This window comes from Corylus avellana, chromosome ca7, assembly GCF_901000735.1.
Source record: "Corylus avellana chromosome ca7, CavTom2PMs-1.0".
Classification (NCBI taxonomy): Eukaryota; Viridiplantae; Streptophyta; class Magnoliopsida; order Fagales; family Betulaceae; genus Corylus; species Corylus avellana.
The window spans coordinates 5733678-5851647 of NC_081547.1; the positions used below are offsets into that span (position 1 = coordinate 5733678).

Genomic DNA, 117970 nt, shown 5'->3' on the forward strand with positions numbered 1-117970 from the left:
TAAAATATTAGTGGCCAGCAAGAATAATACAGATACGACAAATACAAACAATCTCAACCAAATGGCAAAGTGAAAGCAAGTTCAGTTTAACAGAAATCCCTTTTTTTTTTTGACATACCGAGTCTCACTTAAATACGAGTCAGACTGTCCAGATGAACTCCTTGGTGGAGCCCTCGTGCTAGTGCTCGTGCTCGTGCTCGCTCCCTTATCCGATTCAAACAAAGAGCTCGCACTCTCCTTCAACAATTCACCATCATCATCGTCATCTTCAGCATCACTATCTTCCTCACTAAGCAAAGCCCCAATGCCACCCCTCAGCGCATCAACATCCTCATCAACATCATCATCACCATCCGTCCAACGCGGTTGCTTCCTCGAATCATTCATGCCTTTTCCTCCATTTCGTGCATGCCCTGAACCCATATCTCTCCCACCTCTCTTTCCCATCAAAGAGTTCGCATTCCCACCTCGAGACCCATTATTCCTTGTACGAGAAAAACCTTCTTCCTCATCGTCAAAACGCCTAACAACTGGGGAACCCGTATCTCTCCCACCTCTTCTTCCCATCGCGTTCACATTCCCACCTCGAGTCCCTAGATTCCTTGTACGAGAAAAACCTTCCTCCTCACCGTCAAATCGCCTAACAGCTGGTGAACCCGTATCTCTCCCACCTCTCTTTCCCATCCAAGAGTTCCCATTCGCATTCACATACCCACCTCGAGACCCATTGTTCCTCCTACGAGAAATACCTTCCTCCTCATCGTCAAACCGCCTAACCGTTGGTGAAATCTTCGAAAACGAGTCCTGGTTACGAGTTCTGCTCCGAGTCGACTCACGAAACTCGCCCGAGTCCCCCTCCCTCCTCCGCTTCATCGGGAATGAGTCCCTGCCCTTTTCTCCACCTCTCCCCCCCGTTCTACTCCGAACTCTATTCGCGTCCGAGGCTTCGTCGTCGCTGGTGAGTTTGCCGCGGAAGGAGTCGGTCCTCAACTCGCCGACCCAGTCACTGAGGTCCGCCTCATCCTCGACCAAGCTCTTGGGAGCCCGAGCCTCCCGTCCCTCGCGACCCGCCCTGAACCCGGCGCCCGACCCGGTCCTCAACGACCGGGTCGATAATCGTCGTACTAGACCAACTTGTTCATTGCGTAAACTACGAGACCCAGACGCCGAATACCTAAGCCTGAACGGGAAGACCCGAGAGATAACGGGTACGGCCCGAGAGGACTGGGCCAAGGGTCCGAGCTTCATGAGAGGAAAACGGGTGACCGGGAGAGAAGGGTTGAGGAGGCGGAGATGCGGGAGGAGCTTAATGGGCATAGTACAACCTGGATTTTCCGGTTGCGAATGCCGGAGGGGAATGTGGAAGAGTGAGGGCTAGGGTTTTAAAGGGGTTTCAGAAGTGATAAAGAAAGAGGGTTTAACGCTATAACGTAAAGACGATAGAGCAACGACAGCCTCACATCGTCGTTATAGCCTTTTTCTTTTTTTTTGTAATAAACAAAAATATTTATTTTGGTGGTATCATAAGTAAATTTATTCTTGGATTAAGTAGGATTTAATTATTTTGAGAGAAAGATGAATTACAATATTCTTGTGATATTTATCATTTGATTGGATTTAATATTATAACCAACGATTAAATTGATAAGCGTTATTGGTTTGAAATGGTAATTTACTCAGGTTTTTATTATTGGCTTTTGTTTGGATTAAGGATGATTTAAAGTTGTTAAGGCATATGATAATGGGCTAATAAGGTGGACTAGTGGATTTATATTTATGGGCTTTGGTTTAATAAATTAGAATTTTTAGTAATTAAGAATTAGTAAATAATTAAGAGAAAAATCACATTTAGTCCTTAGGTTTTTATCTGATTTGGATTTAATTATTAGATTTTCAATTAATAAGGTCTTTAGATTTTGCTCAAGTTTAAAATAGGCCTTTCTATTACTTTACCATAAAAAATTAAAAGTTTGTCATCGTCAACACCCCAATGCAATGTCACACTAACAAAACCAAAGCCTTTTGTTACTGTGTGTTTGCCTTTTAAATTCTCGCGTTTTGTATTTATTTAAGTTTTACATGTTAAATCGATGATTTTTTTATTCTATGAATAACTTAATATTTGTTGACAAGACATTCCATTAGAGTGTTTATGACGTATCAAATGAGACATATAGTGTATCATTAAGTTTGACAGTAACGAGACAAATGGACCTATTAGGCCTTAGGAATTGGTTTTTGTAGTAAAGGATATCAATTGAAATAAAAAATGAGCTAGTTTTGGGTCTTAAGGCATTATTTTAGGCCTAAATGGTTTAAGAATTTGTTTTTGGGCTGAATTGAGTACAGAGATGTTTAAGGCTAAAGGAAATAAAGGAAAGTGGACTCTGGGCTTAAAGAACTATTTTTGGACCAAAATAAAATAAGAAAAACAAGTGTGGGCTTTAAAGGAGGAAATAATTAAATGGTGGGCCAAAAGGGCCCAAATGATTCAAGAAAAGCATGGTTGAGAATTTTGTGTAATTTTGAAATAAATTCATGCATGGACTATATTCATGGTGAATTTTTTTTTTCTTCACATAAAGTAACTAAAGTCTCGGTATTTTTTTTTTTATTTTTTAATCAAAGCGGGAGAGGGGGAAAAAGGGTCTCGGTACTTATGTTTGTGTGGCTGAATACTCTTATAGGCTACCTCTTGGAGACGGCTTGCATGATTTTGGTATTGAGTGTGTGTACAGTTTGTTCTTTAGCCCTAAACAGAGTTACACAAAAACAATGATGCAATCGTCACGTACTTAAATGATTTTTGTGATGTGTTTTAAATTATTTTATTTTTATTTGTTTTAGTGATAAATGAGTGGAAGGGGGGTTCTCACAAAAGTGTAAAGGAAAAATATTTCCATCCGAATGAAAAGATAGTATCTAGCATTATTCTACGAGTCATCCATGTATGTAATAAAAATAAATTTCAGACAGCATAAACAAAGGAAACTACATTTAAGAAGAAGGAAATTAACTCGACTTTATAAAAAACTAACCATACATTATAATAATGTACCATATAGAATTTCTTTTCTTGTAACCTCTTCCTCCGTCTACTTGTAAGCAATCTCATACTAAGAGCACTAGCAACAGTTTCTTTACAACTTATTTCCTTCCCTAAATATAAGAAAAATCTATTAAAAACAAAAAAAACTCATATGCAATAGCTTCCTTATTGCTTCCCTAAACATTGAGAATGGGTAGCACTTTACCTTCAGCATCTACTTAATTAATTAAACCTCCTAAGAAATTGGTGCTAATTTGCCCAATCAAAAAATTGGCAAATTAGGTCAAATATTATGAATATATATATATATATATATATATATATATATAGCCTATAACTATTTTCTTATATGCTCCCTTTCCACTTTCCTAAACGTACTAGGAAAGACATGACATCGGTTGGGTCACGCAAGGAGTATGAGGCTTTCGTGTCCTTCGGAGCAGAAGAAACAACTACTGAAAATCCTCTTCCAATGCGCTTAATCATCTGCAAAGTGTTGTTAGAATATAAATTAAATAATTAAATATATTTATTTTAATTTTTAAAATAAGCCGTTATATTTGAAGTGGAATATGAATCATTTTGATCAAATGTATACCTACCTTAAAAGCATCCTCGTCGGTTTTATCATCTCCAATATATATAGGGAGGGCATCGCTAGAATTGTCAAAACCAAGATTGTCAAGTAAATACTGCAAAGCACGGCCTTTATCCCAGTCTATAGTAGGCCGGATTTCCATTACCTGTTTTCAAGAATTAATATTCATAAAAGATTAATTATATATATGATTGCAAAATAAGATTCATTATTTGAAACTTTATTATTATTATTATTTTTATTTAATAATAAGACAAGGGGTTACGGGGAAAAAACAAACGAAACGGAATGGGCTTTCCAACGACAAAACTCAAACGAAACAAGCAATAAAGATATTAATTAAAATGGAAACAAACAATAAGCAATGAAACAAAAAAAATTTCGGCCCGCACAAAGCTGTACAGAAGGGCAAAATGACTCAGTTAGAAGCCTCATGCGGTAAAGATAATCACCACAGTTAAGTAGTTGTTGTACGGGAAGTATTGTCGTGAACCGAACCGAATTCGTCAATGAAGTACACACGCCGGTTACAAAAAATCTCCGCTTTTATTGATTAGTAGTCAAAGGAAAATCATTTTTTAAAAAAACAACAAAATATATATATACCTTTTTGCCCTCTGATATACGGAAGCCTTCGTAGGATTCCATTGTGGTTTCCACCATCTCCTTAAGGATGCCAACAACCTGCATTTGCATGTAATCTTATCACCTATATATGGGCCAGTAGAATATTAGTTAAATTATTAAATTAATATATATATATTTTTTATCATGTTTTTTATTTTAGTATATATTAACATGCACTATTTATACTCTTTTACCTCTTCATTCACATGTCGAAAGTGTACAGAGATGCAGAATTTATTGTCTTCAACAACGGCACCTTCTACATTTAAGGTTATTTCTTGCAAAACCTTCTTTAACTGCAAGAAAAACAAAACATTGCTTTAATAATATCAGTCCACCATTGTTATGTTTGACCAAAGAGGACAAAAATCTAGTAAAAAAATACATTATTTTTTACCTCTTGAATTTTAGGCAAGAATTCTTGTGCTGGGCGGAAGTTAACAACGTCATTGCCCTGCAAGACAAAACCATGCCAAGATCATAGAAAACAAAAGCTCTATTTGGCTCTAATTAAAATTTACTTTTGCTTCATTTAATTATAGGATCTCAACACAACAACAACACATCTGTAACAAGGACAGGCCAGTGTAAAAATTATATAGTGCAAACAATTAAGAATATATAATAAGGAAAACTTCACAAAATTCCACGTGTTTGATCTGAAATTATTCTTCAAAGTTAAAAAACTCTCTATTTAGAATATTGAACAATTTTTTGCAATGTCACCCCCTCTGTTAGGATTTTGTAAAAATACCCATCCCTAAATCTTTGCAATTTTTATTTTATTTTTATACATAAAAAATTTTTATTTTAAAAAAAAAGAGTATTTTTAAAATTTTGATATAATTTAACGGAAAAACCTAATGGAGGGGATGTTGCAAAAAATTAAAAAGTTGATACACTAAATTGATAGTTAATTTTTAAACTTTAAAAAGGTAATCAAAGTTCAAGGAGTTAAAGTAAAGTTTTCCGATAATAGGTACCTTCTCATCAATGGCCCTAGTGTGATGCTTGTGGTTTTCGTACTTGAGAGAACCTAATGGGGTTGATATGTCCATCCCATGACTTCCAGCATAATAGAGATTGTTTAATTTTACAAATTCGAATACCTAGAAGATAGGACAATTAATTAATTAAGCATATAATTAATATATACCTTGGCAGAGAAAAAAGGATAATTAATATATTGCAGAGTTTTTATCTGATTAGTTGCATAATTTAGTTGTATAAGAGCCATTTACCTTATCTCGAGACCTTCCAGAGACGATTGCAGTTGGGAAATGTTTACCAACTTCACGTACCACTGAACGCATCTGTCACTCAATAGGTCACATGCAACTATACAGTTACATTGAGAAACATGCCCTAATACTTGCGATATATTAAGGAAACAAAAGCTTGCATATATATAATAAATCATGCTGAAAGCTTGCTACATTTTTATCATACTGTACATTAATTTGTAGTATATATATGTATCACATAAAATACTTACTGCATCAGTCATGAAAGCCTGGTTAGGGTCGTCTACAATCGGCGAGAGTGTTCCATCATAATCCAAAAATACGACCATCTTTTTCCCATGAGCCAGACTCGTAATTTGGTCAAAAGAGTCAAGGGCAGAAGGATGCTTTTCCTGTGATCACCCATGCACCAGATTATAATTAAGAGAAAAAAAAAAAAAGAAAAAAAAAAAAGAGAGGTGATGATAGAAATTATTCCATGGCATGTCCTGGGTGGTAGGTGTTAAGACATGTTTTTATTAGACCACTTAGTATGTCTTACAAGTTACATATATGCATGTGCCATATTTGAGTTTTATTTTTATTATTTCTCTTATATATAGCGATTTTACTTAAATTTATTTCAAATTGTAGATGACAAATAAGGAATATTAATTACTCATGTTTATTAATATCCTACTTCCTAGTAGTGATTAATCAGGCTAGCTAGAAGAAACCTCTAAAAATGAGCTTTGAATGAGTGTTTCTCAACAAATTATTATATATGTTATTAGGTGACATTAATTTTATTTGAGAAATTAGTATTATAATTAGGTATAGTATATTTGAATTTCCAGCAGCATGCATGGGTCATGAAACAGTGTATGCTTACCAGCCATGCACTGTAGGAAGCAACAATTGCATCTCCATTGTTGTCAACTCTTGCTTTCGAGATGGATTCCATGTTCAGATCAGGCACCGAAGGTGGTTGTGGATAGCCCATTGAGGGATGATCACTTTCTGTATATATGTAATATGTACCTACAACATTAATTGAGTAATAAAAAACAATATTATATTACTTGCACCATATATAGTTCTTATTAACTTAAATCAGTAAAAAAAAAAATCAAAAGAAAATAGAGAAAAAATGCAAAGCATTGATACTTTGACCTCTACTGAGGTGCTTAGGCATAGAATGGCCGACTCTCTAAAGCAAAATGACAGCGACATTTAAACCAATATTTAATTACGTACTTGATTTAGTTGGCCCTTAATTAATAGTTAAGAAAATGGTGCAAAAATTTCAGATTGAGGCCCTCTGTTCCAGAACCAATGAAATTCCAACTTGGTCATGGTTCATGAAAAGCAACTTTATCTAAAACCCTCCTCATCAACTTGAAAATTGAAATGCAGTTGGATATTAATATATGAATAGAAATTTCTTTCAAATCGGTCAAAGTCCTCAGTCTTGTAGGCTTGTAGCCACACAATCATGGTATGCCTTCGAGAAAAAGGCCACAAGTTTCCTTTAGACTTATTTGGATAAAATTTCTTTTAATCTATTTTAATAAGTGTTTAAGTGTTATCTAACATGTTTAAGTTTCTTAAAAATTAATGTTTGAATTCCTACATTAGTAGAATGACAATACATGACTGTTAAGAATATTAAAAAAAAAAAAAATGACGTATAACACTTATTAAAGTAAGTTTAAAGAAATTTCCCCCAAACTAGTCTAAAGAAAAATTGGGAGAAAAAACAAAAACGTGTCACAAAGACCTTCTCTCCTTCAAATACTAGACTAGAGCATTCTCAGCAGACTCCCTATAAGGGAGTTGTTCCCTATGTGTAAGAAATATGTCCAAAAAATAAAAATAAAAACGTCCTACAGCATACTCCCTAAGTGAGTTTCAATCGTGAGGATTGCTACTGTGGAACTCAAAATAGTACACTATTACAATCCTTATGATTATTAAAATAAAAAATTAAAAAAAAACGTTCTCTCTCTTTTATACTCTCTCCTCTCATCTCTCATATATATAATATAATTAAAAAAATAAATATTTTAATCATATATAAAATGATTAAGAAAAATTATTGTAGTGTATTTTAACATAAAAAAAAAAAAAAAAAAAAAGAAGTAAATTGAATTTTTAAATATATAAAAAAAATAAAAAAGAAAACTGTTGGAATGCTGGTACAGTCGTACATTCTAGAATTTGAATTGAAGGCAGAAAATTTTTGGATAAGACAGGTGACACAAAGGGATAGTGGTACACGTGAATGATGTTGTTTCAGCCGACATCAACGAGTACGGCAGTTATTTTTCATTTCCTTTTTTTTTTTTTTTTTTGTGGATAATTGATAATTTCTACAGCAGTAATTTTGTTTTCTAATATTGTGGATAATAATAATAAATCTAATATTGTTCTCTCTCTTCTTTGAAAATATTAAAAATAGGTAAATAAATAATATTTTAGATAAAAAAGTGAAAATTATAGCTAAAATGCTGAGTCATATATAAGTTATTTGAAAAAATTAATAGTTAAAATAGAAAAAAAAAAATATATATATATATATATATATATAATAATTTAACTAAAAATTTGTTCAACGGATGTAAACGCTCTAAAAGTTTTACTAATCTTAAAATGCCTATTAGCTGTTTCGGTAAGAGGAGGCCACATCAACATGTTTCGGAGCCTGTTGACTTCGTTATTAATTACGGTAAATATGGGTGCATCAGGGCCGTCGATGTGACTGTCCTCGCCAGTTCTTGCTGGTAATCATGGCCATGGACATCCATCTAATTATTTAGCTCTAGGAGGTAAAGCCCCTATGTTTTTTTTTTTAGTTTTTCTTTCTTTTATATGTATATAAGTGTTGCTCCTATATATTGTAAAAGCCGTAATTAACTTATATATGAAGATAAGAAAAGTCATAAAGATCACTTGATTCACTTCTATAATAATGATGTGAAGTGTGAACCGGCCCACTGATACACAAAACGCAAGAAAGGATATATTTAATTGTTAGTGGGAGTGGTGACTTTTAATGGCTATTTTAAAGGAGTTTAAACACAATAAACTGTTTACAAAAAAAAAAAACACAATAAACTGAATTCTAAAACAATAATTAATTATTAATTTACTACTAATTAGGTCTTGACTTCTAAGACTAGGACTCTAACTCTAATAAAGAAAGCATAAGAAAATTATCTGATCCTTGCATGATGATCCTTCAAATATTAAAATTCTAAGAAAAACCAAATTACTTACCACTATTCAAAACAAGGGTATGACAGTCTTTTTTCTCAACTCCTGTAATAAAAATTTGAGGAGTGTTATTTAGTATATATATTAGTATACAACTATCATACAATTAGAATGATCTGTTTTTAAATCAAAAATAATTTATAGCATGTTTGGAATTGCGTTTGAGAAATATAACTTTTAAGTCAAAAAGAGCGTTTAGGCAAAAACTTCATTTTTAAGTTTTTGCCAAAAGTGGGTTTTAGTCATTTTTAAACTTTTTTGACCCTTAAAAGCGCTTTTAATATTTTTACCAAATGAGTACTTTTTTTTTCTTTCAAACAAACTTTTTGAGTGTTAAAATCAGTTTTAGGCCCATAAAACACAATCCTAAACAGACCCTTAAAATACTTGTAAAACAACTTCCTTTTGATTTTTTCTTAAATTAAAAAAAATTCAGGGAACAAAACTATTTTTGTCTCTTTATCCAAATACACTCAACATTAATAGCTTCCCTTATCTTTCTATATGCCATTAAAATATATATATATATATATCTTCTTTTTCTTTTTCCCAAAATATAAGTTCTTTACTTACCCTTACATTTTGTCAATGCAATCCCAAATAAAATAAGAGTGCATTAAGAAGCATAGTAGCATTCCTAATAAAGAAAGAAATAGGTTATATATTTGTGTTTTTTTATTTTATTTTATTATTATATATTTTTCTTAGATTTAAAGAAAGAAATAGGTTATAGAAAACTGCTACTAAAGCTCTAAATAATAAACAATTAATAATTGAGTCATTCCAATTATATAAGGGCAATACAGTAACTTACTAAATAGCATTTTTCTAAAAATTCAGAAGCTAGCGCAGGGGCTTGTAGGAGCAACATTATGGACGGATCGAACATGAGCCGCTTTTGACTGCGGCATTGACTACCACCAAACCCGCACTACGACATGTCGCCACGAGTACAAACTCCTGACGACTGGACTAGTGTTCCCTTCTAATATTAGGGTACTGAAACCAGCAACGTTAAATACCAGAACAAACTAACTACTTGGAACAGGGACGTAAATACGACAATCTCTCTTCTCTCTCAGCCGCTCATTCATCCTCCTCGGCCACAAAAATTTATGCATGTTTGCCGGAAACCAAAATAAAACATCTAAAACAGACCCAGAAATATTGACTGTTTAACGTCTTCTTCAACAAACCCACGTACCAAAATAAAGTATATATTGAACCAAGCAATTGCATATATATATATATATCGAAGGATCGATACTGAGTAGTTTTTGGTAAATATAATAAAAAATTATACATAAAGGTAAAAATATGCAGTCATGATCATAAACAATGAAGTGAAAAGAAAAAGAAGAGTGAAGAAAAAAGCGTACCTTCTTGGGTGAGGTTGATAGGAGAAAACTTGTTAGAAAGAAAACTGTGTGCGGGAGAGAGAGAGAGAGAGGAACCATAATGGAGGAAGGGGGGTAATTTATAGGCTCGATCAGGAGGATGGAGACATGGCAATAGCACGTTAGTCACGGGAGTCTCGCCTTTAAACTTTTTATTAATTTTTTCTTTTAAAAAAAAAAAAAATGTGAGATCTTAAGTTATATATATTAAGCCCCCAAAAACTTACCTAAGTTGTTTATGCATAAATATTTTGTTGTGACCGAGGTAATGATTCATAACTTTTACATATATATGCTAGTGGATCACCAAGTTATATATATATAAGGATAAAAGCATAAGGAATATATTAATCTTATCTTTAATTTAAGTAGGTACGAAATTAAATAATGGCTCATACTAGAAAAAGAATTATGTATTTGGTTGAGGCATGCATTTTCAAAAAAATAAAAAAGAATAAAAAAAACACATCTTTTTTTTTGTTTGTCATCTCAAAATTAATGTGGTTTTTAAAATCACATTTACTTGTAGTTTTAAAAGGTACATCAATTTTGTCTCAAAGGGGTAGCTCAATCGGTAGTGGACTATGCCTCATGAAGCGGAGGTCACTAGTTTGAATCCCCCCTCCCCATTTCCTTGTGTGGACATAAAAAAAAAAAAAACATCAATTTTAGGAGGATACAAAGATGACATGAGTTTTCTTTTTAACATTACTCGTAGACCCTTCCAAGCATTTTTCTAATAGGACTCTCCTGAAATTTCAATTATACACCTATGAAAAAATTATTAAAAACAAAAAAAGCAAAAAAGACAAGAAATCAATTTGTGAACTTGGAAAATTTGGTTGATAAAAGTGATAAACTACACAAACCCCCACATCATAAAAACCTTGTAAACATTTTTTGAACATTAAAGGGAAGAAAAAAAAAAATCATATGGGACTCACTATCCAAAACTTATAACAAAATAGCACCAAGCTACCATGGCGGCCATGGCTAGTATATATACAATATCCTATCCGAATCCAATTTTCATAATTGGATTGATTATTGATTATGGCTCGGCCCTGAAAAGTAAATTATACAGAATAACCTATCAAAACATGACATGACATGACACACTTTTTTTATTTGTCCATTACTATTTTTAAGGGCTTTCTTCCATCTTCATAATTTGACATGTCCTCAAGAGGTAGCTCAATCGGCTGGAACCACGCTTAATGAAGCGGAGGTCACTAGTTCAAATCACTCTCCCCCCTCTTGTGCGAACATGTCAACAAAATAATAATAATAATAATAATTTGACTCATTCCTTTCTTTTTAGTTTTTTCTTTTTGTATCCCCACTTTTTTTTTTTTTTCTCTGCAAGTAAAAGAATGCAAAAGCTTAAAAGATACATATTACAAGTAACTAAACCTCGGAGAAGATTCGGTATTCGATAAATTCTCTTCCTCTTGTAATTCTAATCTTCTTCTTCCTTCCCCTTTTTTTTTCTTCTTTGCAGTGCAATATACCACAATTACGTAGGGATTCCATCGTTTTTTTCTTTCTTTTTAAAGAATAAAATAAACAAAAAAAAAAAAAGAGAGAGAAAAGAGGGAGTTTGTGAGTGGTGAGATTGGCAAGAAGAATAACGCAAAAGTAAATTGGGTCTCTATTGGCTAATCAACTATAGACGTTCATATCTATTCTCCCTCTTGTGCAGACACGTGAAAAAACAAAAGTAAAAATGTGGAGTCCGCTGTTGGTGAGCCCAGGCTTAACTAGGTTGTTTCGTCAATTCGTCCAGTGGAATTTAGGCCCACCTCCACTGTGGCCTTTTCTAGTTGCTACACAAGTTTCAGTCGCAGTCCCACTTCAAGCAAAAGGGAGAAAGTACCGAGAAACATACAATCATAATCCCACTACGAAAGGAAGAATAAGATTTAAAAAAACAATAATAGAAAAAAAGAAGATATAATAAACACTTAAAAAGAGAAAAAGGAATGAACATGTACATGTTGGTCGGTTTCAACAAAAGCATGCGTGTTGTACATTTATTGACAGAGATCACTTGATTAATAAAATGGTTCAAGTAAAGTAATCAACTAATTAGGTTGATCGTTTGGTTGTTAGGAAGATCTCAATCATCCAACCAAAGCACACTAATGAAGATCTTGCAAATCCTGCTTATTATAATATTGTTGTTATGATATAGTGATGAACTTCACTTCATAAGACACATGTTGTCTAATGTCCAACACCAATATTCACTTAAAAAAAAAAAATGTTGCAACCTTTTGTAAAGAATAATGCAACATATTATATCCACATTAACGGGTATATGCCAGTATTCATCCGTCATTGTTTAAAATAATAATAATAATAATAAGAGCTGATAAGTACTGACATATGAAAATAAAAATATAGTGTCTAACATTTATTTTTTGTAAGTAACTTGAAATTAAACAAGCCTTAAGCTATAAGTTGAGTGTAGTTTAGAATTTATGTATAAGAAGAACAAATTAAAACTAAAATATTACATTAAAAACATAATTTAACATTTAATTAAAAAAAAAAAAAAAAATGGTATACTGTGGTGGCCGGTCGAGACTGCCACAATAGGTGTCGTACACAACACAACCACATCCGGCCCACATGCCCAAAAAAAAAAAGATTTGCGGCAAGAGATGCCACAATATATATATATATATATATATATATATATATATATAACATTATTCTTTTGCGGCAGCCACTGAAAACCAACCGAACGCGTATAGAAAACTCAAAACAGATCTTTAGTGGCAGTTTAAACCGCTTCAATATTTACACTCTTTTTAGTGGTGGCAGCAAAATGGCTACGAAAATTTTACCTAGAATGGCGGTCAAGGTCAACAACTAATAACCGCTATTGTTTTAGAGCCTGTTTGGGATTGAATTTGAGAAATAAAGTTTTTAAGTCAAAAAGAGTTTTTGAACAAAAGCTTTATTTTAAAGCTTTTGCCAAAAGTGCATTTTGACCATTTTTAGGTTTTTTGGATCATTAAAAGCGCTTTTAATTTTTTTTACCAAATCAGTACTTTTTTTTTTCAAACGGTCTTTTTTAGTGTTAAAAGTACTTTTAAACTCCTCAAACGCAATTCCAAACAGGCTCTTAGTGAAAGTTTACATTGACTGGCATGACTGCCATTATAGTCCTTATTTAGTGGCCGTTTTTTCTACCGCCCCTACTTCTACAAAATTTCTTGAATATTAATATTATAAACCAATTTCATGTTGTACAAACGTGCATTTATTTGGGACAGGTCTATTAGGGGAAAAATAAAAATAAAGATAGTTTGGCAACACTTTTTAGCTATATATGTATATAAACAATTCAAAATATAAAACATTTAAAATTACTTTTACTTTTATTCACATCCTAATCAAAAGCAAAAATAAAATTTTGGTAAGTAGTAAGTCAATTGGCTGAAGATTACGTCTTATAAAGTAAAAGTCATTAATTCGAATCTCTCCTCCCCCTCTTGTGCGAACATATCAAAAAATAAATAAATAAATAAATAACGAAAAACACCTTCAAAAAGTGAATCATACAGAGAGTTTTGGAATCCATTATACTATAAGTAATGTTATTTAGTAGATTGAAACTCGGCTCTTGAATCATGTTAAAGTATATAAAAAAAATATAAAGAGAAAAAGCAAGGAAGAAAAAAAAAAGATTAAAGTGATTTAGCCTATGGCTTACGCCTATATGTCAAAGCCTTCTCTTGGCTACATCTTTCCTTCACTTGATAGAAATTGTACAATAAAATGGCCTATTTATAGTTAAATTAGGCCAATAATACAATAAGTATAATCAATATGTAACCTATATGAATTAGGAGAGTTACATAATCAATATGTAACTTATTATTATGTAACCTATGAGAATTAGAAGAGTAAATAATACATTAATTTAATTTAAAACAACTATTTTGCGTTGTCATCAGATGTCTCAATACACCCTCACAAACCCAACGGTAGATCATGTACGTTGAGGTTTGGTTTTGAACATCGAAGGGGCTGAAAAAAATGGCTACTATGGCCTATATTAGAACATCGGCGATTGTTTGGCCAACATATAAAATACTGTTACAAATGTCACTTGTAATAGAATTGAGAATACATGAACATACAAGATCATTGCATCTTTATCATTGATGAAGATCATTAGGTGAAATTGGCTTCATCAAAATGTTATCAACAAAACCCAGTTTGTTTTTGGCACATAAAGCCATAGCGATAGCACAAATCCAAGTGCGATAATTATCTCTGAACATAAGAGTTGTGACAAGCACCATTATTGGACTATCCGAGTGATGAATATAATGAGAATCATTGCTCTCAAATGAAAGAAATTGCTTTAAATGATGTTTCAGCCATTGCAAAATGAGCAAATGAATAAAAATGGCTGAGGAAAAATTGAATTTAGAAAAATCGTTGCCTAAGGCTCTAATACCATGTTAAAGTATATAAAAAAATATAAAGAGAAAAAGCAAGAAAGAAATATACAGATTAAGGTGGTTCAACCTATGGCCTACGTCCACACGTCAAAGCCTTTCTCTTGGCTACATCTTTCCTTTACTTGATAGAAATTGTATAATAAAATTGCCTATTTATAGTTGAATGAGGACAAGAATACAATAAATATATAATCAATATATAACCTATGAGAATTAGAAGAGTTACATAATCAATATGTAACATATAAGAATTATGAGAGTTATATATAACTTATGAGAATTATGAGAGTTATATAATAAATATGTAACATATGAGAATTATAAGAGTTACATAATAAATATGTAACATACGAGAATTATGAGAGTAAATAATACATTAATTTAATTTAAAACAGCTATTTTACGTTGTCTTCATATGTCTCAATAAACACTTGTAAAAAAAAAAAAAAAAAGATTGATTTTCACTACTACGTCATCTCATACTATAAAAGTATTATGCAAATACTTTAAGAACATCATGAATTTTATTTATATAACTTATAGATTATATAATAAATGAATACATTGTATCGACCCATAATCATAATCATATAGTGCTCTCGACGGCCTCTTAAAGAAGAATAAATTCCACCAGCCTTTTTGCATCCTATATATATAACTTGCTTTTGATGAATATAGGCCATATGCTACCTTTTACAAGGATATTAGAGATACTAGCGTGCTCGATCTATATCTTGCATTTTCTGTCCTTTTCTTTTAAGGATTTGATGACAAATCCACCTGGCATTATGGCTGATTAATTAATTGATATATGAAAAATTTTCAAAAAATGATTATTTGGTCTCAACTTTTTGAGCAACTACAAGTCTACAACCATGCATTTGGGTTGTCGGATTGGATGAAGACTACTTAGTACTGACACTCTTAAATCTTAATTATCATTTTATCTCTTCCCTCAATTTCTGCTGGTTAAATTTTGACCAGCAAAGCCTCATATGCACGGCACTGCACCTAATTTATTGAAAATGACTTGTTACTTTACTTTTTTACACACATTAATAGATAGATAAAGTAGTTAACTTTATTCCTAGCCCAACCAAAATAAAATGAGATTAAAAGTAGAAGAAGATTCGAATATTAGGACTATTTAGGTCGCTAATCTAGGAGCTTTTGGATTTGGACTCGGAAAATCCATTAACTCTTTTATTTCAAGATTTATATTATGGGAAACATTTTCTATATAATTTTTTGAAGGACCAAATCACCATATATATATATATATATATATATATATATATATGAGTTTTTGAGAGAAGCTAGCTTGGGTTTAGGATTAAAAAATTAATGTAAATTTTATTTTTGGACTAAGGAACTGATTTCTTTTTTCTTGCTTGGGTTTGGGCTTCTTTTTTTTTTTTTTTTTTAAAGATTTTTTTATCTGAGAAACATGAAACATCATTGTATCTTGGTTCTGCAACTCCCCTGTAGGCAAATTTGTCTTTCTCTTTCTTTCTTTCCTTTTTTTTTTTTGTTTTTGTTTTTTTATTTTTTTGCGTAAGCCTGAAAACAGAAATTACACCACTAGTCCGAGATTTGGATCTAGTGCAGTACTACAATACTTAGTCGGGTATAATATGTTTTTTTTTATGGACCTCATTTAAAATAAATAAATGTTCAGATCATACCAGTAATACGATAAAAGATTAAAATAAATAATAATAATAATTGTTAGTTCTTGTGTTGGCTTAATTCAGTTCCAAAATGTAGATGTTACTGTTCACAGCTCAAACACTGATATAGAATGCTCAGAATCCAATCTCCACCGTTCATAATGTAGATTCATGTGTTATGAACGTCCCTGCAAAATTTCAGCTCAATCGGACCACAAACGCCCATCGATCGGAGCTGTTGATGAAGACTGGACAGGCCGGGTCCGGACCGCAATTCCCCGGGTCCGGACCTCATTTCCAGAAACTAAAATCTTGCTCCGCGAAGCCGTGTCCGGACCGCCCATTAACATGTCCGGACACCCCGTAAGTTTTAGGTCCAAAAACGTGATTTTAAATGGATTAGGTCTAGGGTTTTGTCGGGGGTATATATACATCATTATAGAAGAAAGAGGTACGAATTTTCACCCCCAGAGAGTTCGTCGAAGGCTGTGCTAAGAGAGATCATATGTGGTGAGCGTTAAATTAAATCTCTTAGAGTTTTAGTTATTCCTTTGATAAATCTACGGTTGAGAAGTCTATCGGAAGGGTCCGGTAAAGGAGAATCACGTTGAAGAAGATTGTGAGCAAGGAGACGAGTTGTAGGCTTGTCGATCTTACAGAGCCAAGGTCTTGCAAAGGGTTGTAAGTGTTCCTAGTGTCTGTAATCTCTGGATAATCTTTTGATAGTGATTTCCTGGGTTTGGCTGCCCCGGAGAGGTTTTACTTTTAGATCGGTTTCTAAAAGGTTTCCTCTTCGTAACCAAAATCTTTGTGTGTGATTGTTCATATTTTGGTGATTGCTTTATATATTTTGGGTGATTGAATTGTTTATTGCTTCATAATATTAATTCCGCATAAATTGTGATAAACAAGTTTTTGGAGTCGGCATAGCGTTTTTCAATTGGTATCAGAGCGGGTTCACTCTGTTTGGATTAAATTCTTGAGTGAGATCTGTTGACTCCTGTTTGCTATGAATACTTCTCAAGGAGAATATGATCTTATAAACTCCTTCAACAATTTGTTGGAAAAATTCACTCTTTTGAGACATCAATACACAAATTGTTTGGGGGAGTTTCAAGATCTTAAGCATGTGAATGAATCTATTGTTACTAAATTGTCTGAATCATTTGCTTTAATTGATTCTTTAAAATCTGAAAATTCTGTTTTAAGTTCTAAAGTTGATTTGTTAGAGAATAAATTAAAAGAGTCAGAAACTCAATTGGAAAAATTCTCTAGCAATTCCCTTGAGAATATGTTACATACTCAGAATTCTGATTGTGATAAATCTGAGTTAAGTTTTGATTGTCATGTTGCTTTGTCTTCTAACAATGATTTTAATTCCGAGATAATATTTGTTAAATCAGAAAAAGTAGAAGACTCTGTGGTGAAAAGAAAAACAGAAGCTGCCTCGAACTCACAAGGTAAGAAAGTTAAGAGAATTCATATTGAACCTTATGTATCTTACCCCAAATATAGAGTCGTCCATCCTCCTAGGAATCTACCTCCTAAAAGGTTTGTGCCCACTTGTCATCATTGTGGAAAGGTTGGTCATATTCGACCAAAGTGTTTTGATTTGAAATCCCATAAGCATAAAAGTGAAAATTCCTATTATAGGAAAGAAAGTGAGGGTTTGGTCATAATGATGAGAGAAGTGCTATCTAGGCTAGATAAGTTTGAGCAAAGTCATAAGTCTAGACCTAAGATTTCTCAAGTGTGGGTTAGGAAGGATGATACCATTCACCCATTGAGGGGGAGTGGTAGTGATCTCACCTAAAGTTAGGTGAGTGAATAACATGCCTAGGATTGATTGTTTTGCTTATTTTGTAATATCCTAGAGCATGTTGTTTTTTTTTTGCATTGCATTTTTTTTTGTTTTTGCTTTATTGTTTATGCACTGCATTGTTTTTGTTGTTACACTTTCTGTATGAAGAGTATATACATGATTGTTTTGAGATTCATGTTTTGAGGCATATTCATAAAGGATTTTTCAAGAAATTCATATATCATGATCTTTGAAAAGCTTATAGATGAGATATTGTGTGCGGACCACCAAGATTTTTGTCTACTTGCTAATCAAATGTTCAGGAATGTGTAATGTCTTGTGAAGACCTAGAAGTAGTTATTAAACCAAATCATTATTTTGTAGTGGGACCTATAAGATGTGATGAAAGTTTAATGCTAAAGGACATTCATGTCTTGCCTGTTGTAATCTCAATTCAAGCATGTTGTTTTGTTTTGCATTGCATTTTTCTTTGTTTTGCATTTGTTTTTTCTTTTGTGTGCATTTCTTTTGTGAAAAATTTCAAAAAGACAAAAATATGTTACTTTGATTGTTTCTTTTTCTTTCTTTTGTCTTATGCACCTAGATAGTCCATTAATTTCTCATGTTACGTTTTATGGATGTAATTCCTTACGTCTTGGAATGTTCTTAATATGCATGAGATGAAAATTTGTGTTAATGGACTTGTTTTTGTGGTTACCTAAAGCTTGAGCTTATGTGATACATTTTGCCTATGCTTTATCTTTTGTGCACATTTAAGCTTAAATTGAGGTTTTGTTTCACTTTATTTGTGAGGTCTGTTAGGTAGCCATATGAGGTTTTTGACTAGTCATATTTTTCAAATTGACCATATGCTAGTTGAACCTAGGACTTAAAAATTCCTGCTTTCTCTGTTGTGATAAGCACCAAAAGTTTAAGGACACTTTCTCAAAGAGAAAAATAAACAAAATAGTGAAACAAATAAAATCAAAAGATCATATTCCAAAAGGAATTTATTTCACTGTGTCAAACTTGTGCAAAATATTTTACAAAGAGAATTGTATAGGATGAGAGTGGCTAGGCCCTAGTATGATAAGGTTTGACTTTTGATTTGATATACTTGTCAAAACCTCATGGTGGTGAAACTTTCTCCTCATTTTGTAAATTGAAAATTTTTCTCTTTGGATGGCTTATCCACACACCACACAAGCATAGGTTGAATGGAACATTTTCTTGGCTTGGGTTAAGCAATATGAGTTTCTAGCCATTTCTAGTCTCATGTATATTTTGCATATTTGGAGCATGTTTGGATATTCATTGTGCAATACATGAGTTATTGATGTGTTATCATGTGTGTTCATTTAACTTTTAAGAGGGAGAAACATGCTTTGCATTTCCAGTTTCCTGTTGTTAATTGAGTCATACATTGAGGGAGAGTTTTGCTGATGTTTCTTTATAATCACGCATTCTACGTCATTTTTTTATCATGAGTTTTATTTATGTCTTCTTGTTCCACATATGCCTTGATGTATTTTGTGAAGTGTTTCAGGAAACATGAAGACCTTTTGTCATTCTGTGACAAAAAGGGGGAGTAAATATGGGGAGATGATGGGATTGGCTCGACATTTTGGTTTTGTCACTGAATTGCCAAAGGGGGAGTTTGTTAGTTCTTGTGTTGGCTTAATTCAGTTCCAAAATGCAGATGCTACTGTTCACGGCTCAAACACTGATATAGAATGCTCAGAATCCAATCTCCACCGTTCATAATGTAGATTCATGTGTTATGAACGTCCCTGCAAAATTTCAGCTCAATCGGACCACAAACGCCATCGATCGGAGCTGTTGATGAAGACTGGACATGCCGTGTCCGGACCGCAATTCCCCGAGTCTGGACCTCATTTCCAGAAACTAAAATCTTGCTCCGCGAAGCCGTGTCCGGACCGCCCATTAACATGTCCGGACACCCCGTAAGTTTTAGGTCCAAAAACGTGATTTTAAGTGGATTAGGTCTAGGGTTTTGTCGGGGGTATATATATATCATTATAGAAGAAAGATGTACGAATTTTCACCCCCAGAGAGTTCGTCGAAGGCTGTGCTAAGAGAGATCATATGTGGTGAGCGTTAAATTAAATCTCTTAGAGTTTTAGTTATTCATTTGATAAATCTACGGTTGAGAAGTCTATCGGAAGGGTCCGGTAAAGGAGAATCACGTTGAAGAAGATTGTGAGCAAGGAGACGAGTTGTAGGCTTGTCGATCTTACAGAGCCAAGGTCTTGCAAAGGGTTGTAAGTGTTCCTAGTGTCTGTAATCTCTGGATAATCTTTTGATAGTGATTTCCTGGGTTTGGCTGCCCCGGAGAGGTTTTACTTTTAGATCGGTTTCTAAAAGGTTTCCTCTTCGTAACCAAAATCTTTGTGTGTGATTGTTCATATTTTGGTGATTGCTTTATATATTTTGGGTGATTGAATTGTTTATTGCTTCATAATATTAATTCCGCATAAATTGTGATAAACAAGTTTTTGGAGTCGGCATAGCGTTTTTCAATAATAATAATAATAATAATAATAAACCATTACACAATGGTTTTGAATGTTTGTTAAGAGTGGAACTACTTCTTTTGAGTGGTCGAGCCACAAAAAAATGATAATTCAGTCATTTCAATGGTGTTAGTAGCCACCATTAAACCTAGCAGTCACACCGCCCCTTCTCCCATCCCCCCAAACAAATGGTGCATTAAGGATGGTCACAACCAACCCTTAAACTCATGACGGTGACAGTAACTACCTTCGATTTTTTTGAGGGAAGTCGCAACCGCCTAGAGCTCCGAGGTGATGACTACCTTTGAAGCACCGTTTGAGATTGGCAGCCAGATATTCGGTTAAGGTTTCATTAAACTCAGCAAAACCCAGCCGAAACAAAAACGGCTGGCTAAAACATAAGCCGAGCTTCGTATGATCTATTGGACCACTAATGCAAACCCAGGGCCGCCTTCTTTACATTGTCTTAACAGCCCATTGCGATCCATGCAATATCATTTTGTCAAAAAAAAAAAAAAAACAACCAGTGCTGTGGGCCGTGGCGCTGTCAGGGCGTTCATCGCGGAAACCAACGGTACAGATCTTTACATAAATATGAAGTTATTAGTGCGAGAACAATTTATTTAATTATTGGATAAGTGCGAGGAGGAGACTGTCAAATTGGTCCGGATCTGGAATTATATATGCAGCCAAAGCGCGTGCCGGGGCGCTTTCTTGTTTGGACACAAGCGTTAAGTGGCTCACAAAATTTACATAAAAAAGAAGAAGAAAAAATAATGTGTGAAGAAGAAAGCAGGTGATGAGAAACGAGTCATGACATGAAGTGGTCCTTCTCCAATTATATTCCCTAATAAGTTAAAGAAAGCAAAGGCCATTTTATCGGACGAGGCGCTTAGGTTGTTGCATTCTAGATATTTATATTTTTACAATTGATGGATTTTATTAATTATTATATATATCTGCTGTGAATCTCTGGTGCGGTGGCACTCCCTCCAAAGATCTTACCTACTTCACAGTTATTTTTGATTCGTGACGCCATTTATTTATATTCTGCCCTGCAATTTGGTCACGATGGCTATCAATGCAAATCATGTGCATCAGTGAAGAAGCCCATTCAAATCAATACGGGGATTCTGTGGGGAGCTATATATATATATGTTGCTGGTGGTTAGGATGTGCCTCGTCTAGGAGGGGTTTTTTTTTTTTTTTTTTTTTTTTTTTAAGTAAATACAAACAAAAGAGAAAGGTTATAAATGGAGATCATTCCCACTATTAATTCTAATAGGAGATAAGATGGAAGAGGAATTATGAATACTACCAAACACAAGGTTGGTAGCGGCCCATTTGGCGAGGTGGTGCGCACAAAAGTTTGTACTTCTAGAAACTTTTGTACTATTCTAAACTTAAAAATGCTGAAGTTTCAACTGAATGTCAGCAATGATTAGAACAATGGTCTTTTACTAGTTGGGCGCGACTGAATGGGATGTGAGCATCTTCCAACGAGGTTTGAGGTAGCATTTGGCAAATAACATGAGATTTGGCTGACATGTTATTTATTTTTTATTTTTTGATATGTTTGCATAAAAGAGAGATAGAGATTCGAATTAAAGACTTCCGCTTCATTAGGTGTAGTCCTAGCCGATTGAGCTACCTCTTGGGGACCTTACATGCTGTTATTTTGATAACAACATGTATGTTGTAGTGTAAGCAACGGTTAAGATGGAATCTCAAAGTTGATTTACTTTTATAAGCTTTTAATAGGAGAGAGAAAATGAAAAAAGACTTTGAGAAATTCAATCTTGACTGTTGATTAAATTACAACATACATATTGTTATTTTAATAATATCATGTAAACCGGATCCAACAACATGGCTTTTTCATGGCACTATTCACAATAAAAAAAAATTAAAAAAAATAATAATTACTGGTATAGAAAAGTAAAAAAGTAGTATTAAAAAATGAAAAAAATTTTGTTTAATAGTGATTTTTTTTTAAAATTTGAATAATAATAAAAAGTAAATTATATAATATAAAAAGTTAATGATATGATATAAAAGTGAAAATGTTTTTAAGTTAATTTTTTTGGAAAATGAAATGAATATTGCTTGGAAATGGAGTTGTTGTGGGGTGTTGTTTAACAAACTACACCTTAGACTGCCTCAGCGCGGTAACTAAAGGCGCGGTAAGGTCTTTAGTTGGAGCTCCACGCATGTGGACTTATTGGACTATTTTGTCTTGTACATTGTGACATGGCAAAACTACTTTATGTGACCTTGTTAATAATCTTGTGGGGACTTAATTGTAAGGGAAAATTGCAAAATTAGTTCATATAGTTTACATAATTTTCAATTAGTTTACTATGGTATCAAAATTAACTCCAAAGTCTACGAGATATGCCAAAAATATAATTTACTCCTTATAGTTCAGTTAACAAAATTTAACTGTAGGAAGTAAATTGTTTTTTTGACTTACTTCCATAGACTTATGAGTTTAGTTTGATATCGTATAGAGTTAATTGCAAACCAGATAAATTACATAGATTAATTTTACATTTTTTTTTTCCTAATTATAAATTCGATCAAGTATAATTTAACATACCAAGTCAAATGGGAGGCTAAGTTATAATTTGGTCGTTTCAAATTTATATTATATTTGATACTACTCTAAAAAATTTAACCTCCTCATAAACGTTTAGTTTCTGTTCAATGTCATCCTTTTGCCCATGTTGATTAACCGGTTGCTTTTAGGTTCAACCTAAGTTAAATATTGTGAGTATCAAAATTACCATAGATTTATTGTGGGAAAAATTACACTTTACCCCTCAAAGTTGGTAGCATTTTTCAATTCGACCCCAAAAGTTTTAATTTTTGTAATCTACCCCTTAAAGTTCTAATTTTTTGCAGTTCGGCAATTCCGTCAGTCAAAGCCGTTTTAACTGACAGAACAGTGATCACGTGTGCTGCACGAGATTACTTTTGTAGCTTTCTTCCCCAAAATGCCCTCACTAGCCTTGTACACCTGCAACAGAGCCTTGCTTCACCAAATCATTGAGTAGGATTTGTTCTGAATTTTTTGATGTAGGTTGGAGTAATCATTTTGTGTCGAAACGAAAGTATCATCTGATAATTCCAGTCAGTGATGGGTGGAATAAGCCTCGATGATGGTGTTTTTGATCTTCAAACCCATCTATTGCATGGGTTGATTCACTGTAATGGGTTTGGTCATCTACTCTGTATTTAATGAAATTGAAGGAGGGTCTAGGTATCTCTGCATGCGACAGAGAAATCATGGATCTTTGGGATCAAATATACACAAATTTACGGACCCGGTAATGAAAATCCCTAAATGATCGAAATTATCGAACGGAGAGAGAGAACAAGGATGAATCGAATGAAGAGAGAGATAACAGGGATGTGGGCATTTTAGGGAAGAAAGCTACAAAAGTGATCACGTGCGGCGCACGTGATCATTGTTTCGTCAGTCAAAACGGCTTTGACTAACGGAATGGCCGAATTGCAAAAAATTGAAACTTTAAGGGTGGATTGCAAAAATTAAAACTTTGGAGGTTGAATTGAAAAACGCTGCAAACTTTGAGGGGGTAAAGTGTAATTTTCATTTTCTTGTGAGTCCCATAAGAAATTGTTAATTACTATTAATAGCGTAATGCTCTTATGTTATATATATTCTTCTAATGGAATTAAAGGATTCTATACCAAAATTCAATTTCATAACTTTAAGACCAAGTTTTGGACCAATTCCAATATAAGACCTGACCTTTGTTAATATTCTCATAAATGTTTTGGAAGAAAAGATTTCTTTACAAGCATACCCTCCCAAATTCTCTCTCCTCCCCATGGCACCCGGAGGTGGCCAATGGACCCTCTACTGCTCGTGAATGTCCAACCTTCATAGCCGGAGAACCTAATTCTATTTGTTGTAAGAGAAAGGGTTAAATAGGACAGACAACTGAGAGGATATAATTAGAAAGAAGAAAAGCTTCTTTAAAAATAGAACACAGAGGTATTGCCATATTGGGTTGAGATTTTAAGACTTATTATATTAAAGCGATTCATGGGTTCGTGTGGTACCTAAAATTATCTTTAAGAAGGGTTGGTGGGGCATGGCCCGCACCCAGCTCCTACTCCTACCTTTAATAATTTTTTTTTGTTTTTTTAGAGAACTTTTTATAGGACCGTCCTAATAACATATTTTTTACGGTCCCCCGATCAATAATCGGCACATAAGTAAAAATATAAAAAATACACAAAAATAAGTTGGATCAAAATACACTAAATTTTAGGGTGATAAAATTCCTAAAAGGGTTAACCTTTCACCTCTAGATTTTAGTTTTGAATCAAAAAACGAGTTTTGAAACATTAGAAATGGGTTTCGAGACATTAAAAATGAGTTTTGAGGCGAGTCATGGCCGCCGAGGTTTGATGCATTCATTGATGGCCAGACCCGTGGGTCTGGTGAGACCCGTGGGTCTGGTGAGACCCACGGCGTGGGTCCGGCCAAACCCACTCTGGCGTGGGTCTTGCCGGCTATGGGTTTTTTTTCTCTAATTTGGTATGATTGTTCTCACTTTTATTTTTTTACATTTTTCTTAAATTAATGATGTGTCACATAATAATTAGAGGCTGTAAAAGTGGTGTTATCAGGATGGACTTGATAGTAGGGGCTCTCTTAACTTTGTTAGAGAACAAATATTTTAGGTCTTTTTTTATTATTTTGGCCCAAGTTTTTTTTTAAAACTTTTTTTTTATTATTATTTTAATAGGCATCCTTAAAATTAAATTTCTTGTTCCGCCTATTTTAGAGCTCTTAAATTCTGTCAATTTTTTTATTTTTTTATTTTTTTTTATGGAATCATTTCAAAATTATAATTCTCTAATTAAACTAAAAAATTACAATAAACTAAACAAAATAAAAAAGAGAGATGTTGGCCTACCTAAGAACATGTTTGAAATTGCGTTAGAAAATAAAACTTTTAAACTTAAAATGAGATTTTAAGAAAAAAACTTTATTTTTAAGTTATTCTTAAAAGAGCGTTTGATTATTTTTATTTTTTTTAAAAAAAAAATTAAAAAAAATAATTTTATAATTTTTTACCAAACAAATATGCTTGAAATGGCGACCACAATCAACTACTCTAGCTGCAACATCTTTGTTTTCATCAACAATTGTAGTAGTTGCAATTCAATAATTTTGTTACTCTTAAGGATTAATTTGATATGAGTCTAAGAACCAATTTAATAATATTTTATAAAATAACATGAAGTAGAAGAAATGTTTAATGTAGTTTTTCAATAATTAATCAAGTATATGAATATCAAAAAGAAAATTATGGGCCATCCCATCGTAGTGGGACAAGTTGAGGAAGGCCTTTCAGAAGCGAGGAAGGGAACAAACGCCGAAGATATCAATCTTAGCGGGAATTTTGAAAGTCGTTCCTTTTTCTTTTCCTTATATTTGACCCCACAGCCCAAATGCTATAAACGGCCATTCGCACGCCACGATCCGCCGCTACATTTCTGACACGTGTACTTCCTTCAGCCTAGCATGACTGGCCGCCACGTTGACAAAATTGTCAAGATATGTGTGTGTGACTCACTCTTCTCGTACATGGAAACAAAAATGTCATACGTGTCGTCGGTTGATTGGAACATTTCCATTAATCTTTTTTTTTTTTTTTGGTACATTTCCATTAATCTAATTTGCTCTTTTTTGGTGCTTAATTATTTAAATCGTTTCATTTAATGCCTTAAATTTGGTGACATGTCAGGTCATGTCAGTGCATGCTTGGCTCGTGAGCCGTCACGAGCCAGCTTACAAATTCTAAAGCCTCCATTAAAGCATGGGGAGAATTTCAAACTTTATCAGTTTATCAGCTATGAATTATGAATTTATTTTATTTTATCCAATTTTTTGTTGTGTAAGATATTACATTTTATGATTATAAAGGTCATATTAATTGGAATTTTGAAATTAGGAGACTATTGAGTTATTTGATTAACATGTATCATTTATCGTCAATTAAAAAAAAAAAAAACAATATAAGTAATTATTTAAAATTTCTAAGCATTCTAGATGCGAATATATCATATACACACTAAAAGAAAAACTGTAATACTCGGAGGATGCTGCTTTGCTTTACAACCTTGGTTTGGGTTGTTTCTAAACTGAATTAAAAGAATTATATATAATTCAATTTATTAAATTGATTGAAATACTCATATTATTTTAAATGAATATTAATTTAATATACCAAATTGAATATTAATTAATTTAATATGCTACTCATGTAAAGCTAGGCAAAACTCGCGTATTTCAAAATACACGTGAGAATCACATTATACATTATACAAGTGAGTTAATTCAATTTAACTCCTTTTCATTTGTTATCTCTTAACACGTGGTCTTTGAATACTCAAGCTCTCCTTCAAGTTGTCCACCGCAACCTTTACTTTTTCCTAATTTTAATTTTTCAGCATTTTCTTATACATTCCTTCACAATTAACCCTAATTTAGACATGTCTGCCTCTCTCTCTCTCTCTCTTGCTTGCTGCTGCTATCTCACATTGTACGATTTTTAGTAACTTGATCTCACCTCGTCTCTATCTCTTATGTAAGCAAACTTTTGAAGAATTTGGTTCCAGCTCGAGTTTGAGTCAGAGCCAAGCCCAATTATGCTTGCCACAGTGTATTTGGAGAGCTCGAGCCAAAGTTTGTGTCTAATGAGCTGAGTTCGAACACAGGTTTTGAAGTTTTGCTTGTTTACTCCTTAAACGAGCCAGTTCTGAAATGTTCAAACTTGATTTGGCTCGGCTCAATTACAATCCTAAGTAAAAGTAATGTTATATTTACTCACTTTTTTACACAAAAAATAACTTTTAAAATTACTATTGAATATAAGATATGTCTTTATTGGAGTATAAGTCTCCTATAGGCGCAAGAAAATGAGTGTACACTCAAAATAATATCTAGAAGATCCGATTTTAGTGAAGGATGCAGATGGGATAAACATTTTTGGAAGGTGGACCACAGTGTGAGTGGGCCTGAAACCAAAGAAAAGTAATATGATAATAACAATTATTCAGTATGCTGTGCAGGTCAGAAGTTGGATTTGCATTATACGACTCTTGTCATTTTCTTACACTCCCTGATAAAGAAATGTGAGCAAATGCACCTCATAATTTGCCTGATTCAGAGCAACCCTTTTCTACAACTGAGGTTGTCATAATGACCTATATCTCTGCCTGCAGGTATTTTCCTATTGGGTAGTTGCAACTTGCAACCAAAGTCCATTCAGGATGGGAAATTTTCCGTAATCACAAAGAAAAATAAGCATATTGATTTTATTTTTGTCCATCTAACCATTGATATATATATATATATATATATATATATATATATATATATAGTGTCTAACAATTGATTTTGATTCATCTCAAGCTGCTACCTAATTATAATATCTCACATAAACTTTGGATGGCCACAATGTTCCCAATAAAAATAAATAAAAAATCTAACAACTAAAAACCGAAGAAAAAACCCTTGGATTGCTTGATTAGCCCAAGAGCGCAAGTCAGAGGGGGGTGGTTATCAAACCACCCCATGGCCATCTGAGAAGTGGTTCGGCCACTCCCAAGTTGGCCAGAAACGAGACACCCTTTGTTTTTTTTTTTTTTTATTTATTTTTTTTTAAAAAAATTATAGGAACTTCTTTTCCCAACCGTAAATTTGAATACATTTCATTGATGCTAGCTATTGAATTATTTTCTTGTCATATTTGAATTTTGGATATTTTGTAATAGTGAAAATTTATGTTTAAACTAAAGAAGTAGCAAAGGGTGTCCCACCTTGTTGATGGTTGTGCTGAACACAAAAGCCTTCGGATCTAGGGTAAAACTTACTCCTAAAAACAATTGGGGCATAAGGTTAATTTGTATAGTCTAGTATGCATATGCTATAAATTTATTTTACAATAAATTTCACATTATTTAACAAAGGTAGCTATGTTATAATAAGTGTATTATTATTTCATTTTTCATGAATGTAAAACTAGCATTGAGAGTCACAAAGTTCTTCATTTTGTAAAATTAATTTAGCTTTAACTAAAAAGCTCAAAGTTCACAATGTCAAGTCACAAAGCATTTCATGACAATACAAAAGATGCACATTTTATATTAAAATGAGCATACTAAAAAAAATCATTATTCAGGGTTTTACTTGAGTTTACTCACCTTTCGTGAAGCTCAAAGTACTTGTTTCCCTCGCTTGCAATGTATTTTATGATTGATTGGATTTCTAAGGTGTAAAAACCTTGTCTACCAAGCACCAAGTAAACTCTAGTTTTGTCTGTATTATGTCTAAGCATTGTTCAAGTGGTAGAAATCGTTACGTTGGTTCAGACTTCTAATATCTGTTTTTTGACACGTTCACACAAGAGGAAGATGAGATATTCAAACTAGTAATTTCTACTTCATAAGGCATGGTTTCCAGCTGATTAAGTTACCTCTAGGGGCAAACTTCTAGTATGTGTTAGAATAGTCTTGACCATTGCCTGAATGACATCAATTTAACAGTTCGCACAATGTCAAAACGGTAAAATATTCACCGTCTCCTACGTTCAAAAATTTACATTCCTACTTTCAAAAATCTACATTTTTACTTCCTATAGAGCCTCCAAAGGCTCTAAAACCTTAAAAACCACTATTTATTAGTTTAACACTGTTAAATGCCTAAAAATAGACATTTTTACAATCTAACAAAAAAGTTCATAACCTTTTTTTTTCCCACCTTTGATTTTTCACCAAAAACACCTCAAGGCAACCTAGATCTATCCATCTTCTATTCTTCTTGTCTCATTTGACTCCATTAGAATATCATCCACCGAAAGCTACGGCTTTTCTTTGAAAAAGCCTTCACATTTTCTCGTACACACCCCCTTTTACCAACACACACACACACACACACACACACACACATATATATATATATATATATATATATACATACACACACGTTATTAAATTGAAGGAAAAGCACACAAAGAGATTAATTAAAAAGTATAATTTTGAAATTTATGGAGTAATTTAAAATGGCACATTTATAGATTTATTTTTATGTTTGTTTTAAAAAAATTAATTTCGGATTTACATAATTATTCCAAATTAATAAGACGATCGGGACCATCCCATCACGCAAGTCTCGTGATGACTTATTAAGACAGAAGCTAGAAGTCCTACGGTTCAGATGCGCTCTGTCGAAGCCGAAACCGCGATGAAGCCGATTTAGCCGTGTCGGAATTTTGTTTACTTCAAAATTTCCCAGAAAAGAAAAAAAAAAATATAGAAACTAGAAAGTATAAAAGCAAAGGAAAAGACAGTCTCAGTTTGGTGAGATTTTTATTTTTTATTTTTTTATTTCATTTCCCTCTGTTTCTGTTTCAGAGTCTCTCTCTCTCTCTCTCTCTCTCTCTCAAGCTTCCTGTAATATCACAGCAAGGCTCGCAACAATTTCAATTGACTCAGAAAAAATTCCACTCGTTCTTCTTTCTAGCCTTTGTTGTGGTGTAAATATCATTCCCTTCTTCAAATATCACTGTAAACCTTTCTGCATTTCAGCGTCAATGGAGGATTTTGGTAAACAGTCCTTGAACTCTCTGTTACAGTCCATCCTTTGAGTTTCCAAATTCCATTTCTTGAAATTTATGTTAAGCTGGAGCTTCGTCCGTACTTGATATTCGTTGAATATTCAGCTGGGTCGCTAAATTCGTCGAAATAAAGTGTTCTCTTCGCTGTTGTTGGAGATTTAAGAAGTGGGTTGGAGGTAATATTTGTCAGATCTTCATACCTTTTTTCCTTTCTTATACTTTTGCTTTTTTGTTTCTGTTTAGTAAGTTTGAGTTGTGAATTTGAGGTACTTAGAACTCTTAATTAATTAATTAATTAATTGATTTATTTTGTGTTTTTCATGGTTATCTAAGTGTGTGATGTGTAAATAGCAATATTTTCATGGATGTCATTGAGATCTGGTTGGTTTCATTTTGTGATTTTCTTTTCTTTTGTTTGTCTTGGTCTTGGTTGTGATGTACATAGTTGCTGTTTTTGATATTGTATTATTTGAACGATGGCCTTGCGGCTGAAGTTCGATCCACCGTTGGCGTTGGATTTGTGGAGATTTATGTATTAGAGGACTATGAGTACTTCTATCATTTGTCAAAAAAAAAAAAAAAAAAGAATCGAATTATTAAAACTGAAAACATAACTGTGTAGTGTCTGAGGAGTTACATGACATAGAGCATGTTTCATTGTACCAGAGATGGATAGGAAAGACATTTTCAAGGTAGAATTATGGAAAAAAAAAAAATTCTGTTGCATTACGCAGTCCAAATTTTCCAGAAGGAACTAATTTGGGATTTTCTTTGCTAACAATTTGCAGAGCATTAATGCTTATTAGGTTCGTTGAGGGTGGAAATCAACTGCCAAATATGTGCTTTATTGTGTGTTAGAATATTGGAGAATTGTGATGAAAGTTGTTCCAACCTTTATCCACCTGAAAATGGCTGTTTCTAATTGATGTGGTCAGATTGTTGTATTTTTAGTATTTGAATTGTTTGAGTTTATTTTTGAATTGTAAATTTTCTATATGAACCAGTTTATGCGTATGTATGTTTGTCACTACCACACTAATGTTATACATCTTTCCCTCTGATCAGATGGTAGATAAAAGACATCATAATTTTCATGTTTTCCATTGTTAATTATTCACAAAGAACCCATTATGAGAAAAAAATCCAAATGAGGATTCGGCAACAGCCAAGGGCATTCCTTTTTTTTTTTTTTTGGTGTTTGTATCTACGGATATATGACTTTCATTGTTGGAGAACTATACAATCTAAATGCACCATATTCTGGGTCAATGTAATTTTGTTAGTAGAAGAGAACTTGTTTTATGTAGGTAAACTCATGATGATTTGTGTTTTCATTTTGAGGGGTTGTAGTGTGCTCATCCAAGTGGTTCATCTTATGATTGTCAGTTGAAACCTGCCTCAATTTGTCAGAGATTTAGATATACATGCCCACACCTTGTCCTCAGTGATTCAGACAGCCTTAGCTGCAGTCGGGAATACCTGAGCTATTTGAAGAGATGTTGTCAGCCTGCATTCAGCTAGAATGAAGACTATGCAGGTTATGCTCATATAACACCTTAAAGCTTCCCTCTATGGATTTTAGCATGCAAATCTCATTCTTATTTTTACTACTATTTTTTTCTTTTCAATGGAGTTTTTAGTTGTCAATTTTGTATGCAATCATAGTGCCACCCCCAGATTCCCCCCCTTCTCTTGTGCTCAAATCAATACTTGCACTGCTTCTCAAATCTCATATTCACTAGTTCTATCACTTTGTAGTTCATATTATGTTGCCAAATAATGTCACAATCATTTAGTGTCAAATGAGTGATGTGCGAAATTTGTAACTACAGTCAGACCTCCATGATACTTTGTTATGATGAACTATGGTGATTGATTTGGTACCACCAGTACTTCCACATTGTTGTCCCCCAGTCACCACCAGAACTCTGAAACACCATTGTAGCTTCAGCAAATTATGTCCATGTGGAGGACATGCATGCTTGGTGTGCTAGTAGATGTAGTTTATTTAAATTTATATGGTATGATAACTTGATGAGTTGGATGTTAAGCATGATGTTTTTATTAGATTTACAAATTTCTATTAATCCATGTACTTTTTACACATCCATAATATGGTAAATAAGAAATTATGGCAAACAGTTTACTGACTTGTTATCAGAAACGAAAATCAATCAACTTGGCCTTGCAAAAATCAAAGAGAGCTGCCTTTTGCTTTTCAACCTTAATAGTGGTGCATTTCTGTGCCTGATTTTCTAATAGTACTGGCATTCAAGATATCTTGTCACTAAAATGAAAAGAACTTCTATGGATTCACAGAGCAAACAAGAAATACAATCCTCAACCCAGGTTTCACATGAGTCTCAAGATGACCAACCAAACAATCACACAACTGAGGCTCCTGTAACAGATTCAGCTTCAGTATCTACTTCAAGCAATGATGGCAAAAAAGTTTCACGCCAAGATATTGAACTTGTAAGACAACCCATTCCTAATATATATATATATATATATAGCTTTTTATTTTTCATTTTTTTTATTCCGATTTTCTTGATATGGTTCACAACTGATCTCTTTCTCATCTTTGTGTTGATAAATTCTACAAAATGGCTGTTGTAGGTCCAGAATCTAATAGAGCGGTGTCTACAGTTGTATATGAATAGAGAGGAGGTGGTTAAAACCCTCTTGACTCGTGCAAGGATAGATCCTGGATTCACAACTCTTGGTAGGCAGCATGAAACCTATTTATAAGCCTTCAAGTTGCTGTTTATATGTCATAGTAATAATTTTTAATTATAATAGATATACTCAAAACAGTGAATGAAGTGGAAAAGTTGAAATAGAGATATTGCTATCACTCTTCGTAATTTTGTGTTTTGAAATAAGAAAAGGAGTATTATATTTGATTTTGTTTTTCCTTAGATATTAAGCAGCACCTTAATCTGATAGTCTTATCTATTTGTTATTTATTTCATTCAGTATGGCAGAAGTTGGAAGAAGAAAATGCTGATTTTTTCAGGGCCTATTATATAAGGCTAAAGTTGAAGAAACAAATCCTCCTGTTCAATCATCTGCTTGAGCATCAGTATCATCTGACGAAGTATCCGGTAGCTCCCAAGGTTCCTTTGGCCCCTATACAGAATGGGATTCATCCCATGCCTGGTAAGTTTTCAGCTTGCAATCATATGGTTGTTTTAGAGCACAAATTACCAGTATTATATCAATGCAAAAGTAAACAGTGAGGTTTTGGACTATTTCTGTATATCCACTTTCTGAAGTTTCTGACACCAACCAATTGACTGCTGGTTGATGACTATCTATTTCGGGCTTCTCAAATAAGTTCCTATTATGGTAGATACTTGTGTTAACGGTTATCCTCTACATACTATTTTTGAAAGGTTCTTTCCTTTACAGGAAACTTTGTGGTGCTAGTGCCTGTTTCTTTTTACTTCTTTTTCCTGAATATGTGGTGGATAAAAGGGGATTCCCATTGGATTTTCTTCATTTTAGTATCGAATTATGCTTCCTTAGGATTTTGGTTTAAAAAGTTTCTTTGGACTTGAAAGTGTGGGTTCTGATGATTTCATATGGAGCTTTTTCATCAATGGAAATTCAGTGTTGCAAAAGGTTCTAAGCTAGACACTTCTTATGTGCCATTCTTCTATTATTGTTGTCATTGTTATTCAATGCCACTTGTTTGCAGTGCAGTTAACAACTTACCTATGGGATACCCCGTGCTACAGCAACCTTCAATTTCGGCAGCAGGTCAACCCCATCTTGATCCGATGGGCTGTGGAATATCAAGCTGTCATGTGGTTAATGGTGTCCCTGCACCCAGCAATTTTCATCCCATTCGGATGAACTCTGGGAATGAGTGAGACCTTCTTGATCTTCAAGTCATTTATCATTGACTACTTATTTTAGTGACAGAACTTATTGTAGTTTGCTATGCATTTCAATTTATTTGTATTCTTTGAAGTTCAAATCTTTTGACCAATGAACTATTAGTTTCATATGATGCAATGATCTGTTTACATCTGTAATTCATGTCACATGTTCGTATCCTTTGTTTATTTTTTCCTCTTTACATGTGTCTCAATGTTGCACACAGTATGTATGGATTTTTTATTGGATAAATGAAAACTTAATCCCAGTTTTCCTTCTTTCTAAAATAAGTTGTTTTTCTTGATAGAAGTCATGCTAATGAGCTTTTGTCCTTCTTGTAGTATGGTGATGGAGAACAGTGCTGCTGATGTGGCTCCTATTATTCCACCAAACGGCACTATGTCATCCATGTCAGAGATGCCTGTGAGTCCTACATCAGTGGCGTCCAGTGGCCATTTCCCCTTCACTGCATCAGAAATATCAGGGATTGGAGTAGACACATCAGCACTTGATACAGCATTTACATCAGATGTGGCGAGTTCGGTAGGATTGCAACTAGCACCGGATGGTGGGGCTGGAAATTCCAGGGATTCTTTCAGATCACTTGATCAGATCCAGTGGAATTTCAGTTTATCAGATCTAACAGCAGATTTGTCGAACTTAGGAGGTAAGTTGTAGCTCATCTTTATGTCTGTAAATGGTTGCACTTACAAGTTGAACAAAATATACATTAGGAAATAAAAAAGGAACGCAATGAAGCTTCTCTTAAAAGAAAGCAGGAAATTGTACCAACTAAAATTAGAGATTCTTGAAGTAATCTGACCTCTGCATTATTCTCTTCCTTTTATGAGGAGCATAAAGTCAGTTTAATATACCTTTCTCGGCCTTTTGGCTAAGATCAAGTGCAGTATCTGTTCTTATCAGTTTAATATCACTTATCAAAAAAAAAAAAAAAAAATGAGGAGCATAAAGTCATTGTGGAATTGATTGATACACATTTTTGAGCATTGCTTCTTGATACTAGCTCATTAACGATATAATATCTTGTGAGTAGCATAATTACTCTTTTATTATGGCAAGAGAATCCTTCATGCATGGATGGATATACTTTTGTTTATCTAAATACTGTATAGCCTGTTCTGGTTCTCGTCATGCTTTTTTTAATCCATTGCCTTCAACCCTTTGCAGATTTAGGAGCCTTGGGTAATTATCCTGGCTCTCCCTTCTTGCCATCAGACTCAGAAATTTTGCTTGATTCTCCTGAGCAAGAGGATATAGGTAATGGAAATTACATATCTTGTTTCTGATGTTCTTCTATAATGGTTGGGGTGATTAGTGATGGACAAACATGATCCATATTATCCATTTCGAAGATACATAGATGTCTAAATGACAATTGGATAGAACTTGAGCATCAGAGGTGTGCAAAAAGGTGTATTGATTCATTGCAATATCCACCGTGTGTGTGTCCATGCAAGAAAAGGAAAGTTCTTTTGTCATACTCTCAAAACATGGTTTGACCAGACACTGGCTTGCATTTTCGTCAAGGTTGATGTACTCTGAATATTAGTAAATTCTGTATCCGAGTACATTTTATTGTTCTCTTTCAAGTTCGGTTTATGGGCAGTAACACATATCAATTGTTTAATGGGGTGTCCAAGTGTGCCCTAATGCTCCCATGATTTCTGTGATTAAAATTTGAACGTGTCATCTCCATGTTGCTTGTTGTACGCTAATTGCTTTACCTCATTTCAGTGGAGGAGTTCTTTGTTGATTCTGTCCCTGGACCACCATGCTCTCAATCAGATGAGGAGAAACCCTAAAGGTGAGGGCATCCTGTTTCACTTTAGTCTTGTTAGGATAGGATAAAGTTTGGATTAATGAATAAGAATTTGACATTCATTTACTTGCCATTCTGGGGTTTTGTTATTAACAAATTTGAACATTTGAGCATTGTAGTTAGCTAGTTTACTCTACATTAGCGTGCAAGTGGGAAAGTAGTCATGCAAATACAAGTTATGATTTTCTTGTAATAACCCTTTCAGAAAACTTTTATCATCTAGAAAGTTGAGGACCATATTTATCTGTAATCTTGTATTTGGCTACATTGTTGGGATATTGCTGTTTTAAGCCACAGTTATGCTACCATTTCCCATGTTCTACCTGACATACCAACCAGGTTGGATTGAATTCTTATACTAAAAACAGATAATAACTTGCATTTAGTTATTCACTCAATTTGTTTATTATCTGTGGAATGGGCGGCTACCATGTTTGCCATTTAACATATTTCAGTCTGCTACTATGTTTGGTTTCTTCAGTATTTTCCTTCACAACTGGTATTCAGTATGGATCTGACTTGCATCCGATGATTAAATAAATGGTGAAGATTGCAAGGCAAGACGAATGTTTGCTTCTACCATTGTCGGTGAATTCTCTCATAATCTTGCAATCTTTACTGTTTATTTGAATAATTGGGGTGGCCAATCGACCCCATGTGTTTCAGGGGTGACTTGGCCAACCATCAAAGTAGCTCAGCCACTTCAAATCACATGGCTAACCACCCCTTTTTAAAAAAAAAAGAAAAAAAAAGAAAAAAAAAAAAGAAAGAAAAGAAGCCATTTTTCCATCTTCTAACTAGTGGTATACAATCATTTTTTTTTTGTAATTTTTAAAATTTGTATTGTAAGTGACAATTGTCACACTTTGATTAGAGTTGGTGTAGCACATGCTGCACATCAATGAATTTTGTCAACCTTTCTAAAGGCACAAACTATTTTGCGTTTTGTTCTTTTCTTATGCCAGGAGTGATTAATCACTTTAAAAAGGGAGCTATTTACCAAAACTCCAAATCCAATTGACTCAAAATACATTTTTCCTTATAACAAATAAAAAGAAAATTATTTAAAACATATCACGTCAAATCAAGTGAAATAAATGAGCTAAAAAGTAGGATTACTCGTTGTAGATAATCTCTTCATGTGAAGTCAAATTCTTGAGTGAATGGTGCATAAGGCTGATTGGACCATTTATCTTGGCTTTTATGAATTAAGATTAATGGTAAGTACCACATTTTCATCATGGAAAGGTTTTACCTTTGCAATGAGTGGAAGGGGTCCCCACAAAAGCGTAAAGGAAAAACCTTTTTCATTTGAATGAAAATGTGATATCTAACATTATTCTATGAGTCATCCATGTATGTATGTAACAAGAATAAATTTTAGAAAGCATAAGAAAAGGAAAATGTTTTTAAGAAGAAGGAAATTAATTGGACTTTATAAAAAACTCAACTATAAATTATAATTGTTTTTTTATATGCTTACACAAGAGGGGGAATGAGAGATTCAATTGAAATACCTTTTTAGCTAAATTAGGAGTTCCCGAGCCACTCCTTCCATATGACATGCAAAGAAAGAATCACCACTGCAGAGTGTAGGCTGCAGCTACAATGGCCAGGCAAGCGGGACATTCAGGGGGATATTTGGGTTTCATCAACCCCACCCGAACTAACCATCTATCATCTATAACCACATTTTAGAGCATTCACAATGGAGGAGTCAAATAGTGCTTTTATTTAAAATGACTAATCAAATTTGTAAAAAAACCACTCACATTGGATTAGCCATAAATTTTTATTTTTATTTTTTTAAAATGGATATTTGATTGGATTAGCCAAAAAAAAACATGCTACATGTAAGAGTACTTTTCAAGTCAAGGGGAGCCATTTTATTTTTTATTGTTTCGTTCACTTGTTTTCTCTTTTTTTCAAAAATTTTTTCACTTTTCAAGGGATCATTATGAGAATATTTTTTTCACAATTTTTAATAAAAAGATATTTCATAAATATGATTGACATTACTATGAGAATATAGTCTTCATACCTAACGTTGGCAAATACGACATTTGAAAAATATAACCATTGAAAAATATAATTATCATAAAATACAACTATTTCAAAAATATTATAGTTACAAAAATGATTATTTGAAAAATTATTGTGCTAAACAAATTACCATTGAAAAAACAAAGAGTGAAATACAAATTTTATAAAAGAAATAAAGATAGAATCAATAAGTTGTAAAAAAAATAATATTTAAATGATATAGATAAAAATATAGCTAATCAGATGTAAGAGACCTTTAAAAATTTATTAGTTAATTTAGACAAAATGACTTTTGAGAAACCATTTTGCATAAAAATTTGGTTACTCCATTATGAATCCTCTTACACCTGAATTCTAACATATCTTGCTTATTACAGCAAAACGCACCGTTTATTACAGCTTTACAAAACACATTAAACGCACAGCTTACAATTACACAAAACGCATCACTTCACTGCACGCTGATTAGCTCAACGCAGATGTTTCCCACTTGCAATGTCTCTCTGTCCCCCCACCGTTCAAATCTCAAGCCTCATCCTAACCGTTCATTTTCCTTCGACTCTAATTCCTTTTCTCGTGTTCACAAACTTCTCGCAGCTTCCGAACCCAACACACCCCCCTCGCCGCCATACTGCTCCACCGCGTACATCGGAAGTCATAACACAACTAACCATGACCAAGCAGCAAGCTAACTGGTCTCCTTACGACAACAATGGCGGGTATTCTCTCTAGATCTATTTATACCTTGTTCAATTTTGTTTGGCACTTTTATTTTTTATTTTTTTTGGATGTTATAGTTTGTTGTGTATGTGCTTGTTATTTGCAGATCCTGCGTTGCAATTGCCGGAGCCGATTATTGCGTTGTTGCGGCCGATACTCGCATGTCCACTGGTTACAGTATTCTCACCCGCGATTACTCCAAAATCTGCAAACTGTACGCCCTTTGCCCTTATATATATATATATATATATATATATATATTTTATCATTTCTTAATGTTTTGTTAAGTTTAGGTGGTTTTGTCGTTGGGGGTTTGTTTTCAGCTTTAATATTGTATTGGTTCCCTCATGAGTCGGATTGCATCGATTATCAAGCATCGATTATCAATCTCGTTGAAGAACAAATTTCAAATTTTGGGTCGGCACAATATTTAGTGGAAAATCTTGCATTACAGTTTCCTTAATCATAATTGGATGTTGGGTGACAAATAATTGGAAGTATGATTAATGTGATTTTCAGAGTAGGTTATATAGTATAGGAATTTTAGCAGTCAACCTGCAAGAAGAAAAGTTTGGAAAGGGAAAGTTATATACAATTCACAGAATAGGTAAGTTTGCTAGTTTTAACTCCAGTGAATATATTACAGCGAGATTAATTCTTTGGCTTTCATGTTTTGCCAGACTCGTAGAAATACATATGACTAGACTATTCTATTGCTCTGCCTAGAATTTTGGTGTGGATTTGTGGTTGATTGCTTAGTATTGAAAGAAATACCTAATGTATTGTAGCAGTACATGATAGTTTTGCCTTTACATTCAACCACCTTGATAGCTTCTAAACGCTCTGTTAGGACAATGCTGTTAAATAAGCTTATTTGGTGTGTTAAATGTAAGTTTGTGGGGATATATAAGTAGTGTGATATGTGTTTTTCAATGAGTGACACATGACTGAAGTAAACTTTTCTTCTGTTTGTTTCTTAGTGACTTTGAATTAGCCCTTTGTTGTCATTTTGCTCTAATTTTGCGGATTCTTTGCATCTGATAGCATTGTTCTAATGCTTATGGACTTGGAGAGAGGCTGTAGATCAATTGTCAGAGTTCTGATATAATTGGGTGATGTCTAACATTTTTCTTTCCCTTGACCTTGCAGAGCGGACAAATGCGTAATGGCGTCTTCTGGTTTTCAAGCTGATGTGAAAGCTTTACAAAAGGTCTTGGCAGCTAGGCACTTGGTGAGGTTTCAAAATATCTAATTTTATACTGGCTGTTAATATATCTTTTGCAAGAAGTACATTGGTTGAAGCATGCTAGATTGAGTGGGCTTAATCTGATTTTTGCTAGTTTCATATCTATAGACGTCTCTTTGCTTTGTCAATTAGATATGTTTGTAAGTCATTTCAAAGCATGGGCAATTTGTTTATCATTTTAATATCACAAAACTATTATTTGTTTATAGCTTTGGCTTCTTGTTTGTTTTCGATTGTTGAATGGCTTCCTTTTGCATCTTTTTAAACTTTGTGGTTCTTTGTCCGAAGGAGAATGCAATATAATAGGATTGCTATATGGGAAGAGATGGGGGGAAATGTTTCTCTGCATGTCAGATAAGAGTTAATGCTGGAGATTTCTCCTATGAGAAGCAGGGAGCACTAAAGAATAATTTAGTTTGTTGTAGACCTTTAGTAATATAAAGTGTATCTTTTTATAGCAGATGGCTCATGATAAAGTCCTAGTTATACTGCTTTGTGTAAGCAGGGACAGCTGAGTCATGCATTTTGCAAATTCTATGAATAAGTTCAAAATTGTATTGCTGCATGTGTGAACCTTTTAGAGTATTATTTTAGAATGAGGAAAAGCTGAGTTTTGGTTATTGTGGTCACTCGGGTGTTATTGGATGGAGGCTCTTACAATCTACAATTGATGTAGAAAGTATAAGCCTTTGATAGCTATATCTATTGCTGAGAAAAAAAATGTGCAGTGTGTAATAATTCAGAAAAGGGTTCTGGTCGGCTAGCAAAACAGGTACCTGGTAGGTACCTATTTATTTTATGCATGTTTTTTTATAATAAGGTTTTAGATAATTCATGCATCTAATCTAAAATCTTATTATAAAAAGGCATGCGTAGAATAAACAGGTACGTACCAGGTACTTGTTTTGCCAGCCCTAGTTCTGGATGCTAATAACAAGATCTTTTATTGGGGTTACTTTAGATTATTTTGTGATGAGCTGGTATATACTATATAGCAATCCTTATTTTTTGTGTAACCTATGATATATATATATATATATCTTGCTCTAGGATATTTGCTTTTTAATGTCACAAATAACTCACTAGCATTCAGTTTGATGAAACATGGACACTTTTCTTAATGAAAGTGCTTATGTCTTGATGTTGAGGTCTGTAAGTTGGGTTGGAATCAACGGGCCTTTGAACATTTCTCATGTATGCCGTTTCCCACATTTAGATGCAAATTTTTAAGATTTTTTTTTACTCCATCTTCCTGTATGTTTTTGTTAATTGGTATATAATTTAAGAAAAGGGGAAATGTTTTCTATTAAATTTATTTTTTGTAAAAACACATGTTGGTCCTGTATGGCCGGTTTGAAGTTTTTGATTCTCATTTCTGTTTTCATTATTTTATTGGATATAAATTTGGAGCATGAAATTGAACTCATGCCTAATCTCACTGATATTCTTTCTTGTATAAAGATCTATCAGCAACAACACAACAAGCAGATGAGCTGCCCTGCTATGGGTCAACTGCTCTCTAACACCCTCTACTATAAACGTTTCTTTCCATATTATTCCTTCAACGTTCTAGGTGGCCTTGACAGTGAAGGTAAACTACCACAAGCTTTAAATGTCATTTTCATGCCCTTTCTTTTTATTGACACACCTTTTTTTTCTTTTTTGGGCTTAATTCGAAAACTACAGGAAAGGGTTGTGTCTTCACATATGATGCTGTTGGTTCCTATGAGAGAGTTGGATATAGTTCCCAAGGTTCTGGCTCCACACTCATCATGCCCTTTCTGGATAACCAGCTGAAGTCTCCCAGCCCTCTCTTATTGCCGGCCCTGGTGTGTTGCTGACTTAAATTATGGTTATATGTATTTTCTTCAGCATCTATATGTTACATATGCCTGATTTTAATATGTGACCTTTAGGATGCTGTGACACCACTTTCTGAATCAGAAGCAGTTGATTTGGTTAAAACTGTTTTTGCATCTGCAACTGAGAGGGATATATACACTGTAAGTTTCTGGTTCTCTACAATTCTGCCCATCTGTGAGAGGTTCTTCTATGTCTCTTTTTTAACAAGTCATGGATGTTCTACAGGGAGACAAGCTTGAAATTGTCGTCCTAAATGCTGAAGGTATTCGACGTGAATACATTGAACTCAGGAAAGACTGATTTCTGTCCTGAAATTGTTGTTCTTGGCTTCAAAGCAGAATGTTGAAATTGTATGAAATGGCCTTTGATGATATTGCCATGGTGGTTATTTAGAGCACAATCACCCTTGTCATCACCGCAAAAAAGCATGATACTTTCTGACATTCATTCTTCATGTTCACAGCTTCCAAATTCTCCTGTCTCTTTCTCTTCTTAGTATTCTTCTCATTGGAATGATTTTCATAATGAAATTCATGAACATTGCTGTCAAAATCTGCCTTCCATTAAAGTGGGACACTAAGCCCAATGATAATTTTGAAAGTGACATTATTCTTGCATTGACACAAGAGGGATCTCTATGTTACTTAGAATGTAATGAGATCAGGTAGAGATGTACCAAGATCTGATCTGGTCCAATAATCGAACGATATTACTTTACACAATTCTTATCGTCATAACCAGCCCAGCAGCCCTATTTGACTTGTGTAAAAAAATGTTTAATCTGAATATATTTTCTTGAAAAAATGAATGCTAAGCACTTCGGGCTAATGGTTTTTATGCGAAGCTCTCTCTCAAATCATCTAACCAAAATACCACATATAATTTTACTTCAACCATGATCAAAAGCCGAAGACTACTTGCATATGAGTCCATCATTCCTGACAATAATGTAGAAACTACCATAAAACAAATGAAACATACACATTATCCACCCTGCCTGGTTTATCCACACAAATGGCATAACAGGGAGTATAGCTAGCTTTAATATCCTACATGAAAAAATCTTGCAATTTTATTTTATTTATTTTTTATTTATTGTTATTATTATTATTTTTTTAAAAAAACCTCCACCATAGGAAATGGGAGAACGTATCATTGATAAAACTATCTTCATACTCATCTTCAATACCATTCTCATACCTCTAGGGATGGAGGCAGAGATTACTATGAATAGGGGTTAAGGACCAAAAACTTTAGTGGATAGAGGCCAATAAACCTTTTTTTTTTTAGGTGAATTTGGGGGGGAGGGGGAGAAAGCCTATACTGGCCCCATTCCTCCCTGATAAGTAGAGGAAAAATAAAGAAACCCATAGAACAAAATCTCAAGCAATTAGATTGGTAGCACAACCCTCCATTTGATTGCTTGTAAGTAGGGAGAGAAGGAAAAAAATCAAAGTCTAACGTTTTATATCGATTAGATTTCCAAGAAAAGAAAAGTTCATCTTAACTGACCAACTACGTCCATCACTGAATTCTAAAATAATAAAACAAAACTTACGTCCATCACTGAAAAGGGATAAGAATAAAAATTATTTTAACAATAAGTTTATTTTATTTTTTGGAGAAAAAAATGTTAGTTTATTTTGCGGATGGGCTGCAAAATATCACTTTTGCAGCCCCCAATAAGAGATTGACACATAAAAAAAATGCACAAAATTATTCTATAGCCTAAAACACTGATTTTTTCTTATTTCTTCTTCTTCCTTCCATTTCTTCTTCTCTCCCATTTCTTCCTTCATGCCGACAACTCTTCTCCCGTTTCTTCTTCTTTCTTCTTCTTCCTTCTGCTGAAACGCTGGCCGTGATTCATGGCTGAGTCACGGCAGCGGCTTGAGGGTGATAAAATCCTTAAAGGGTTAACATTTCCTTCTAAGATTTAGTTTTGAATCAAAAAATAAGTTTTAAGACATTAAAATCGATTTTTGAGGTTGGTTTTGCATTTTCCGGTAGGTCTCGCGACCCACGCCGTGGGTATGTTGGGTTCAGCGGCCAGGGGTATTTTTGGTATTTTTTTCACTTTGATTTGCTGTGTTTGTTTTCATTTTGTTTTTTTATAATTTTCTTAAATGATTGAAGTATCACAAATGATTGGATGCTGCAAAAGACCACTTTTTGGTATGGGCTTATTTATTTATTTATTTTTAAATTTTCTGGGAAATAATTGAGAAGATAGACGTAATATCTATTAATTAATTAATACACCAGGCCCACCTTCTAGTTATGGATGCCTTTATTTCAACGAATAGTATTCGAATTAAAGTCTATTGAATCACTCGATCTTCTCATTTTTGTGAAGTTTATAGTACGAGATTGAGACAGAACCACGAACTCATCACTATCACATCTTCAAGCTTAAAGTTTGGAGAATCATCTGCTGTTGCGAAGTGCCCTTTCTTATCTATTTTAATTAATTAAAATTAAATACTCATTAAAAAAAAAAAGTAGTTAAAATTACACATGCTTTTGTATTTGGTTATCCACAGCCAGTGAACCAAATGTAAAATTGTAAATATTAGAGGAAACTTCACTCAAGGTGACTCGATAGATTTTGGGGCCTAAGGGCCAAGGCAATAAGTTTAAGTGGGGCATTTTTCTTAAATTTAAATATTAATTATTTTATATTTATTTTAACATTTATATTATTTATTTATTTTATTTAAAAATCATTATTCTTACTTTTTATTAGGGGTGAAAAATGTGGTTTTTATTAACCACCTTCTAACTGCTAACCGTCAATCAGAGCACTTTCTTTTATTTGTAAAATTTCGTTTAAAATCACCCTTGTCATCACCGTGCAAAAGCATGATACTTTCTGATATTCATTCTTCATGTTCACAGCTTCCAAATTCTCCTGCGTCTCTCTCTCTTCTTAGTATTCTTCTCATTGGAATGATTTTCATAATCAAATTCATGAACATTGCTGTCAAAATTCCTGTATAAAATAATGTTAGAACTTAGAATGATATAAAAGAAGAGCACACAGCAGCAAAATCTAGAAATCTTGCAAATGTAGTGAGGACTGTTCACTTACCATTTATTTTTGGTTTAAATGGTGAGGCTAAAAAATGGAGGATTTTAATCACTTTTGTTAAATTGCTTCACCAAAATAACCAAAAAAATGATTTTGGTGAGGCTACAAGAAATGCTCGTGAGTACTATTTACTCACTAAATGAATAAGAAATAATGTAAATTATCTCCTTCTATATTCTTTGAAAAAGTAAAAAATATATAAAGAAGTATTTGAAAAAGAAAATTTAAATGAAATAATAAAAATTGATAGTTAAAATAGTGAGGCCGTTTAAGTGTGCTTTAAAAAAATGGATAGTTAAAATATATATATATACTTTTAGTTATTTTAGTGAGTAAAATTTGCTAAAGCGGGTAAGAAAGTAAAAGATAGTAAAATCTTGGGCATTCAGATATTTTGCAAATAAGTAGAGCACTGCATGTCCACAAGTTCTTACTTACAAAAAGGCTTCCTAGCATGTCCACAAGTTTAGGATGGTGAAGGTGCGTGGAGCCGTGGAGGTAATTAACACGGAAGCCAATACGTAAATTGACCCGAGTCTGGCTTGGGTTGACCCGAGTCTTCTTTTTTTTTTTGTTGGATGAATTGTTTGTCTGACCCGAGTCTTCCTCTCACTGTGCTGAACATGACATTTCTGATCTATTATTGAATTTGTTCTTGCTAAAAGAAAAATAAATAAATTTAATTAATATCGTATCAATATATTAAGAGAATGATGGGATGGAAGTATTAATTATAATATGAAATAAATTTTTTTTTATTGAGTAATACTATTTTTCAAACTTAATTATTATTCCAAAAGGGGTATTTTTCTTATTTATTTATTATAATCATTTTATATAAACTAACCTCATGTGTTTTAAATAATATTTTATATCAATCACTTTAAAAAAAAAAAAAAATCACTTAAAATATTGTACATTTTCCGGAATGAAATAAGTAGGCAAATGAGGGTGCAGAAGAGTAGTATTACTCCTTCTTATCTCAAGCTCGATCTCTTTGAGGGAGACCAGCTGACAGTTACTGCCATTAATGGAGACTCTCTCCGCGAACTTTCTTTCCAGGGCTCTGCATTTTTCTCTACGAAACCTCTCCCTCAAGTCATTAATTAGTCTATTCTTCTTGTTTCTGATCGTCCATGAAAGCAACTCTGCAAGCAAGGCCAGATAAGCTCTTTTGTTCTCTGTCTGTTTGGTTGATGAGAAACGGTGGGACCGTGGGAAAAGGAAAGAAAACTAATCCCAGAGAGCAAGACAGGGGCGGACCTACTAGTATCACAGGTTTTTGAAATATTTTCTGAAGTAGGCTTATTTTATATATTTATCCCAAAATTTACAAATTTCTACTCCCAAATTAAAAAAGATGTCCCCCCAAAATAATTTTTTACTCCCCAGACTTTCTCGATTAGGGGCGAATGTCCCATCTTCTAGACTTCAACAAAGGCTTTCTCGATTAAATAAAAAAAAAACTCGCTCACCAGAGACTTTCTCTTCTCTCAAACAATCTTTCTCTCTGTCTCACCAGACTTTCTCTTCTCTCAAACTCTCTTTCTCCATTAAAAAAAAAAAAGATCTCTCTCTCACCAGACTATCTCTCTCGGAAGAGTTTTTTTTTTTTTTTTTTTCTCAAATTCTCTCTCTCTCTCTCTCGGACCAGTCTCTTATCTCTCTCAGGCTGCACCGCTGCTGCATGAAGTCTTGCTGAGTTGCTGTTAATTTGTTACTCCCCCCCCAAATTCATATGAACGAAGTCTTGCTATTCAGCGTTCACCTCATTCTCAACAAATAATTGTTCAGGCTGTTTGTCTCATCTCATCTCTTGAAGGTTCCTTTAAATCCTTGTCTTTGTGGCTTTGTGGCTTAAATGCATTGTTAATTTGTTACTTTGTTGGTTAATTTTGTTTTGTTGGTTAATTTGATGGGTTTTAATTAATAAATTTATTTAGCATTCTTTCACTTGTTAGTGGTATTAAGAATTATAATAAAATTCTAATAAAAATCTTATACTTCTAGATATTTTAGTTAATAGTTACTAGTAGCTGTGGGCTGTATGGCTTAGTTGTTAAAGATTAAAACTAACATTTTGACTTATCTAATTTGAGATTTCATAATATTAAAATTTGGGTTATCTTTATTATTGTTGGTTGCAGCATTGTTTTGGCTTGTCTCAGACTAGCATTATTGTTGGGAGCTTTAGGGGTTAGGGCAATTTGTTAGGAGAAACAATTCACGCTCAAATGTACAATTTTTCTTGAACCATATAGATTGTGCTTAGTTTATATTGCTAATAATGTATGTTAATGTGTGTTTGTAATGCCATGAGATTAAGATTTTGAATAAGTATTTATTGTATTTTGATGTAGAAAAATTATACAAGTTTTATTTTTAGCTTTCATTGTTGGTTAATTTGATGAGTTTTAATTCATTAATTTATTTGGCATTCTTTCACTTGTTAGTGGTAATAAGAATTATAATACAATCCAACAAAATGACTTGTGATTTACTATGAAATTATATCTCATCATATGTATCTATGTATTATATAAGTTTGGTAGGTGTTACTATGGTCACACCTTGGTAAGATAGCCACAATTAATTTCTCCGGTCTACCCATTTAATTAGAAAAAAAAAAAAATCGTCCCCCCTCACTCAAAATCCTGGTTCCGCCCCTGGAGCAAGACCGTTGAGTTTGGTTCAAAAATTTGGCCTTAGTAGAGGTGGGTTTTTCATTTTTCATTTTTAATATAAATTTTATTATTTTTCTGGATAGCATGCAACATAAGTAGATAAATAGTATGACTTTTTAATTTTTATTTTCTTTCACCTTTCTCAGCAAACAAACAAACAGAAAGTTGAATTTGCTTGTTTTTCTGTTTGGTTCTTTGGATTTTTTGTTTTCCATTTTCTCACTTGAAATATGGATGAAAGTAATTTTTTTTTCTTCCTCTTTTTTTCTGCAACCAAACAGAAGTTGAATATTTTTTTGTTTATTTAGTACAGATATCGTGTTTCAGTACTGTTTGACTTATATAATTCCAACGATTAAATTATCTGTCACATTTAGGAGTATTGAGTATTAACAGAATAACACACTGGTAGGACTATTAAGTAACAATGACTTTTAGAAAAAGAAAAAAAAGGTAACAATGACTTATTTTCTAATTAATTTCTACCGCTGACTGTACATATAAATAGGGTTAATTAGGTGTAGTAGAAAGTGATGAAGTCATGTTAATTACCCGTTTTGAAGGCTCGATTCTTAGAATTTGTTTGGGATTGCGTTAGAGAAATCGAGCTTTTAAGTCAAAAAAAGTTTTTTTTTTGGCAAAAGCTTCATTTTTTAGCTTTTGTTAAAAGTACGTTTTGGCCATTTTTAGGCTTTTTGGACCGTTAAAAATGCTTTTAATTTTTTTACTAAATGAGTATTTTTTTTTCTTCAAACGGACTGTTTAAGTGTTAAATGTACTTTTAGGCCACTCAAACGCAATCTCAAATATGCCCTTAAACTACGCGTAGATAGATATATTAGTTCATGCTCTCAATAAGTCATACATGTTTTTTTTTTTTTTTTTCAAAGAGGGCACAATAAGTCATACATGTTGATTGTTGATGTTAGTCACAAAATCGTAAGTCTTACACTTTCCTTTCGGCCTTTACATTACCTAGCATGAAGTTATGAACCATTTTGTATATATATATATTTTTTTATGTTTTTGTTGAGTATATGTGTGAGTTTAAAAGATTAGAGTCCCATATTGAAAATTTACAAGAATTGTGAGTGATTAATATAGTATTATTGGGCTCAAACCCATAGACTTAAGCTTTTGGTATCAATCTCCCTAATAGTTTTCAGCGTACATAATTCCAAATTTTAACTTGTACTTCTGCAGGGCTTTTCATAGTAGACATCTAATTGGCTGAAGTTATGAACTCCAAGCGACTTAAGTTTGTAAGGTTAGTTTGTTCAACAGTCCCCATTTGTTGCTATGATTTCATCTGCTTTGATTGTATCTTTCTCTCACACAATTTTAACAGCATCTCTCTGTTACCTCTTTACACAGACTTTGTTGCATTTGCAATCTTAGAACCATAAATTTGCAATTCTAAAACCCTCACAAAATATTTTGGAGAGTGCTAGATAAAAGTTTTTGGCCTATTTGTTTCTCACATTCATCTTGTGAATGATGGATATCACAGACTTATTTATATAGATAGACCAAGACCCTTACCCAATTTATTTAACATTGCTTCCTTCCATCAAGGGATACAATATTTGGTGAAATAAAATAACCGTTCATCTTAAGTGGTTATCTGTATATTTAATTACCCAAACTTAGACAATTATATTGCTCCCACTGTTCATGACTAATAATCTCATGTGATGTACTTTATTTTGTAAGAGTGGGTGATTCGTCTACACAGAACACCAAATTAAGTTCCAAACACCCCAAAGTAAAAAAAACACTTTTTTCTTTTCAGTCAGAAAAATTATCATTTTTTTTTTTTGTAAGTAATAACCCGTCTTATTAAAAGCGTAAGGTGCCCCAAGATACACAAAGAGTATACAAAATGATCATCTAACTAGAAAAATAAAAGTGAGCAAGGAAATCATCATAACTAATCGACAACGAGGACATATGTGCCATGGTCCAAAAATACAAAGTGTGAAAACAAGAGGATAAAATGTCCTCTAAAGACCTCTCCAAGTCCTCAAAGCACCTATTGTTCCTTTCCTGCCATAAACACCAAAAAAGACAAGTAGGCACCATCTTCCATACCACCGCACTCCTCCTCCTCCTCGAAGACCACCAATAGGTTAGCAGATCAGCTACTAGTCTAGGCATCACCCAGGCCATCCCAAAGCGAATAAAGATGACATACCACAGAGCAGAAGCAACCTCACAATGAAGAAGGAGATGATCCACCGTCTCCTCACTCTTCTTGCACATACAAAACTTGTTTATCACAATGACGTGATGCTTCTTGAGATTATCTAAGGTCAGAATTTTGTCTAGAGTCGCCGACCAAACAAAAAAAGTTGCTCTCGAAGGAGCCTGTGTCTGCCACACACTTTTCCAAGGGAATCTCCTACCCTCATTGCAAGCCAAAGAAAAAAGAGGGCCTTAACCTTTAAAAGACCTCTTTTGAAAGAAATCCACCATAATCTATCTTCACACCATTGTCTCACTCTGACTGAATGCAATACCTGAAGAAAGGACGCAAAGACTTCCAACTCCCAATCATTTGCCTCTCTAGTGAAACTCACATTCCACTGATTTGAACTTCCCAACATCTTCATATTAGCCGCAACTGAAGCATTCTTCTCACAAGCTATTCCATATAAAACTGGAAAGGCTACCTTGAGAACCAAATCTCCACACCACAAGTCATGCCAAAAGCTAATCCTCATTCCATCCCCCACCGCATGTCTAGTAAAGCCTTTGAGAGTCTCCCACCCTTTTCTGATATTCTTCCATAACCCCACCCCATAAGCTCCTCCAGGCTCAAGAGAGCACCACCTACCCCATAAGCTCCCATACTTCGAATCTACCGCCACTCTCCACCAAGCATCTCTCTCAAACCCCATAGCGCCACAACTATTTCCCTAAAAGTGCACGGTTGAACATCATTAAATTTCTGATACCCAATCCTCCCTCCTTATTTGGAGTGCAAACCTTTGCCCAATTTACCAAGTGAAACTTGAACTCTTCGCCTATACCACCCATAGAAATTGGCGTTGTAGCTTCTTGATGTGCTTAGTAACACTCACCTGGATAGGAAAGAGAGACAAATTAGCTTTGGTGCTCTTGATAAGTGTAACCGTACCACCCTTCGATAAATACATCATTTTCCCACTAGCCAACCTGTATTCTAGCTTCTCAATAACACCATCTCAAACATGCTTGGCCTTAAAAGAGGCTCCCAACGGAAGACCAAGATACTTAACTAGCAAAGAAGCAACCCCGCATCCTAAAATGCTGGCTAACGTACCCACTTGCTCCACATTTCCCATTGGAATTAAAACCGACTTAGCTAGGTTTACCTTCAGCCTGGAAGTAGCTTTGAACAATAAAAACATGCTCCGCAAATAACGCAGCTGGCTGGGCATAGCATTGCAAAAGATCAAAGTGTCATCGGCAAATAGAAGATGTGAGAAAGAAGCATTATCGACTTTGAATCCTTCTAGCAGTCCCCCATGCACCACCACTAAGATCATCTTGCTCAGAGCCTCAATCACAAAGACAAACAATAACGGAGAAAGGAGGTCCCCTTGTCTCAATCCCCTGGAGCTACTAAAAAAAATTAGGAAAACCATTAACCAGAATCGAAAAACGTGTCGAAGAAATGCAATGTTCTATCCAAGAGCACCATTTCCCCCTAAAACCACACCTCCTAAGCACGTATAACAGAAAATCCCAATTCACATGATCATAAACTTTTTCTAGATCCATCTTACAGATCACCCCTGGCTCCCTCAACCTCAACCTACTATCAAGGCATTCATTAGAAATCAAAATAGAATCTAAAATTTGCATACTGTTAATGAAGGCACTTTGCGACTTGGAGATAATTTTATCCGACACTATCTTCAATCTGTTTGCTAACACCTTTGCCAAATTATCACTATAAAGTATTGAAACATAAAATATCATTAATTGAAGCAACATGAATGCATGCAATGACCAAGACAAATAAGATACTTTAATGATATGAATTAACTTTATTTAATTAACCAATGTTAATTTAATAGTAAATTTCAACCTACTTGTGGGTCAAGGCTACATCACACATGAATTTACTAAATAACTTTATTAATAAGTGTGAAAAAAATACGGTGTCCAAAAATTAGGAACAACCGATTTTCAAGTAGTTCAACAAAATTATACTAGCCCAAGGACTCACAACCAAAAGTAGAAGAAAGATCAAAAGTATATGGAAAAAATATACTTCTTATTTATGAAATATTACAACAATAGAAAAACTTGGGTTAGACTACTCTTGCACAAGATGGGAGAAGGTTTTGTTGAGATATGATGGAATAAAAAGCTAGGAAACATGCCTAGGGTATATATAAGGGTTAGGGAAGAGTTCTAAACAAGATAGGTGTGACTTTTCATGAGACCAAGGAAGAGCAACAAATTTGGATTAGAAATGATAATAATGTCTCGTGGGAAGGTGTAAGGTTGCATTGAAGAATGAAGTGGGTTGAATGATGATAGTGATGGTTAGATGACCAAGATAGAAGGTGGTAAGGTGGAAAAGGCTAAACAAAGAGAGAATGACATGTGTCATCCATCATGTGCAAATGAGTCCCCCCACAATTAAACTTACATAAATTCTTCACAACATCACTTAAAACAAAAAGAAGAAAATTAATAACTGTGGATTCTAGAAAATACACTTTAAAATTTAACAATAAGACTAGTAAATTTAAACATTAACAAATAATAATATATATATTTTTTGTACCTTTGGGCATAAGAAAATTTTACTTTTAATGCCAAATTTACCATCTTATTTTAATTAAATCATAAAAATCATAACCTTCATGTGGGGCAAAGTCATTAAATTTATGAGTTAATCACAACATAGATGTTTAATTTTCTTTATGAAGTTTTGTAAATAATCTTAATGTGATTATCATTATAAAATTAAAATGATGTGGCTATTTCTAAAAAATATTATAATAATCACAACTTCATTAACATCTAATTCTCAAATAGATGCCAAAAGTTTATTTATGAAGTTTTACAAAATTGTCTTTACTTGATTATCATCATGACTTGGGATGCTGTGGCTATTCCCTTGTCACTTTGATTTTCACTACTTTATAGTGGCACCATAAAACTTCAATCTTTATGTTGATCACAAACTATCCCATAGCATAATACTTTAATAAATATTTATGCTCAGGATCACATATAAATAAGCATCAAATAGCTATTTTTCAGAACATGTGTTTCTCACATTTTCAATGGAAACATGGTTATTTTATAGATTGAGTAGGAAAAAATCATTCTAACCGAGTTTGATAGAAATTTCTGTCCATTAACATCTTTTTTGTTGCCTTGTCATTGACCATTCCAATTAGTTATTTGATTTTGGTAACGTCCAATTAGGTACTCACATAGCTTCTGACACTTTCTACTTTTCTTTATGCTACTTACCGTATTTATATATACTTCCGCGCAGGAACAGAAAAAAACCCATTTTATCCAGGTTTGAAGATTTAGAGCAGCAATATTCAGTTCATGAACTACGTAGGAGGAAAATTTTGGATCCACAGGGTCAATTTCTTCAAACGTGGAACAATTTTTTTATGCTCTCTTGTGTGGCGTCCGTGGCCATAGACCCCCTTTTCTTTTACATTCCAAGGATGAATGACGTGGACAAGTGCTTGGATTTGGACAAGAAAGTGGCGATCTATGCTTGTGTTTTTCGTTCATTCATAGATGCATTTTATGCAATTCATATAATCTTTCAATTCCGAACTGGGATTATTGCCCCTTCTTCTCGAGTGTTTGGAAGGGGTGAGTTGAATAATGATCCTAAGGCTATTGCTAAAAGATACTTGCTCTCCTACTTCATCATTGACATCCTATCAATTCTTCCACTGCCACAGGTATGCTTAGATTTTACATGCCCTGACAAACTCTCTGGTTATTATCAATCCCAGAAGTACTGATTGTGATGTATTAGTTTACTTTCTGAGAGCTCTATGTAATGCATATATCAAATTATTGAAATGACAAAACTTCTGGTATTGATGTCTCTTTGTATTAATTGCTTGATGTAGAAGAATGAAAACTATGCATATAATGTTAGCTTTACTATTTTGATGTCTCTTTGTTCAGGTGCTAGTATTTATCATGCCCTCAATGAAAACCCAAGCACAGAAGGAAATAATGTTGATGTCCATAATCTTCTCCCAGTCTGTGCCAAGACTTTTGCGGATCTATCCACTATATATAGAAGTAACAAGGGCCTCTGGCATACTTGAGATAGTATGGTTTCGAGCTGCGTATAATCTTTTTCTCTACATGCTAGCTAGTCACGTAAGTTGATTATTATTATTATTTCTTAACCTATTCCAAGATTTTTAGATCACTGATAAATGTGACATGCATACCAGGTGATTGGAGCATTTTGGTACTTGTTTGCGATAGAACGAGAGCAGAATTGCTGGCACAAAAAGTGTAGGGAACAGAAGGATTGTCTGCCTCAGAATTACTATTGTGGACATAATAACCGTAACAAGGCCTTGGATCAATATCTTTATGATGCTTGCCCTTTTATCGATCCTGATGAAATTACAAATTCAACTGTCTTCAACTTTGGAATATTTACTGATGTTCTGAGCTCTGGAGTGGTTGAGTCAAGATATTTTTGGGAGAAATTCTTTTACTGCTTTTGGTGGGGTCTACGTAATCTTGGGTTAGCAATATATATAATCCTCAAACTAGATTCTTACTCAGTTGCCTGCTGTCAAACTATTTCGAATTAATTGGCATCTGACTAATTAAAAATTTTATATTATCTAACTTCCAAGCTAAAAGCTTTTCAACTTATACCAATATTGACCGCATTGTGACTTAAACTTTGGAGCTTAGACATTTTTAACTCTTACGTTTCCTTTTTTCTCAGTTCTCTTGGCCAAAACCTCAATACAAGCACTTTTGTTTGGGAGATATTATTTGCGGTTTCCATATCCATCTTTGGGTTGGTTTTATTTGCATTGCTTATCGGCAATTTTCAGGTAATAATACGATATATATCCTCATCAATTATCTTTCCAACTGTATGTTGTAGCGTTATGAGATGTTTAGGTTTATACATGTTGGATTTTGTGCATATGCACCTCATGAATTAAGCATGTATTGCTGTCTCCTTTAATATAAAATCAAACTATCTTCTAACTCTTACGTAATAAAATTTTAGAATTAATTAAATGATTAAATTCATGACTAATTTCTATTAGTTTAAACTTTGAAGACAATTGATTAATTAACATAATATCATAATTGTAAGTTCTTGTTAGCGTAATTCGGTAGGCAAAATGGTGACCAAAAGTGCCAAGATTCATCATCCATGCAAGTACCGTTCGGACGGGAAGAAGTGCCGTTATGCTCAAAGAATTCTATTTTTCCCGAGAGCCTCGTCTGCAATCTCGTTTGCAAGTCCGTCCAGATGAGCTTGATAAACAAGAATTCCTGAGAGTCTCGTCTGAATCCTGTCCGAACGCTTATGTTATTTTCGTCTGACGACTTTTACTAAAAAGATCATATCTAGAGTTTCAAGCTTCTGATTGGAGCAAGCTTTGTGGCGTTGGAAAGTTAACTCAAAGATCTACAAAGCTAGGTTTCACGAGTTTCAGCTAATTCCAATGTTTACTAGGTCAAAACGGGCCATAAAGAGAAGACTACAAAGCTGGGCAGAATGGCTCGTGTGCAATCTCGTTCGGACGAGATTGCAGACGACCATGTGTTAAAAACACGTTCTAGCCGTGTTTTGTTGCCCTGTTTGGACGGCACATGTTCCCGTCCGGACGCCACGTACCTGTAACAGCTTTAAATGAATTTAAACTGTTTCCTAGGTCTAGGGATGATGGAGCTATAATAAATACACCTCTATAGAAAGAGAGGTACGGATTTTCACCCAGAGAGTTCGTCTGAGGCTGTGCTAAGATAGATCTTATGTAGTGAGCGTTGAAATTGAATCTCTTAGAGTTTGAGTTATTCCTTTGATAAATTTACAGTTGAGAAGTCTATGAGAAGGGTCCGGTAAAGGAGAATCACATTGAAGAAGATTGTGAGCAAAGAGACGAGTTGTAGGCTTGTCGATCTTACAGAGCCAAGGTCTTGCATCGGTTTGCAAGTGTTCCTAGTGTCTGTAATCTCTGGATAATCTTTTTATAGTGATTTCCTGGGTTTTACTTGTAGATCGGGTTTTAAAAGGTTTACTCTTCGTGACTAAAATATCTGTGTCTACCTCTTTATCGCTTTACATATTTTGGTGCTTGAATTGTTTATTGCTTTATATTATTAATTCGGCATTAATTGTGATAAACACGTATTTGGAGTGGTAATGATATTTGAAATTTGACTCAACAATTTATTTTCTATTTTCAATTTAATATTTCATATGTAATATGTTAGTCTCACTTGTTGAGCTTTTGGAACAACCGATGAATTAACACCTACTTTTGCCAACTTCAATCAATATAACATTCGTGTATTTATTTTAACTTGCCAACTGCCACATGATGTTTCTCTATTCTTACCAATTCAATCCACGTGTAACTCTAACCGGCAACCTTGTTGGAAAATCCTCATACTCATAGATTTGACGAACTAATTAAGGTGGTATATTATGTTTTTTGTGCTGTTACAGAAATATCTGCAATCAACAACAGGTAGAGTAGAAGAAATGTTGGTGAAAAGGGATCGGATTAGACAATTAGAACAGTGGATGTCCCGCCGTTTGCTCCCTAGGAAATTAAGGGATCGGATTAGACGATGTGAAGAGTTCACATGGAAAGCAACCAGAGGTGTCGTGGAAGAGAATCTTATTCGTAACCTTCCTAGGGATCTCAAGATGGATATAAAGCGCCATCTCTGCTTGGCTCTGGTTATGAGAGTAAGTGTTTTTCCTCTATTTTTTTCCTTTTTCTTTTTTTTTTTTCTTTTTTTTTCAAACTTTTAGCGATGGTTTTATCTTTTAGGTGCCCCTATTTCACAACATGGATGAACAACTACTGGATGCACTATGTGATCGTCTCAAGCCAGTACTTTACACAGAGAAGAGCTTAATTGTTCGTCAGGGGGACCCAGTGGACGAAATGCTCTTTGTCATGCGAGGAAAGCTAGCCAGTATGACTACCTATGGTGAACAAGCTGGTTTCTTTAACACTGTTTACTTGAAGGCTGGTGACTTCTGTGGAGAAGAGCTTCTTACTTGGGCTTTGGATCCCCACTCCTCTACCATTAATCATCCCATCTCAACTCGAACAGTTAATGCTCTTATAGAGGTTGAAGCCTTCGCTTTAATGGCTGAAGACTTGAAGTTTGTGGCCACTCAGTTTCGGGGTCTTCATGGCCCGGAGGTCCAGCACACTTTCAGGCAAGGCTTTTAAACCCCATGCTTATCAACTTTTTGGATCTTTCTTGTCATGTCTGTCTAAGCGAAGCGGCACAAACAAAAAACTTTTAACTGAAATTTTCCTAAAGGGCGTTGCCATAGTTCTTCCTTAAATTTTCGGAAAAAATACTGCATTCGTCCCATGAAAATCTTTTCTTCCCGCAGCTTCTTCCTCACTCATTTATCAACCACCATCCCTACCATTTTTCACAATCTATACCATGTACAATCAGTATCTATCAATCAATGAAAATCATAGAGTTTCAACCCCACTCTTAAAATGAATTTGGCTACGTGATTATACTTTAGAGGGATAACTTCACTACAAACTCCTGAATTACCGTGTGATTTGAGAAAGCTCCTGCAAATTTCAAAATCTCTTAATTTAGACCTTTGAACTTTCAATTACAGTCAATTTAAACCTCTTTGTCAGATTTAACCATTAACTTTCCTGATTTATCCCTAAAATGACAAAAATATCCCTGATTTTTTTTAAAAAAAATTATTTATTTATTTTTTAATTTGGAATTAAGGGTAAATTTAAAATTTTATAAAAAATTCAGGGGTATAAACGTCATTGTCTCACTTTTATCGTTTAAAATCTAACGGAGATGTTCAAATTGATTGTTATTGAAAGTTCAGAGGTCCAAATTTAGAGGTTTTACAGTTTGTGAGTTTTTCAAATCGCGTGGTAATTCAGGGTTCTAAAGTGAAGTTACCCCTAACTTAAATTAATGTAAATCATCTAATTAATTAGATAATCCTCTTTTCTATATATACATTAACAGTGAAATTTATAATAATCAGAATAATTAAGTACGGAATTTAAGATACCTGATGAAAACAGAAAACAAAACCACATGCCTTGCAAACCCAAAACTCTCTGTTTGGTTCCATTTTAGGTACACTCAATGCATCATGTTTTGATGTTACACGTTGTACTTCGTTGCTAATTGTACAGATGAGAGCCTCATCTGAAATGGGGACAATGTTCTATCACTTACTGTTGCATAACAAATGCAAGCATTTGACACGCATTCAAATACACACAAACACTTTTGTTTTTCCATAAAATACATATTATCTACGCTAAATCATAATACCAAAATCAATAAGTTAATGATGTCATATTACATGGCCATCAGCTTTTTTATATAGTTTGTCACAACACAATAAAGTTTATCAACCGGCAATATATTGCCACTACAGGTGCACATTCAAAAACTATTTCGTTTTAACTATAACATTTTAAAGCCAATCTCATAATTAATCAACCAAGAAGGAGAATTTTCCTTCCACTTAAACCATACCTTACCAACGACTTCTAAATCTATTAATAACCAATCAACTGGAATTCCAAACTCTTTGTATCTTGGAATTGCCATATCCCTTGTACGTAAGACTATTTTTCACCCTGTCAAAATATTAAGAAAATGATAAGATATATTACATATAAAACAAAATAAATGATCTCCTAACAGTTTAATAAAAGATGTTACTGTACATGATTTTGGAGTGGCTTAGATAGTCAATTTTAGTTGGGATAGGCTTTTGACTATTGTTTATTAGAGTTGTTTTGGATCCACCAAACAATTTAAATTCCACCTCTTAATTGTAGGAAAAAGTTTAATCTATTATTACTCTCTGAATTTTCAAATGATTTCTCATTGTAGTAATATGAATGTTGTTGGTTGAGTCTTATCATCACCCAAATGGTTGTTCATATGCTTTCTTAGATGTGATTATTTGTTTATAAATATATTCAACCTGGTGTCTGTCGGAACAACTTATATATCCTTATTTTTATCATTTAAATTTAGTGTAGCTCATTTTGTCATGCCCTCAACAGAAGTCTACCTATTTGTCACATCTTGAACTCTGATTTTTAGAACGTTATTGTTGAAAACTTGAAATGTAATGAAGCTTTGATACTATGTTGAAAATTTGTGGGAAAACTAAAATATGGAATGAATAGCGGAAGCAAGCGAGAGAGAAGAACATAAAAAATTTATGGGTGGTTCGGTGTTAAACACTTACGTCCACCACTTTGAATGGGCCCCTAGGGCTACATTAATTCTCATTAACTTGATTGTTTACGGTACATAGATCCCTATTCATAGTTAAATAAGTCAGCCTATACAAGTAAACATAAATCGACTTATATAAGGAAACATAAATCGACCTATACTAGAAAATATAAATTAATCATATAAATATCAGAATATATTTTAATATCCCTCATCAAACTCAAAATAGAAGATTTCGGAGCTTACGTTTGGAAAAAGAAATAAGATTTTTTTTTTTTTTTTTTTGTGGTGGCGGAGGAGGAGGCCTAGAATAGGCCGTAGACGGTGGCTGATAAATGAAGGCCGACGGTGAACATTGAAGGCGGACATTGTTGGAGGAGATAGAGGCAGTGGCAGGTAGCTAGTGACGGCTGCAGGTGGCAGCATTGGTTGCTTCAGAATCCAAGGCTAACTTCGGCCAAACACAACTGAGCCGCCTTGGGCCAAAATCCAAAAGGGCTGACTCAGGTCAAAGTCCAAAAGGGTCAATAATGGGCCAAAAACCAAAAGGGGCTGGCTTAGGCCGAACACCAAAAGGACTGACTTGGGCCAATAAACCAAAAGTAATGAACCCTCTTGGGCAGTTATCGAGTCGGCACACCGAAACTGACTCATGCGTGAGGTGTGTCTTCTTTCTTCTGGTTTTTTAAATCTTTACTAGCTTAGATCTGGTCTGAAACCCACTAGACGGGCTAAGATAGACTAAAACCAGGTCGAACCGGTCCAAACCTATTGAATCAGGTCAACAATGATACTGAACCTGTTCCAACCGGGTTGAAAATGCATTGGAACTGAGTGAACCAGATAGAAATTGCTTTGAAACATAGTGAACCGATCTGACAATGTCCTGAACTGGACTGAAATCTACCAAAACCGGATTGAGGATGGGTTGTACCTGGTGAACCATCTTGAAAGATGATCTAAACCAGTTAAAAATATCTGAAACTGGTGAGACTCAGCCTTGAAAACTTTGAAACCTAGTTGACCCGGGTTGGAAACGAATTGGACTCGGATGAAACCGGTGGATGGACTTAAAAGTTAAAATCGGTTGGTATAACCCGAATTGGATTTGGACCAGGTTGAGGAACCGGGTGGATCGGATTCCTGGTAGGCACGTGTGAGCACGTTGGCGCGTGAATTTGAGGCGCTGGAACAACCACTATGGCGATGCGTACAATGTGTCAGCGCGTAGCTAAGAAGCACATAATAAACCCTCCCTCGGCACATGGGTGGAAGCACATGAAGGCGCATCCCAAAAGCTTTGACGAACACATGGGGGCGCGTGCAACGTCGGAGGGGGTTGTTCTAGGTGGATATGCGATGATCGGCGCAAGATCTGTCCAATGACATGAGTATTGATGTGATTGGAGGTTTGTGGAGGTGCGTAGCTGAACAGGCAGAATCTTTGGAAGGCGCGTTGAGGCTTGTGTAGAGTCCTGTGGCGGTGATCTCGGTAGTTATGGACTTGTTGGTGTCTGATCTATAATTTCTTACTGCTAATTATTTTAATTAACAAACATAGGTAACATCCTGCTTCTTTTCCAATTTTAGAACGTGTTATTAAATTTGTTACGCATTCAATTAACAAAGAGAGATTTGAGAAAAGGGCATGAAATCGTAAATCTCTCCCTTGAAACTGAAACTGTTTCATTCATCATTGATTCCATTAAAATAAGGCCTTTTGGCTTCAAACTGCCCCACCCATCACTGGTGCCATTGAAATCAGACCTCTTTGCGTTCAAACTGCCCCACCCCTCATTGAGTCCATTGATGTTTGCTTATCCCCTTTCAATTGTGCAGCAAAGCCAAAAGGAAAAAACAGAGAAATACAAAAAATGAAAAACACAGAGAGAATGTGCAACCCAAAATCCCAGAAAGAGAGAGTGAAACTGAATCCAAAGTGAAAAAGTTTCCCAACAAACGCACACCTGATCAGAATTTGTTTCCCAGGAAATTGGGGTTTCTATTTTTTTTTTCCCAAGGGAACAAAAGAAAATAACGCTACTTGAGTTGCAGATTGGGGTTGTAGAGTTGCAGATGTTGAAGTGTTGGGGAGGTAAGTTGTAATGGAGTTTTTAGTAAAAGTATATTTACTATAGCCCAAAAGCCTAAGCTAATGGGCTTGGGTTACTTAGATACAACATTAACTATTATTTTCTTTATATTTTATCAATGTGAAACTCAATACTCACAAATACATTCACAATAATCTAACAATGAGTATCGGAGCTTTTGATTTGAGGGAGAGTTAACTCTGTGACAAAAAGAAAAAAAAAAAATGAACGAGAGAGAGAGAGAGAAAGAGGCGGTTGGGAAAAAGAGATTACAAAACCTAGGTTTTAATTCTCTCATTTAAACTCACATTCAGGACTCAAAATGCATGGTTAACACTTTCGGTTTAAAAATTATGGTTTAAGACAATTCTAAGACACCTTTAAAGAGGGATTCAGCTATATGAAAAAGAAAGCAATATTGATGACTATTAGAATTCTGATTACCCTTCTCTTTTTCAGTGAATGATCCTTCGTAATCTAATCGTGCAATGATGAGTTTCAGGTTCTACTCTCAACAATGGAGGACGTGGGCAGCTTGTTTTATCCAAGCAGCTTGGCGCCGGTACAGGAAGAAAAAGCTCGGTGCAACCATTTATGCATCAAGGTTTGCTGCCAATGCACTTTGAGCCTCTCCACAAAATGGTGCAGCTAACACCAAAGTACTACAAAGATTGCAACCGCCGCCGCTACAGAAGCCTGCTGCTGTTGAAGATCGTTAATGGTATGGTGTTTCATGTGATTATCATGTAATTTGAACATTAGCGTGCAAGTGCGAAAGTAGTCATGCCAATACAAGTTATGATTTTCTTGTAATTATAACCTTTTCAGAAAACTGTATCATCTAGAAAGTTGAAAACCATATTTATCTGTAATCTTGTATTTGGCTACATTGTTGGGATACTGCTATTTTAATCCACAGTTATGCTACCATTTCTCATGTTCTACCTGACATACCAACCAGGTTAGTTGGATTGAATTCTTATACTAAAAACAGATAATAACTTACATTTACTTACTCAATTTGTTTATCATTCGTGGAATGGGCGGGTACCATGTTTGCCATTTAACATATTTCAGTCTGCTACTATGTTTGGTTTCTTCAGTATTTTCCTTCACAACTGGTATTCAGTACTATAGATTTGGCTTGCATCCAATGATTAAATAATTAGAGATTTTTTGTAGTTTAAATAAATGGTAGGGACATGCTTGGGTCAGATTCGTACGTAGTGGTTGCCGTAAACAACGGGATCGCATAACAAATGGGACATGCAGAGTGGGCCCCTCACGACATGCTCGCTAGGCAACGTGGGCTCAATGGGCGAACTGCTATTGGCGACTCCTCTCCTCGCTTCTGGCAGGCTGATTATCTCTCCAACATTAACAAATAACCAAAAAAACTCAAAACACTAAATATCACTTTCATTTTTATGTCCATATATATGTATATATATATTTGGTAAAGCCACGTGAACATACAAACCATGGTCCTAAAACATGAATATGCCTTAGTAATAAAATAAGACTTACGTCCATCATTTGAAAGGGATTGATAAGAATAAAATTATTTTGACAATAAGTTTATTTTGCTTTATGGAGAAAAAAATGTTTAGAGTACTCTAATTTTTGTTATTAAATTATTTGCGAGCTGATATAGTGATGTGATAATTTATAATTGTGAAATAATTAAAGAGAAATTGACAAGTCAAATTTTGTACTTAATTATTTCACTAGTTATTGATTACCATATGCATTTGTAAATTACTTTTTGAAAATTTAATTATATTTTTATTGCTTTTTTTTTTTTGAGGGGATGGTTTAACTTCAATGCAAATAGGCTGCAAAAGTGGTAGCCCCAGTAAGAGATTGACACATATAAAAAATGCACAAAACTATTATATAGCCTAAAACATTAGATTTTTCCTTATTTCTTCTTCTCTCCAATTTCTTCCTTCCTGCTGACAACTCCTCTCCCATTTCTTCTTCTTTCTTCTTTTTCCTTTTGCTGAAACGCTGGCTGTGACCTACGGCTGAGTCACGGTAGTGGCTTGAGAGTGATAAAATTCCTAAAGGGTTAACCTTCCCCTTTAAAATTTAGTTTTGAATCAAAAAATAAATTTTAAGGCATTATAATCGATTTTTGAGGTTGGTTTTGCGTTTTCCAGTGATTTTCCAGTGGGTCTCGCAACCCATGCCATGGGTTTGCTGAGTTCGGCGGCTAGGGGTATTTTTAGTATTTTTTTTCACTTTGATTTGTTGTGTTTGTTCTCATTTTGGTTTTCTACAATTTTCTTAAATGGATGAGGTGTCACAAGGTAGTTAGATGTTGCAAAAGACCACTTTTTGGTAGTGGCTCTTTTTTATTTTTTATTTTTTATTTTATTTTTAATTATTTTAATTTTTATTTTATTTTCTGGGAAATAATTGAGAAGATAGACGTGATATGTATTAATTAATACACCAGGCCCACCTTCTCGATGCCTTTATTTCAACGAACAGCAATCGAATTAAAGTCTATTGAAGTTTTGTGAAGTTTATAGTACGAGACTGAGACACAACCACGAACTCATCACTATCACATCTTCAAGCTTAAAGTTTGGAGAATCATCTGCTGTTGTGAAGTGACCTTTCTTATCTATTTTAATTAATTAAAATTAAATACTGATTACAAAAAATAGTTAAAATTATATATGTTTTTGTATTTGGTTATCCACCGCTTGGTTGCGAACCAAATGTAAAATTGTAAATATTAGGAGAAATTTCACTCAAGCCGGCTCGATAGATTTTGGAGCCAATTAAAGGGCCAAGACAATAAGTTTAAGTGGGGCATTTTTCTTAAATTTAAATATTAATTATTTTATATTTATTTTAACATTTATATTATTTATTTATTTTATTTAAAAATCATTATTCTTACTTTTTATTAGGGGTAAAAAATGTGATTTTTATTAACCACCTTCTAACCACTAACCGTCAACCGAGCATGTTCTTTTATTTGTAAAATTTCTTTTAAAATCACCCTTGTCATCACCGCACAAAAGCATGATACTTTCTGACATTCATTCTTCATGTTCACAGCTTCCAAATTTTCCTGTCTCTTTCTCTTCTTAGTATTCTTCTCATTGGAATGATTTTCATAATCAAATTCATGAACATTGCTGTCAAAATTCCTGTATAAAATAATGTTAAAACTTACAATGATAAAAGGAGAGCATACAGTAGTAGCAAAATCTAGAAATCTTGCAACTGTAGTGAGGACTATTCACTTGTCATTTATTTTTGGTTCAAATGGTGAGGCTAAAAATGGAGGATTTTAATCATTTTTGTTAAATTGCTTCGCCAAAATAACCAAAAAATGATTTTGGTGAGGCTACAAGAAATGCTCGTGAGTACTATTTACTCACTAAATGAATAAGAAATAATGTAAATTATCTCATTCTATATTCTTTGAGAAAGTAAAAAATATATAAAGAAGTATTTGAAAAAGAAAATTTAAATGGAATAATGAAAGTTGATAATTAAAATAGTGTAGCCGTTTAAGTATGCTTTAAAAAAGTGGGTAGTTAAAATAATATATATATATATACTTTTAATTATTTTATAAGAAAGTAAAAGATAGTAAAATCTTGGGCATTCGGATATTTTGCAAATAAGTAGAGCACTGCATGTCCACAAGTTCTTACTTACAAAAAGTCTTCTTCCTAGCATGTCCACAACACAAGTTTAGGATTGTGAAGGTGCGTGGAGGTCAGGTAATTAAGATGGAAGCCAATCCATAAATTGACCCGAGTCTGGCTTGGGTTGACCCGAGTGAGTCTTCTTTATTTTTTTGTTGGATGAATTGTTTGTCTGACCCGAGTCTTCCTCTCACTGTGCTGCACATGACATTTCTGATCTATTATTGAATTTGTTCTTGCTAAAAGAAAAATAAATAAATTTAATTAATATCGTATCAATATATTAAGAGAATGATGGGATGGAAGTATTAATTATAATATGAAATAATTTTTTTTTATTGAGCAATACTATTTTTTTAAACTTAATTATTATTCCAAAAAGGATATTTTTCTTATTTATTTATTATAATCATTTTATATAAACTAACCTCATGTGTTTTAAATAATATTTTATATCAATCACTTAAAAAAAAAAAAAAGTTCACTTAAAATATTGTACATCATCCGGGATGAAATAAGCTGGCAAATGAGCGTGCAGAAGAGTAGTATTACTCCTCCTTATCTCAAGCTCTCTTTGAGGGAGACCAGCTGACAGTTACTGCCATTAATGGAGACTCTCTCCGCGAACTTTCTTTCCAGGGCTCTGCATTTTTCTCTACGAAACCTCTCCCTCAAGTCATTAATTAGTCTATTCTTCTTGTTTCTGATCGTCCATGAAAGCAACTCGCGTGCAAGGAAGGCCGCCAGATATTTACTGTACAATATCATGCAATATGCGCTCTTTCGTTCTCTGTCTGTTTGGTTGATGAGAAACGGTGGGACCGTGGGAAAAGGAAAGAAAACTAATCCCAGAGAGGAAGACCGTTGAGTTTGGTTCAAAAATTTGGCCTTAGTAGAGGTGGGTTTTTCATTTTTCATTTTTAATATAAATTTTATTATTTTTCTGGATAGCATGCAACATAAGTAGATATTTTTCTGGGTTTTATTCTCTTTCACCTTTCTCAGCAAACAAACAAACAGAAAGTTGGAATTTGCTTGTTTTTCTGTTTGGTTCTTTGGATTTTTTGTTTTCCATTTTCTGACTTGAAATATGGATGAAAGTAATTTTTTTTTCTTCCTCTTTTTCTCTGCAACCAAACAGAAGTTGAATTTTTTTTTTTTTGTTTATTTAGTACAGATATCGTGTTTCAGTACTGTTTGACTTATATAATTCCAACGATTAAATTATCTGCCACATTTAGGAGTATTGAGTATTAACAGAATAACGCACTGGTAGGCTGGTAGCTAGTCCCGCTCTCTGTCTCTTTAAGTAACAATGACTTTCAGAAAAAGAAAAAAAGGTAACAATGACTTTTAGAAAAAGAAAAAAAAGGTGACAATGACTTATTTTCTAATTAATTTCTACCGCTGGGTTAGGTGCAGTAGAAAGTGATGAAGTCATGTTATGCGTTTTTAAGGCTCGATTCTTAGAGTTTGTTTGAGATTGTGTCTGAGAAATATAATTTTTAAGTCAAAAAATATTTTTTTAGCAAAAACTTTATTTTAGCTATTTTTAGATTTTTTGGACTCTTAAAAACGTTTTTTAATTTTTTTAACAAACAAGTATTTTTTTTCTTCAAATGAACTGTTTGAGTGTTAAACGCACTTTTAAACCCCTCAAACGTAATTCTAAACCGACCTTTAAACTACGCATAGATAGATATATTAGTTCATGCTCTCAATAAGTCATACAAGTTTTTTTTTTCTTTTTATTTTTTATTTTTTTTATTCAAAGAGGGAAGAGGTAAAAGGCACAATAAGTCATACATGTTGATTGTTGATGTGAGTCACAAAATCGTAAGTCTTACACTTTCCTTTCGGCCTTTACATTACCTAGCATGAAGTTATATATGAACCATTTTGTACTTTTTTTTCTATGTTTTTGTTGAGTATATGTGTGAGTTTAAAAGATTAGAGTCCCATATTGAAAATTTATAAGAATTGTGAGTGATTAATATAGTATTATTGGGCTTTAAACTCATAGGCTTAAGCTTTTGGTATCAATATAGTTTTCAGTGTACATAATTCCAAATTTTAACTTGTACTTCTGCAGGGCTTTTCATAGTAGACATCTAATTGGCTGAAGTTATGAACTCCAAGCGACTTAAGTTTGTAAGGTTAGTTTGTTCAACAGTCTCCATTTGTTGCTATGATTTCCTCTCCTTTGATTCTATCTTTCTCTCACACAATTTTAACAGCATCTCTCTGTTACCTCTTTACATGTCTGTGTAAGGATTTGGAAGAAGATTATCATATAAACATCAAATAAAAAATACTAATCTCTAGCCATTGTTGCTTAAGTATTTGAATTGAATAATCCATAAATTCAGACTTGAAAATTTGTTGCATTTGCAATCTTAGAACCATAAATTTGCAATTCTAGAACCCTCACAAAATATTTTGGAGGGTTGTTAAATAATAATTTTTGGCCTATCTGTTTCTCACGTTCATCTTGTGAATGATGGATATCACAGACTTATTTATATAGATAGACCAAGACCCTTATCCAATTTATCTAATATTGCTTCCTTTTATCAAGGGATACAACATTTGGTGAAATGAAATAACCTTTCATCTTAAGTAGTTATCTGTATATTTAATTACCCAAAAGTTTTAGTTTAGTAAAAACTCTCTTAATATAATATAATATAATATATAATATATGTGACATGTGAGCCACTTAAATCTCCTTGTAGGAGATGGTCAAAATAATAATAATAATAATAATAATAATCTCCTTGTAGGAGATGAGTTCTAACATTCTCCCACAGGGCTCACATGACACATCTTTAAAATTATTTGGGTAACTAAAGTTTAAAAATGAATATGGCCATAATTAAAAAACTACTCAAGCTTTAATTTCACTTAGAGAGACACAATACATGAATCATGGTGGTTATGTTATTATATTAACATTTCCTTCCATGTATTACAATATATTAATCTTTCTAAACAAATTATTTATAAGGTATAATTCTTTATGAATAACTTCCAATAAGTCATCCTGGGTCTTACTTTATTTATCCCAACGGATAATACATGTGCACAAAAACTTTATAACAATAACATTATGTTTATAGACTAATTAGAGAGAAACTTAGCACGAAAAGAATTAATGAGTCCTATATACTCAACATGACTATATACTGCTTTACTGGTGAACTTTTAGTCATGGGATCCACAATCATTAATTCAATACTTAATAGATACATCATGTCGCTTAATATTCTATCTCATTGTGAGATACTTTATGTTGAAAATCTTTATGGGTTTTACTATAAAATCAACAATCTCGAGACCTTTAATAAAAAGTCTCAACCATAATGCATGTGAACTAAATTCATAGCATGCAATGAATTATGCTTTCAGAGTAAACGTATCAACTTTAGTTTGTTTACTGCATCCCCAGGATATAGCCTATTAGCAATAAGAAAATATATCATGAAGTAGACTTTTTACTATTTACATACATTAACTTACCATAATCCTACTGCGAGTCTAATGTTAAGTCCAATGCAGAACTATGCATACATTAATCTACCATCTACTGATGCGTACAAAATATTTTTCATGTGCTCTTGTTCCAATGCATTTAGGGACATTGATTTTTACTGAATTTATCCCCTTTAATAATATGTGCTACTTAAAATTCACAGTCCCCTTCATTTTGAATCTCTTGAAATTTTTTTCAATGTAGGCCTTTAGAGACAATCTTAATATTCTTTAATTCTTATCTTTGTGAATTTGTATGTCAATGACATAAGAGGTTTTACCAAAATCCTTCATTTCAAAGTTTAGTGAGATGAACTTTATGTAGCAAACCTAAATCATTGCTTGCAAGCAAATGTTATCTATATATAAGACTAAAAGAAAGTAACTTTACTCTCATTGACCTTAAGGTATAACATTGATTAACAATGTTTTTAATAAAACCATATGAGGTAATAACCTAGTATAACATTGACGGGAGACCTATCTTAGCCCATAAATAGATTTCCTTAATTTGCAAGCTTTTTAACTTTTATGTGCCTACCATAATATGCTCATGCACACTTTTGAAGGTGACTAAGGGTTTTTCTTGAAAGCTTTTCTACCAGGGTACTGGTTGAAGCCTCATAGGAATTCACTAAATGTTCTTTAACAATCTTTGTAAAATCTTTGGCCTTAAAGTATTTAGGAATAGAATCCCGATATATTTGGTAATATGAGATTTTATGAACACCAAACTTAGGCAATTATATTGCTCTCACTGTTCATGACTAATAATCTCATGTGGTGTACTTTATTCTATGAGAGTGGGTGATTCGTCTATATAGAACACCAAATTAAGTTCCAAACATCCCAAAGTAAAAAAAACACTTTTTTCTTTTTAGTCAGAAAAATTATCACTATAAAGTATTGGAACATAAAATATCATTAACTGAAGCAGCATAAATGTATGCAATGACCAAGACAAATAAGATACTTTAATGATATGAATTAACTTTATTTAAATTAACCAATGTTAATTTAATTGTAAATTTCAACCTACCTATGGGCAAAGGCTACATCGAAAGAATTTACTAAATAACTTTATTAATAAGATTAGTAAATTTAAACATTAATAAATAATAAAAAATCTTATGTACCTGTGGGCATAAGAAAATTTTACTTTTAATGTCAAATTTACCATCTTATTCTAATTAAATCATAAAAATAATAACCTCCATGTGGGGCAAAGTCATTAAATTTAGAGTTAAATACTATTCCAGTATCTGTGGTTTGCACTAAAATCAAATAACTAGGGTTTTCAAAAATATTGCAAATGGTATATGTGGTAAGCCAATAAATTCATTTGGTACTTCCGTCAAGATTCTATTAAGTTTTTTAACGGAATGTCATGTCACCCTTACACGTGGGCGTCACGTGTCATAGTACTTGGGTTTTAGGGTGTCAAGTCATTTTTTTTTTTAATCCAAAAAAAAAAAAAAAAAAACCAAAAAAAGAAAACGAAAATTAAAAAGACCTCCATTTCTCCTCTCCCCAACCCCTTAGGTTTTTGCAGGACCCATACCATCTTCGCCATCCCTCCCTCAACGCCGTCCCGTCGCCGTCCACTCCTCAACACGCCGTCGACAAGCAGGATATGAAAATTGCTTTTCCTTCTACCATCCCTTTCATCAACAGCTCTACAAGTACATCAAGAATAAAACAAGATGCCAACTTTTCCAACATATATTCCGCCAAAATCGCAGTCAACCCCTTAAATAAACAAGATGCAAACTTTTACACAATTAACTCAAAAGAATCTATTTTAGCAAATGAACCTTCTCAAAACAAATTGTAAAGACAGTGGGAAAGACTTACCTCAGACGAAGGGTAATGGGGGAAAATCTTTTCTCCGAGGAAGACCAGCGACTAAGGAAGACCAACGGCGACAAGAGGGAGAGCGACAGCGTGTTGAGGAGTGGACGGCGACGGCATTGAGAGGGACGGCGATGGCAACGGCGTTGAGGGAGAGATGGCGAAGATGGTATTTGGGTCCTGCAAAAACCTAGGGGGTTGGGGGAGAGGAGAACGGAGGTTTTTGTAATTTTCGTTTTTTTTTTTGGGTTTTTTTTTTTTTTTTGGATTAAAAAAAAAAAAAAAAACTTGGCACCCAAAAACCCAGGTACCACACCACGTGGTGCTTACGTGTAAGGGTGACGTGATGTTCTGTTAAAAAACTTAACAGAATCTTAATAGAAGTACCAAGTAGGTTTATTGACTTACCAAGTACCATTTATAATATTTTTGAAAACTCAAGTGGCTTTTTGATTTTGGTGCAAACCACAAGTACTTGAATAGTATTTAACCCTTAAATTTATGAGTTAATTACAACATAGATGTTTAATTTTCTTTATGAAGTTCATGTAAATAATCTTAACGTAATTATCATTATAAAATTAAAATGATGTAGTTATTCCTAAAAATATTATAATAATCACAACTTCATTACCATCTAATTCTCATATAGATGCCAAAAGTTTATTTATGTACTTTTACAAAATTATCTTTACTTGTGATAGGTCCCAAATAGATAATAGAAACACAACTAATATTTATTATAATATAAAGACAATACACGTTACAAATCTCCACTTAAGGTTGGAGTTCTACCACAATACAAATACATAACAAGATAATATGTTCTGATACCCCTAGTGGGTCCCAGTCAGAACAAGATAATACTCTACTTAGGGTGGGAGTTGAACCACAACAGAATTAGGACTCTACACAATCATCATATCCCAACAACCCTCACTAACTAGTATTTAAAGACTATACTAAAACTACCCATTAACACACGTTCTCTATTAACATAACCCACGTTTCTCTCCACATCATGGGCAGTTAAACCCATGTTTCTCTCCACATCATGGATAGTGAGTTAGTGGCCTATCATTCCTCCCCTCTTCAGCAAGTATCTTGTCCTCAAGGTCTAACGTGAGAATTTGAAGTTGAAGGTTTGTAACCACTTTCCTGAACATGTCCCCTGGTGGCAGATGTTCCCATTGAATTAATGTCTTCACTTTCTTCATTTTTATCTTCTCCCAATTCTGCCATAACAGACCCATCTCTTTCAATTAGACAAGCTTGCACTATGTTGCATCTATGGCCATGAACAAATTTCTCATTGCAATTAAAGCACAAACCCTTTGCACGTCTCCTTTGCATCTCATCCCAAGAGATTTTCTTAACAGTTGGTACATTGGTTGGGTAGTAATTTATGGATTGCAATTTTGACTCGTTGGCCCTCCTTTGCTGACAACCTCTTGAAGGACCACCCTGCTCATACGTGCAGTATGGTTGACGGTTAACTGGTCCATGTTGTACTGAAAGAAGAGTTGAGATTTCATTTAAGGCTTCTTCAATTCTTTGCATGCGATCGGCGGAGCTAGTTGCTTCTTCCTCCAAGCGTTGAATGCCTTCCTTAACGTCATATACGTCTGCCTCCAAAGATTCAATCCTCTCACGATTAGTAGCCATGCTCTGATACCAATTGATAGGTCCCAAATAGATAATAGAAACACAACTAATATTTATTATAATATAAAGACAATACACGTTACAAATCTCCACTTAAGGTTGGAGTTCTACCACAATACAAATACATAACAAGATAATATGTTCTGATACCCCTAGTGGGTCCCAGTCAGAACAAGATAATACTCTACTTAGGGTGGGAGTTGAACCACAACATAATTAGGACTCTACACAATCATCATATCCCAACAACCCTCACTAACTAGTATTTAAAGACTATACTAAAACTACCCATTAACACACGTTCTCTATTAACATAACCCACGTTTCTCTCCACATCATGGGCAGTTAAACCCATGTTTCTCTCCACATCATGGATAGTGAGTTAGTGGCCTATCAACTTGATTATCATCATGACTTGGGATCGTGTGGCTATTCCCTTGTCACTTTGATTTTCACTACTTTATAATGGCACCATAAAACTTCAGTTTTTATGCTGATCACAAACTATCCCATAGCATGATACTCTAATAAATATTTATGCTCAGGATGACATGCGATATAAATAAGCATCAAATAGCTATGTTCCTGAACATGTGCTTCCCACATTTTCAACGGACACATGGTAATTTTATAGGTTAGATAGAAGAAAAAAAAAATCCTTCCAACCGAGTTTGAAATTTTTTTTTGTCCATTTGAAAACATAAAACATAACATCTTTTGTGTTGCCTTGTCATTGACCATTCCAATTAGTTATTTGATTTTGGTAGTGTCCAATTAGGTACTCTGTACTCACATAGCTTCTGACACTTTCTACTTTTCTTTATGCTACTTACCGTATTTATACTTTCGCGCAGAAACAGAAAAAAACCAATTTTATCCAGGTTTGAAGAATTAGAGCAGCAATATTCAGTTCATGAACTACCTAGGAAGACAATTTTGGATCCACAGGGTCAATTTCTTCAAACGTGGAACAATTTTGTTATGCTCTCTTGTGTGGCGTCAGTGGCCCTAGACCCCATTTTCTTTTACATTCCAAGGATGAATGACGTGGACAAGTGCTTGGATTTGGACAAGAAAGTGGCGATGTATGCTTGTGTTTTTCGTTCATTGATAGATGCATTTTATGCAATTCATATAATCTTTCAATTCCGAACTGGGTTTATTGTCCCTTCTTCTCGAGGGGCTGAGTTGAATGATGATCCTAAGGCTATTGCTAAAAGATACTTGCTCTCCTACTTCATCATTGACCTCCTATCAATTCTTCCACTGCCACAGGTATGCTTAGATTTTACACTCTCTGGTTATTATCAATCCCAGAAGTACAGATGTATTAGTTTGATTTCTGAGAGCTCTATGTAATGCATATATCAAATTATTGAAATGAAGAAACTTCTGGTATTGATGTCTCTTTGTATTAATAATTGCTTGATGTAAAAGAATGAAAACTATATATGTTAGTTAATGTTAGCTTTACTATTTAGATGTCTCTTTGTTCAGGTGCTAGTATTTATCATGCCCTCAATGAAAACCCAAGCAGAGAAGGAAATAATGTTGATGTCCATAATCTTCTCCCAGTCTGTGCCAAGACTTTTGCGGATCTATCCACTATATATAGAAGTAACAAGGGCCTCTGGCATACTTGAGATAGTATGGTTTCGAGCTGCTTATAATCTTTTTCTCTACATGCTAGCTAGTCACGTAAGTTGATTATTATTATTATTATTATTATTTTTATTTTTAATTCTTAACCTATTCCAAGATTTTTAGATCACTAATAAATGTGACATGCATAACCAGGTGATTGGAGCATTTTGGTACTTGTTTGCGATAGAACGAGAGGAGAATTGCTGGCAGAAAAAGTGTAGGGAACAGAAGGATTGTCTGCTTCAGAATTACTATTGTGGACATAACCGTAACAAGACCTTGGATCAACATCTTTATGATGCTTGCCCTTTTATCGATCCTGATGAAATTACAAATTCAACTGTCTTCAACTTTGGAATATTTACTGATGTTCTGAGCTCTGGAGTGGTTGAGTCAAGATATTTTTGGGAGAAATTCTTTTACTGCTTTTGGTGGGGTCTACGTAATCTTGGGTTAGCAATCATATATAATCCTCAAACTAGATTCTTACTCAGTTGCCTGCTGTCATACTATTTCGAATTGGCATCTGACTAATTAAAAATTTTATATTATCTAACTTCCAAGCTAAAAGCTTTTCAACTTATACCAATATTGACCACATTGTGAATTAAACTTTGGAGCTTAGACATTTTAATTTAATGAACTCTTACGTTTCCTTTTTTCTCAGTTCTCTTGGCCAAAACCTCAATACAAGCACTTTTGTTTGGGAGATATTATTTGCTGTTGCCATATCCATCTTTGGGTTGGTTTTATTTGCATTGCTTATCGGCAATTTTCAGGTAATATTACGATATCCTCATCAATTGTCTTTCCAACTGTATGTTGTAGCGTTATGAGATGTTTAGGTTTATACATGTTGGATTTTGTGCATATGCACCTCATGAATTAAGCATGTTTTGCTGTCTCTATTAATATAAAATCAAACTATCTTATAACTCTTACTTAATAAAATTGTAGAATTAATTAAATGATTAAATTCATGACTAAATCCTATTAGTTTAAACCTGAAAGACAATTGATCAATTTTTTTTTTTTCTAATAGACAATTGATCAATTAATATAATATCATAATTGTAAGTTCTTGTTGGCATAATTGGGTAAGCAAAATGGTGACAAAAAGTGCCAAGATTAATTCATCATCCATGCAAGTACCGCTCGGACGGGAAGAAGTGCCGTTTGGACGCTTGAAGAATTCTATTTTTCCTAACAGCCTTGTCTGCAATCTTGTTTGCAAGCCCGTCCGGACGAGCTCGATAAACAAGAATTCTCGAGAGCCTCGCCTGAACCCCGTCCGAACGCCTATGTTATTTTCGTCTGACAACTTTTACTAAAAAGATCATATCTAAAGTTTCAGGCCTCTGATTGGAGCAAGTTTGGCGGTGTTGGAAAGCTAACTCAAAGATCTACAAAGCTATGTTTCACGAGTTTCAGCTAACTCCAATGTTTACCAGGTCAAAACAGGTCATAAAGAGAAGACTACAAAGCTGGGCAGAATGGCTCATGTGCAATCTCGTCCAAACGAGATTGCAGACGGCCATGTGTTAAAAACATGTTCTGGCCGTGTTTTGTTGCCCCATTCGGACGGCACATGTTCCCGTCTAGATGCCACGTACCTGTAACAGTTTTAAATGAATTTAATCTGTTTCCTAGGTCTAGGGATGATGTGGTTATAATAAATACACCTCTATAAAAAGAGAGGTACGAATTTTCTCTCCAGGGAGTTCTTTCGAGGCTATGCTAAGATAGATCTTATGTGGTGAGCATTTAAATTGAATCTCTTAGAGTTTAAATTATTCTTTTGATAAATCTACGATTGAGAAGTCTATCGGAAGGGTCTGGTAAAAGAGAATCACGTTGAAGAAGATTGTGAGTAAGGAGACGAGTTGTAGGCTTATCGATTTTACAGAGCCAAGGTTTTGTGTCGGTTTGTAAGTGTTCATTGTATCTGTAATCTCTGGATAATCTTTTGATAGTGATTTTCTGGGTTTGACTGCCCCGGAAAGGTTTTACTTGTAGATCAGTTTCTAAAATGTTTACTATTCGTGACCAAAATATCTGTGTCTGCCTCTTTGTCACAATACATATTTTGGTGCTTGAATTGTTTATTGCTTTATATTATTAGTTCGGCATAAATTATGATAAACACGTATTTGGAGTCAGCATAGCGTTTTTCAATCATATAATAGAGGTAATGATATTTGAAATTTGACTCAACAATTTATATTTTATTTTTAGTTTAATATTTCATATGTAATATGTTGGTCTCACTTGTTGAGCTTTTGGGACAGCCGATGAATTAACACCTACTTTTGCCAACTTCAATCAATATAACATTGGTGTATTTATTTTAACTTGCCAACTGCCACATGATGTTTCTCTATTCTTACCAATTCAATCCACGTGTAACTCCGACCGGCAACCTTTGTTGCAAAATCCTCATACTCATAGATTTGACGAACAAATTAAGGTGGCCGGTATATTAAGTTTTTTGTGCTGTTACAGAGATATCTGCAATCCACAACAGGAAGAGTAGAAGAAATGTTGGTGAAAAGGGATCGGATTAGACAATTAGAACAGTGGATGTCCCGCCGCTCGCTCCCTAGGAAATTAAGGGATCGGATTAGACGATGTGAAGAGTTCACATGGAAAGAAACCGGAGGTGTCGTGGAAGAGAATCTTATTCGTAACCTTCCTAAGGATCTCAAGAGGGATATAAAGCGCCATCTCTGCTTGGCTCTGCTTAGAAGAGTAAGTGTTTTTCCTCTATTTTTTTTCCTTCTTTTTTATTTTTTTTTTCAAACTTTTAGCGATAGTTTTATCTTTTAGGTGCCCCTGTTTGACAAAATGGATGGACAACTACTTGATGCACTATGTGATCGTCTCAAGCCAGCACTTTACACAGAGAAGAGCTTCATTATTCGTGAGGGGGACCCAGTGGAAGAAATGCTCTTTATCATGCGAGGAAACCTAGCCACTATGACTACCTATGGCGGACGAACTGGTTTCTTAAACACTGCTGACTTGAAGGCTGGTGACTTCTGTGGAGACGAGCTTCTTACTTGGGCTTTGGATCCCCACTCCTCTACCAATCTTCCCATCTCAACTCGAACAGTTAATGCTCTTGTAGAGGTTGAAGCCTTCGCTTTAATGGCTGAGGACTTGAAGTTTGTGGCCACTCAGTTTCAGGGTCTTCATAGCCCGGAGGTCCAGCACACTTTCAGGCAAGGCTTTTAAACCCCATGCTTATCAACTTTTTGGATCTTTCTTGTCATGTCTGTCTAAGAGAAGCGGCACAAACAAAAAACTTTTAACTGAAATTTTCCGAAAGGGCGTTGCCATTGTTCTCCCTTAAATTTTAGGAAAAAAATATTGCATTCATCCCATGAAATTCTTTTCTTCCTGCAGCTTCTTCCTCACTAATTGATTTTAATTGAAAGTTTAGAGGTTCAAATTAAGAGGTTTTGAAGTTTGTGAGTTTTTAAATCGCGTAGTAATTCAGGGGTCCAAAGTAAAGTTATCCCTAACTTAAATTAATGTAAATCATCTAATTAATTAGATAATCCTCTTTTCTATACATTAACAGTGAAATTTATAATAATCAGAATAATTAAGTACGGAATTTAAGATACCTCATGAAAACAGAAAACAAAACCACATGCCTTGCAAAACCCAAACTCTCTGCTTGGTTCCATTTCAGGTACACTCAATGCATCATGTTTTGATGTTACACGTTGTTCTTAATTCGTTGCCAATTGTACAGATGAGAGCCTCATCTGAAATGGGGACAATGTTCTATCACTTACTGTAGCATAACAAATGCAAGCATTTGACACATTCAAATACACGCAAACACTTTTGTTTTTCCATAAAATACATATTATCTATGCTAAATCATAATACCAAAATCAATAAGTTAATGATGTCATATTACATGGCCATCAGCCATGCTATATAGTTTGTCACAACACAGTAAAGTTTATCAACCGGCAATATACTGCCACTACAGGTGCACATTCAAAAACTATTTCCTTTTAACTATAACATTTTAAAGCCAACCTCATAATTAATCAACCAAAAAGGAGAATTTTCCTTCCACTTAAACCATACCTTACCAACGAGTCCTAAATCTATTAATAACCAATCAATTGGAATTCCAAACTCTTTATATCTTGGAATTGCCATATCCCTTGTATGTAAGACTATTTTCCACCCTGTCAAAATGTTAAGAAAATGATAAGATATACTACATATACAAAACAATTAGCAAGTCAAGGTATATATAAAACAAAATAAATCATCTCCTAACAGTTTAATAAAAGATGTTACTGTACATGATTTTGGAGTGGCTTAGATAGTCAATTTTAGTTGGGATAGGCTTTTGACTATTGTTTATTAGAGTTGTTTTGGATCCTCCAAACAATTTAAATTCCACCTCTTAATTGTAGGAAAAAGTTTAATCTATTATTACTCTCTGAATTTTCAAATAATTTCTCATTGTAGTAATATGAATGTTGTTGGTTGAGTCTTATCATCACCCAAATGGTTGTTCATATGCTTTCTTAGATGTGATTATTTGTTTATAAATATATTCAACCTGGTGTCTGTCGGAACAACTTATATATCCTTATTTTTATCATTCAAATTTAGTGTAGCTCATTTTGTCACACCCTCAACAGAAGTCTACCTATTTGTCACATCCTGAACTCTAATTTTTAGAACGTTATTGTTGAAAACTTGAAATGTAATGAAGCTTTGATACTATGTTGAAAATTTGTGGAAAAACTAAATATGGAAAGAATAGCGGAAGCAAGCGAGATAGAAGAACATAAAAATTTACGGGTGGTTCGATGTTAGACACTTACGTCCACCACTTTAACTTGGGCCCCTAGGGCTACATTAATTCTCATTAACTTGATTGTTTACGGTACATTGATCCCTATTTATAGTTAAATAAGTCGGCCTATACAAGTAAACATAAATCGACTTGTATAAGAAAACATAAATCGACCTATTCTAGAAAATATAAATTAATCATATAAATATCAGAATATATTTTAATATCCCTCATCAAACTTAAAATAGAAGATTTTGGAAGCTTGAGTTTGGAAAAAGAAATAAGATTTTTTTTTTTTTTTTTTTTTTTGTGGTGACGGAGGAGGAGGCCTGGAACAGGCCGTAGACAGTGGCTGATAAATGAAGGCCGATGGTTAACATTGAAGGCAAACATTGTTGGAGGAAATAGAGGCTGGCGGGCAGCTAGTGATGGCTGCAGGTGGCGGCATTGGTTGCTTCAGAATGCAGGGCTAACTTTGGCTAAACACAACTGAGCCGCCTTGGGCCAAAATCCAAAAGGGCCGATTCAGGTCAAAATCCAAAAGGGTCAATAATGGGCCAAAATCCAAAAGGGCCGATTCAGGTCAAAATCCAAAAGGGTTAATAATGGGCCAAAAACCAAAAAGGGCTGGCTTAGGCCGAACGCCAAAAGGACTGACTTGGGCCAATAAACCAAAAGTAATGAACCCTCTTGGGCAGTTATTGAGTCGGCACACCGAAACTGACTTGTGCGTGAGATGTGTCTTCTTTCTTCTGGTTTTTTAAATCTTTACAAGCTTAGATCTGGTCTGAAACCCACTAGACGGGCTAAGATAGACTAAAACCAGGTCGAACCGGTCCGAACCTATTGAATCAGGTCAACAATGATACTGAACCTGTTCCAACCGGGTTGAAAATGCATTGGAACTGAGTGAACCAGATAGAAATTGCTTTGAAACATAGTGAACCGATCTGACAATGTGCTGAACTGGACTGAAATCTACCAAAACCGGATTGAGGATGGGTTGTACCTGGTGAACCATCTTGAAAGATGATCTAAACCAGTGAAAAATATCTGAAACTGGTGAGAATCAGCCTTGAAAACTTTGAAACCTAGTTGACCCGGGTTGGAAACGAATTGGACTCGGATGAAACCGGTGGATGGACTTAAAAGTTAAAATCGGTTGGTATAACTCGAATTGGATTTGGACCAGGTTGAGGAACCCGGTTGATCGGATTCCTGGTAGGCACGTGTGAGCACGTTGGCGCGTGAATTTGAGGCGCCGGTACGACCACTTATGGCGATGGGTGGAAGCACATGAAGGCGCATCTCAAAAGCTTTGACGAACACATGGGGGCGCATGCAACCTCGGAGGGGGTTGTTCTAGGTGGATATGCGATGATCGGCGCAAGATCTGTCCAATGACATGAGTATTGATGTGATTGGAGGTTTGTGGCGGTGCGTAGCTGAACAGGCAGAATCTTGGAAGGCGCGTTGAGGCTTGTGTAGAGTCCTGTGGCGGTGATCTCGGTAGTTATGGACCTGTTGGTGTCTGATCTATAATTTCTTACTGCTAATTATTTTAATTAACAAACATGGGTAACATCCTGCTTCTTTTCCAATTGTAGAACGTGTTATTAAATTTGTTACGCATTCAATTAACAAAGAGAGATTTGAGAAAAGGGCATGGAATCGTAAATCTCTCCCTTGAAACTGAAACTGTTTCATTCATCATTGATTCCATTAAAATCAAGGCCTTTTGGCTTCAAACTGCCCCACCCATCACTGGTGCCATTGAAATCAGACCTCTTTGCGTTCAAACTGCCCCACCCCTCATTGAGTCCATTGATGTTTGCTTACCCCCTTTCAATTGTGCAGCAAAGCCAAAGGGAAAAAACGGAGAAATACAAAAAATGAAGAGAGAATGTGCAACCCAAAATCCCAGAAAGAGAGAGTGAAACTGAACCCAAAGTGAAAAAGTTTCCCAGCAAACGCACACCTGATCAGAATTTGTTTCCCAGGAAATTGGGGGTTCTATTTTTTTTTTCCCCAAGGAAACAAAAGAAAATAACGCTACTTGAGTTGTATCAAACTGTATTAAACTAATCTATTTATTAGTTAGTTTTACAGTTTTAGATAAACAGCTGGTTAGTTAATATTCATACACGTGTGCATCACAGCAGTTAGGTTAGTTGCTGATTTGTTAGCTTAATCCTCTTGTATATAAACAGGTCAATGTAATCACAATTGATATTCATTGAATAAGAGAATTAGTTTTTTCTCTTTGTTTTCATTGTTTTCTTGTTATGGTATCAGAGCAGTGAGAGTTCCTGCCTTCCTCTGTTTTTTTTCAATTCTTCCGCCATTAAACTTCCTTCAAAGCTTTTCCTCTGTTTTCCATTTTTCTTTTCTCTCAAACAATCTCCTGTAATGGGTGATGATATTTTGGTTTCTGCACCATCTGCAGCCCCTCATGAGACTTCTGTAGAAAGTCCATATTTTCTTCACCATGCAGACAGTCCTGGAACTGTTCTTGTTTGTCAACAATTGAATGGTGACAACTTTGTCACATGGAAACGATCAATGGATATGGCGCTGGTGGCCAAGAACAAGTTTGGTTTTGTGGATGGAAGTCTTCCCAAACCATCTGTAGGTGATCCTAACCTACATTCTTGGGTGCGTTGCAATAATATGGTTTTGTCATGGTTACTAAATTCTGTTTCCCGAGAGATTGCAAACAGTGTCCTGTTTCTCAATACTGCATCTGCTGTTTGGAGTGATCTGACTGAGAGATTTAATCACAGCAATGGACCACGAGTATTTGAATTGAAGAGATCATTATCCTCTCTCCAGCAAGGTACAAATTCTGTAAGTACATATTTTACTCAGCTTAAGAGTTTGTGGAATGAACTCTCTAGCTTTCGTCCTCCTTCTACTTGTACTTGTGGTGGTTTGAAACTTCTTCTTGATTTTCATTCTCAAGAATATATTTTTCAGTTTCTCATGGGATTAAACGATTCTTTTTCCAATGTTCGAGGTCAAATCCTTCTGATTGATCCTCTTCCATCCATTAATAAAATTTTTGCTATGGTTCTTCAAGAAGAAAGACAACGTTTGGTTGCCTTCTCTCGTACCACTCCTTTGTATTCTGAGCCTACTGCTTTGATTTCCAAAGCCATTCCTAAACCTCCATCTCGTTTCTCTAAGCCATATAACCGCAGGGAACGCCTCACTTGTACTCATTGTGGTTTCTCTGGCCACACAATTGACAAGTGTTACAAGTTACATGGTTATCCACCGGGTTACAAACCAAGAAGCCAAATTCATTACTCAGCTAGCTCTGCTAATCAAGTTCAAGAAACATCTCATGCAGAACCTATACTGCATATTACTCCAGATCAGTGTCGTCAGTTGCTTGATCTGATCAAACCACAAGAAAATCAGAATCATGATGTGAGTTATGCCAATCATGTAGGTCCTGCTTCATCTACTCAAGATCATTTGTTTTCAAACATGGCAGGTAATATTTCATCTTCATATTGTAGTTCTTTGAACCAACAATATTCTGTTTTTTCACCTGTGTATTCACAAATGCATGTTCAAACTTCTGTTTGGATTATAGACACAGGGGCTACAGATCATATGGTTAGTTCCATATCATTTTTCACTTCTATTACTGCAAAAGTGTCTAGAAATGTTAAGTTGCCTAATGGTCAGTTTGTTGAAGTCACTCACATAGGGACTGTCAAAATTTCTGACTCTTTCATTCTCACTAATGTCTTGTGTGTTCCATCTTTTTCATTCAACCTCATTTCTGTTAGTAAACTTCTTCACAATGTTCATTGCTGCATTATTTTTCTTTCTTGACATTGTTTCATACAGAACTTACTCACTTGGAGGACGATTGGCTTGGGTAAAGAGAAGAGTGGCTTGTTTCATCTATTGCTGCCTACATCAAGGAGACATTCACCTGCTGCCCAGACTTTCATTCCACCTAGAGCTAATGTTTCTACTTTAAGCCCTTTTAAGAATTCAATTGCTGATGTTTGGCATTTTAGGTTGGGTCACATTTCCAATTCCAGAATCAAACTTTTACATGATTCTATCCCTGCCATACCATGTAATTCTCCTACCATTTGTACTGTTTGTCCCTTAGCTAAGCAACGTAGGCTTTCATTTCCTATTAGTACCTCAAGTTCATGTTCTGTTTTTGAATTGGTCCATTGTGATTTGTGGGGACCTTTTGCTGTTTCATCAATAAATGGAAGTCACTATTTTCTTACCTTAGTTGATGATTTTTCCAGATATACATGGGTTTACTTACTTCATTCTAAATCTCAAACTAGCAATATCATTCAAATCTTTTACAACTTAGTTCTTACTCAATTCAAGGTCAAAATCAAAACAATTCGATCTGACAATGGCACTGAGTTTTCCATGCATGATTTCTTTAACTCTCATGGAATAATCCACCAACTTAGCTGTGTTGAAACTCCACAACAAAATGCTGTTGTGGAACGTAAACATCAGCATTTGCTGAATGTGTCTCGAGCATTGCGTTTTCAAGCTCATCTACCTCTTAAATTTTGGGGTGATTGTGTTTTAACAGCCACTCACATTATCAACAGAATTCCTACTCCAAATCTTTCTAATAAGTCTCCTTATGAGCTTCTGTTTTCCAAAGTTCCATCATATGATCATCTTAGGGTGTTTGGTTGTTTGTGTTTTGTTTCTACCTTACATCGAAATAGAAATAAGTTTGATGCTAGGGCAAAGCCTTGTGTTTTTATTGGATATCCTAATGGCATTAAGGGATATAAACTTTATGATCTTACTTCCAAAACTCCGGTTGTATCTCGAGATGTTCATTTTCATCATGAGTCTGTTTTTCCTTTTGCTTATCTTCATCACTTCAATTCTGATTGTTCCTTTGTGATTCCACATTCCTTGTCTGATATTTCAACTCCCACTAGTTCAATTCCTGTTTCTGCAGCAGAAAGTCTATCTAGAACTTCTATTTCTCCTGTTTCATCTTCTGCAATTGATCCTTTACCTGATTCCATTGTTTCTTTACCTGAGTTACCCAGTGTTTCAGTTCCTACCTCTATTCCTTCTCGAAAGTCTACTCGGCAGAAATGTAAACCTGGATATTTGCAGCAGTATCATTGTAACTTAGCTACTCAATCTTCCAATTCAATTGATCCTAAGAGTGATATTTCTGTTTCAGGTATTCCTTTTCCACTCAATTCTTTCCTTGATTACAATATGCTTTCTGATTCTTACAAACACTTTAGTTTGGCTGTCTCATCCCAAATTGAACCTCAGTTTTTTCATCAAGCTGCATCTTCTCCTCAATGGCGTGAGGCCATGGCAACTGAAATCAATGCCCTTGAAGCAAATGATACTTGGGAAATTACTGATCTGCCTCCTGATAAGCACCCTATAGGCTGCAAGTGGGTTTATAAAATCAAATATCGAGCCAATGGGGAAGTTGAGAGGTATAAAGCTCGTTTGGTTGCAAAAGGGTATACACAAAGAGAAGGTCTTGATTATAGTGATACATTTTCACCAGTTGCCAAATTAACCACAGTGAGATGTCTTCTAGCTTTAGCAGCAATTCATAATTGGCATCTTCATCAATTGGATGTCAATAATGCTTTTCTGCATGGCTCCCTTGATGAGGAGATTTTTATGAAGTTACCTCTTGGTTTTGGTTTGAAAGATTCATCTAAAGTTTGCAAGCTTAAGAAATCACTTTATGGTCTTAAACAAGCCTCAAGACAATGGTTTTCTAAATTCTCTTCTACTCTTATACAGCATGGTTTTACTCAATCCATGTCTGATTACTCCCTTTTTACTCAAGTAAAGAAAACCTCTTTTATTATTCTACTTGTCTATGTAGACGATATTGTCATAGCAAGTAATGACAATCTAGCTATAAAAGAGCTTACACAATTTCTCAATTATGCTTTTAGTTTAAAAGACCTTGGAGAATTGAAGTTTTTCTTAGGGCTTGAAATTGCAAGAAGTGCAAAGGGCATTTCCTTATCACAAAGGAAATATGCCTTAGAAGTTTTAGATGATTGTGGAATGCTTGCATGCAAACCCTCTTCTGTTCCTATGGAAGCTAATTTCAAGTTGTCAAGAGAACAAGGTGAATTGATTTCTGATCCAACCACTTACAGAAGACTTGTGGGAAAGCTGGTTTATCTTACAATTACAAGGCCAGATTTATCATATTCTGTGCAACTCTTAAGTCAGTTCATGGATTCTCCTCGTCAGCCTCATCTTGATGCTGCACACAAGGTCCTTAGGTACCTTAAATCTTCTCCTGGACAGGGCATTTTCTTCTCAGCTTCTTCAGAATTACATTTGAAGGCATTTTGTGATTCTGATTGGGCCGGATGTCCTGATAGTCGCAGATTAGTCACAGGGTTTTGTATTTTTCTAGGAGATTCTCTAATCTCTTGGAAATCCAAAAAGCAACATACGGTCTCAAGATCCTCTGCTGAAGCAGAGTATCGATCCATGGCTGCTGTCACTTGTGAGCTTACTTGGTTACATGCTTTACTGAAAGATTTGCAGCTTCAACTTCATCAACCAGCTTTGGTTTTTTGTGATAGTCAAGCAGCTATTCATATTGCTGCCAATCCTGTTTTTCATGAACGCACCAAGCACATCGAAATTGATTGTCACATTGTGAGAGAAAAACTTGCTACTGGTTTGATTTGCACACTGCATGTTCAGTCCAAGCATCAGCTGGCTGACTTACTCACCAAGCCTCTCTCTCGCACAGATTTTCATTCTATGTTGTCCAAGTTGAATGTCATCAATATTTTCCATCCTGCTGAACATTCCACTTGAGGGGGGGTATCAAACTGTATTAAACTAATCTATTTATTAGTTAGTTTTACAGTTTTAGATAAACAGCTGGTTAGTTAATATTCATACACGTGTGCATCACAGCAGTTAGGTTAGTTGCTGATTTGTTAGCTTAATCCTCTTGTATATAAACAGGTCAATGTAATCACAATTGATATTCATTGAATAAGAGAATTAGTTTTTTCTCTTTGTTTTCATTGTTTTCTTGTTAAGTTGCAGATTGGGGTTGTAGAGTTGCAGATGTTGAAGTGTTGGGGAGGTAAGTTGTAATGGAATTTTTAGTAAGAGTACATTTACTATAGCCAAAAGCCTAAGTTAATGGGCTTGGGTTGCTTAGATATAACATTAACTATTATTTTCTTTATATTTTATCAATGTGAAACTCAATACTCATAATACATTCACAATAATCTAACAATGAGTATCGGAGCTTTTTATTTGAGGGAGAGTTAACTCAATGTGACAGAAGAAAAAAAAAAAGAATGAGAGAGAGAGAGAGAAAGAGGCGGTTGGGAAAAGTTGGGAAAAAGAGATTACAAAACCTAGGTTTTAATTCTCTCATTTAAACTCACATTAAGGACTCAAAATGCATGGTTAACACTTTCGGTTTAAAAATTATGGTTTAAGACAATTCTAAGACACCTTTAAAGAGGGATTCAGCTATATGAAAAAGAAAGCAATATTGATGACTATTAGAATTCTGATTACCCTTCTCTTTTTCAGTGAATGATCCTTCGTAATCTAATCGTGCAATGATGAGTTTCAGGTTCTACTCTCAACAATGGAGGACGTGGGCAGCTTGTTTTATCCAAACAGCTTGGCGCCGGTACAGGGAGAAAAAGCTCGGTGCAACTATTTATGCATCAAGGTTTGCTGCCAATGCACTTTGAGCGTCTCCACAAAATGGTGCAGCTAACACCAAAGTACTACAAAGATTGCAACCGCCGCTGCTACAGAAGCCTGCTGGTGCTGAAGATCATTTAAGGGTATGGTGTTTCATGTGATTATCATGTAATTTGAACATTAGCGTGCAAGTGGGAAAGTAGTCATGCCAATACAAGTTATGATTTTCTTGTAATTATAACCTTTTCAGAAGACTGTATCATCTAGAAAGTTGAAAACCTTATTTATCTGTAATCTTGTATTTGGCTACATTGTTGGGATACTGCTATTTTAATCCACAGTTATGCTACCATTTCTCATGTTCTACCTGACATACCAACCAGGTTAGTTGGATTGAATTCTTATCATATTTCAGTCTGCTACTATGTTTGGTTTCTTTAGTATTTTTCTTCACAACTGGTATTCAGTACTATATATTTGGCTTGCATCCGATGATTAAATAATTGGAGATTTCTTGTAATTTAAATAAATGGTAGGGACGTGCTTGGGTTAGGTCCGTACGTAGTGGTTGCCGTAAACAGCGGGATCGCATAACAAAAGGGACGTGCAGATTGGGCCCCTCACGACATGCTCGCTAGGCAACGTGGGCTCGATGGGCGAACTGCTATTGGCGACTCCTCTCCTCGCTTCTGGCGGGCTGATTATCTCTCCAACATTAACAAATAACCAAAAAAACTCAAAACACTAAATATCACTTTCATTTTTACGTCCATATATATATTTGGTAAATCCACATGAAAATACAAACCCTGGTCCTAAAACATGAATATGGCTTCCGGTCATTGGGTAAATGCAACATAACACTTCAAATTTTCACCCATTGAAATCTCTTTCACCATTCCAAAATCAGTATACGTAGCTTGATGTACTAATTTATGGTGGTGCAATACAGAGTTTTCTTCCGGTCAACGCTCTGGTACACCACCCGATTTTCTTCATTAATTTAATCTCTAAATATCAGACCCACTAGTCAAAATAATATATTTTTTTTATATATATATATATATGATTAAAATTTGACTTCAAACAATAGCAACGTATATTGTTTTCTGAACAGTTGACTGACTTTGGTTTTTTAAATGACTTTTGATATGGATGATACATTTCCACCTTACAATTTATGCCAACAGCCATCAGAAGAAACCAACAGCATATTTTCTCGGAATTTGTAATTGTGGATATAAAGACTTACTATAATTAAGATCTTGCCCTCCAATTATGTCGTATTAAAAAAATAGATAATCCTATATATATATATATATATATATTTTAAATGAATTCATATCAGTCTCATTCATAGAAATCATCATGAGCATAAAGCTCTTACAAGCAACCATAGCCAAAGCTACGAGGTTACAAGCGTCACATATGACGTATTACATTCTAGACTCAAGATCAATCCTCTAACCCATGACTAATCTACATATTAAAAAACAGATCTGTGCCAAACAAACTCAAACTAATGCATATGTAGTGTTTATTCCTCGGAACTGAGGGTAGACAAACCCCCAACCAAAACTCTTTCTCTTCAATCCAAAAGTCAAGATAATGTTCACATTTATTACCCAAAAGTCTAGACCATAGCAAATAATTCAGAGGACATCATGCATGTAAATCGAGAGGGGAAAACACCTTATTACAAGCAAAAAAATAAGAAATAAAAGTGTAAAGGAAAATAAAGGGACTAAAACAGAAATACAAACAGAATAGAAAAAATCGGACAAACAACTAATGAAAACTAACATAATAGGGAAAAAAAAAAACCAGAGAATCACAAACGGCAGTCGAAAGGAAGCTGATTGCGGATAATCCTATATTCCTATCATCATCCGTTACTCTTTTTTAATTTTTGGGGTTAGTAGATTTTATAATCTTTCTTCAAGTGGCATAAGTAACCAATCACTAAATTCTAAAATAATAAAATAAGACTTACGTCCATCATTGAAAATGGCCCAATAGGAATAAAAAATATTTTAACAATTAGTCTATTTTTTTTTATGGAGAAAAAAATGTCTAGAATACTATAATTTTTATTATTTAATTATTTACGAATCGATATAGTAATGTGACAATTTATACTTGTAAAATAGTTAAAGAGAATTTGACTGGTTAATTATTTTATAGATTGCCATAATCATTTGTAAATGACTTTTTGAAAATTTAATAATATTCTTGTTGCTTTTTTCTTTTTCTTTTTTCTTTTTTTTTTTTTGGGGGAAACAACTGAGTAGATAGACATAATATTATTTATTAATACACCAGGCCCACCTTCTCGATGCAGTTATTTCAATGAACAGCAAATGAATTAAAGTCTATTCAATCACTCTTCTCATTTTTGTACAGTTTATAATACGAGATTGAGACACGACAACAAACTCATCTCCATCACATCTTCAAGCTTAAAATTTGGAGAATCATCTGTTGTTGCGAAGTGCCCTTTCATCTCTATTTTAAGTAATTAAAATTAAGTACTCATTAAAAAAGGAAAATGTAGTTAAAATGATATATGCTTTTGTATTTGGTTATCCGCTGTTTATTGGATTGATGTGATAGTGTCTATCAACCTTTAAGTTAATCTCTATAGTTATATCTAGCTAGTAGTATACGAGTAAAATGAAGGATGAGTATTTATAATTACATATAATCAAATTTACATATATTCAGGCTATTTAATAATCTGATTATACTTACTATTATATTATTGATATACAACTTGATAATGTAACAGTAAAAATATCTATTAAATCAATACTTGTAAAACAAAATACTGGTTTCCATAATCATTTATCTCAATTATTGTATAACAATAATATAATAATCTATTAAATAATATTATTGTTTTGAATTTTGCCCATCGGATTGATCCAATCATACGCGGTTTCTTCCATCTTACGACTGACTTTGACAAGAGTCCAAGATAAAACTTCTTATTTTACGAATCCCTCACCAATTGGAATTGACCATTCTATTTTTATGGTTGGTTTAGAATATAAAAACTTTAGACTATAATATTAAAAAATCACACACCCAAACAACCCCTGTTGTTTGGATGCTGGAATTATTCAATAATTCTTTCTTTTCTTTTTTTTTTTTAATTCGTGTTTGGCTTGCAATGCAATGGGCTAACTCAATTTTTGTTTTCAACCTTATCCAACTTGATTGCATTACCTTAACTCAATTTTCTTCAACTCAAATCAATTTTTTTTCTTCTTTGAATTCATATTTTTTTGAATTTGCGGAGGGATGGGCAATGGACGAGTACGAAGATCTTGTTGCACTTTGCGTAGAGCGACCCCGCTTTTTGCGGCAATGGAGAGGTCTGCGATGAGGCCCTTGAGGGCGGTGGTTGCCGTCATCGCATTTCTGAGCTTGCCATTATTGTTGTGCGTCATGCTGTGATTTTGCGCGTTCCAAGATTGTGATAGAAGGCGTAAAACGACAACCTCTAATGGATAAGCTGTTATGTGCATCGGAGGCAAATGGGGCTTGACAATTCTGCATTTAGCATCGTTGAAATAATGATGATGTGTAAATTATAGCGGAAGCAGTATAGAAAATAACACAAAGAACTTTACGGGTAGTTCGGTGTTAGATGCCTACGTCCATCACTCGGAATAGCCCTAAGGACTACATTATGCTCATTAATTTGATTTGTCTACAATACAGAGATCCTTATTTATAGGGTAGTGTCTAAATACAAGTATAGTAATTAAATCTCCTTGATTTGATTACAATCTCAATATTTAATTACAATCCTAATATTTGATTTCTATCGGCATTCTCTTCCAAACATAAATTCTGAATTATATTCAATTTAATTCATCTTCCCAAACATGTTTCTCACAATTTTGTTTTCTATTTTCTAAACCATCTAAATATAATTTCAAAACCTTTTTTTTATTCGGTATTCATAATTTAAAAAAAATAAAAAATAAAAAAAATTACAAAAGAATAATAAAAAAAAATCACAATCTCAAACGTACCTGTACGAAGCCGTCGTATTAACGTATGCATGATATGATATAGTTCTGACATGACTAAAAATGATTCACGTAAATTAAATTAAAAGTATTACGGTACGATAAAATTTGTGGGGTCATATAATGTTATTTCCTGGAGGCTCGCTTGGGTTGACTTGACCCTTCTCTCCCGCGGACTCCGTCTTGTTTTATATTTCCCTCTCATTTTCTCTCTTTGAGACCGCAGACTCAGAAAGTTACTGCCATTGCCATTGGAGACTCTCTCCGCGAACTTTCTTCCCAGCCCCCAGGGCTCTGCCTTTTGTCTTTACCAAACTTCTCCTTCAAAGATTCCTTAATTAGTCTTTTCTGATCGTCCATGAAACCAAACTCGCCTGTAAGGAAGGCCGCCAGATATTTACTGTACAATCTCATGCAATATATATAGTCTCTTTCGTTCTCTGTCTGTTTGGTTGATGGGAAACGCTGGGGAAAGGAAAGAAAACTAATCCCAGAGAGCAAGACCCTTTACTTCGGTTGAGCTTGGTTCCACAATTTGGCCTTCCTAGAGGTGGGTTTTCCTTTTTAATATTTTTGTGGATAGCAGGGCAACATAAGTAGATAAGAGTATGGCTTTTTAATTTTCTTTTCTTTCACTTTTCTCAGCAAACAAGCAGAAAGTTGGTATTTGCGTGTTAATTTTTTCCATTTTCTGACTTGAAATATGGATGAAACTTTTACCTCTTTTTCTGTGCAACCAAACAGAAGTTTAATCCGTTTTTGTTTTTGTTTTTCTTCTCATTCCTTGACTTAATGATGATTATAATCTATAAAAAAAAATAATAATAATAAAAAAAAAAAAAAAAAAATTTTGTTGTTGATTCTCGTTGTGGATTATCACCGTTATACTTCGTGCATATATTTTATAGCAATAAATAAAAGATTAATGGTCCAATTAATAAACTTGCTCTGCCTTAGATATTTTATTATTCTCTCCCTCTCTCTGTGTCTCTAAAGTACGTACCGATGGCTTAATTTCTAATTAATTTCTGCATCTAACTGTACGTATAATTAAATAGGATTAGGTACAGTAGAAAGTGATCACGTCATGTTACATGTTTTTAAGCTTCGACTCTTAGATTACATAGATAGATTCGTTCATGCTCCATAAATTATACATGTTGATTTTTTAGTCACAAAATCGTTAGTAATATCATGCTTCTGACACCTTTTTTTTAATTTTTATTTTTATTTTTTTTTGCCTTTATATATGTGTGTGTTAAATCATCACTTGTTTTAAAAGTTTAAGTTGATAAAAAATAAAAATAAAATTAATTATTTAATTTATATTGTAACAATTTTTAATGAAAGCTCAACACTTGAAATATTTAATTAAAATCGAAGGTTAATTACTGAGTTATGGTTTGAACTCAAAACTTGGTTTTGAACTTCTAATACCATGTTAAATCATTACTTATGTTAAAAAGTAAATTTAATTATTTAATTTATATTATAACGGCACTAACTAAACTTTTTTTTTTTTTTGGTGTGTGTTTTCAATGCAGAGAATTGCAGGCCTGCATTTTAGCACTTCATAACAATCATCCCAAGTTTGGTTTTTCATATAGTGGCATCTAATTGGCTGAAGTTATGGACACCAAAAGACCCAAGTTTGTAAGGTTAGTTTGTTCAACATTCTCCATTTGTTGCTATGATTTCCTCTGCTTTGATTCTAACTTTAACAGCATCTCTCTGTTACCTCTTTACATGTCTATGCATGTGTGTTATGATTTATGAACACCATCATTTGCATCTAAATTTAGTCAAATGATATGTAACACAATGAATATATAAAGAGGATGACAAAGACTGAAACTATCCTGGATGGTTCTAAGTGAAGGTATCTGAAATGACCATTTTGGATAGGATCTCTCTGTAATGCATCCAGTTTTGGTAGTGAATGTACATTTAACCAAGCTGATCGAATTGGGTGATTGTCACTTCTTCCTATATTCATTATAATTAAGTGCATGATTCTAGTCTTGACTTATGTTTCCCATCTCTTTTGAAATAAATACGTTTTGGCGCTATCGCGTTCGAAAGGCAGATACGGTTCACAGCTTTTCGCATGCAATGTTCAAACAGTGTGCTATCGAGTGTCTCGAATCTAACTTGATGACCATCTCGATCGAACGTTTTGCGATGATTATGATCGCAATGGTGATCAGGGCATTATGTGAGTCTTCTAATTTAGTCTCGTTCGAACTGGATGCGATCGCCCTTACGATCGAGGCTCTTGGGAGCTTGAAATTTTATGCCTCGAAGCCCTCTGTTCAATCGGCTTGCGATTGGGGCATTCTAGAACTTGATTCTTGAAGTGTATTAAGATCTCGCTCGAACAACTTTTAATCATATTGCAAACGACAGCTTTTGATCGTCAATTTGAGCTTCAATCTAAGAGCCAACTTAACCACTAAACTTAGACTTACAACTAAACCAGTTTTGACATTGAATTTGCCAAGAACAGAAATTTCTTACAATCCTAATATAATTTTGCCATGTGTCCCTTAATAGTTTTATTAAAAAAAAAAAAAAAAAAGAAGCAATTTTATAAGTTTAGTTTGAAAGATATTTTTGTCAATTTATAAGCTTACCATATATATACTTTCATCCAGGTTTGAAGAGTGGAGGAGTCCAGAGAGCTCTACGAGTTCCAAGCAGCAATATTCCATTGATGGACGATATCCAAGAAACACAAGATTAACAATTGGCAGAATTTTGGAGAGTTTTTGGAGATGGTTTGAGAGGTCTTTCGAGAGAATTAAGAGTTTGAAACAAAAATCATCAACCACCCATTCTGTAGGTGAACGGCCAAGAAAAGAGTCAGGTCCTAGGAAGACAATCTTGGATCCACAGGATCAGTTTCTTCAAACGTGGAACAAACTTTTTGTGCTCTCTTGTGTGGCATCAGTGGCCCTAGACCCCTTTTTCTTTTACATTCCAAGGATGAGGGTGAATAAAGAGGACAACTGCTTGGATTTGGACGTGACATTGGCAATCTATGTTAGTGTTTTTCGTTCATTCATAGATGCCTTTTATGCAATTCATATAATCTTTCAATTCCGAACTGGGTTTATTGCCCCTTCTTCTCGAGTGTTTGGAAGGGGTGAGTTGAATGATGATCCTAAGGCTATAGCTAAAAGATACTTGTTCTCCTACTTCATCATTGACATCCTATCAATTCTTCCACTGCCACAGGTATGCATGCATCTCACATTCAAAGTATCATTTATCTGCTTAGATTTTACATGCCCTGACAAACTCTCTGGTTATTATCAATCCCAGAAGTACTGATGTATTAGTTTACTTTCTGAGAGCATATATCAACTTGTGCTAACAAAAGCTGAAATTTGTGAGAATTGCTTGATGTTAGGCAATGCTTTACTATTTTGATGTCTTCTGCTTACTTTGTTCAGGTGCTTGTAGTTATGTTCTTTCCCTCATGGAAAGCCACACTTCCATCAGTCTTGAAGGAAATGTTGAAGGGCATAGTCTTGTCCCAGTATGTGCCAAGGCTTCTGAGGATCTATCCACTATATGTAGAAGTAACAAGGACCTCTGGCATACTAACAGAGATAGCATGGGTTGGAGCTGCTTATAATCTTATTCTCTACATGCTAGCCAGTCATGTAAGTTGATTCTTTTCTAATTTCTTACCATATTCCAACATTTTTCCATCACTAAATAACTGTGAAATACCAGGTTGTTGGAGCATTTTGGTACTTGTTTGCAATAGAAAGAGAGGAGAATTGCTGGCACAAAATGTGTAAGCTGAAAGAGAAGCAGGGTTGTCGGTCTGAGAATTTCTACTGCAGAACTCGCCGTAACAATACGTTTGATCAATATCTTTATGGTGCTTGCCCTTTTATAGATCCTGATAATATTACAGATCCAACTGTCTTCAACTTTGGAATATTTACTGATCTTCTGAGCTCTGGAATGGCGGAGACAAGAAATTTTTCTGAGAAATTCTTCTACTGCTTTTGGTGGGGTCTGCGTAATCTTAGGTTAGCAAATATATAAGCTACATTCTTACTCGGTTGCCTGCTGTCAAACCATTTTGAATTGGCATTTGCACAATTAAAAATATTTAAGAGTAAACATTCCCATTCAAATCATTTTATCTAACTTCCAAGCTAAGCTTTTCAACTTATAGCAATATTGACCACATTGTGAGTTATACTTTGGAGCTAAGGCATTTTTAACTCGTACGTTTCCTTTTTTTTTTCTCAGTTCTCTAGGCCAAAACCTGAAAACAAGCACTTTTGTTTGGGAGATAGTCTTTGCTATTATCATATCCATTGCTGGATTGGTTTTATTTGCATTTCTTATCGGCAATATGCAGGTAATAATACGATTCTCTTCAATTATCTTTCCAGCTTGATAAACATGCATAATTAATTGAATGATTAAATTCAAACCTTGACTTAATTAGGAATTTATTCATATTTTCAGTTAAGGGTCTCACAGAATTAACACATGCTTCTGCCAACTTCAATTAATATGATGTTTCTTTGTTCTTGCCAATTCTATCAACTCTTAACTCCAGAGACCTTTTTGCAGGGTCCTCATACTCCTGAATTTCACGAACTAATTAAGGTACTAAATTATGTTTTTTTGTTTTTGTGCTGCAACAGAAATATCTGCAATCCACAACAGTGAGAGAAGAAGAAATGAGAGTGCAAAGGACTGATGCAGAACAGTGGATGTCCCACCGTATGCTTCCTAAGAACTTAAGGGATCGGATTAGACGATATGAACAGTACAAATGGCAAGAAACCAGGGGTGTCGTGGAAGAGAATCTTCTTCGTAACCTTCCTAAGGATCTCAGGAGGGACATAAAGCGCCATCTCTGCTTGGGTCTTCTTAAGAGGGTCAGCGTTTTTGCCTCTACGTTTTTTTTTTTTTTTTTTTTGATAAATACTATTTTTATAGACACCCAAACACAATAAAAACACTTGAGCAAAAAGGCTGAAACACGATGATATTGTCAACAAAATCAATAAAAAAAACCCAGCCAACTTACAAACACAAAAAGAATCTCAAAGAATACACCCTACACAAAAACTTAGAACTTTTGCAGAAACAATAGCAGAAGAAAAAAAAAAACACTTTCTTCCTTAATTAATACTCCAATTCCGACCAAGATCTTGGCTTCTCTTGAATCTACCTCTTCCCAACACTCTGGTAGGAACTTCCCACAAAATATTCTGGAATATCTGCTCCTCTGTTTTCAGATGAAGCCTATACTTCAACTCATTTGGATTTTTCCATCCACTATAGACTGTTGTACAAAGCTTTGATACCAAGTTAAACGACCATTATCTTAAAAGTTTAAGCTAACACTCGTCCTGATTACGTGTGGGTCAAACTCCATTTTAATAGGCGAAGCCCAACATGTAGAATATTTAATTTAAATGAGGATAAATACTGTATTAAATTACCTGTTGTCCCAAAAGCTTAAGCTGAGAGGAAGAAATAAATTTAATCACTTAATCATTACTTTAACACAATCTACATATATTACTTTTCCTCTATTTTTTTCGTTCTTTTTTTCAAACTTTTAGCGATGGTATTCCTCAAGTCAGTTTTATCTTTTAGGTGCCTCTATTTGACAAAATGGATGGACAACTACTGGATGCACTATGTGATCGTCTCAAGCCAGTACTTTACACAGAGAAGAGCTTCATTGTTCGTGAGGGGGACCCAGTGGAAGAAATGCTCTTTATCATGCGAGGAAACCTAGCTACTATGACTACCAATGGTGGACGAACTGGTTTCTTAAACACTGCTGATTTGAAGGCTGGTGACTTCTGTGGAGAAGAGCTTCTTACTTGGGCTTTGGATCCCCGCTCCTCTACCAATCTTCCCATCTCAACTCGAACAGTTAATGCTCTTGTAGAGGTTGAAGCCTTCGCTTTAATGGCTGAGGACTTGAAGCTTGTGGCCTCTCAGTTTCGGCGCCTTAGTAGCAAGCAGGTCCAACACACTTTCAGGCAAGGCTTTTTATATGATGCTCACAACGTTTTTTATTTTTCTAAAGCAAACATGTTCCATGCTTTGTAAGAAAAGAAATCGAGACACAGATTTACGTGGTTCGACAATGTGTCTATGTCTATAGAAGAGTGCGGCTATATTTTACTATTAATGATTTAGGATTACAACATAACATACTTATAAAAACATAACATACTTATAAAAAAAAAAAAAACTTTAATTGTATGGACGTATTTTTAAAAATCTCAAAATGCTTCGTACCGTGCAGTTTAAGGATGACTTTTCTCTTTGAGTGAATGATCCTTCATAATTTAATCGTGCAATGATGACTTTTAGGTTCTACTCTCAACAATGGAAGACGTGGGCAGCTTGTTTTATCCAAGCAGCTTGGCGCCGATACTGTAGGAGAAAGCTTGATAAGTCTCTTCGTGAAGCAGAAGACAGACTGCAAGATGCTCTGGCAAATGAAGGTGGAACCTTGCAAACGGCACCTAGTATTGGTGCAACTATTTATGCTTCAAGGTTTGCTACCAATGCACTTCGAGCCTTGCGGCAAAATGGTGCACCGAGCCCAAGAGTGCCACAAAGATTGCTACCTCTGCTGCCACAGAAGCCTGCTGAGCCCAATTTCACTGCTGAAGATCGTTAAGAATATAATGTTTTTTTCATTTGATTATCAAGGGAGTTTTTGTTTTTGCATTCAAGGCTCATATGCAACAGGTTTTTGTATATATGTAGAATGTGTAATATGTACTAAGCAAATTTCTTACTTGATAATTACATCTTTGTGTTTATGCTGTTTTGCTAACTTCGACAGCACTTAGAATATATTTTGTGGGATGTGATTTTGAAGGCTATAAAAGGCTTTGGTTTTCCTCAATGGATATCAATTGGTTTTCAAATGAGATGATTAAAAGCTTGATCCAACAAATTATATCAAAGTCAGGGTCGTGGGTTCAAGTCGCAGGAGCATCATGTTGCGGGAGGGATTGTTAAGGTACAATAGTACGATTCTGCTCTCATGGACGACTTTTAGAACATGCCTTACAGGGTACGATTTTGAATGTCATAAAAGGCTTTAACTTCCATCATTGGACACCAATTAATTTTTAGATGAGTCAGTTATAGGCCCAAATCAATAAGAAGCTTCAAGCACACACTAAAAAAAAGTTTTTTTCTTTTATGGTTGCACTTGAGAAATTTGAGTGTTATCCAACCCAAAAAAACTGTATAACCAATTCATGATGAAAGAATCATTTTGATCTTTCTTTTTATATCATTGAAACACGTGTAAATACCCCTACCTTGCGATCGAAAAAATTAAAAAAAAAAAAAAAATCAATTCCCTTCACGCATGCAGCTGCTCTTGCTTCATTCATTGGCTTCCATAATACAACTTTTCTTTCCAATCGTCGTGTGGTAATAATCTCTCGTCTTTCCTTTCCATTATACAGATTTACGTACGGCTTACGCATTTAGCTTCTTGAGAATTCAGGTCAAATTTTAGGGATTGGGTTGCTTAATTGCATGCATGCAATTGGTTGTTTTTCATGCATAAAACCTAATGTTATGCAATTAAGGTTAATTTTACAACCTTTTATGTGTGTGATATATATACTATATAGTATATATGAAGGATATATGGTCATGTGATTGGGACTTTTGACGGTTCATTTATTTGTTATATATATATATTATCTTTTGTTCAAAGTAACACTTGAGAAATTTGAGTGTTTGTACAACCAAAACAAAAAAAAGAATTCAGACATTTATATATACTATAGTCTATTTGTGCGTGATGAAATAATTGTTTTGATTTTGCTTTTATATCATCGAAAAGATATGTAAAAAGGAAAAAGCAAAGACGTACAAGTGTACATTTATATATAACATATGCCTATTATATGATTGAAAAATTTATCTTAATGAATTTTTTCATCTAAAATAAAATAAAAATCCTTAAAGTCTCCAAACTCTATAAAAATAAATAAAAAGAAACTCCAAGCTTTATAAAAAAAAAAAGATCTCAAACCCCATTTCCTAAACAATTCTAAATTCAACAAATTAGAACTTTGAAGCCTTTTTTTATTATTATTATTAATTTTGATATGTCTATTAGCATAACAATAAACAATATTGAGAGATTTATTTTTTCAATAAAAAAGAGAAGAAAATTACATCTGATAATTAAATACCCGATGGTATGTATTATTTTTCATTATGACTTAATATATCACAGGGATTTATGAACGTAATTAAGCAATTTAACTCATGATGGGAATTAACACGTTCTATATCTCCTATATATCATGGCGCCCTGCATAATCAAACAAGATCACCCTGCATCATATGCTGATCATCAGCTCACCAACTTACCCTGCATAAAAATAAATAAATAAATATTAGTTCCTTCCCGTCGGATCATCAGAAAAACAAAAACAAAGAAACAGTGGTGAGAATTACTTTGAGCAGTCGGTATTGCGGCTAATAGGAGGGAGTTTGATGTCGATGTTACAATCCTTGACGAGTTGAGGTATGCGATTACTATCAAATTTTCCGATACCCGACACAGCTTTCTTAATGCACTCGCATATTGCTTGTCGATCTGCTTTGGTTTTTGCGGCTTTCTTCAACTGCCTAGCGCCGTCACAGCAAGCCGCGGGCGGCTTGTTCACTTTGCCTTTTATGAAACCCAGGCAGGGGCCAAGGTCATTGGTAACTTCGGCGCACGAAGTTGCATTACTAGTACTCTCGGCTGCATTATTATTATTATCCCATGCATTCACGGCTGCTAACCCTGAAAATAGTAAGACAATGGCCAAGACACCTACGCGAGTCATGGCTGCAATTAATTGAGAGAAACTAGTACTACTTCTTGTGAATGATATACAATTCGTTGTGATTGATGAAGGAATTTATAGCTGCTGGTGGGATGGGTTTTCTTGCTCCGTCTCTCTCCTTATAGTCATGCAAGTGTCGTGACTTTCTGTTTCATATAATTAGATCCTGCTTTCGTACATGACTAAAATAAGGAACTTCAATGTTCCAATTATGTTATACTCCTTTGTAGTAGGGTAAATGGTTACTTTTCGCTGTTTGTTTGCAATTTTTACGTTTAATGGAAAATTATCAAATATTTTTTATATTTTTATATAATTTAAGAAGCGACTACGATAAAAGAGAGTGTATCCATGTGTTAGAATAAAAGGCTTTCGGTGATGGAATTAAAATCTAGTACTGTAATTGCTTACTCATATTGCTTGCAATTTAGGCAAGAAATCGGGAGAGGGACCTAATGGGGCCCACTTACTCGGGTAGGTCTTTCGAGTAACCCAAAATTTGCTCCGACATGTAGGCCCCATACGGTTATTTTACAATAGAGCACTCTCATAATTGCAAATGTTATCTTCCAAGGCCAACTAAAAGCATTTTCACATTAACCAATATTTTATGCTACGCCAAACACTCAAAAATAGAAAACTTATTTCTAAAATATATTTTACTGGGGCTTAATACGCTAATATATACCTCTTGCACCAAGGTTTTTTAGTACGTAGGTTGAGTTAATGTTTGTACCACCACAATGCATGATTTCTTAAAGAAATTGATCACCTTAAAAACGTGTGTTCTGCTTGATTGCCATCTCAGGAACTGTTTAGATTTGTATAGAAAGGGTACCTTTCGTGCAGGAAAAGAATACGCCATAACGCATCTCATATGCGCCTCCTATTTGGAGGTTGCATTTAGATGTTGCATACCGCTCCCAGGATAAAAAGCCCATGAACGGATGAACCCATCTAAATATCTAGCACCAGACTATTCAATGCAGTCATAGGAGGCAGGATAAAAATCCATGATCGGAAAACAAATGCAATATCAACCTCATAATTTTAATGCTCAAAAAAAAAATACTCAATAGGTTAAAAGATGGAGCATCAGGTCTATTATCTTTCAATCGATTGTACCCTAAAATATTTACAAAATAAAATAGAAACCTCTGCTTTCCCTTGCTTGTATATTCCATACGAGTAAATAATAAAACAAAAACTAATGATTTAAACTGCACAATTTGAATTTCTTTTGTATTCAGGCTTGGGTATCTGTACCACGCTTTATGTACAAAGAACCTACATCTGGAACTTCAGCATGCGAAGGCGCTGAGGAAAGAGGCTGGAAGTTTGTATTCCCTATAAACCAGAAGAGAGCCCATTTCAAATCACAGAGGGTGTACTTGAGAGCTTTGGTCCAGTTTTCTTGCTTGTTGAAGCTTTGCGTGATGGAATAGCTTCCCACTTTGTCGTTCTCAATCCTGATTAGCCCATAAATAGAGGCATGCCGAGTGCAACAGAGACAAAAAATTTCAATCAATAATATGTATGAAGTGTGCATATCACCATGAATAACAGAATTGATTTTGCATTTGTTGAGAAATATTGCCTATCTGCAAATTTTCAAGTTATTTAACACATTAGCTAGCTATATATCCCTTATTCTTGACTTTTCTCAAGCTAACTTCACACTTCTTGTTAGTTTTCTCACTCATTGTTTCCCAACTATATCACAAATTTCTATATCAATCTGGATTCTTATGCCACCATGCATTATTTATTCAAAAGCAATATTACAATAACAAGAGAGGAGCTCCTCAAATTAGTCGGTGCACTACAGTATTTGCACACCCAGCTAATTTATATTTTGACATACTGTCCTTTCCACACTTATTTCTCTATAAGCAAAAACACTTAGCAAGCCAAGACTCGCTCCTCCCAGACTCCTCGTCTTCCCCCCAGACCCTGTGTCTTGTCTGCCTTGCCCCCCTTAACCTAATTCCCCCCTTCCCCACCAATTATTTTAGATCCTGGTAACCACCTCAATCTTCCCAGGAAGGAGGTTCATCTTTTCCAGATTTTTGCCTCTATTGCCTGTGATTTGATATGGTTTGCTAGAAATAAAGTTAGTCACCAAGGTCTCTCCAGATGCTCCCTCCCTAGCCAAGCCGATAAAAAAAAAAAAAAAGTGGCATTAAAATACTCAGCTTGGGAACTCAAAGCTACTCAAGCCCCTGTTGAAAACAGTTTGTCAGGGCTCTAGGCTCCTGTTCCCTTGATACAGGAGAGGCCTTGGCAGCCCTCCTTGCTGCCATTTGGACATTTCCCTCCACCTCACCAAGTTCACCCTTGAAGGAGACTCGACCATTATAATTGAAGCTCTCAATAATCCTAACTCCACTTCGGATTGGACTATCTCTCCAATCATTTCAGACACACTCTCCATCCTTCCTCCCCCCTCCCCTCCCCTGAGGGCAAGAAAGTTCATAGAAGTGCCAACTTCTGTGCCCATTATATGGCAAAATGGGCTGCTTCCAAACGCTTCTCTGGATGCATTCTCATCTCCCCTCAACCTTGGCTTTCCATCTTGTTAGATTGTGGGAAAAACCCCCCTTAGCTCTATTTGGTTTAGAGAGGAATCACATGCTAATAAATGCAAGATACAAACAGTTTTGTCAAGAAACACCAAGGTTGAGACTATCCCAAGTCTCATACACATGCCAAACTCTCCCACCTGCTAACCTCCAGAAAGCTCAAGATTTGATGATATAAAAGCAACACAGCAAATAAGAATATTAAATATGAAAGCCACTCCTCTTTTAGTTGCATTTGTGAAGATATCTTCACAATTATATATAGCCCAATGAACAAATGGAATAACATAGATTAAGACAAGAAGACTCACTTATAGGGCAACTTGAATTGTTTGTCAGGAGGTATATTGTTTTCTATATCCTTAGAATGTGCAAACTCAGCAAAGTCCTTGAGACATGTCGCAAACAATGTCATTGCTTTGTCATAGCGAGTGCTCCAAAACAAGTTCACAGGACCAAACCTAAGAGATACTCATATCAGTTAAGACAATGAATAGATAAGAGGAGACACCGTGTGAATCTGATAAGTGAACCACATACATGCTCTAAGCATCAAATATATTGTCTTACAGCCACACAGGATTTCTCCCATATTTCAGCTTTTTGTAATAAAAAAAAAAAAATCAAATGGAGACATTGTTTATAATCATTTAACCAGGCCAGTCAAAATTTGTAGGAACAGATAAAATGGTAGATCAAATCCCCACTTCTTGAACAATGTACTGCAGTTTAGCGATCTGGTGCTCTTTTAGTATTGAATTGCACTTATTGCAACATGTTAAAGAGAGCAGTAAACTCCAATCAACATCAAGGGAGTAGTTACACTTACAGCTCGTAAGTAGTGTTGCTGCTGTCCATAATTCGAGGATAGCTCCCCATAGGAATAATTTTAATTCGATATCTAAAAATAGAAGAATTAAGGATATGTCACTTAATCATTTCAGAGACAATACTACTAGAAATATATGACCATATAGAATGCATGAATTTATTAGGGTTTGCAGAATCTTTTTTTCTTCAGAAACTCAAAGAATAGATTCCTTCAGTGTACTAAAGCTCATGGAAGCATGAACAAGAACTTCAAAATTGAAGTGCTTTCCATTGGTAGGAACAAGGCATTTCCTAATGAGATTATCAACAACCATGTCCTGCATTGAATCCAATTCAAGGATAGGTTCTCCTGGACAAGGCACACTCTAGCACTGAAGCGTTAATATCCAGTAATTTCAATTAACCTTTTTTTTTTGATAAATCATACGGGACTTAACCTTTAAAACCACCAAGTTGTAAAGCCCACGCTTGTTCAACATCAGAAGCAGGTTAATTGAAATTTCCATCCCATGACTTCAGATATTTCAAGCAACCGGTATGGCACAGAAACAGATTTTGACTAAACTTTTTTTTTTTTGATAAGCAAAGTAGTTCATTAAAAGAAAACAAGGGGGGAAGTATACAAGAGAATGCACAACAAAGTCAAAAGAATGGTGTTAGCCTTTTGACTCTACTTTTGTAAGGTCCAATCACCAACTTAAATGAGAGCTTACTAAAAGAAATTGAAAATTGAGGGCACACTGGTGTCAGCCTATTTTTTCTTTCGAACAATATCATCAATTAAGGAAATATACAATTATGAACTGAAACATTATTTTCTAACAACTTAATAAATACATAAATTCATAGATGCCTTTGATAAAGGATACTGAAACTTTGGCCGGAAATATTGACACATTGTATGGAGGAGAAGGCAAGCTTGGCCCCAAGCGGCATTTATCTCATCCCACTCGACCTATATGATTTTCCGGCACATGGCAAAAATCAGAACCAAAACCTAATTATCAAATTATAGGAAAGAAGTGCGAAAAAGAATTTCAACTAAGGCGTGCCAATAAAGATAAAGGGAAAAGTGTAGTACAAAATAGGCAAGCAATGATACAGAAACAAATCAGATGTTATCCATTATGCCTTTATAAATTATGACCACATCAGGTATCCTAATATTTTTTCGATAAGTAGTATACAAGAGAAAAAAACACTTAGCTATGAGCAAAAAGAACAAGAAAGCCTCAACAGCAAACAACCCTCTTTGGGCAAGAGAGCCGCCCTAAAATAGCTAACGTTCCTTTGAATGGAACCACCATAATGCTTCAAGAGAGCCACAACAGAAACATCCTTTGCGCAAGCAATACCATATAAATCTAGAAAGGCTTTCTTAATGGCCATATCCCCACATCATAAATCATGCCAAAATCTAACCTTGGAGCCCACCTCAAATATGGTATGACTTGAAAACATCCCCTAACCCCTCCAAATATTCTTCCATAAGTTCATTCGAACACTACCCACCTCATGAACTTCCAAATTTAGAGTCAACCACCACTCTCCACCAAGCCTCTCTCTCAAGCTCATAGCGCCAAAGCCATTTTCCTAAAATAGCACGATTGAACATCAACAACTTCCGAACCCCTAACCCTCCTTCAGAGATTAGCGAACAAAGCTTAGCCTGCTTACCAAGTGATATTTGAACTCTTCGCCTAGCCCACCCCATAAGAAATCATTTTTTTGATAAGTAATAAAGACGTATTAAACAAAGCCCAGAGGGGCGCAACCCTAGTACACAGGGAGTATACAAAGGAAAAAAGATTTGGTTGTAGAGGAAATCATGTCGAAGCTTCTCAATACGATTTGCAACACCTGCAGGGAGAGGAAAGAGGGACATGAAGTACGTAGGTAAATTGAAAAGTGTGCCCTTGATGAGGGTTATACAAATATATCCTTTTCTAACTAGCCAAATGACACTTTATCTTCTTAATAACACCGTTCCAAATATACTGGCCCTTATAGGAGGGCCCCCAACGGCAGACCAAGATACTTCAAAGGCAAAGAAGAAACCCCACAACTCAAAATACCAGTTAACCCATCCACATTATCAACATTTCCTACATGAACCAATTACAACTTTTCCAAGCTTATCTTCAAGCCTGAAATAGCTTCAAAACATAAAAATAAGCATCGCATATGATGTAGATGATCTAAGTCAACCCCACAGAAAATCAAAGTATCATCAGCAAACATAAGATGAGAGATATCAATCCCACCAACATTCCTTGTCCCTACAAAGAAGCCAGACAATAAACCCCCACTCACTGCAGCAGAATTTATCTTACCCCCATCACAATGACAAACAACAAAGGAGACAGAGGGTTCTCTTGTCTCAAGCCACGAGAGCTATTAAAAAAACCTGTGGGGCATGTCATTCACCAAAACCAAGAAAATACAATGAGTTATCCAAGAGCATCATTTCTCCCCGAAACGGCACCTCCTCGGCATGTACAATTGAAAATCCCACTTAACATGATCATAAGCTTGTTCTAGGTCCATTTTGCAGATAACACCAGATCTTATTTTACTATCAAGGTATTCATTGGCAATAAGAACAAGATCTAGGATCTGCCCAACTCAGATGAACACATTCTGTGACTTAATAATAATCTTCTACAACACTATCTTAAGCATATTTGCTAGAATCTTAGCAATAATTTTGAATACGCCACCCACTAGATTGGTCGGGCGGAAGTCCTTGGGGTCAAATACGAAGCTACAATCTTGTCTTCAGGCCACTTGCCATATTTTCATCTCATTAAACAAGATTTTGTTGAGTGGATGGTTAAGAAACATATAAAGAAGTAAGTGGAACAACAGAAACACAAGAATTTGTTTCAATTATGATACACGTATAAAGAAGGTAGATGAACAAACTTTCGAATTGGAACAAAAAAGTTCTTAAACGGAAAAGGCCAGTGGTGAAAAGCAGGCATGCTTAGTTTCCTTACCGGAACTTTAGGAAGTCGTCCAAGTCGAAAATTGTTAATTGTACCAAATTCTCCTTCCTGGCAGATGGGGAAAGCATCATTGAGCACATTAGTTCGCTTCAACAACTCCAAATGTGCTTGGGAAACTTCAATTTTTGCCAGAATTGCATCTCTCTCTTCCTGCCGAAAGAAAGTAGATAGTTTTCATGGAGAATAGGACAATTCTGGCAAAATGTTTTTTTGCCAGAAACATTTTCATTCACAGAACATAGCATACTAAAAGGCAGCTGAAGCTCAAACTTTGTTAGAAAGTAGATAGCAAAAAGATACTGTCTATTTCAAGGAGAATAGGACAAGAAATGAGTTACATCAGAAAAAGCCAAGTTGAGTTATCACATTAAACCACAATGGTCTTAAAAAGGTCAAATTAAACATTTGATTCAGTACTATGAACGTATCCACTTTCTATAAGATTGAATCCATGACCTCACCCTCCACCTTTTACTTATAAGGAGAAGATGTTATTTGATCCAAGGACCATTGGCAACATGTCTGTATCTAAATACAAAGAATCCAGGGCCATCAATATCAATACCACCAACCAAAGAGAGCACTAGCAGCAATAGTGGTATAAACAACAATTACCATTTTAATTATTAATGAATCAATTAATAAAGGATTAGTAACATAATAATACAATTTCTATTGCAAAATTTGGAAGGTTTAGGACAATCATATTCCAAGAGAATGGATTCCAACTGGCAAGGATCTGGTGGAGGCTGGAGGAATAAAAATTAGCAGAAGAATAGGATCAGAGACACACCTGATGTGAAATTAACTGAAACTGAAAATTATTGTACTCATGCCAATACCTGATACACATTGAGTTAAACAAAAAGAAGAGTTTAGGATTTCAAGTGTCTGCTAAGACACAGAAACACATATAACAGCAATACTAATAAGCGAAAGCAATAAGTAAGAGAGAGAGAGAGAGAGAGAGAGAGAGAGAGAGAGAGAAATATGATGTAGATTTTTATTTTATCAGGAAAAATTAAAGAAAAAAAAAATGATTTCACGAAACAGTATGAGGAGAAAAGATACCGCTCCTCCAATTCCTTAAAGCGGCTAGATTTTAACTCGAGCTCCTTCAGTTCAGCATTTACTTCAGCCTTCTGTTTCTCTGATTCTTCAATTGCTGCTTCAAGTTTTCTCTCTTCTTCCTCAACCTTAAACACCAACCAAAAACTACTGAATGACCATTTTTAGCTTAGATTGCAAATTTGCAATATTCTATAAAAGTTGTCAACGATTTAAGCACATTTATATTAATAAAAGATCCACTTTGTTATCATTTTATCCAGTTAAATTGCAGGCATACTATTATTAAGGCCTTGTTAATGTAAAATAACTTTTATAGTATGAAGCAGGCCTAAAAGTAACAAATATGGAAAGTTTTTAAGGCACTAATAACTTACCAACCACTGGTTTCCTTATTTGGTGGTAAATGTTTCCTGCCTCTGCATCATCTCCATATTATTGCTTTTAAAATTAAACTAGCTTTCCCATACACGAGTAATAATACCCTTCCCCCACCCACCCAAAGGAATAAGCATTCTTCTAGGGCTTATAATAGAATGTGCGGTCAAAGGTCATAGATACAAGTGTGGATAAATAAATTGCATCACTAAATTCAATATTGCGAATTGGCTAACCAATACCACCCAATGATGAGTAAATTTTTTAAAATATATGCTCACAACCTTCCTGCAAATCAAAAATAAAAGCAGGACCTCAAAGTGATTAGTGGATTAAAGACAGTTAAGCACCTTCAATTTCTCCTTAAGAAAATCAGCTTCACTAAGAACATAACGTGCCTCTCCCTCCAAGCGCTTAAGACAGGCTTCATATGCTTCAATGTCTCTGCTCGCATCTTCAACCTCCTTATCAAGTTTATCAGACAACAGTCTCATGCATTCAAGGCATAAAGGTTGCTCAACCTGTGAATGTTAACAGCAATCAGAAAACAGCATCAAACATAAAATTATAGTCAGATTTTCAAACAAACTGTTGATTCATCCGAGTTCCTTTGCATCAAGTATACCTGACTCTGGGTTGAGGCAATCTCAAATGCACGTTTCAGCACAGTTGTAGTTGAGTGGAACCCAGAGTTGTGAGGCTGCAAATGACCATTGGATCCTCCTTCAGCTGATGGTAAATGGGTCCCACCTCCATCAGATGCAGACTCAGACTTATACACAACCACAAAGGACTCTTCCATTGTCTTCCCAGGCTGGCTCATATCCAGCTGGCCAGCTCCACCACGAGGACGAGGAGGCATGCCTTGTGGCTGGGGTTTTTGTTTTGGTAGCACAACAAAAGAGTTGTCCATACGTGTCGAACCTAAAACACTGCTGGCCCCGTGAATTGAAGACCCCTGCATTCCTGCACATGCTCATTGACAAAGCAGACTGATCAAGAACAATGATACCATTCCCTTAATAGACAAAAATTACGAAGTTACTAATTTCACTTATCCACCATGGTATTGTTAACTTGGTTATAGTTACTCCTATAACCAGTTCTAATGATGCTCACACAATTAAGGTTAAATTTATCGTATAATCAATCAACTTAAAAAATAGGAAAAGAAAAATTAAGTGCCACTCCATAACCAAAGTCTACATTCTAAAATAAGCTCAGAAATAAGAATCAATGCAGGCTCAAACCTTGCAGTGAAATTCGATATTTCATGAGAACTGTTTATACGAATACACGACACATAAAACGTTACATTGTTACTGATTATCTTCCAAACCCTAACACTACAATTACTCAAGACGACAAGTTAAGCAAGTAAAAACAAAGACATAGGGTATTAAAATAAATTCAAACTATCAAAGCAATTCGCCCAAATAATTAAATTTATGCATAAACTTTAACAATTGCACATACACATTAAGAAAGAAAAAATACAATTAGCTAAATAGATGAAAGACGAGCTCGCACAAGCGAAATGAATTCAAAGAGCCTAACCGGAGCGAGACGAGTAGTCGTTCGAGAACTTGTCGGCGTAAGAATCGACGCCGACAACGCAGAGGGATTGGCGGCAATTCTGGCAGACCCATCGGGGCAAATTTGGATCGACCGGGAGGGTCCGACTCTTATCCCCCATGCTCTCCTTTCTTTACTCGTATTATTCTGCTCAGCTACCCAATCAATCGATCAAAACAGTTTGGGGGGCTTGGAATTTGTATGTTTCCGTAATTAGAGGTTTTCTTTTATCTTCAAAAAAAAAAAAAATTAGAGGTTTTCTTTTCTTTCTTTTTCCTTTTATTTTTAAATTGATTTCTTTAAAGACGTGTGGAAATTATTTCTCAAAGGGAGATGTTACAATCTAGCCATTTTTTCATGGAGTGAAAGGTATATTTGAATGATTTTTCGATGAGGAATTGGTTTATGTGCTATTAAAAATATAATAATTTTTCAATGATCAAGGTTTAATTTTAAATATTTTTATAAAAAAATAAGTATAAAATAAAATTAAGGGTAAAGTTTACATACTTTTCAAACTATCATTCAATTGACAATGTTCTCCTAAATTTTCAATTATGACAATGTCCCTCCAAACTAATCAAAATATTGTAAATATCCCCTCTAAGGCTAGCAAAATGATAAAAATGTCCATATGTATTTCTCAATAAGACAAAAATACTCTCTCTCCCTCCTCTTGTGCGGACATGTCAAAAAACAAAAAAAAACAAAAATACGTTTATAAATTAAAAAAATTATAATAATAAAATTAATTTTTTAAAAAAAAAAAACGAAAATTTTAATTTAAAAATAACGATTTTCTTTTTAAAAATTTAGTTTTTAAACAAAATTTTTTAATTTTTTTTTTAAACGAATTTTTTAAAAAAACAGAAATTTTTATTTTAAAGAAACATTTTTTAAAAATTTTGTTTTAGAAAACGAAAATTTTTATTTTCTTAAACAAAAATTGTTAATATTTTAAAAACAGAAATTTTTATTTTAAAAAGTTATAAAACAAAAAAAAAAATCCTCAGATTTTTTTTTTGCAACTTTTTTTCTTATACAACGGATTTTTATTTATTTTAAATTTGCCACACTTTAGATTTTTTTATTTTTTATTTTTTAGCTTTTTTCTAGAAGTTTTACTACTTTTTTGTTTTTATTTTACTAAGGGTAGTTTCGTCATTGGGAGGAGTATTGACAATTTTTGGTAGTTTTGAGGACATTGTCACAATTAAAAGTTTGGGAAAAATATTGTTATTTGTCAATTGGGTAGTAGTTTGAAAAGGGTATATGAACTTTCCCCTAAAATAAAATATGAAATGTAAAAAATTATAATTTAGATGATATATCATGCAATTTTCAATGTCTTCCAAACTTTCAATTGATTTAATGTCTTTTCAAATTATCAAAAAATTGTAATGTATCTTAGGGGTGAAGTAGTAACCGCCCACTAACCAATAACCGCTATATATATATTATTTGTTAAGTAACATTAGTGAATATATATTAATTGTATATAATCTATTTAATATACAGTAAAAATATATTGTTTGTATGTTATATAATGTAATATTAAGTTTTAAAAAAAATGCCAAGAACACTGACACATGGGGAGTGAGGTTTTCAATTTGCCTTTTGGCCTTGTCCCAGACTCCCACACGGCAAACTACAAGTGTTTTCAATTACCTCTTGTTTGTCCCACATTGAAAAAAAACCAACAACTTCTACCTTCACTCATTTGATAATATTGCCTTAGTCAAGCACTTAAGATGGGTGAGCCAAGAGCCAAGAACAATTTTTTTTTTTCCCTTTAAAAAATGGTTAACCGCTAACTAATTAAATAACAACTAACTGTCTATAACAGTATAAGGGAGTTAGTGGAGGTGGTTAATAAATTTTACTAACTGCCCCGCATGAGTAATGTTAAAAGTCACTTTTATGTCATTCTTGTGTCACTCTAAAAATGATGTAGCTTCTAAAATTACTATTGAGCTTATGATTAATTATTATTGAATTTTGATCAAGTGATGATTTTAAAAACCACCTCATTATTGGAGTGACACAAGAATGATTTATAAAATTACTCCAACTGCAATCTTATAGAATACGAGTAATTCTATAAGTTACTCTTGTGTTCCTTTTGTATCACTATAAGAATGATGTGATTTTTAAAAATCATCATTTGATCAAAATTCAATAATAATCAATCACAAGGCTAAGGATGATGTTAGAAGCTATATAATTTTTTGAGCGACACAAAAGTGACTTTGAGTATTACTGGTAGAACACCCCGGAAGTTGAGTAATCCTACAAGTCTCTCTAGTGTTCATCCAATGATGATGTAGCTCTTAAAATCACAATTGAATTTGTGATTGATCACTATTGAATTTTGATCAAATACTGATTTGAAGAGCCACCTCACTTTTAGAGGGATACAAAAATGACACAAGAGTAGCTTTTATAATTATTTTCGAAAATTACTTTATCTTATGCATATTTAGTGGGATAGCATGAAAGCCCAACAAAAATTTCTCTTACATATCTGTTGGGCTAGCATTTTATTAAGGGGCCTCTCAGCATCTTGATGGGCTGGCACAAGAGCTCATATTGTTGAAACTTGAAACCGTATTCGTACATATACTTATATATAAAAAAGAAAACAAAAAAACAAAAAAACAAAAAGGCCGAGTGACTATTATGGGCTTTAAAATCCGTTACCACCTGTAGAGACCCATGGGCTAGGGCTTGCTTATATGATAATAAGCCCCCAAATCGAATTCCTCATCGTCTTTTTCTTTTTCTTCCTCTTTGATCGCAAATCCCTTCGCGAGAGAAATTACACCAATGGAGGACAACAACAGGATCTACAATCTCTTCGTGAAGCTCTTGGACGGTAAAACCCTAACCCTGAGATTCACATCACCAACCGTCTCCGCCCTTGCCGTCAAGCAGCGTCTCCATGAAACAACCAGAATACCCTCCCGCCATCAGCGCCTCGTCACTGGCGGCCTCCGCCACATCTCCGACGACTCCGTGTTCTCGTGCACCGACGACGGCTCGGCTATGTTCCCCACCGTTCATCTCCTGCTTCGTCTCGTCGGCGGGAAGGGAGGGTTCGGATCGCTTCTTCGTGGTGCGGCGACCAAGGCTGGGCAGAAGAAGACGAACAACTTCGATGCGTGCCGCGATATGAGCGGGCGGAGGCTACGGCACGTGAATGCGGAGAAGAAGCTGGAAGAGTGGAAGGCCGAGGAGGAGCAGAGGAAGCTCGAGAGGATGGCGGAGGAGTTCATCAAGAAGAAGGCTAAGAAGGGGAAGAAGGGGGTCGGGGATGGAGAGGCCGAGAAGTACGTGGCAAAGTACCGAGAGGAGTCGGAACGGTGCGTTGCGGATGTCCTTGAGTCGGTGAACGAGGCGGTGAAGCGGAAGGGCGGGCCGGTCGGGGGAGCGGAGGCGAAGCGGTTGAAGATTTGGTAAGTTAGGGTTTCGATTCTGTTTCTTTTGGCATTAGCTTTAATTGGTTTCATTTTATGCTATTATGTTTGATAATTTGTTACTTGATGTGAGTTCATGAAATAGTATATACTTGTTGGTCATCAAGCTGTTTTCAATTTATATTGATTAAGCTGTGTTATACACTGTTTAGTTACTTAGAAATATAGAGATAGGAATGGGAATGAAATTTGATAGTTTGTGTGCGCGCGTGTGTATGGGTGTAGAATGTTATAGGTTTACTTGGTTATGGCTTGTAAAATTATGTGACTGAATAAAGTTGAGTTCTATGTTTTCATGCTTTAATTTTAATTTTCTTATGGTTCATTTAGTTGATAAGAGACTCGAAAAATAATAGGATATAAAGATTATGAGTATTGAGCATTATATTCAAATTCAGCTTGACTATGCTAGATACTGGTAATTGAGTTAGATGAATACAGCAATTTGCTTTATAAAGTTGTGAACAGTGAAATATGCAGGTTTCAGCGTTTTAATTTCTTTCTGCACTCTTTCCTTCTTCTCTCGAAACTGTCTTGGGTTTCAGTTAAATTTTATTGTGTGGGTTTTGATGTTTGCAACGGTTGAATTGTCAGGATGGGGAAGAGGAAATTTGGTGGAAGTGATAGTGATGATACAGATGAGGAGGGCGGTGATGGTGAGGAGGAAAGAGAGAAATCTGTTGTATTGAATAATGGGAATCATTCTGATTCAAGTAAGGAAGCTGATGGGAGTTCTGGTTCAGTCACTGGTGGTAAACAAGATGATGAATTTTCTGGTGGAGCATCCTCTGAGAGTGTCTCTGAGGAAGAGAAAGAAATTGTTTTGCAGGGAATAGTGGAATCTGATGGATGTGAATGTAGAGAATCTCTTCATGCTGACTTGGTCGAACCAGTAATTCATGAGAAGAAGATGGCCCAGAGTACATCTGTACCATTGGTGTCTGAAACTGAAGCATTGCTAGCTGAAAATCAGGATTGTAATGGACTGGAAATTGTAAATCTGGAAGAAGCTACTGGTCAACCTCCAAATGTCTCGAGTGTGGGAAATGGGGAAGGTCTTGAAAGTGCATCAGTTGATTGTGAAGCCAATACTTTAGATTCTAAATCAAGAGTTTGCGAGGAAGCACTTGCCAGTACAGACACTGCAGATATGGAAACGCCCCTCAATTTTGATGGATTCAATTCAGTGGCAGAAATGGAGGTATGCTATGAAAACCAATCTCTCACTTGTATCATTTTTCTTTTCTATAGCACTTGCTGTTGCTCTACTTCTGATTCTTGTTTGTATCGTCTCAAATATGATTTTTTTTTTTAAATGATAATGATAAGCTTGATTTATTTATCATTTGTCACATAGAATTTTTACATACTTGATCAACTAGCAGTAAAATAAACATGATTAGAATCTAGCTGTCTGTCTGAAATCAGGCTTTAAACGTTTGAGTTCAAAATCAGAAAGCTGGTTTTAGGTTGTCTATTATAGTTAGGACCACGCTCAATCTGCACTATTTATTGAGCAAATAAAAGATGAGTACGTTGAAACCTTTTGGATGAGATCTAGTTTGTACTTTGGGCTTTAAGGCATGCACTAAGCTCAATTTGGGATTTTACCAATTTGTGAAAATTTGTTCCATTTCACATTGGAGGTTTTTAAAAGAGGACTCAAGTGAAAGCAGTGCTACATTTGGATATTTTTGTATCCATTTCAGAGCTTAGGGTTAGTATAAGCTTATATTCTGTTTATGATTTCCGCCCTACCTTTGCCTTACACGAGAGGTAACTGGTCTTTGCACCTGTTGGTAGTGAATCTAGTGATATTAGATTGAGGAGGTTTCAGAGGTTGAAGGAGTAGAATCTTGGCCAATAAAGCCATTTATCTTTCTTTACCATCTTCGTTTTTCATTAAACTCTAATGCTATCATTGTTTAGGTGATTCAGCCTGTTTACATTCGTTTTTCATTAAACTCTAATGCTATCATTGTGTTGGTGATTCAGCCTGTTTACATGCTCCCATTACATTTTGTTCTATCTTATTGGAGATGTTTTCATCGGACTGGCATTTTGTAGTGTCTCTCTCGGTGTTTTCTTAGTCGCTCTCTTGTATACTTCCTGTGTACTTGGGTTGCGCCTCTCTGCGCTCTTTAATGAATCATTACTTATCAAAAAAAGAAAGGTTCTTTCCTTATCGGCTGTTTTACAGATTTTGAAGCTGACATTTATGCATTGTTGTCTTTGTTGAATATCTGATCTTTTTGTACCACACCTTATGAATGTGAATGTTGGAGGTCATTATGTGCAAGCAATATTTCTCATTCTATTAATTAATTTTTTTGGTTACCGTTATTGTCTTTATAATATCTTATCCTAGTCCCAGTTTTTATTTTATGAGGTTCTGATTGTCCAGCACCAATCTAATCTTTTATTTTTAATGTTATTTTCCGAGCTAATCTTTTCTGTCTCCGCTGCTATTCTGATAGGTTCTTGGGCTGGAAAGGTTAAAGTCTGAATTGCAAGCACGCGGGTTAAAATGTGGGGGCACTTTGCAAGAGCGGGCTGCAAGGCTTTTCCTGCTAAAAACTACGCCGTTGGAGAAGCTTCCTAAGAAGTTGCTGGCAAAAAAATGAGTATGTAATGTGTTCGATCAGCTCACTCGGAATTGTTGTGGGGGAATAAGAACAAAGACGAATCGTGTAAATTTGTTGAACTCTGTTTAGCAATAGTGTTGTGTATGGAATGTAAAATATATTATGACATCTGGATCTGGTCCCTTCCTTTTCCATTAAGCATGGTAATCAAGAGATCGTTCAGAATGCCATAGAGAATATCTTGTAATATTTACTCCATTTGCGGATCTATAATCCTTGGTTCAACTTGATTCTGTTACAACATAGTTAATCTTTGTAGATTATACTGCTTGTGCTTGAGTAATAGTGCGGTTCCCAAGGGATAGCTAAATTGGCTTGGACCATTCGAATCTCCTTTCTTTCCATTTTCTATTTTGGGTGAGGACATGTAAAAAAAAAAAAAAAAAAAGAGTAATTGTACGGCCTAAGGCCTTAAGAGATAAATAGAGTCGGGTTGAGGAGATACAAATTTTCTGTTTTAGATTTAAGTTATTAATTTGGTTAATTCAACATCTCATTTCACATAGATTTTAAATTTAACATATATAGTTATTTTTTAAAATAAATAATAAAAATAACAAAATCTCTTATACCTTTCTTATTATAAATTTAGAAATTAAAAAATTAGAAGAAAGTGCTTGTGGCTTCTCCAACGAACGGAAGGTAGCTTGCTGTCTCTTCGGACTCATTTTTTTTAAATGAAAATGGTATTTGCCTTTTTATATTATTTTTGTTATTTATTTAAGGAAAAGATAGTTAGAACTTCAAATTTTAAGGCCTGTAATATTTATTATGGCGACAAGTAACGGACTCAACAACTCGACCATGTGCATTCCTGACGGGGCTTAGCTTATGATAATGATAATAAGCGACAACTATTTCCTTTTTAGCTCAAACCTCAACCTCAACAAACCAAAACAATATGAATGGACGACACATGTTGGCTCAACAACTGCAACTGTCTCTTCAACTACCAATTTTATTAAATTGCATAATGTCTTTCTTCTATTTAACATTTTGAATGCCAAAGTCAAAGTGGGGATGTAGCTCAGATGGTAGAGCGCTCGCTTAGCATGCGAGAGGTACGGGGATCGATACCCCGCATCTCCAAAATTTTTATATAGCCTTTGGATACCTTATCACTAAAGGTAAAGGACATAAACTGTTTTTCTACCCTTCTTTTCCTTTCCTCTATCGCGGAACATGTTTGACAAAATGCTTAAAAGAGTAAAGTCTAAAGACATGTAAAGTAACAAAATCCATGACATTGCTTTTTCTCTCTTTTGAATAAGCATGACATGTGTTGCAACAAACAAAGGATACAAAGAGTAAAGACATGTTAAAATATACAAGAAGTTACAGACTCAATGTAGAATAAAATGGAAGAAGAACACTACACTGAAGAATGCTAGTTTACAATTTATCAATCATTATTTGAGGTAGCATGCTGAGTAGGTGATGGAGAGTTTCGGCAGACTGGGCAGCTATTATTCCTTCGTAGCCACTCATCAATGCAATCGGCATGGAAGCAGTGCTGGCATTCTGGTATACATCTAAGTGTCTCTTCGGTGCAATACTCTGCCAAGCATATCGGACAAGTGCTGTCATTGGGTCCCGGTAGCTGTCGGCTCTCCCCAAGGACTAGCTTTTCATAGGATTGAATGGTGGACTCATCCAGACCCGTCATGACAATGGTGGGTTGTGGTGACACTATAGTTGGTGTGTGCCGTGCAGTAATGTTGGCCCTATTTCCTCTGGCTTTGTCCATGAAACATGCGAAACATGCAAACCCAACAACAAATGTGATAGCTGGTAAGGCAATGGAGAAGCACATGATCCTGAAAACTCGGAGACCATTTTCGCCTGAAATTTGAAACCATGCATTAAGGTTCTAGCCTATAGGTAATTAATATGTTGTCAGTACCGTACCGATGATTGTGGAGTGACACCTAAAATGTTATTCTCATATTGAGCAGTTGATAATAAAGATTTAAGGATCTATTTGGATTTTAGTTAAAATCGCAAAAATGATTTCAATTGGAACCGTGATTGAAAAAATTGAGTGATTTAAAAACGTGAAAAACTACATTATAAGATGCGTACTTGAAAACACACAATTTTAAAGTAAAACAGCATTTTCGAGCTAGCGCGTTAAGTTATCAATTAAATAACGAAAATCTCATGAATACCCACTCAAAATAGAACCAAATTCTCGTACATTCTCTTCTTTTTATTTCACTTTGCCTCTCTACTCTCTCATTTATCTAACTGCCGTTGGGTTGCTTCTGATTGTTACACTAGTTGTCTTCATCGTGTCCTGCTAATCTCAAGTAAAGCAAGCCTTTTTATTGACATATGTTATACTGTATTCCCTTATCTTTCTCTCATTCTTCTTCGAGGTGGTATTTTCAATTTATCTTTAAATTAATTTTAATAAAAAAATAATAATAATTCAATGATAAATTGACAATGTCACATCAACTAAGAATGATAAAAAAAAAGATAAGAGAATACTAAATAGCATTTCTCTTTTTTACTATAAAGACATGCTATTAGTCATTTTCATTAGTCCCCTCGTCCAACTCTTCTAAATTTATCAATGGATTTATGGGATCACATAAATTCAATGATAAATTTATAAGAGTTGCACAGATGATAACTAATGGGAAAGAAAAGAATATATAATTTGCCTTTATTATAGCATGTTTCTTCATGAGAATATTGCCCGCCAGATGTTGTACTTTCGCTTTTGAGCAGTAAGAGAAAGAAAAAAGAGAGACCAAAGAAAACACCAAGAATAAGAAGCAAGAGGAAGGACGCTGGAGCTAGGGAGCTTCAAAGAGAAGATATCTGATTAATGATTAGCTTAGAGCGAAGAGATGCAAAGAGATTAAAAGTAAATGAAAAGAAGTTTTCTTTTTCTAACTTAGAACTGTGGGAAAGATGAATTTAAATAGTAATCTTGGAATTGTCCGCCTTCCAAAGATCTGATCTAAAAACGAAATTAACAGTTTTACTGTTATCCACGACCTCTACACCAATTGTAGATCAATTAAATCCAAATCGAAGAATTTGGTCAAATGTGGCAACAACCTTTTTAATTTCTCCTATTACCACGTACTAGGATTCCTTGTGTCTTTGGTTGGAAAATGGCTTCAGAACAAAAGAGGATAAATTGATAAATCAAAGAACGTATAAATTATTATTATTATTATTAGTTCACTCCCACTCTTTTATTTTTCTTATTATTTATAATTTAGCTAAAAATTAAAATGGTATGAATTTAAAAACAGTTATTTTTATCCAAATTAGTTAAAAAAAAAATATTCATATCATATCTCCCAATTGCTT

The 117970-nt window shown here is 34.6% G+C and overlaps 10 protein-coding genes, 1 non-coding gene and 1 pseudogene across 14 annotated transcripts in view; 7 read left to right on the forward strand and 5 right to left on the reverse strand.

The window, feature by feature from the left end:
• LOC132186608 (DEAD-box ATP-dependent RNA helicase 26-like) overlaps window positions 1–1317 on the reverse strand; it is a 3645-nt gene extending 2328 nt beyond the window's left edge. Inside the window, exon 1 of the mRNA XM_059600590.1 lies at window positions 119–1317. Coding sequence (XP_059456573.1) covers window positions 119–1317 — 1199 coding nt within the window. The remainder of the gene's footprint in view (window positions 1–118) is intronic.
• Window positions 1318–3394: 2077 nt separating this feature from the next.
• LOC132186609 (probable trehalose-phosphate phosphatase 7) lies at window positions 3395–6461 on the reverse strand. Its single transcript, XM_059600591.1, has 9 exons — window positions 6390–6461; window positions 5770–5910; window positions 5516–5587; window positions 5258–5383; window positions 4672–4728; window positions 4469–4570; window positions 4254–4331; window positions 3652–3792; window positions 3395–3535 (listed from the first exon to the last, which is right to left on the reverse strand). Exons 1-9 carry the CDS (start codon window positions 6459–6461, stop codon window positions 3395–3397), a joined length of 930 nt encoding a protein of 309 aa, XP_059456574.1.
• Window positions 6462–30053: 23592 nt separating this feature from the next.
• Window positions 30054–36438, forward strand: LOC132187155 (uncharacterized). Of its 2 annotated transcripts, none has more exons than XM_059601356.1 (9): window positions 30054–30491; window positions 31666–31852; window positions 32635–32790; window positions 32935–33040; window positions 33295–33477; window positions 34024–34189; window positions 34542–34867; window positions 35389–35478; window positions 35956–36438. In XM_059601356.1, the coding sequence occupies exons 2-9, from the start codon at window positions 31838–31840 to the stop codon at window positions 36021–36023; spliced, it is 1110 nt and encodes a 369-aa protein (XP_059457339.1). In that variant the 5' UTR covers window positions 30054–30491; window positions 31666–31837; the 3' UTR covers window positions 36024–36438. The 2 variants fall into 2 exon arrangements, with proteins under 2 accessions (XP_059457339.1, XP_059457340.1); XM_059601357.1 differs by having other exon boundaries at window positions 31702–31852.
• LOC132188919 (U2 spliceosomal RNA) lies at window positions 35072–35177 on the forward strand (annotated as a pseudogene).
• A 2191-nt stretch (window positions 36439–38629) lies between the features above and the next one.
• Window positions 38630–42481, forward strand: LOC132187029 (proteasome subunit beta type-1). The gene is made up of 7 exons (XM_059601181.1): window positions 38630–38802; window positions 38910–39017; window positions 39953–40034; window positions 41511–41640; window positions 41736–41878; window positions 41966–42052; window positions 42138–42481. The coding sequence occupies exons 1-7, from the start codon at window positions 38756–38758 to the stop codon at window positions 42210–42212; spliced, it is 672 nt and encodes a 223-aa protein (XP_059457164.1). The 5' UTR covers window positions 38630–38755; the 3' UTR covers window positions 42213–42481.
• A 3808-nt stretch (window positions 42482–46289) lies between these two features.
• Window positions 46290–86511, forward strand: LOC132188762 (cyclic nucleotide-gated ion channel 1-like). 2 transcript variants are annotated; one of them, XM_059603297.1, is made up of 9 exons: window positions 46290–46825; window positions 67025–67088; window positions 72834–73254; window positions 73477–73677; window positions 73777–74075; window positions 74291–74402; window positions 76126–76371; window positions 76450–76844; window positions 86085–86511. In XM_059603297.1, the coding sequence occupies exons 2-9, from the start codon at window positions 67060–67062 to the stop codon at window positions 86206–86208; spliced, it is 1827 nt and encodes a 608-aa protein (XP_059459280.1). In that variant the 5' UTR covers window positions 46290–46825; window positions 67025–67059; the 3' UTR covers window positions 86209–86511. The 2 variants fall into 2 exon arrangements, with proteins under 2 accessions (XP_059459280.1, XP_059459279.1); XM_059603296.1 differs by lacking the exons at window positions 67025–67088; window positions 72834–73254; window positions 73477–73677; ... (3 more) ...; window positions 76450–76844; window positions 86085–86511 and adding exons at window positions 48891–48954; window positions 53194–53623; window positions 53856–54056; ... (3 more) ...; window positions 56723–57120; window positions 61761–62273 and having other exon boundaries at window positions 46306–46825.
• Window positions 86512–90385: 3874 nt separating this feature from the next.
• On the forward strand, window positions 90386–97127 carry LOC132188763 (cyclic nucleotide-gated ion channel 1-like). 2 transcript variants are annotated; one of them, XM_059603298.1, is made up of 9 exons: window positions 90386–90751; window positions 91746–91859; window positions 92856–93438; window positions 93657–93869; window positions 93943–94247; window positions 94474–94585; window positions 94878–95114; window positions 95842–96236; window positions 96574–97127. In XM_059603298.1, the coding sequence occupies exons 2-9, from the start codon at window positions 91831–91833 to the stop codon at window positions 96884–96886; spliced, it is 2187 nt and encodes a 728-aa protein (XP_059459281.1). In that variant the 5' UTR covers window positions 90386–90751; window positions 91746–91830; the 3' UTR covers window positions 96887–97127. The 2 variants fall into 2 exon arrangements, with proteins under 2 accessions (XP_059459281.1, XP_059459282.1); XM_059603299.1 differs by having other exon boundaries at window positions 90387–90751; window positions 92856–93243.
• A 1246-nt stretch (window positions 97128–98373) lies between these two features.
• Window positions 98374–99104, reverse strand: LOC132188772 (non-specific lipid-transfer protein A-like). The gene is made up of 2 exons (XM_059603309.1): window positions 98701–99104; window positions 98374–98614 (listed from the first exon to the last, which is right to left on the reverse strand). Exons 1-2 carry the CDS (start codon window positions 99075–99077, stop codon window positions 98602–98604), a joined length of 390 nt encoding a protein of 129 aa, XP_059459292.1. The 5' UTR covers window positions 99078–99104; the 3' UTR covers window positions 98374–98601.
• Window positions 99105–100155: 1051 nt separating this feature from the next.
• LOC132188764 (beclin-1-like protein) lies at window positions 100156–108708 on the reverse strand. The gene is made up of 10 exons (XM_059603301.1): window positions 108502–108708; window positions 107570–107910; window positions 107295–107465; window positions 106570–106694; window positions 106292–106340; window positions 105490–105648; window positions 103360–103445; window positions 102489–102560; window positions 101971–102120; window positions 100156–100546 (listed from the first exon to the last, which is right to left on the reverse strand). Exons 1-10 carry the CDS (start codon window positions 108638–108640, stop codon window positions 100324–100326), a joined length of 1515 nt encoding a protein of 504 aa, XP_059459284.1. The 5' UTR covers window positions 108641–108708; the 3' UTR covers window positions 100156–100323.
• A 2574-nt stretch (window positions 108709–111282) lies between these two features.
• Window positions 111283–114885, forward strand: LOC132187769 (uncharacterized). The gene is made up of 3 exons (XM_059602190.1): window positions 111283–111974; window positions 112590–113196; window positions 114473–114885. Exons 1-3 carry the CDS (start codon window positions 111346–111348, stop codon window positions 114617–114619), a joined length of 1383 nt encoding a protein of 460 aa, XP_059458173.1. The 5' UTR covers window positions 111283–111345; the 3' UTR covers window positions 114620–114885.
• Window positions 114886–115656: 771 nt separating this feature from the next.
• Window positions 115657–115729, forward strand: TRNAA-AGC (transfer RNA alanine (anticodon AGC)). The gene has a single exon. It is a non-coding gene; the product is annotated as a tRNA-Ala (tRNA).
• A 313-nt stretch (window positions 115730–116042) lies between these two features.
• LOC132186610 (putative RING-H2 finger protein ATL21A) overlaps window positions 116043–117970 on the reverse strand; it is a 3258-nt gene continuing 1330 nt past the window's right edge. Inside the window, exon 2 of the mRNA XM_059600592.1 lies at window positions 116043–116482. Within this exon, the coding sequence (XP_059456575.1) occupies window positions 116043–116482 (440 nt within the window). The remainder of the gene's footprint in view (window positions 116483–117970) is intronic.

Bases quoted from the DNA above. Each gene is read 5' to 3' on its own strand.
- LOC132187155 (XM_059601356.1), top strand. The intron at 34,190-34,541 runs GTGAGACCTTCT...TCCTTCTTGTAG, and splicing joins CGGATGAACTCTGGGAATGA to TATGGTGATGGAGAACAGTG. The intron at 35,479-35,955 runs GTAATGGAAATT...ACCTCATTTCAG, and splicing joins TCCTGAGCAAGAGGATATAG to TGGAGGAGTTCTTTGTTGAT.
- LOC132187029 (XM_059601181.1), top strand. From the start codon at position 38,756: ATGACCAAGCAGCAAGCTAACTGGTCTCCTTACGACAACAATGGCGG. The intron at 40,035-41,510 runs GTGAGGTTTCAA...TCTTGTATAAAG, and splicing joins TCTTGGCAGCTAGGCACTTG to ATCTATCAGCAACAACACAA. The intron at 41,641-41,735 runs GTAAACTACCAC...CGAAAACTACAG, and splicing joins AGGTGGCCTTGACAGTGAAG to GAAAGGGTTGTGTCTTCACA.
- LOC132188762 (XM_059603296.1), top strand. From the start codon at position 48,926: ATGAACTCCAAGCGACTTAAGTTTGTAAG. The intron at 54,057-54,133 runs GTAAGTTGATTA...CATGCATACCAG, and splicing joins TCTACATGCTAGCTAGTCAC to GTGATTGGAGCATTTTGGTA. The intron at 54,758-56,391 runs GTAATAATACGA...GTGCTGTTACAG, and splicing joins TGCTTATCGGCAATTTTCAG to AAATATCTGCAATCAACAAC.
- LOC132188764 (XM_059603301.1), bottom strand. From the start codon at position 108,640: ATGGGGGATAAGAGTCGGACCCTCCCGGTCGATCCAAATTTGCCCCGA. The intron at 106,341-106,569 runs GTATCTTTTCTC...AATGTGTATCAG, and splicing joins TTTAAGGAATTGGAGGAGCG to GTATTGGCATGAGTACAATA. The intron at 102,121-102,488 runs GTAAGTGTAACT...AGTATCTCTTAG, and splicing joins AGCAACACTACTTACGAGCT to GTTTGGTCCTGTGAACTTGT.
- LOC132188763 (XM_059603298.1), top strand. From the start codon at position 91,831: ATGGACACCAAAAGACCCAAGTTTGTAAG. The intron at 93,870-93,942 runs GTAAGTTGATTC...GTGAAATACCAG, and splicing joins TCTACATGCTAGCCAGTCAT to GTTGTTGGAGCATTTTGGTA. The intron at 94,248-94,473 runs GTTAGCAAATAT...TTTTTTTCTCAG, and splicing joins TGGGGTCTGCGTAATCTTAG to TTCTCTAGGCCAAAACCTGA.
- LOC132186609 (XM_059600591.1), bottom strand. From the start codon at position 6,461: ATGGAATCCATCTCGAAAGCAAGAGTTGACAACAATGGAGATGCAATT. The intron at 4,571-4,671 runs GTAAAAAATAAT...TTTTTCTTGCAG, and splicing joins TCTTGCCTAAAATTCAAGAG to TTAAAGAAGGTTTTGCAAGA. The intron at 3,536-3,651 runs GTAGGTATACAT...AACACTTTGCAG, and splicing joins CCGACGAGGATGCTTTTAAG to ATGATTAAGCGCATTGGAAG.
- LOC132187769 (XM_059602190.1), top strand. From the start codon at position 111,346: ATGGAGGACAACAACAGGATCTACAATCTCTTCGTGAAGCTCTTGGAC. The intron at 111,975-112,589 runs GTAAGTTAGGGT...TTGAATTGTCAG, and splicing joins GCGAAGCGGTTGAAGATTTG to GATGGGGAAGAGGAAATTTG. The intron at 113,197-114,472 runs GTATGCTATGAA...CTATTCTGATAG, and splicing joins ATTCAGTGGCAGAAATGGAG to GTTCTTGGGCTGGAAAGGTT.
- LOC132188772 (XM_059603309.1), bottom strand. From the start codon at position 99,077: ATGACTCGCGTAGGTGTCTTGGCCATTGTCTTACTATTTTCAGGGTTA.